Source organism: Ixodes scapularis, unplaced genomic scaffold (genome assembly GCF_016920785.2).
Source record: "Ixodes scapularis isolate PalLabHiFi unplaced genomic scaffold, ASM1692078v2 PGA_scaffold2__306_contigs__length_199485367, whole genome shotgun sequence".
NCBI classification, from domain to species: domain Eukaryota; kingdom Metazoa; phylum Arthropoda; class Arachnida; order Ixodida; family Ixodidae; genus Ixodes; species Ixodes scapularis.
In genome coordinates this window covers 128011894-128130507 of record NW_024609857.1, presented here as the reverse complement: position 1 = coordinate 128130507, position 118614 = coordinate 128011894, and the positions used below count along the sequence as shown (strand labels likewise).

General features: G+C 44.2%; 1 pseudogene; it reads left to right on the top strand.

The window, feature by feature from the left end:
• Nucleotides 1-52600: 52600 nt before the first annotated feature.
• LOC8028810 lies at nt 52601-115024 on the top strand (annotated as a pseudogene).
• The last annotated feature ends 3590 nt before the right edge of the window (nt 115025-118614 follow it).

The following is a 118614-nucleotide window of genomic DNA, read 5'->3' as shown; positions in this document are numbered from 1 at the left end:
TGCCCTTTTGAAAAGACCAGTTTGAAAATCTAACTGGTCAGACTGGTATTTAGACTGGTCAAACTGGTATTTTGCTGGTCAGACTGGTCTAACAGAAAATCAAGCCGGTGCAACTGGTAGCCAGACTGGTCTAACTGGTAACCATATTGATCTAACTGGTCACCAGACTGCCTTCTATGTGGTCACCAGATTGGCCTGACTGGTCACCAGATTGACCGAACTGGTCACCAGATTGGCAGAACTGGTCACCAGATTGGCCAAACTGGTCACCAGATTGGCCAAACTGGTCACCAGATTGGCCGAACTGGTCAGCGGACTGGGAAAACTGGTCACCAGACGCCGAACTGGTCACCAGACTGGCCGAACTGGTCGAACTGGTAACCAGATTGACCAAACTGGTTACCAGTTTGACCCCTCTTTCTCACTTTGATTTATTGGCTTTCAAATAATTACGGCATGATCCAGCGTTTACTTTTTACTAAGACGTTAATCCCCTGAGCCGTTTAAAATACTCTGAGAGGTATGACATTGCTAGAAAAAAATCAGCATGCTGGGAATATTTTTTATTGCTTAGGTGGTCACCGAGAAATTCAGTACGTTCCAAACCACCAGTATAAACGACGGAAACGCAGAGCTCGGTAGTAATGATCAGGTTAGTGTGATGTTGTATTGATGTTTATATATGCCGTGTATGTGTATGCACTCATTCTATGTTCAGCTGATGCTGTGTAGAGGCGTATTGTGTCTACATTTGTGGTAAATTATTTCCGAAGCGCAGTTGGTTGTGTAAACATATAAAAATATTTTCTATTGAACCAGTGTGATCAGTTCAACCATCATGACCAGTCAACCAGTATGCCCAGTGCAACCGCCATGACCTTGACCAGTTCAACCATTATGAAACTGGTCAAACTGCAGCAATAACCAAGTTTGAAACTGATACCAGTTTGAACTGGTCTTTCCGATAGGGTCGATATCAAGCTTGAGTCGGACTGACACTAGGACTAGTTACCAGCAACGGCATTGCCATCCCAAAGATCTCAGTTATCTCACTCACCCTTCAGTAATGTTGTAGCAGACGTTCCCTCACGTCGAGCAATCGGTGCTGCTTTCATGCAAAACTATTAAATGTCCCATGAAGCGAAACTGCGATATCAGCTTTTGAAGCCGCGCCTAACGGCACCTAAATTCCCCTCTGCCAATTGAGCGAAGTCTGTAAGCAGCGTTTTGATGGATAGGTTCCCATTGGCTGGCTCGCGTCATAGTTTCAAGAAACGAGGCTCCATTGGCTGGCGCGCGTCGATTCAAGGAACGCCACCCCATGGCGCTGCGGGTCTCGCGCCGGTAAAAGGAATACGATGGCGCGCGCTCGGCGCTTCTGCTCCTCTATACTCTGTTTCATACTTAGCGTGCAACGCTGTCCAAAGCTACTGGCGCGAGCGCGTGGCTTCATCTATGGTTTCGTTTGCGCGAGAACGCGTGCAAATGATCAGCGAGATCAAGCCCCACGCTCGCGCCAGTAGCTTTCACACCGTTGCACGCTAAGTATGAAACAGAGTATAGACGCCGACGAAAATGGCGGCGCCTCAAGAATCTATATCTTCGGCGGCCGCAACCTCGGCAGTAGCCGAACCTGCCCCGTTCACGCAACTACACCACAGACGAACTAAGGTAGCGGAATAATGCAGCACAACGAGCGAGGAGGCAGGGCAACGAAATCCACCATCGTTGTCAAGTCTCCGAATACACGGCAGCGGCGCAACGCGCTAGGAGACAAAGTCTTTCGAAAGCGTGAGGCGCAAGCGGATGAAGATTCAAAACGTCTCAGGCGGCAAGAGGACGAATCCGCGGAAGCAATACGCCACACACGGCATGCTTTCGCATTCACAACTTATAAGAAGTGCTTAGGTGTTTATCTTTGAAATTTTTACAATATTTCAAGCGAGTACAAAAACACCTCTGAATTTAGTAAATTGTGCCACGCCCCTTCAGACCGTATTTCGGCGCACAGGACAGCCTGCTCTTCATCCACCACCATAGGGCGTAGACTTCAGGGGGGGAGGGGGGGGGGGGGGGGGGGGGGGCATCGGGCTCGTGCCCCCCTGGTGAGATCCGGGGGGGGGGGGGGAGGGGGGAAGGGGGGGGGGGGGGCTTTGCTTCTCCGGGCCCGGGTCATGATCCTTACCGAGACGATGTTTACGTGCCATGTAACGAGCTTCTAGTAGTGGCATGTAAACAAAATAAAGCCAACGTTGCTTCATTGACAAAATACATGGGAAATGGAATCCCAGTGTGCTTTCGTTAGCTTCGTTAGCTTCAATCTCGAGTTCTGGCGAAAAGGTTACGCGCGAGCACCCCCCCCCCCCCCCCCCCCGGAGAACTTCTCAGCCTGCCCTCTACTCCCCCCCCCCCCCCCCCCCCCCCCCCCCCCCGGGAAAATGGCAAGTCTACGCCGCTGTCCACCACGACGTGTTAGCAAAATCGCCGAAGTGCAACCCAAGACTCATTATGACCGCCGACTTGAAGGGAGCTTCCGGCGTCCATATTATGCTTCAAAACAGAGCACCGGCACTGGGAGTTTGCTCTCCAGTGTGTTTACACAACTTATTGTTATTTCCAGAGTGGCCTCAATTGTGTGCATGGCCACAGACGTCCCATTTATGCTTTCTAACAGATCACTGGCAGTGAGAGTTCGTTGCCTACATTGCTGACCAGGCCCGTAGCCTGGAAGTTTTTTCTTAATTATGGGGGGAAGGGGGGGCGGGGAAGGAGGGAGGAGGCGGGGGGGGGGGGCTTTTGCTGATGTCACGACTTCCAAGTATCCGAAGAAGGGGGGGGGAGGAGAGGATTAGGGATAAAAGGGCATTAGTCAATCCGCCGGGGCGCCGAGGTCTTTGTGAGCAAAAGAGACAATGAGCCTATGATTTGCGGGCTTGTTACCATTCCAAAGAATTCTATGATCTTCCTCCTGACGCTGTCACAAAGAGTTATCAGCGTCGTCATGGCAGCGAAGTCGGAAGAGCAGCCGCGACATCCCCGTCTTTGCATGTCTATCGGGTGCTGGCTGTTGGGTGCGGCGCCCTCTACTTTTTAGCTGCTCGTTTACGCAGCGACCCTTTTGGCCGATGTATTCTGCGCCGCAGGTCATGGGCATCGAAAGTTCTGCTCAGTCTTCAACGTGGTGAGCCTGTTAGCATGTTTCTTGGTGCAGCGGGACGGCGGGAGTCCTTCTCTGATTAACTTCCACACGTCTCCCAGCCTCGATTTACATTTGGAAACTACATCTGTGTCAAATCTGGAGGAGTGAAACCAGTGAACTGAAATCAGTGGCTATGGACTGAAGCCAGTAACTCAAACTGACGTGTTTGTAAAAATAAAGAAAGAAAAAAGAGAACCATTCGCTTGACAGCTGCGAAGCCATCTTGGACTTCCCCCCTCCCCCAAACTTCCGGAGGGGAGGGGGGGGGGGGGGGAGAGGCCTAGACCCCTGAACCCGTCCCCCCCCCCCCCCCCCCTCCGTCCTGGCTATGGGCCTGGTGCTGACACACGTTATTGTGATTCTCAGAGTGGCCTCGGTTGTGTGAATGGCCACAACCATCCCATTTATGCTTCGAAACAGATTACTGGCAATAAGAACTCCATCCCACAGTGCTGACACACGTTATTGTGACTTTCAGAGTGGCCTCAGTCGTGTGAACTGCCGCAAACCTCCCATTTATGCTTCGTAACAGATCACTGGCAGTGACAGCTCGCTGCCTAATGTGCTGACGCACGTTATTGTTATTGTCAGAGTGGCCTCAATCGTATGAACGGCCACAGGCGTCCCCTTTATACTTCGAAACAGAGCTGTGCTAGCATTTTACTCTACTGTGCTAACCAGGCGTGTCGGACAGTGGCAGGCGTGACAAGCCATCAGCATTTCCGATCTTTGTTCCTGGTTTGGGTAGAATACGGGACCGGTAATTCGTCAAAGATATGTTGCATCGATACACTCGATCTACGGCTACCGGTTTCGTATGATGTTTTTCATCGAGGATCATCGTAAGCTGTTGATGATATGTGATTAAGTTGAAGCTACGCCTGTAAAGATACTAAAAAATTTCTTAACCCCAAAGCACGGTGTAAGATACACTCTTTAGGTGAGGACGCGGCGGGGCTGAACGCACGGCGTGAGGAATCAGATAGCGTTTGTTCGACGGGCGTCCGAAATGCTGCAAATTATTCCGCTGCCACCGTGCCCGCGGCTGACAGTGTCGCCGGCGGCCAAACGGCGAAACTGTGTGAGAGCGAAAAAACTTATCCCGTTGCCATGACACCCCGGTACACCATGGTCTTTCTGCACGTGCGGCAACCTCGCTAGAGCTCTGCGCGTGTGGTGTATGAGGCGGCACGAGCCGTCTTGTACGTGCCGAGGGGTCGACGAGTCACCTGCCAGCGCCGCTTGAAACCATAGTGAGAGAGAGTGAAGAGCGAACTTTGTCGGGCACGTTGCGAGGAGCACGCTGTCCTCACCTGAAGAGTATTATCTTACACCGTGCCCCAAAGACAATGGAGAGAGCTTTTTTTTTTTTTTTTGATGTGAGTATAGTTTTGCTTGGTGGAGGTCAATGATCCCGACACAAGCGCGATCGGTCGTTCTACAGCGGCTATAATGTGCGACAACAGTGCGCCCAAGCCGTAAGTGTAGGCGTCACACGTGAGCTGAATTGGTTTCGTCACATCATACAGCGTCATATTTCCATACGACGCTCTTTCGCAGCAACTGGTGCAGGGTTTCTAACAGATTCGCTTGGTTAGGCAAATATTTGGCATAAAAGTTCACCAAGTGCAGAAAGGTTTTGAGCTATATAACATTGCTGGACTTCAGGGCTTCTTGAACTTCCTTCACTCGCTCAACTGTGGAATGCAGGCAATGCCTGTCTACTGCGTACCCCAAGTACATCACCCGTTTTCGGAAAAACTCACATTTTGCCGCATTAATGCGGATTCCGTGTTTACTCAGCGAGTGGAGCACTTGTAATGTGCGGCGGTTGCACTTATACTGTACTTTACCAGCTACCAACACGTCGTCTAAGTAACAATTTGTATCAGGAATGTTGTGCAAAACCTGAATCATTGCGGCCAGAAACATATCGGGTGCGCTCGCTACTCCATAGGGTCATCGTTCGAATCTAAAAATGCTCATACGTTTATTTACTCTGAGCAACTCCTGAGCTCGCTCATCCAATTCGAGCTTAGGTAGGCCTTTGATAGGTCCAAAACAGTAAACACGGCTCCTCCAATTAATAGGGTGACCAGACGTCCCGTTTTGGCCGGGACAGTCCCTTTTTGAGGTACGCTTCTGCCGGCCTGTCTTTTTGTGCCAATAAAGAATCGTGTCCCGTGTTCGCAGGAGTGCATAGTTTCGAAATTGGAACAAAGCGAGTTGAAGCAAACCAAAACTACGCCTACTCGTTACAAGTATATTTTACAAAAATAACCGCAGGTACTTTAAAATATTTATCCAGAGTAAACTTTAGAGAGCTGCTCTTGTCCAAAAACTCTTTTTCCACTTTTTCTCTCGTGGAGACTCGTGTGTAGAAATATTTTGTTTTAGTTACTAAATTTAGCACGCATGTGGTATGTTAACGTTTTGAAATAGCAGTTATTGCATTACATTTTTCTCCCAATCAGAACCTATTGAGAACGTAATTATGTTTTGCATAGATGCCCCAATTTTTAGAGATGTTCTCCAGCGCACGCTAAAAAAAGTGATGCGTATTACCTCATCGGGCATTTCTTTTTAGAGCGCAGCTCTTAGGCGCCCGCTTCCGGCTTGAGCGGCGTCGGCGTAACCGCGCATTGCATTATGGGTCGTTTCCCATATGACGTCACATGTGACGTCACAAAGGCCACTCGAGAAGGTCACGACGAACGTGATATTCTTCAGAGTGAAGGTCACATGAAGGTCGTGACCTTCACGTGACCTTCACGAGGGTTCGGGAAGGCTTCGTGAAGGTCACAACCTACACGAGGCATTCACGAGTGATGTCACGAGGGTCACTAGGGTAACGAGTGACGTCTCGAGGGAGGAGGAAGGGAGGGAGAGGGAGCGAAAAGGAGGAGGAGGGGAGGAGGATAGGAGGAGGAGTGGAGAAGAATGAGAGGAGGATGAAGACGAAGTGGGTGAAAATGAGGAGGGAAGAAGGAGAAGGTAAAGAGGAGGGAGGAGGAGGAGGGGAGGGGGACGAGGAGAAGAGGAGGAGGGAAGAGGAAAGTGTACGGAGGAGGAGGAGAGGCTTACGTTCCTCTCCATACCCTCTCCCCTCCTTCTCAAGAGCTGCGCTTTGATTCGGCATTACAGTGAATTGTAAACATCGTTCATTTTCTGAATTTCACATATAATGAATGTGTTCCGATTGATAAGTTTTTAGCGGCCTTCGTAGGACCTGGCGCTCATGTATGGCAGCACGGCACGCCAACCGCAGTGGTAAAGAAGTTCGCCTCTATTTTTTTTTCACTAGTAAAGCAAGTCAAAGTATTTTTCCCCGCGCGAGCTTAAGCCCGAATGGCTCAAACTTTGTAACGCGCTTTTGGAAATTAGTGCTTTTCAAATTTCCCTGTAAAAGTCCTGCAGCGCATTTTTATATGATATTGACATGTTTTAGTCGCGTTGCAGTGAAGAAAAAAAGACGCGTGTGACGGAGTTGGCAACGTACGCGTCTGCCACGTGGAGGAACGACGTGCAAACCCCGCGTAGCCCAGATCTTTTTTTTTTTTCTGTCCTCCTTTGAAAGTTTTAGCACATTCTCAGCTGTCATCGAGTGTTCTGGTTCGGAAAAATCCTGAACGTACTACGTGTGTGAAAGCAGCGGTAACGCGCTGCTTCGAGTCAGTCACCCTTCCGTCGACAAAGCAGAATTCTGGATACGTTGTGCTTTAGTTTGTAGGCACAAGTTCGCCTTATTTATTGCCCTGGTACATGCAGCTGTCTTTCGCTTGGACGGACCTGCTGGTTTGGCCTTGTCTGGCTTGGTGATGCCGCGGCTCTTTTCCATCGTGCTCTTTCACTCCGTCCATTCGCTCGTTACGTCTACTTTTCCTCATACAAGGCGAAAAGTGCCTTATGACACGTCTCGAATGACGCTCCGCGAGAGCTGGAGAAGAGGGAATTGAGCGACCTCATAGCTCCTGTACCGCGGTAGCTGTGTGGATGGCAGAACTTACGCGACAATGTAAAACCGAGGCTCAGCGACGATGCGATTAGCCCAAAATCGCGAACACCCGGGAAGAAGGATTGGCTCTTCGAAGACAGCAGTACGCGGAACGTGGGAGTATATCGAGGGAAGCTGTGGTTACTTCGTCCAAAACCGCAGACGCCAAGAGAACATACTGGCTCCCCGAAGGCAACAGAATGCTGACGGTTGCGAGGTCGGAATTCCCATCCTTCGTTGAGTCGGAGCTCCTGTGCTACGTTCTAACGCATTTCGCCCAAAATCAGCGTAGCGACCGTAGCGATTTTGACATCATTGTTTTAGGTTCACATTCATCTACTACACTTAGCCGTGACATTCTGGTGGGGGTGCTGAGTAACGTTCACCCACCCTCAGCGCTTCGATCAAGAAGACAATGAACACCCTCGGCAAGGCCAACGAACGCGAGTGGATCAAGAGGAGAATTACAACCTATAGCCTACGACCAGGTCAAACCACGCCGAAGAACATAACACGACGACCCAATGCCAACGATCCGACGACGGTTTTACGAACCTGCGACGACGAACCCACGAGGACGAACATTTCACAATGAACTCAGGATGAAAAACCAACTACACCAACTTACGACAACATACCACGCAAGCTTACGACGCTTACGACGACAAACTTACGACGACGAACCTACGAGGAAGGCCTACGACGATGATTACGACAATGGCTTACGACGACGACCATAACAACGACGGCCGACGACGGTGAAGAACGACGGTCGGCGGCAGTGAACAACGACGACAACCAATGATATTGTAGTGAGTGCGCAGGCGAGCTGGTGGAAATTAACCATTCTGATGTTAGCCTGAGACTGAGGCAGGAAAACTTGAAGGCTTGTGCAAAAAAGTTCGATGTTGATCTGGTTTTTAGTTCGGACTATAAGTTGAGTAAGCTCACGCCCTTCCACAAGAGTGTAAGGGAATGCACAAAAATGCATCGAGAAAAGTCTATTCCGTGTGATAATGGAGTGGTATACGAAATCTCCCTGGAATGTGGTTTTAAGTATCTGGGTCAAACGTCGAGGTGTATAAATGATAGATTGACTGAACACAAAAAAAAAATGTCAAAAACAACGCGACTGATTCGGAAATAGCGAAACATGTTCAAGAATGTAATAATTGTATACCACGCTGGTCCGAAACAGAAATAATACACAGGGAAGTAAACGACATCAAAAGGGTTCTAAAGGAAACAATAAGAATGAAATCAATGGGCAACTGCATTAGTCAAGTGTCGTTACAGCTTAGCAGCAGTGCAAAAACCTTCTTGCGGATTTGAGAGTTTTGTTAAGTGGTTGTTGATTTGTGAAAGGGTGTAAGTGGTTTCCTCCTTTGTGTCTTCGGTTCGGATCAGGTGGTTTGGTATCTTTTGTTGCCGGGCTGATTTGGGATTGTGGGCCGGGGAGGAGAGGAGGAGGGTGTGCTATGTACGCGAAGGTCGATTGTCTTCCGGGAGAGCGGAGCTAGGTTGTGTTGGTGAGGGGGCTTTGTAGGATTGTCAAGGTCGTTTGATTATTGTGGTGGAAAGAGATGAGTTCTTTGTTATCTTTTGGCTTTGGAAGTCGCGAAGGTTCTGTGGTGAAGATTGTGGAGTGTATATAAGAGGGTGACCGAATGAACTTGTCTTTAGCTGTGTTAGAGACGTATCCTCGACTGTTCCTTTTTTCTTCTACTTTGAAACTTCCTCTCTTTTCCTGCCTCAGTCTCAGGCTAACATCAGAATGGTTCAAGACAACCAATGCTGACGGCAAAAAACAATCAAGACCATCTCACGAGAAGGGCGACCACACTGAAGTGCCGAGGGAGCTGTGACCAGTCTTGTACGTAATCCATTCAGTGTTGCCAGATTGGGCTATATATAGCCAAATTGGGCTACATTTTTTTCTAGTTGGCGTCAAAATTTCGCCTTTGGCTATGTGGCTATTTTTGGGCTATTTCTAAGGGTGCGGCGAACTCTTGTCGAACCTCAGGTTTGACGTCGAACTTTGAGGTTCGACTAGTTAATTTTCGAACTTCTAGTCAGTTTCGTAAAAAAATTTTTTTTTTCTTTTGGCTAGTCGAGAGGAGAGAGAGGAAGGAGAATGGCTTCAAACTTCTACGAACTTCGGGGTTTTCACAATGCGCAGAGAAGCAGTGCTAGCAGAGTTCAAGCGGTCTCCCCACAGCGCAGTGAAGCAAATCAAACAAACAAATTGCACTGTTTTTACAGGTCCGGTAGCGCGTCTTCTACCTGGACGTAGACTGGACTCTCCAAACGCAGCTTTGGTGCCCATTGCGAAAATTCTAAGGCATCGCCAACTTTAAGAAAAGAAACACAATAAAAAATAGCTTGAACCGGAACGGGGGACGCTCATATTCTATACAAAGAAAAATAGACGGGTGGGTTATTGGTAAGAACCTTAGATATAGGGGGTGCTAGTTTAACACTCCCAGTTCTGACTGTTCTGCTTCTACATTCTGTTCTTTTACTGTATGATTATATCTCCCGGGCTTCACAATACAGCTGTCCATGTATGTTTTCTATTTCTGAAAACCTACGAAGTATGGGTAATTGTTTCACAGATTTTCATCCTTCTGAAGCTTTTTTTATATGTATATATATCAGGGGACCTAATGTACACAAAAAGTGGCGCATCTGAGGGTTGAAAAAGAGAATTTAACGTGCTGTTTTTTGCGCGTATGAAAAATTGTCAATAAAAGGCTTAAAAAAGAGAATTTAACGTGTTGTTTTTTGCGCGTATGAAAAATTGTCAATAAAAGGCTTAAAAATCGTTGTTTTTAGTCTTGGCTATTTTGGGCTATATTTATTTTATGGCTTTGGCTATATTTGGGCTATACCTCCCAGCCGTTTGGCGGTTTTTTGTTGGGACCATCTGGCAACACTGAATCCATTACAAGTAGCAAAGTTACTTGCATTCCCTTACATATATCACTAATTTTGAAACAGAATAATTACATATTTTTTACCGGTATTGAAAAGATTTTTTCTTACTGATGTACGTAGCAGCTTCAATATGAAGAGCTACGATTTAATTTCCGAAAAAAGCGGGATATATAAAATTGCCCCCCCCCCCTCCCCCGAAAAAACAGGTTAAATTTGGTAAACTTGACCGCAGTCACGAACAGGCTTTCTTTACAACGCCAACGCTTTTGATTTTTTCGTTCTTTTGCAGGTTCTTGCAAAGAAAGACCCAAGTTCCAGTTGATTATTGCTCAAAAGAATATGGTCAGAGTACCGGCAAGCTGGTGTAGGGTCTCGATATCCGCCTTTTTTTTTTTTTGCGATCGAATACGGCGAGAGGAGTACAGCAAGTGCTCGCTTGTGTGGTTGCCCGAGAAGCTCGAGGCGCAGGCAAAGATTAGCAACGTCCCTCTCGGTTATAGTAACTGCTACAATCTTCAATGTCAAAACAGAAAAGAACGCCTAGTCTTTCGCTGGAGTAACGATGAACCCTGAAGTACACTGAACGCGATCAGATAAGAAAAAAAAAAGTGCTGACTACAAGGTTTTAGTACAGTTTTCGATTTCGATTCAAGAACATGATGTCCTTTTTTTTTCCTTCTGTTAGCGGCGAGATTTTTTGGTGGCGCCCTCCTATTGTTCCTTCTCGTGACGTCATTACCTTGCGAACAACAAGTTTGATGGTGTTTCTAATTAGCATAAGGAAAGCTTGAAAGCGTTGAGCTCTTAAAGCAATGCCAGCACCGCCAAAATTCAAAATCTTGCATTCCTCTTATTTCCGTCGATGAGAAATTCTTTGCTTATATGTCATAGTCAGCATTCTGCCAATCGTGGCAGGCCGACCTCAGTGGCGATTCCGATCGCGCACGTCGCCAATACTGCATTTTATACGACCAAGGTCACGCTGGTTTTTAAATATGCAAGCGTTTTAGGAGTCAACCCTCTATACTCCCTTTACCCCTAGGTTGACAGTGCAGCGGAAGCTGCGTGGTCATCGAAACAGTCATAAGACTTCATATATTTCACCCCGTGATCATGTAACCGCCCACACCCACGCACAGAGGGAGAAGGGTTAGGGCCCTCATCGGCTACCTGAGAGTCACGGAGCTGCTCCAGCTGCTCTAGAGGCAGTGTATCGTGCCCCAAAGAACTTGACGGACCTTGTGGTGTCGGACTGGCACATGGCAGAGGCGACGACGGGACCTCTGCAGCTATCTACCCCTTGCCTCACCCTATATACTTTTACAGCGAAGCTGTTTATGGCTAGGGTTCCGTGGATTTTTCGTGTGCAGTGACAAAAAAATCTACGCTCCCACCGCTGCACGCGCCGCACGCGCACGCCTTCTCGTGTAAAAGATTTGAAGTAAATAACCAAAATAAATCCTTGACGAATGCGCGTGAAAGATACCGTTTGTTTTAGGTTTTTGCTTCAGAATAGTTACTGCTCCAGACGCCAGCTCATGCCGCGCGTGGAACACCATTCCCTGCATTATCCTTGATGCTCGGGTAATTTAGAAATAGGTCTATTCAATAGATTATTTATCAAAAGGCACCATTTTCAAGATCAGTAGAGTCTCAGGTAGATAATAAAGGTTTCTCAAAGATTGGCCCCTGTGCGACCCGCGTCTGCCATGTCTACGCTCGCACCGCCCTCTCCTCATCGTCGTGCCAAGCGCTTGCGTGGCTAGTTTCCTTTCCTTTCGCTCTCCCGGGTGGCGGGCCCGTCGCGCGTGTCTACTGGAACCGTATATGTACAGGGTGATACAAGGAGACGCCAGGCTCTTCAAATCGACCGGAAAATTCGGTTTCTTAACCTATCGCGCTACGACTTTGTGCAGCGTTGCCCACAGATCGTGCATTTTTTTTTTGTGAAATTTGCAAAGAGCGAACTTACCTGAGGAAACAGTAAAGAAAGAAAAAGGCTTAGCTTCTATGGAGACGCAGCGACGCCACCGGTCTGCAAGCAACACGGCGCCGTTTCGCACGGGAGACAAGAGATGGCGCAACAAACGCCGCCAACGAACGAGCACACGGCGCCGAGAGCAGGCCTTTTTAGAGACAATCTTTTCGAAACAAAAACAGGCGGGGTAACAACAAGGAACTGCAGTGTGCAGTTCCTTGTCCGCAAAAGGGCCGGCTCTCGGCGTCGTCTGCTCGTTCGTTGGCGGCAGTTGGCGTCGCGACCGCTTGCGCCATCTCTTGTCTCCCGTGCGAAACGGCGCCGTGTTGTTTGCAGACCGGTGGCGTCGCTGCGTTACCATAGGAGCTAAGCCTTTTTCTTTCTTTACTTTTTCCTCAGGTAAGTTCGCTATTCCCAATTTTTACCAAAAAAAAAATGCACCATCTGTGGGCAACGCTGCACAAAGTCGTAGCGCGATAGGTTAAGAAACCGAATTTTCCGGTCGATTTAAAGAGCCTGACGTCTCCTTGTATCATAGGGATGAAGATTTGTGCAGACATTAACGAGTACTGAATTTCAAGATTCGGTCATTACTAACACCGGGAAACAACGAAATTTTTGCATTTTTATGGCCAGGCTATCAAGTAGAGAACATATTGAGCTGAACTCATACATGGGAACGGATGCGTCATCATAACTCTACTGTGCACTTCATGCTTAATGCGGTTTCAGGAGGCCGTAGAGAAGAAAATATAAATTATTTCTTAATACAGCAGATTGTGCCAATAAATATATTTGTCAAAAATGCATTACAATGCTATAAAGCCGGGATAAATTTAAGACTATTGATATATCTTTTGTTACTCAGACTGCTATTCAAGTCTTCTAGCCGGATAACGAACACTTTTAAGATGCGTTGAATGCTGGCAGACTCTTCCTCTGGTTAGAAACTAATTACAAATAGTATAAAATGATAAGACTTAAAATGTTACGCCGTGTTCGTCGTCAATACAACCTTGATCACTGAAATAGTGTATATGCGTGACATCAAAAACTAAAATTAAACATTCCGACAGATATCCGCCTAGATAGAAAATATTAAACGTTGAAGACTGGAGAAGCTTTAAACAACTTCTAATAAGCCGAAATTCTGCCATTTCAGGGCCAACTCGGCCCCTTGGTCACAAGTGACTTTGGAGATCCGTGTGGGACGGCGTTTTTAACCCATTGACGATAGAGTTTTTGTTTTTTTCCCGAGGAGATGTTTTCCGGTGTCGGGTTTTGTTTCCAAAGGAATAAAAGAAAGGGCCAATGCAAGTATTTCTTTTTTTATTATCTACCGGGTGAACATACAGTGTTTGCAAGTTGTTTACGTTTAGCAGAATCAAATTAGAAATATTGGAAGCAAAAAGTTGTCGCCTTTCTTGTATTTGGTTTCATTTTGGCGCCTCTGCTTCGTAACATTCCAGCGGCTTCAGGTTCCTAACCGGAGCTACTTTAGAGTTTTTCTCTACTCTCGCTTCTCCACGCACACTAAGCCTTGTAAGGTAGGCTTTTGTAAACTTACTGATATTCGTTTCTTTTCTTTCTTCTTTTTTAGAAAGTGAAAGATAGAATAAACTATGAGGAAGTACATTCATTTATATAACATATCTGGTAACGCAAATCCACAGAGCCTTTAATGTGACCAAAAGAGTTTAACGAGGTGTACATTACTCTCGATGTTCTTAAAAAAACTTACAGAATTCCGTTCCTTTTCCTTGGCATCGAAGTAGCGAGCTATATACGTGTTGTGACGGCATGAGGGGCGTGCCACGAGCGTGTGGGAACCACTCAAGCGTCAAAGCTCCTTGCATAACCGCAGATCGACAGAACTTAACCTTGGATGGTGAAAAACCATCTGCAGTATTTCCTAAATAAGACTGGACGTGCTGATGACTTTGTTCAGATAGTTTCCCCTGAAACCTGCAATTATTCTTCTGAAAAGTGATGCAACACAACTGACTGCGACGCATAAAAAAAAAAAAAAGCATAAGGCTCTTATATTTGTCTATAACATTCGGTAGGCGACTTGTGGGCAGAAATTGAAAATGGGAATGTTCCTTCAATTCTATAGTAAAACGACTTTCTAACCCTTAAAAGTAAACCTTTAATATATTTGAGCGTCGCTTTGTGGTCACAATAACAGTTCTTGTGAGCTTGCGTTACTAAATATTTATGTAATTGTATGTACAGTGCGCTTCACACTTATCGCCGCCACTCGGTTACCGAAATATTGATATAGTGCCGGCTAATCAAAGCAAAATTGGTCACTGCAGCAGCTGAAATGTCTTCACAGTGCTAGGTTTTGGTCAAAACGACATCATGTAGATGGAATAGTACGAAAAGTGACCAAACTTGACCATCTCATAACGGCGTTAAGTATGGGAAACACTGTCCTCGCCATGTAAGCGAGTTTTTCTTTAAAAACAAAAAGAATAAATAGAGAAAGGGCTAAACGAGCCAGATTCTTAGTATGCTTAGTTAGCGTGGCCAAGCGGCAGTTAGAAAAGGGCGAACGTTTGCGCTAGGCCTCTCGGCGTATCAGTAATATTGTTTTTAGAGCGCAGCGCTTAGGCGCCCGTTTCCGGCTTGAGCGGCGTCGGCGTCGCCGTCGCTGTCGCCGTCGCCGTCGGCTTAACCGCGCAGTGCATTATGGGTAAATTTTCCCGAAGGAACCCGAGGTCCTCCCGAAGTACGTCGGGTTCCTTCGGGAGGACCGCGGAAGAACCTCGGGTTCCTTCGGAAGGACCTCGGGTTCCTTCGGGAGGGCCTCGGATTCCTTCAGGAAGACCTCGGGAGGACCTCGGGTTCCCTCGGGAGGACCTCGGGTTCCTTCGGGAGGACCTCGGGTTCCCTCGGGAGGACCTCGGGTTCCTTCGGGAGGATTTTGGGAGAACCTCGGGTTCCTTCGGGAGGGCCTCGGGTACCTTCGGTGACCTCGGGGAGGGGGGGTCACGTGACCCCCTCTGAGGTCACGAGACCCCCCTGACCTCCCCCCGCCCAAGATCACGTGACCCCCCCCCCCCCCCCCCCGAGAGCACGTGACCCTCAGTACCCGTCCCTCCTCCTCCTCAAGAGCTGCGCTCTAATTCGGCGTTACAGGGAGTTGTAGACGTCTTTCATTTTTTGTCCCTAATACCACAGTATCCCAGAAAAGACTATCAAAACGTTATAATTATAAACCCGTGAATTTCCGTAGGTAATATAAGAAGTGGTTTCGTTTTTAATTACGATTTTTTTAAGCAAACATGCTGAACATTTGTATGAAATAATTAATATATTTTACATAACATGCCTAACTATTTCATAGATTGAACCCAACCAGAACCAGGAGTAAGCGTCCGTATGTGATAAACAATCTGACAGAAACACGTCACTACGACCTAACTCTGCATCTTAATATATAACTTCCAAAATATCGCATTCTCTAATTTACGCATTTGAGGTCCAAACCATATATGGCATCTTATTTTAGTGGATCTTCCTCCTCATTTGGAGGGCGCTTCATACTAAAAATGAAACCATCTAAAAATGGCTTTTATTACAGAAAATTGATGCTGAGTTTTGAATTTAAGGGTTCTTTTTATATTCACAGGCGTTTTTTGATAATGCAACATTTGTTTCTATAACTATGCTGTATTTGTTTAATAGATATTTGTTTAAGCTAATTTTACATATCAATTATGACATGTAATTGAATGTTACAACAGTCATCACCCAAACCTGGAAAATTATTGTCAAAGGGCCAGGCACTGTACATTTTTTTTTTTTAATTTACAACAGCTTTTTTTTTTTAATTCACATCTTCCGCTTCTAATGTAGTTTAAAAACTCGTAAAAAGTGTCTTTGTTGTCCAGAAGGTATGTAAGTCTGGCGAAGCTCCCGAATACGCGACCCCTGACAATCGCCCAAATCCGAAAATTCGCCTTTGGTCCTCAGGAGTGAAAGCTCGAGAACTAAACGTATAAAACAATTTTTTTTTCAGTGCTAATTTGAAGAAGATTTTTCCCAGCATAATTTTTTTTTCAAGCGTTTCTGAGGCATGATTTTGTTTCCAGCACAATTTGAAACAAAATCACCCTCATAGTGTAAGACGCCCCCGCGTGTAGATCTGTCTTCCTTTCCAACTTTTTGTATACCCGTTAAAATATACCTTCCTTATTGGTTCGCCAGCGATATGCATGATTTACAGCTGAGGCAAAGCAATAGCGCAAAGATTTAGGGCATTCAAAGGTAAGTATGCATTCATATTGCGTAAGTTTTCTTTCTGATGAAATCGACTAAAGGGCGGTCTAAACCGACACGCATTTTGTATTCGTGTGCCAGAACGCATATAGATGCCCGCTTATGGTTTTGACGTCACGGCTGCGTTTTTTTTACGTGTTCCGGTTCAAATATTTGAAGCTAAAAAATATTTCTTCTCCTGGTGTATTGAGACGTAGTCGTCCGGATTGTGACGTAGGCACCCGTATTCTGGGCCTCACCAATCACGGAGCGCGCTCTCTTCCTCCCCACTAATCACGTGCTCTTCGCGTCCTTGACGAACGAAAGCTGTCTCGGACGCCGGCAACGCCGGTATCGCCGAGCGCGGGATTGGCAGGGTGTACTACCGCCGGCTTCTTGCAGTGATGTCTCTGCTCCATGTCACGTCTCTCCCGTCGCAAATTTATGTCAGTATCCGCTTTTGTGCGCGATAGATTCGATGTGATGACGTGAGTATTCGCCTGTTGTTCCGCCGACAACTGCTCAATGTCCCCGCGCTTGGTCGAGTCGAGCGTGTAGACGTGATGCCCGTGGATACCGGAGGAACGTTTGTCGGCGCCGCTTCTTTGTTCGTAAAGTTGCGTCTCAAACTCGTGGCTGTGTGAGCTTCCCTCCCAATGGTTTTTGAGTCGGGGCGTGGACATGCAGTGCTCACCACACTCTCGAGTGTGGTGAGCACTCGAAATCCACTACCTAGCCACCTCACCGGATTCCCTCTGGCGTTATTAAATGAATGGTGCCCACTGACACCGAGCCTTCAAAGAAGTATTTATTGCTTTGTGAAATAGGTTGTTCATGCCAGGTCTCGTTGTTTGCGATCGGCCGCGTGGTAAAACAGGTAAGCGATGACTGCCTCGTCCCACCATTGTCGCACATTGATGCTTCGTGGGACAAAGTTACAAGGCTAGGGATAGCGTTCCGTTTAGATAAAACAATAACCACCCCTTGCATTTTGTCCAGACGGAACATTAACCACCACTAAAGTTCCGTCCAGACAGAGCGTTAATCATTAGTAGAGTTCCGTCCAGACGGAAGGTTAACCATTACTAGAGTTCCATCCGGACGACACGTTAACCAGCACGAGCACTAGAGTTTCGTCCAGAGTCCAGCCCACCAAGGCCGTGTACGAAAATGTACTCGATTCTACGCTTGGGCAAAGATATTTTATACTTGCATTCTAAAACCTACACGTGTCCATCGTTGCTTCATCTGTTCACACATGATGTGACCCACCCAAGTACATAGGATCAAGTCAAGTAATTAATAACAAAGTTTATGGTGGGAGAGAAAAACGACGGAGAAGAAGGCGTGATTCAAATCCAGTAAATATTACTAGTAACTCTATCCAATACCACCTACCAGACCTATCGATGAATTAGACTGATTATGGCTTATATCAACGGCCTCGAGAGACAAAACTCGAAACTGCGGGAAAAGAAAGCATACTAAAAGTGATGCCTGTTCGTTCTTGCGAGACGCGTTAATTGTTTTTTTTTTTTTTTTTTTTTTTTTTTTTATGATGCCTGCAGCTGGCTTCTAGAGTACGAAAAAACGATGAAAGGTAAGGCGGGCTGGAAGTTGAACTTAAGGGGAGGCACACACTTAAAAGGTCTACTTTTTAAGTACTGGAGCTATTTTAATGAAGTTGGCAGGGCGTACTAGGCATGCAAACTTGGGAGGCCACACGAACTTTCATCTGAAAAGCTCAACTTTGTGCCATGTTACAGATGTCAAAAATATTATGGTAGTGCCGAGAGAAAAAAAAAATAACTAACGTTAAAAAACAGTGCCAAAATGTCACAATATGTGTCCTTGTATATAAGGACGAGTGACTAGACTAATTGGTAGTGGATTTCAATTTATATTTAGTGCCATATTTAGCGTTAAAGTGAATTTTAAAAAAGGGGTTAATTTCATTCATTTTTTTTTTACTGTTGCAAAAGTCGATATTTTCTCATTAAATAAAGAACGATCTTGAAAAAGTAAGAGCATAATCGAGCTCTCTAGTAAAGTTCACTCCAGAAAAGCCGCACAGCGGTTACGAAGGTACTTCAGTTATCGAACGATAGTTTTTAAAAAATTAAAACAATGGTCAAAACATGAAGCTGAGGAAAACGAGTTTGAAAATCCATATTGTGTTCCATTTTGGATGGCACTTGCCACTTGACCTAGAATGCTCTAGCCACGTACAACAGTCTCTTCTCTGCATTTACCTTCTGTGCTTTGGCCACAGCTTCCATCTTTTGTCTCTTGCGCGATGCCTCCGAGGACTCGAGTGCCTTCACTTGGGCCTTTGCAACCTTCGTCCGAGTGGCCTTCACGGCCTTTGATGTCTGGTGGCTCCCTGGCTCAATCCCCATCTCCAAAAGAACTTTCTCAAAGCCTAAAGGACCCAGGTTGAAGACTGCCGGAACCACGGCACACTCGACAGTACTTAGAGAAGCGACCTTTGGGCACCACTTCCAAATCAAGGCGTTGAAAGAATCATTCGCGTTCTGGATTTTCATCTGGGAACATCTTTCAAGCAAATCCCTCCGTGCTAAGCAGTTGTACAAGGGCACTAGCTTCTTCGCTATCTCCTTGGAGAAGGCTGGCTTATGTGGCCAAGATGCTGGTGATTCTCCCGCTTCCTCGAGAGCCTTGCTTCGGTTAAAGTGGCTCCAGGAGTCCATCCCAGTGCAACAAGCGTTATGAATTGGCTTCTCGTCGGTGGGGTATGAATGCAGGGGACTGGCATACACGCCACGCTGCATGGAGTATGGGGTCACGTGGTAGGTTTGAGCGAATCAGAGTTCCTTCTTCACCAGTGTGGCCGATCAGAGAGCGTGCAGTGTTGTTTTCTATCGGGTTTCAGGTTTGGTGCGCGCATTGTCTCGCAAAGAGCTCTATACTGAAAGAAGGAAAATTAGGTACTCTTTCCGGTGAGGGGTGCCTGTCTGTGCTAGGTTTAATGGACGCGGAGCGAGCGCGCTTCGAGAATGGCAAATTCGTGCGACCGCGAGCGTTTATACGAAGCGCGATCGGCCCTCGCTGCATAAAAAATAATTGATTTTGGAGTAAATACTTTATCTAGACGAATAAAACTTTTTTACAGCATTCTTCAGGAGTTATACAAGATGATAAAACTATTTTTCAAGAAAGATTACTTTTTTTAAAAAAGTTGTAATTTTAAGGCCGTGCCCCCCCCCCCCCCCCCCCCCCCCCCCTTAATAAGAGAAAATATATTACGGGGGTCCCGATTTCACCACCAAAAGCCCATGGCTCGGCTAAAAGTAAACGTTTCAATTGAGTTATGCTTATTATTCGGTTATGCAAGATTATCAATCTACCATAAAATCAACGAAATCGTATGATTCGGAACCTATAAAACATAATCATGAAGGTGAAGCCAATCATGTAGTGTCAGTATTACATCTTTGTATTAGCGAAGTTTATAAACTTTGTTCCCTGGGTTTTCTTGGCGAAAAGCAACATAAAAAAGCATACTTAGTACACTTTAAGAAAAAGGGTATCACCATGCACCCTTTTGTCCAATCTAATACACCCCAAAACTTCCTTTCGACGTACAGTCTCCGGCAATATGAAAGACCCACTGGGAGCGCGTGGCCGAGGCGGTGGCTGGCGGGGGCGCTGCGAGCGCTCCAGGCAACTCCATTCTGCTTCGAGGGGAGGACGCTCACTGGGGGCTCAGCACAAGCTGATAAGCGCGTTGCACTTTAGCTGAGCCTCGAGTGAGCGTTCTCCCCTCGGAGCAGAATGGAACTGCCCGGAGCGCTCGCAGCGCCTCCGCCAGCCACCGCCTCGGCCACGCGCTCCCAGTGGGTCTTTCATATTGCCGGAGACTGTACAACGCTATATAGGCAACCTGCAATGCTGTTTGGTTTGGCGCCATCTAGCGTCTGAAACAATAAATATTGGGTACCCTGGGAGTTGCGGCTGCATTGTTCAAACGTAAGCTTTTACTCTGGTGGCGCCGCTTAGCCTAGTGTCTGAAGCAAGAAATACTGGGTATCCCAGGAAGCCGTGATCGCGTAAGGTGCCAGTAGAGCGGAAGCTACGGCTCTGGCGGGCCAATCGGAACGTGACTGATATCACCGGAGCGTCCCTCAACTCCGGAGAAGTATCAGGCTTTTCGCTGCGTCATGCTCCAATATGTGTGCTTTGCGGTCTTATACGTTACGCATTTCGAAGTCTTCGGCGCGCAATGTGGGGCTTATCGTTCGCCGTTTGCCAAATTACAACGAGATAGGGTATAACCGTGCGCTGTCACCTTGCTGGCGCCGCCTGGCCGTTGCCGGTTGACTATAGTCGAACAGACGGCCCCAAATTTTACGGTGGGCTCGATAACGGTGCGATATAATTTTTTAAATAGGTAAAGTACGTATAAAGTCCACGTAAAGAAAACACTGAGTTTTTTTCAGCAGGCCAAGAAAACCCCAATTTTTTTTTTTTTTTGTAGTCAGTAACACGTACATTATCATTTTTAATAAGTTGTACCACACGGCTATTAAGCCTCTTGTAAAATTTGGGGCCGTCTGTTCGACTATAGGGCACTGTACTCCGAATTGATATTTTGGGGTGTATTATATGGGACAAAGGGTGTAACAATGCACCCTTTTGCACCCTTCTTTTTAAAGTGTATACTTCTAGTGTTCTATCAAAAAGGTAGAGGAACGAAATCATATTAAAAGTACATAAAAAGTATGTAGCCCCCGAAAGCCCTCTCTGGTCGAAGTATACTGGCTGAGTATACTTATACTATACGCAGCCTAAATCGTAGAAAATACACTTGAGATCACATAATGCGCTGTAAGAATAATTTATGTATGTCATTAGCATTATTGACTGCACTACCATAGGAAATATAAGGTTAAACAAACACAGTTTTGGTATAATAAGTTTTCCAAATCGCGAGCGTTAGCTAAAGTGTTAATCAGGAGGGACAAAGAATCTTATCGAGAGTCAGTTGAACGCAGCTTAAACCGCGACCCCAAGTATTTCTGGCGGTATGTCAATGATCGCATGACCACGTCCTCTCCTGCGATAAGCCTATGTGACGCATCTGGTAAAGTGCTGAATGAGCCTGCATGTGTGTCAAACGCATTCGCTGATTATTTCGAATCTGTCTACTCCTCAAACCAAGCTACGCCATGCACGCCAGATGATAGTAGCAATTTTAATGATAACCTCTCGATAACGTCTTTTCAAAGCGCTGAAATCGAGATTGTGATAAAAAGACTAAAACCCAAGATATCAATGGCATTTGATGGCATCCCAAGCTTTATTGTTAAAGGTTGTTCCTCCATTTTTACGCCGATATTAACTCATATTTTCAACTTGTCTCTGTCAAGTTTTACTTTTCCTGAGCTTTGGAAAAATTCTGTCATTGTGCCTGTTCACAAAGGTGGCAAGACCGATGACGTAAAGAATTACAGGCCGGTATCCTTGCTTTGTGCATTTTCGAAAGTTTATGAAATCGTTTTGTTTGAACATTTGTCACAATTTTTTAAACGTAAAATTAGCATTTCACAACACGGTTTCTTCTCTGGCAGGTCTGTAGAGACCAATCTAGTATCATTTTTAAACTTCGTTTCGCCGATTACCAATCAGCGTGGGCAGGTAGACGCCGTATACTTTGATCTATCGAAAGCGTTTGACTTGGTTAATCATTCAATTCTTGTCCATAAATTGGGGACATATGGAGTCAATAACCAGCTTTGCAAATTTTTTTTTTGAACTATCTGATGGAAAGAAAAAACTTCGTTCGTATAATGGGACATCCTTCTAAACCTTATGTGTCATTTTCGGGTGTGCCACAGGGGTCCATACTAGGACCAATTTTATTCAATGTCTTTATAAATGATCTTGGTTCTTGTGTCCGCCATTCACATATTTTGCAATATGCTGACGACATCAAATTGTTTAGGCAGGTCTCATCCATCTATGACTGTGAAATGATACTGGAGGATGTTAATGCTGTGCATCATTGGTGTTGCCGCAATTTGTTAACACTAAATCCTAAAAAAACTGTAGTTATGTCCTTTTCTAAGAAACTGGAAATTGTAAGTTTTTGTTATTATCTTGAGAACCTACCTCTGCGTAGGGTTGAATGCACAAGAGATCTAGGAGTATATATTGATTCATCTTTGTCATTCAATGAACATGTTTCCAACATCACAAATGCTGCCTATCGGACGCTAGGTGTTATTTCGAGAATAACACGTGAATTCCCTTCGTCAGCTTGCATATTCATTTTGTATTTTTCATTAATACGTAGCAAGCTTGAGTTTAGTTCTGTTGTTTGGAATTGTATTGGTAATGCAAACCAAGCAAAAATCGAAAACGTGCAGAGACGTTTCTTCCGTATTGTATATGATCGCTATATTGGCCGCAGTGTTTATTATGAGTATAACAGGCTTTTACGACGATGTGATTGTACCACACTAAGCTCGAGAAGACTTGAGCGCGATCTAGTTTTTTTGTATAAATGCGTTCATGGTTGCATTGACTGTTCGACCCTTACATCAGCTATTAGCATATATGTACCGCGAGTGCTTTTGAGGGTTAATCCCACTTTCTCAGTTCAAAAAATCAACCTCTCCAGTCCCATGAACCGCATCCAACATTTTTATAACAGGTTCAGTAAAACCAGCATCGACATCGACATTTTCAACTCAAGTGTTCAAGCGTTTAGGTGTTCTCTGGCTGATATTTAACTGTTACCTATTTCCTGTTCCCCCATAATAGATATTAGCTGTTGCATGTGCTGTTGATTTCTTATGTGTGTTTCTTTTGACTCTGTGCATCATTACATAGGCTACTCGCCGTTCATGAGCACGAAAAATAAATGAATGAATGAATGAATGAATGAATGAATTGAGAATTATAAACACTCGCCGACGCACACGTCGGCGAGCGACCGCGTGCGTGGCAATATACTGTGCACTTCAAGTATTTTATATCGAAATGTGTCAAGCAGATTGAAAGCGTAAGGCCTATATACTGAACGTGTAGTTTGAATCCAGGAAAAAAAGGATGACTCCACTCGAGACCGGCACACAACGTTAATTGTTACTGCGTGCATGCGCTGCCTGCAAATGTGAGTTTTTACGATTTACGCGGAGTGTCGTTTTTTTTGTTTTTTTTTTTTGTTTTTTCGTTATGTTTTCGCTTGCCAGCTCATTGGAAAGCGCATAGTTTTCGGTATGTTGTCGATGAGCCCAGAAGTAGCGGTGACGCGTTCGAGCCCATAGGCGACGAAGGTCGTCGTACAGGCGTGTTGCTATATTTTACGGTGTCACGATTTGGCGCTGTACAAAACACGCCCCCCCCCCCCCCCCCCCCCCTGCGTTGCCGACCGATCGACTCGCCATCATGATGTTCGTACAAACAGAGCACCAGAAATATAATCACTCTAAGGACTCAAACACACAACCAAAAGGAGCGCTCACTCAGCATTAGCCAACGTTACTAGAACAACTCAGTTGGGAAACTAGCCTGATTTGAAAGAGCGGCTCCGATCCATACTCAAGAGCCGAACTAAAGGCGATCGCAACTCCGTGATTTCTCCCGCAGCAGCCACTATAGGAACAGCGCGGCTGCACGTATTGGTTCAGGTCGGGTCGCGTAAGGGCCGGAGGCGCCATCTAGCAGTGCCATTTCGCAGTAGCTATAAAACTCCAGAGCCGGACTGGATAAACGCTATCGCTTCTAATCTAACGGCGTTTCAGTCGCAGAAAAAAAGCATGAGCACCATTCAATGGGGGAGGGAGGGGGGGGGGGGGGGGGGGGGGTGGGAGGGGGGCGCTGCAAGCCAACCATAGTTTACTTCACAGAGCATGCTCAGAGCAAGCTGCGATTAATTGCATCCCAAGTGCTCAGCAGCAAGGGGCTCATTTATGGCCTCCACTGAATGCTAGCTGTAGTCGCAGTTCCACCCTCCTGCTCAATGGTTGCCTCAGCGATGGTCTAGTTTTGTGTTCATGTTGAAAAACAGCGCGACTGGGACGAGGACAAAAAGACGAAGAGAACACAAGACAACCGCTCACACTCAACGGGTTTGTTAAGAAAACATAAGGAAGAAAGACAATGAAATGAAAAACGTAGAGTCAAATGTTCACGCGCTGGCTAGGTGCCTCGTGAAATATGTCCCCTTCTATTTTCATCTGATTGTAGAACTTTTCTTCTTTCTTTCCTCAGAAGCTCTTATTACCCTAAATCCAGAAAGTTCATTTCCCTGGGGGTCAAAATCCCCAAAGGTTGGCTCACACACGAGCTGTTGTTCTTCGTGATGTTGTAGGCTTCAACCATCTCTCGGCATGTTTGGCCGTGGAGTTGATATAACATAATGGTGTCTTCTACGCGTGGTCCGCACCCGCAATCTCGGCACTGTATCGCTGGATGTGAATAAGCGGTGCCCTTCAAGGAGCCGTTGTGCTCTCTGAGTCGGGTATTTAAGCACCGGCCAGTCTGCCCGACATAAGAGCGCCCACAAGAGAAGGGAATGCGGTAAACCACGCCTTTTACGCACGACACGAACTTTTTCTCATGCTTTACCTTACATGCGTCATGTTCTGATCTGGCGTTTCCCTCTCTGCGTACACGTACAGCAGAACATATTTTACTTTGTTTTGGGGTGAAAACCCAACATCCACCTGATATCTGGAAGCGCCTTTTTGAAGTCCGCGTGAGATGCGGTAAGGATAAGAAATAACTGAAACTTTTTTTTCTAACTGGTTCTTATCTTTACGATTTTTATTAAGCTATTGAATTCTGATGAAACAATCAAGTCTGGGTATTCTGAATTCCTTAATCCTTTGAATCTGGGCAGTGAAGCTAACGGCCATTTTGTGAACACGTCCCAGTCGCGCCCTTTTTCAACATAAACATTTACCAATTCGCCCTGTTATCTATCTTTATCTACTTTTGTGTTCCGAACTACCATTGCAACTGGGGGAAGACTTCTGCGTGACTTTTCACCAGCTTCCCAGCCTTAAATTTCTAAGCAGCACGCAAAAACCGAAGACACCAAGAAAATCCTACGTGTCAAAAAGTTGGCCTCTAGGGTGTGTGCGTAAGATTATCTATTCCCTTACTGAATGATTTAGCAGAACATTGCTTTAATGGCAATCAAATACGTGAACAAGAGAATGCCCATTAACTGCGATTTTTGTGACGTGGCATTACCTTCGGAAGAATAACCATGCAGGTCTTCGGCCAGTGCTGTAATTATGATTTTCCTAGTGATTTTCGGAGTTTTTTCTCAGAATTAACGTTCGCCGTCACTCATCAAACACCAAGCAGCACCTTACGCGCTTTACACATGTCCAACAAAACGTGACGAATAGGTCATAGCAGGCTTCGCCATAGTTTCCAAATGATTTACTGTTCCAGAGATTTCGGTATATTAAGGAGGGATACCGTGAGAGGCTCCGTCACGCCAAAGCAGAGAAGGGCGAAACAAGGAGACAGTTTGCCGCCAGGTTTGCAGCTTTTATCGATGGCCCGAACTAGTGGGAATTGAAAAAATAAATAAATAAATAAATAAAACGTTCGAGGCATTACGAGACAACATCCTGGTAAAAAAGAGTTTGTTCCTGCTCGAACAAGTTGACAGTCTTCCTAAAAGAGCGCGACTGTAAGAGTCTGGAAGCTGTAGCAGCTAAAGCTGATGCGTAGAAGCTCATGTGCAGTATAGAGCAAATAAGCGGAAGCCAGACGAACTCGCAAACAGGCGGAGTGTGCGAAACAAAGTCACTCATTCAAGAGGAGAGCCCCGAAAAAGTATCCAACGCTCTGTGTGTGGAAAGGCTGGACACAAGGCAGAACACTGCAGGCTCAACGCTCAAAACACGGAAGAAATGCAATGTTGGAACTGCGGCCGCAGCGGGCCCAATGTGGTGAGCTGCGAAAGGAAGCCAAACGAGACACAACAAGCCTCGGGCTAATGTTGACTTTGCCAACATATTATAGCAATGAGTCCGATGACTCCTACGTAACCCTAAATAACGGCGACAATAGTCCCGAAGCTCTGAGCAGAGCGCATGCGGGTTGTGGAAGGCTGTCTCGGCAAACGCAAAATAACTGTACTAAGAAATATCGGAAGCAATAACGTTCCGGTTCGTAACGAGGTGGTTCCACTAGAGAACCTAACAGAAAAGTCGAGTCCAGTCTTCAAGTTGAATCAAACAGTTCGATATTTTCCTGAGGCGAATATCATCATACGAACGCCATACTACACGCGGAAGGTGGCTGCAAAATGCGTCAGTAACCCCCTGTACGACCTTTTACTTAGTAACACACCGCAAATGCGAGAGGCTAACGATTTGAACCAAGACTGTGAAATTAACGAAAAAACATGTCGAGTTTACATCCAGGGCGAGCCAAAAGAAATGCGTGAAACACTTCGGTACACTACCGAATTCGACGTGAATTATAGCAGTGTGCAGGGATCGTCCCGGAGTGTCAATAGGCCCTAAAATGAGAAACCATCAGCAGTTCCGTCAGCGAGCGAGAAGAAAAGCACTGGGGAACAAGAGTAAAACCAGAGCGACCTTTAAATGCATCGCAGGTGTTAGTTGGCGACATTAGAACCTAGAAGCTCGCCGAGGAGCAGAAAGAGAACAGTACTTTTACGAAGTGTTTTGACGAGGCAGATGAATTGACAAGAAAGCACAAGTGCCAGAAGAAGATCCCGTTTCTTAAGAAAAATTGTTTGTACAGGGACGTTCTATACTCCTCCTGCACTCCTCCTGCAGAAGGACAGAAACACTCGTACTCCTGAAAATGTTCAAGGCGGCCATTGCAACAATGGCCCATGATGCAATAATGTCGGGACATAAGGGAATAAAGAATGCAGTAAACCTCTTGGCGGAATATATTTATGGTCATGTATGCAAAGAGAGATGAAGAGGTACGTTAGGTCGTGTGATGTGTGCCAATGCCGTGCCTAACGGAAGGGTTGGAAAGGCTCCTTAGGGAGTATGCCAAATATTGAGACACCTTTCCAGAGAGTCGCGATAAATATAATCGGATCCATTGAACCGATAGTAAGCTCTAGAAATTGTTATATTCGGACTATGATCGACATGGCCACGAGGTATCAAGACGCGGTAGCTTTGTGTAGCATTGAAACCAAGCAGGTAGCGGAAGCACTGGTAGATATGTTCACAAGGTACAGGGCACGAACAAAGAACCTCAGTGATCGCGGCACCAGCTTAGCTCAAAGCTGAAGAGAGAGGTGAGCTGGCTCTTATCGATGAAACAACTCTTGAACACTCCTTTTTATCCCATGAGTAACGGATTTGTGGAAATACTCAACGGTACTATAAAACATATGCTAAGTAGAATGTGCCAAGAACGATCTTAGGACTTCGACAGATACGTACCGGCATGGCTTCTCGCCTACAAAGAAGTACCGCAGTCAGCCTCAGGTTTTCGCCGCCTGAGCTGCTCTACAGCACACCAGAGAAAGGGCCTCTGGCCATTCTCAACGGGATGTGGCCAAACAAACCTGTCAATGAGGATCTGAAGACATTGTACGGGTACCTGTTGGAGCTGAGAGGAAAGCGAGAGGAGACATGCCAGCTGGTACATACATGCCTGGAGGAAGCGAGGGAGAATTAAAAGGGGTGCTTCGACAGGAAGAGCTTCAACCGAGAAATGAAGCAGGAAGATCAGGCGCTCATTCTTCTCCTACTGATCATAACAAGATGATCATGCAGTGAAAAGGGCCCTTTTTCGTAACGGCAAGAAAGAATTATGTTGGTTACGTAAAAGAGGTAGGAGACAGGAAGAAGGTGTTTTATATTAATATGCTAAAGGAATATAGATGGAAGTGGACAACAGCAACCGCATTGCAATGTGGCACTAAAAAGCCAGAAACTGAACGGAAACGAGTGTGAAGCGGAAGAAGGTGAGATTTCGTTGCCAAACTGGACAAAACAGTAAGGGCTGGAGGGTGTGATCATAAAGAATGACATAGAGAGCGAGAAGATTCGGCAAGTCCGAGAACAATTAAAGGTTTTTTAAGTCATGTTTTCTTGCCTTCTCGGGAAGACACACCTCATAACATGTGAGCTTCAGCTCACAACGACGCAGCCGATACACGTGAGGCAATATCCGACGCCTCTAGCTGTGCAAGATGTGCCCAAAAAAGAAATAACCGAGATGCTCAAGCTGGGGATAATCGAGAAATGTGCATCATCGTACAATTCTCCGGTGGTAAATGCAAGAAAAAATAATGGATCGAACATATATTGTATCGGCTACAGACAGTTGAATGATGCAATAAAGTGTGATGCAGAGCCCATATCCAGAATTGAGGTGACATTTTCCAAAGCGGGCCACAAGTAATTCTTCTCGAAGATGGATGTAGCCAATGGCTATTGGAAGATTCCCATGGAGGCTGCCCCAAAAGAGCAGACGGCATTCTTGTAAACTAGTGAGCACCGTCAGTTCAAACATATGCCATTTGGCCTTAAGACTGCCTCTGCTACACTCACCAATCCGATGTGGAAGATTTTAGACGGAACTCCTGACGCGCATCACTATATTGATGGTATCCTGGTGGCGTCAAGCTCATGGGTGCGGCATGCGAAGACACTCATGATGATTTTCGGTCGTCTTCGCGAAGCCAAACTTACAGTTTGACCAAACAAATGTAAAATAGAATTTAAGGAAGTTTCTTCGGGCATAAAATTGGAATGCGAAAAATAGCTTCTCTCACCCAGATTCTCAAAAGGATACCATATGTACGGAGGACCCAAACGAAACGCCAAGCACGGTCATTATTGGGACTTACGGGGTTATACAGACAGTTTGTGCAAAGCTACGCCAGCACCGTTTCTGGATCTAACAAAAAAGGGAGCCTGCAATGATGTTGAATGCGGCCCAAAACAAGAAAAGCCCTTCACGGAGTCGAACACTCGGCTAGGACAGCCTCCCATTCTGCTATCACCGAATCCCGAAAAGGAGTTCGTGTTACATACAGACGCGTCTGAAGCAAGCTAAGGAGCAGTCTTACTGCAAGATAATGATGGTATGCTTCACCCGGTAGCAAATGCAAGTCGGAAATCAAGTTGTTTTGAAAAGAATTTTCCGACTGTAGAGCAGGAATTCCTAGCGCGTGTATGGGCGGTTGCCAGGGTAAAGTTGTTCTTTTACGGTAGAATGTTTCACGTCCAGGCTGATCATCAGTCACTAGTGTTTCTTTACAAAACCAAACACACGAATAGTCGAGTAATGAGGTGCAGCATGGCTTTGCAAAACTACAGTTTCAAGATAGAGTACATTAATGGGAAAAATAGCGTGGGAGTGGTTTACTTAAGTCGCCTTAAGGCATCGCTTTACTTGTAGGAAAGGTTTAATTAGCGGTAACAGATTACATATAAGTCGCGTTTGGCTCTAACAATGTACCTTTTTGTTTGTTGTGTTTATATCTAGTTATTTCTACATAACTTCTTTTTGGGTGGGTATGGCGCTAGTGTGTCGCTGTATCAGTGCACTTGCGGGTTACGGTTGGTGCAGGTTCAAGTCAGTGTGTTCGTAAACTGTGGTTCAACCTGACATTTATGATTGGGTGCAGCAGTTGACGGCTGCCAAGATGCCAGAGGAGATACGCTGTGGAAGTGGTAAAATGACCAGGTCTTGACCGTGGTCGATGAAGGCAAAGCCATTTCTTGAGAAGAAGAGTGTGTCAAAAACAACGTTTATTTTATAAACTCCTCATGGTTCTGGGGTGTGATAATTTTGAGCTGAGAAGAAGAGGGCAGACAATCGGACACGGGGTGGCAAGATCACGGGAGCGCGGGGAGAAGCCGAGCAGCGAGCCGGGACAGTCGGCCACTTGACGAATCTGGAACCGGCTTCGTCTGGGCTCCGAGGTGCCAACCCCCACGAGACCCGGACTGCCACGCTCGGTCTGGGAAAGGCGGGGTCGCACCTACATCCAACAGCTTCGATGCTTTGACGCTAAGACCGACTAACGACACCATCTTTGCAGGCGCTGTGTGCCACGCCACACCAGTCATTGTGCATCTGACAATCTTGTAAAGCGAATAAGTTTTCGACCGACACTACATGTATGCCTTTTATTATTATTGTTTTATTACTTGTTCTTTGTACAAATATATTATCATTGGTTGCTTTAATATGCGTCACCAATTATCCTTCCTCAAACTCTTGGACGAACGAACCTGACAAAGTGACACAAACAAAATTGTCAAATTATCACTTCCAAAACGGAGAAGGGACTTCCTCAGGAATGAAAAGTATTGTTTAAGAAAAAGCAACGAAAAACAAAAAAGAGAGGAATAGTTTTGAAAACCTACTGTGTTGTAAAAGTTCCTCTCCCCGCACATTTGGCAAGAACCAGAAAGCGTATTCCATGCCCACGGTCCAGAAACTATCTTGTTTTCGCGAAACCACTCTTGCCAGAAAGTGCGTTTTCATAGTGGCAGCCGCTTGCGCCGTCCCTCACGACGCTGAACCAAACAAGAATACTTTGTGTCTCAGAAATACATGGCTTGCACTGAGCGCGAACCTTTTGCAGCGTGCATTTTGCACCACCGGATTTGATTTTATCAGCAAGAACAAATCGCAATGACCACCAGCATATAGTGTGATGACGGCAAGTTCAAACCATGTTAAAAAGTTCCGTTTTCTGGTGAAATGCAATTTCGCAACACTAAAAGAAGTAAATGTCTAAACTGTAAAATTGTGCAGTGTATATAGGGGTCTCGCGAAGTATACGGTAGCCTAATAAAATGTTAGAGCGCATGAATGATAAAGCGCGGTGTTGTAAAGTGAAGGCCCAAAACAAGTGCACGTAAGACCGAGCGTAAAATTAACATCCCGAGGCGGTATTTCGCTAAGTATTGAGTTCGTTCAAGCTGATACTCAAACGTGATTGATATTAGGATCACCAAAATTTTTGTCTGTCCTTCACGTTATATATGTGAAATTAGAAATATCATTACATCTGTATGTATTTCTCTTTTGCTGTAATGCTTTGTGCATCGGAATATTTTGAGAATTACCATTTATTATCTACATCTTTCTCCATATTTTGTTTATTTGCCTTCAGATTCGTTATGTGCGCACAAAGTTTTTTTTTTTTTGGAATATCCCGTGACCCGGTGTTTCACCCTGCCAAACAACGAACAAAAAAGCACGTTTCCTCAGATCGGCTCAACAGATGGCGTATTTTCGAGTATCATCCACCCGTGTCGGTATCAAGCGGTCATGTGAACTTCATACAATCAAATTTATTTATGATAATATAATAAATTTAAATAATGATACACATAAGCAAATGCACCCCGTAATGATATGAAAGATGTTCTGCAAATCTTTTCCGGCTTTCTTATCCCCTATAGGAATGCGTATAAGTGCTTTGGCGGATCCTTTAACACATACCTCATTTTCAAGCGGTATTAAATAACTATGCGTTCCTGAAACGTATATAACTTCTAAAACATAGAGAAATCTAATATTGCCACTTTTATGTTTTGAAGAGCAATTTAAGTGCCTGTAGACTGAACAAAAACTAAGTACGCAAGGGCGCCTGATAAAACTATGACGATGACGCACGCGGACCGTCATAAAGCACTTAGAGGGGCGCTGACAGGTCAGAAAATCATGCTTTTTTTATTATCCGAAACCATTTTACACAATTCCTGGGAATTGCTCTCAAAATTCGAAAATTAAGAACTCAGTATTTGTTAAGTAAAAAAAAGAAAGACGTTTACAAATCTCTGTAACGCGAAATTAGAGCGCAGCTCTTGAGGAGGAGAAGGGAAGGGTATAGAGGAAGAGAAGGGGAGGCACTTCATACCCTCCCCTACTCTTCCATGTCCTCCTCCTCCATACCCAAGAGAAGGGGAGGGTATGGAGGAGGAGGGGAGGGTATAAAGGATGAGGAGGAGGAAAAGGGAATGGTGGGCAGGAGGGGAGGTTATGGACCCTCCCCCCTCTGCGTACCCTTCCCTCCTCCTCTTCCGTGTCCTCCTTCTCCTCCGTACCCTCCCCTCCTCCTTTTCTGTATCATCCTCCTCCGTAACCTCCCCTGCTCCTCTCCATACCATCTCCTCCTCCTTCGTACCCTTCTCCACCGTATTCTCCCCTCCTCCTTCACAGAACCCTCCCCTTCTCCTCCTCCATACCCTCCCCCTTCTCCTCCATACCCTCTCTTCCTTCCTACCCTCCATTCCTCCTCCATTTTACCTCCCCTCCTCTTTCTGCGTACCCTCCCTTCCTCCTCGGGTTACGCCGACGCCGCAAAACACGGGAACGTGCACCTAATGACCGAACGGCCTTAGAGCGACAAACAGAAACAAACGACAGCGACAGGCCTCAAACCAGAGTCTTTCGCGATTTGACTGGCTTTGTAGAATAAAGGAGGCTATGCTCAAACACGAGCATCATGCACGCGAGGGTATCTTTGGCAGGCTTGCTATCACTCGTGCTTACTTCACGAGCACCGAACGACTAATCGCCTGCCAGAGGTACCATCGCGAGCGTGCTGCATATGTTTGAGCATAGCCTCCTCTATACTCACAAAGCCTGGCAGTTCGATGACGGAGCCATAGAGCGCCCGGTCGCAGATTTAGAGCCCGAGGACCTGTAGCACAGAACCTTTCTCGGTGAGTCAGGTAGTGAGCGCACAGCTTTGGGCGGCGAGCACTGGAAACACACTGTTCGCTCGGGAGAAACCGATGCGACTGGCTGCTGATGTCGAGGGTATGGCGATTGTGGCCACCGAAGCCTCCGGCGGAGGCTACACCGTCAGTGTGCTCAGCCTCGTCGTCGCATTGTGCAGCTGCGTTGCGGAAGAAACCATAAAGAAGAACCGACTGTTTCGTTTCGACGTATTTCCGGCGTTGTTTCAGAGGCCTCTATCCGTGGTGCCAACGTCGTCGTCTTCGTCGTCTTCGAGATGTCTCGACCAGCTGAGGACGTCCTCGGGACCATCTGCGTGGTCTGGACAGTTGTGTGCTCTATGGCGCATGGACAGCCGAAAACTCCAAGCTCCAAACTGACCTTTCGACGCTGTTCTCGTGTATCAATATCTATAATCTGTAATCAATCAGCCCCGGCAGTTTGCCGCACAATTTTGAGCGCAAACGAAACAGACGAAACCAGAACGGAAGAACGGGGAAGGGATGACGTTCCATTTACCTTCGCCAACACGAGAAAAAAAAAGTATAGTGTGTTCGGTATCTCACGTCTCCTCGGGGCGCCCGTTACATGACCCTCCTTTTATCCGTCGTTTGCCGCTCTACCTTTTCACTTTCGGCGGCCGCGTCAAGTGACTATCTGCCAGGCCTTGTCAGTACAGAGGAGGCTATGGTTTGAGGCTTGTCGCTGTCGTTTGTTTTTGTTCGTCGCTCTAGTGGGACTCCGGCACAAGAGCTGCACTCTAAAACAATATCCAAAAGCCGAATTTGAAATTTCCCGGCGATCCGCGCCAGTGCAGTGACGTCAAAGATTGTATCTTACTGCAACTCGAGTTTCTCTCACGCCTCCAAACCGTCCCAACCCGAAGTGTCGGGTTCGCCCGCGTCCCGTGATTAACCGCTCGTCCCGGTGCGTGCCGCCTGTCGCTGTCAGCAGACGACGCTCCACTTCCGAGTTTGAAGCTATTTTAGGGCCCTTTCAACGATCTCAAATTCTTTGAAACGGTGTAAGGTCGAAGAGAACGCGCGTTGGACTTTTCTGAGCGTAGTGAGGGGCCACGTCGCGCCGGTTCCGCATGGAAGGCCGCCCCGGCGGAGTCACAACCGAAACTACGGTGCACAGACACCGTGCCCAGTTGTCTTGATCGTTTGACGATTTCTTTGTCGAAGTCTGGGAGATCGCCGGGCACCCAAAAAGGAGAACTTCACAGGCTTCCCCGACTCATCGTTCATCCTCAGTGCTACATGTGCCGAGCGCCGCCGATTTTTCCGAGGGACGAAAAAAAGCCAGGAGGCGACATCATTCCGGACTCCGATTTTCGTTATTTCAAAAAGGGCCAGAGTCCGTTCGCAATTTCGTTCAAAACACGTTTTACGGATGCCGTCATAAAGCCTCCATTGAGGCTTTTACCCTTTGCACCACCATTAAACATGGAAATAAACTTTTAGATCGCAGCTCTTAGGTGCCCGTTTCCGGCTTGAGTAACGTTGCCGTCGGCGTCGGCGTAACCGCGCTTTGCATTATAGGATGTTTCCCGTACTGGCGTCACACGTGACGTCACGTGTGACGGCAGGAGGGTGACGAGTGACGTCACCGCGCGTTGCATTATTGCTAAATTTTGCCGCTAAATTTAGCGGAGCATTTTTTCCGCTAAGTTAGCGGGAAATCTAGCAAACATTTTCCGCTAAATGGGAGGGGAGTAGGAGAGGAGGAGGGTAGAATACGAATGAGGAGGAGGGGCATACTCTCCTCTCCGTACTTTCCCTACCTCCTCCTCAAGAGCTGCGCTCTAATTCGACATTACAGGAGGTTGTAAACGTGATTAATTTTTTATTATTATTAAATTTTATAGAAAGGTCACTCAGAAGGGCTCTAAATTTCATAGTTGATTACGTCACAAATAAAAAGAAGCGAGCAGCTGAGGAGAGAGAGAGAAGAGCAACAAAAATAAAAAAGGGCGCGCGCGTGTGGAAGCTTGCTTTTGCGTTGTGGTATTTTTCTGCGTGTCTATGACTACGACTTCCATCGTTTTAAAAAGCAAAAACAAAATACGACATTTGGGGTGTCCGCGCTTCTTTAAAAGGAAGCTTAAGTTGTGCAAAATGTGAGAAAAAACACTTTCACATTGCGAACTAAACCCCAGCCATTACGAATATCACATTCGCTCGGTGATTGTATGTGCGTATTAGCCGGAAAAAGCCTTAAAAGCTCAAAGTAACGCTGAAACCAGGGCGAAGAATAAAAATCAAAATGATTTAAAAATTGACTTACCTAAATCATGACTGATTTATCTAAATCATGCCTCATATCATGATTTAAATCGTCATCTAAATCGTAATTTCAGTCATGCTCTACATTGGGATTTAAACGATGATTTAAATTCAGATTTACGTCGGGATTTTAATCAAGACAGTTTTGCTTTGATAATATAAATCGAACCTTTCCCGGAAGCATAACACCGGAAATATATTTTTTTACAGTTTGATGTTTTCTATGTGCATTTGGTACGCACTGAAACCAAATTTATTTATTTATTTATTTATTCATGATACCTTGAAGGTCCATTACTGGACATTACACAAGGGGAGGATTTGGTCATGTTACAGTATAGTCAACACTTAAAAGAGAAAAAAAGAACATACCAACAGGATAGCAATATCAGAACTGAAACAACACTTTAACAAAATTATGCATTATACAAATTGTAGGGTCCAGGTACATATAACACTTCATTATGTGGGCAAGAACATCACTGTAATCTGAAACTAAATAGTAGTTAAAAAATCTAAGACAGCTACTCGGAATGCTGTAGGGTCGGAAAGTGCGGTTATGTGATCGGGAAGAGAATTCCAGTGCATGATTGCGCGTGGTAATGAGGAGTTATTAAAGGCAGATGTATGACCAAAAATGCGCTTATAACTTCGGCTGTTAGTTAAACGACGAGATGTTCGGTTAGGAGGCTCAAGCAGGGGGGCGATAACGTTAGGGTTAGAATAGCGTGATTTATGAATGATGCATAAAAGGGCAGCGGTGCGACGTATTTCAAGTCGTTGTAAGAGGATAGAGTTTTTAAAAAGGGAGACACTTGCTTGGCGAGAGTAGGTTGATGTTATAAAACGAGCTGCACGACTTTGGATGCTTTCGATCTGATTGATAAGGTATTTCTGGTGGGGGTTCCATACAGGGAAAGCAAATTCAAGTATAGGGCGAACGTAGGTCTCGTATGCTAACTTGCGTAGATGAGGGGCTGCAGAGAAAAGATTGCGTCGCAAGTATCCCAGTGTTTTGGATGCAGAACTTGTAATGGCGTCAATGTGGTTAGACCAGGATAGGTTGTCAGAGAGATGAACACCAAGGTATGTGTAAGAGGTTGAGACTGAGAGGGGTGAGTTGCACAAAAGATATGAATGAAGTGATAGCGATTGTTTGCGATTGAAAGACACTACCTTACATTTTGAACCATTAAGAGACATGAGCCAATTGTCGCACCAAGCACTGATGGAGTTTAGGTCTTGTTGGAGCATTATGTGATCATCGGGATTAGTGATTTGCCTGTAAATAACACAGTCATCCGCAAAGAGGCGTATTTTGGACGAGATGGAATGGGGTAAGTCGTTCACGTATATTAAAAAAAGAAGAGGCCCGAGCACGGTTCCCTGTGACACCCCAGAAATTACATCAGACATGTTAGATTGGTAATTACCGCGCACTGTATATTGGCCTCGTAGCGTTAAGAAGTTACGTATCCAGGAGAGCGTAAGGGAGTCAATGTGAAGTGAAGAGAGTTTAGCGAGTAGTCGACAATAAGGAACACGATCAAATGCTTTGGAAAAATCTAAGAAAATGGCATCAGTTTGAGTGTACTGGCTCATGTTTATGTGAATGTCGTGAGTGAATTCTATTAGTTGTGATTCGCACGAAAACCCTTTACGAAAACCATGCTGCTTCACATAAAAAAAATTGTTATTTTCTAGATGAGATACTGTGTGGGAGAATATGATATGCTCGAGCAATTTGGATGCCACGCTCGTCAAGGATAGAGGGCTGTAGTCTGTAACTAGGCTGCGGTCTCCATTTTTGTGGATCGGGATAATCTTGCCAATCTTCCAATCGCTGGGAATTTGGCCTGTTGCTAGGGATTGTTGGAAGAGTAGACAAAGGATTTTACTAGAGATTTCTTTGGTGTTCTTTAAAATTTTTGAATTTATATTGTCCTGGCCAGTGGAAATAGATATTTTTAAATCCTCGATAAGCATTTCGATGCCGTGTACAGAGATAGCGATGGGCGCCATAAAAGGGTAGTCGACTTCACCAACTGGAGGAATGTTGTCCGTGTTTTCAATGGTGAAGACTGATTCGAAGTGGTCGTTAAGGATCGTCGGGTTATCAGCCTCTAGAATACGTGTGCCTTCGTCAGTCGTTAATCGTATGGCACAGGGGTTTTCGTTAGGTGATATGAGTCGCCAAAATTTTCTTGGATTATTTTTTAGTATTGAAGGCAGGTCCTCATTAAAAAAGCGTTTTTTTTATCTGTCGCAAGCGTGTGACATATTCTTTGTTAACACTGAAGTAGCGTGACCAAGCGCTGTCTGTTGCCAGTCGCTTAGCTGATGAGTAGAGTCTTTTCTTTTTATTCCGTAGGCTCTCGAGTTGACGATTATACCAGGGCTGATTCTTATCAGACCTAAGTTTGACAAGTGGGATAAAGGTACTAATTAAATCGTTAAATCACCATCAAGAGAGATGTATTTATATTAGGCTGAACACGAGCAAAAATTAATCCTACTCTTTGGAAACCCGAGCATTCAGCTGAGTTATACGCCAAGTTCGATTCCAACCAAATCAAAACACCATGAAAATTAAAGCTTTCCAGTCACCTAACAAATATCACGCAGATGTAATCCTAGGGCATCAATAAAAAGTGTTTAAATAACTGTACTTTAAGTTTACAGTAATTATTTCTTCCGCATTGTCATCAGTGATCGGACGGATTAATGAATCACTCTGCCATGTTCAAATATCCATGTCGTAATAAAGTAATTATTTTCTGCCTACAAAGATTTAAATCACTGTATTCTTTGTACAGACATGTTCGTTGTTTTCTTGTTTGCTTGCGGGTTTGGGCAATGTTCGTGGCACTGAAGTGGTTGACTTGTATTCCCACGCAACCGTCAGCTGCACAAAGCGAGTTCGGCGGCGTTGCTCCTTCCGCCTACAGCACTTTTCACACCGACTTCGAGATGTCAAAGAGCCGGGTTCCCGCTATGCAAATAGAGAAGTTTGGGCCCAACAAGCACACTTTTTTCCGTTCGAAACGTGTATCGAACGGCACACACGAAAACAACATATGGGTTTGGGTCTCAAGAAGACTCGACTGAACCCGACGCTCTGCCGACCACCTTTGAACGTAAGAAGACACCTCAGCGCATCCAAAGGCACACCCAAAAGAGACATGAAACTGGTGTCGCAAGCGAAGGGATCTCAGGCTGAATGAACTTGGCTGTCATGGTCCGCAGCCGAATCGGGCACAGGGCAGGATCGTTAGAAGGCGGGGGTCTCTCGTACAACTATCATATATTTACTTAATATATACAAGTAAGGTGGTTGAGAGCCCAGAGCCGAGAGAAGGAAATTTGTATCACTAATCAGCTCTCTTCAAGATTTTTTTCCCCTAAGTAGGGGCTCCTCCGTCGTTAGAAGGCAATCAATTGCCGTGGAGTATGCTTGTTGCTACCCTTCTGTCTCAACCCCATCATGTTGTCATGCACAGACGTAAGGCGATCTCACGCACTGTCTCACAGACATCCGGCTGATCTCCTGGCCTGGACGCCACTCTCCTTGACCAGGAAGCTCAGGTAAACTCACCCCAAACTTTTCTTGCGTTCAGGAGGGTGAAAACTACACCACGAGTCTACGACGCAAGCGGAACGATTTCACAGAGATCAAAGTCCGAGGACGTCGATCGCACACGTGTAGAAGTGTATTTTCACAAACTCGTCGTACACCGAAGGGAAAGTTTCGCGAACGCAATTCACGACAGCTTGAGCTCTCTTCCGCCCGGTCACAGGCACGCATCGAACGCCCATATTAATAGTGGGCGAAGTTATCAGTCGACCGTGCTAGAAAATTTTAGCTATATGACATTAGTTGTGAACAGTATACTCAAAAAATGGGGAGCATGTAGCCAAAGAGTAGGATTCGGCTGGAGTTTTTGTGCGAACCTGCTGGTATTAGTTTTTTTCTTTTGGTTTATTTTTCTGTCTCTGAAGTGACCATACTCCCGAGACAAACTCCGCTACCCAAGATTTTTTTTTTTTAACAACTCTGCTAGTCTGCTGGTCTAATGCAACCAACAAAACTTGAAACAAGTATGTGAATCGAGACGTCCAGGAAGCGTTCACCCCTATCACAAGGCTTATGTTTCAATAACAGGGCACGCAATCCATCATACAACTTTCACGATGCAAGTTAATTAAAAAAACACTTTTTTTCTTTTCTTTTTTTTTTACAGATGCTTTTATTTTTGATGGCACAAATATATTTTCCTTAAACGTAAACATTTATTTTGTGATAATCTTTCCTTTCCAAATATATGTACACATTCTCCTCAGAAGCGCCTTTTGAAATTAAAAGTACGCAATAGTTCGTTAAAATATACTTCTTTATTTTTTTGGCAAAGTTCCCTTAGAGTCGTACAAGGCTCGTACAACATTGTTTTTGATAATATTCATCCAGAATTTTTAACAATATTCCTCCGGCGTCGTGCAAGGCTCGTACACAAAACTTTTAATTTGCCCACATCCTGTAATATCTTGCGAAACTACTAGCATTATGATAATCTGGAATGTGGAGGAATGTTTCTTCGCGCCGTAAGAGATGTGATTGGACGGTCGATAACGCACGGTGGTGGCCTAATGCAACCAGCAAAACTTGAAACTATACTTCGTTTCAGCTTCCGTCCGAGCACAGCCAAAGCAACGTGCGGCCGGAGCCAATCGCATGCAGGCAATAGGTCACGCGATCTCGCCTGCACTTTTGTATCACTCCGCTGCGCCGCCGGTCGGCCGCGTATTTCGTCTGCTACGGGTGTATCATCGATATCGTCTGCTACAGGTTTAAAAAGTGCCCTTTCACGTTCTGAAATTTAGTCACAGGGGAACGTGGGCTGGCCGCTGGCATCTGTGTCCGAACTTTCCACCTGTTCGGCATAGTTTCGAGTTGTAAGTACACGTTGCAAGGTCCCCGATTACCCGGCCGTTGATGTTTCCTTGTATTGTTTGGATATACCAGAGCTCGAGGCGCAGTCCTTTCCACCAGCTTCTCGGCGTTCAATGTGATCGGCAGGTAAAAGAGTGCCCTGATTTCGCCGCGTATCTGAATTGCAGTGGCCCGGACGTTTTGCTTGTTTACAACGCATCGGTACGACGCGGCCGGAGTCTCCTGCCGAATTTGAAAGTAGACATTCATCACGACTTCTCGCGCCTGACGGCCAAAGGTGCCTTTGCGAAAGGACGCTTTGAAGCGACTCGGTGAGGAAAGCAGCGAAGCACATGATTCGGCGATTACGGGAACGAAATCACACAGAAAAACCGAGCGCTGCAGCCGTGTTTCCAGCGGATATACATGTTTTCACCAAACCACACCCATTTACATAAATTAATAGAAATATAAACTTCAAAGATTTGATTCCTTTAGTTGCGAATCATTCTCAGCAGTACACATCTGGAACATTGTGCAGTTTTTACGCACAAAGCAGTTATTCTAAAGGAAATTACTTTTGTGAACTACTTTGTGGTGCGTAGGAATGCTCTTCTCGAAGTTGCGAACCGTCCCTCAGCCTTTGGCTGCGCTCGGACGGAAGCTGAATCGAAGTATAGTATGTGAATCGAGACGCCCAGGAAGCGTTCACCCCTATCACAAGGATTTCACACGTGTTTCTTTGTCTTCGCTGCCAAACACGCATGGCCCTTCTAGACTCGTGTAGTCTAAGCCCTCTCTCAGACGGGCACCTAAAATCAAATTTACGCTAAAGGCCTTCATTATTTGCAAATGGCATTCAAGATTAACAGCTTGCTAAGGGGCCAACTTTACACACACAATGATATAGCGCTGGCAAGACGACGACGCGGCCTCATGTCAGGGGAAGCTTTCCTCTTTTCCGAGGTGAGAGAAAAGCGCTGGTGAACAACGCTGGTGAACAACGCAGCGTGCACGCTCACGTGTAGAGCAACTGCCAAGCACGAAGACCCAAGTGAAACGAGTTCCTCTATTGTGACCACCGTTTTGGGGAGAGTCAAGCTAGCACCTGTCCGGCCTGTCGCATCCTGCCACCAGCACTTCGTTTACTGAAAACACTCTTTATGTTGCAGAAGTAGGAGCCAACGTTCCGGCACGTATGGAGCGGCTAAGCCGCGTATAGCTATCCTTCGGCACAAGCGGCTCCTTGCGGCGCCGCATCCCTGCGAGGCCATTTTTATGCTCTGCCAACGGCTAGAATGCGTGTATTGTCGTGCTCAGGGTTCTCTGTACAAATGGCCTTTCAGGATCCATCGAAAGATCTCGAAAAATGGGAAGCAGGGATCGATTTACAAAAGCTACAATTATTGTCGCTCGACTACTTCCGCAAGCGACTGGGCAACTGAGAGTCGAGGTGGTGTTTTCATGACGCAGTGGCGCATGACCCGCGACTAGCCTAGTGCGTGCCGCAGTGGCGATTCGTTCCTTTCTCTTCACTGCTTTTTTTTTGTATTTATTAGTTTACTTTAGGTAAAACGATTGTGACATTTGAACTCAACAAGAAAAACATATCGGAATACGCCATTCACTTATTATATTTAAGATATCTTCAGTTTCCCTTATATGGAACAGTGAAATAACTCCCATGATAAACGGCATATATAATTTAAGCACTTAAAGGTTCAAATAGTATTTTCGCAGCAATAAAATGTAAACTGACTATTAACACACAGATTCACGGCTGTATTTGCAAGGTGACAAACAATGGATGTCGAATTGGCCCGTCTAACAACATTTTACAATAAAGGCTGCCTAAAATTGATAAAATAGACAATTCTCTTTTCTGGAAAGGCCTAAAACTTTCGTTATAAATGCAGATATATCTTCACAAACCCTAAAACAAAGCGTACAGATTTTTCATTCGTTGTTGTTTTTTGTATCATACAATTACGACAAAATTCCAGCAACCTTCATATTAGATGTTTTATGATGCGTGATATGCCAAAATTAGGAAGCCGTGGTAGATATTTGCTCCCAAGACATTAAAAACGTCGTTTCGAATAGTAAAAAAAAGATATATATATTGATTCACAATTTCCCTCTGAATTCGAAGGGGAAATGCGTCGGAAGAAATGAACATATTTATTGGAATAGAGGGTTCCGTTAAAAATTAATCCATGCTTTAATGGTTTTAGTATAAGACGGCAGGAAAGATTTCTTTGATCAATATACATAGGTCTGAAAAAGAAAAAAGAAATACACGTGAAACATACGACTGTGCAGAGTGAGTCATTTGATCTGCATCTGACTCAAACATAGGCCAAGAGTATACTCGTCATATTTATTTAACACTCAATTACTCCACGCGTCTACGTTGAATAGCAGTTTTTCGGCTGGCGTTAGCAAGTCTGGCCCAGCAGTGTCCAGACTTCCGTTGCAACACGTGTTTCTTCCGCACAATACGCAATGAAACACAAGGCATTGCAAGTTACATGATTTTCCATGACGTAAATCGAAGGTCTGCTGTCGGCTAAAGGTCATTCAACGGCGGCGGTTTCGTGACGTGCGGTCGCGGAAGATAAGCATGGAACCGCTAAGCTGCTCTCGTAGTCTGACAAGTAGACATGCGGAGAGATCTTTAATGATGTGTGCTCGACGTGCTTTTGAACAATTGGTGCTTACTAAACAAAACGTTTACTGTTTTTTTTTTTTTTGTAATAAAAGGCGGCAATAATTAATACCCAAAACGAGAGGGCGAAACTACATGCTTCAAAACAAGAGCAAATGCACAAATAACATATTTGCTTGTTATACGCGGTACTCGTAAAAAAGAAGAAAATAAGTATTGATGCTCCATATATGTTTGGCTCGCGAGCAATATTTTTTATCACGCTTACCTTCTGATGGATCGTGTTGTGAAGAATGGAGAGGAGGGTTCTGAGCCCCGGTTTGGCTACTTTTACTTATCTCCGTGAAGGCAGCGGAACAGATCATCAATGCATTCCAACGTTCTGACGGAAAAACGTATTGATCTCGCAGAATAGTTCCACATATGCCTGTCATTTCAGCTTTGAGAACGGAATACAAAATAAAACAATATTCAGAATCATGTTCTTTGCTTCAGCACTTTGCCCATGCTACACTTTTACGGCATCTTCATTACTTGCTCGTATCGCTTGCTTTGAGACCAGCTCTAATTTTTCAGCACGCGTATTCGAATGCGATAATTAGCTAGCCGACCATAACGATCACTGGCGATGCCAGTCTTTAAAGTGTGACCACCAATTACCGCTTGGGAGTTTTGAAATTATTTTTCATGATTGCGAGTCGACATGACAACTTTATGGACCGGGGACACTTGACAAAAATATCTTGAGTAGCTTGAGAAAACAGGGCCTCAGAAACAATCGCATGAGTGATTTTGTAGCTAAGATGAGTTAGAGGGTCAACTTCGCCGAGAGTTTCTATATCTGCTAAGAGCAAAGTACTTCAGTTTAAAAATGATTTGAATGAATAGGTAAAAAGTGTAACTATTTTTTTACAGGGAGAAACATTGTGCTATAGCCCAGCCAGCAGGTTGGCAATAAAGGAGGATATTTTTGGCTGTTCGTCAATTAGTTTTATGATGCTTTAAAAATCCACCTTGAGCCCCACTGCCTGTTCTCCATCTCTTTAAATTGCGAAAAGGTTGAGGGCGATGGCTTTGCTCAGATTTCCCAAAGGAAGATTTGGTTTATTAGAAGAATGTGAGACACACAATGTCCATTGCTGGCCACCCAGCATCAAGTCCAGGAAACAGGAAAAGTATCATAACCAAAGGGTATTTTCTTCAGCTGTATCGTTAACGGCTTTCAGAATTTACAACGAAATGAGAGCTTGAATGGGGTGTTTGTGAAAACTCAAAACATTCCTTCGGCGAGAAGGAGTGTTTTTATGCCTTCCTGCCGGAGGGGTGAAGCAAACGGAAGATAACAAAGGAAAGAGAACAATATAAAGTTTTCAAAATAGTTTGCAGTACAAGCTCACGTGACTCACGGGATCACCCTCGACCAAGTGTCCTCCAATAGTTGTTGGCGAAGTGCAGAAGGAGGGGGGGGGGGGGGGGGGGGTTCTTACATTGCTGGATTGCACCGCCGGGGACACGTAGGAAACTGAGAAGGGTTCATAGTGTAGAACGAATTGACCTTGCAGATATAATACAGTTTTCACGAGTCACACTGCACTCTTGCTGGCTTCCCATTGTGAGATTGTAATTTTAATACAGCATTGCTTGAAATAAACGCCTAGATTTCTATCGCCATTTTCGCTTTAATATGCGGGGTCATTCTAGGCTTGTCCGCAGTAGTCACTAAGCAAGCTATGCTTCACATTAACGACGCTTCAAAAATTTCGTTGTTTCTGATTATCGTTTCCAGTTACTTGAAGTTATGTTTGAAATTGCAGGAAACACTTTTCCGCTGTCCAGAAAAGTTAAAAGAGTGCGTGTAATAGCAAAACAATAGCAATTGAGCTTCCGTATACTACATGTAAAGGTCGCGAGGCCGCGTGTCAGAACACCAACTAGCGTCAATGGCGCCGCTCTGCACTAAATGAAAAAGGTTGGCACCTACAAGATAAGCAAAAGAAGTGTAATGTCGATACTCTAAGCGTAGTTTATTAAGGGGTTCTAGTTCGTAGAATTCTAAGGGAAAGAAACGTAATCTATATTCAGCTAGGCAGACTACTTCAACTTTCTCCGATTTAGGCGACGTAATGCACCTTTGTGTGCGACGCGCAATTTGCGTGTAAGCGCTTTCAGCATGGGTCCATAAATGTCCGCAAAGGCATTTCGGGGCTTCGGGGAGACGCCAAGTTTTACAAGCGCTTGCCGTGGGCGGTTCACTGCTGGACGCTCATCTACGTGAAGAGGGTGCGGAAGTAATGAGGCGCCACACGTCTGACAGCCCCAGATGGTCAACAGATATCTGGAGGAGCTGTTCAACCGCTACAATATGCATATCCAAAGACACATGGAAGCCACATGCAACCAGATGTGGGCGGATGCTAGTTTATGGATCCCTTTTAGAGGAGCCGCTACCCTTTGACCCACTCCGCATAGTTAAACCTCTTAATGTACTTTGGGAGAATCACTGGATCACACTACATCTTGCCCCTAATGAGGGAATTCACGACAGGGCGCATGAGGTTAAGCAAAATAAAAACAAGCGCTCCGAAACTTAGGCGAATGTCTCTGTACCTATTAGCCATGGCCCTGACTTCTTGGGGTGTTTTTAGAGATATATTGAGGGCATCTGATTAAATTGTAAAAGTGTAAAAACTCCTTCACACTTTAAACCGATTCATAAAACAGTATGCTTAGCCTCTTTGGAAAGGTAGAGTCTGAAACAATATAGTCGTCTGTGTTTCGGCGTCTCTGTTTCATTATTCCTGTTATCATAGGAGGAAGAGTTCTCGGGGTATTAGTGAATTGCTTTGATATTTTGCAGCATACCAAAGATTATGCCTAGAAAGTTGTGGTTCTTTTTCCAGAATGTGTGTCTTGATAAACAGAAAGATTAGACTTCGCAAATATTTGGCGTGGTAAACATGTGTGATACATTCTTTAAAAATAATAAATGTCAGTTTTCATTACATTTTGTTTTTATTTTCGTTCCACGTTGTATTCTTCTTGGGCAATTTTTTCTGTCGGTTGTAGATCATATTTTTAAGCGATTTTACCTAGGTGAATTGTATGCTATTTTTTTAACAGGTTTACCTGTGTGCATGGAGGAAGGCCGGTCTGTATCAAGTTCCTTCACGCATAAGTGTCTGGTAGAAATGCATGAAAACCTATATACATATAGGTGCTGTACAAATAGAGGTTCGGTATGAATACGAGTATACCCGTTTAGATACATGCAATCCCTGTATCACATAGCATAATATGAATTAAGCTGGTCAACCTGCAGGAATATTTTTACAGTCATATGAGATAATATGACATATTTATTTTTTTAGAACACACATGTCAAAGTAATATTTGGCCATGCCGGCTAACCACACAACACTGCCAGATGGCACATAAATTGCATTATTTTAATTCGCAAGTCCTATGAATTGACAATTTTCAGTATTTAAAATACTGTCGAGTTGGATTATAACGAAGTCAACGAAAATTGGAAATCGCTTCGCTATATCCCCTTCTTCACTATATTTAAACTCATACAAATAACATGAAAAAAAAAAAACATGTTTATCGAGTTTGCTGAAAGCGGTCGAGGGTTCCCTGCACGCGTCCTCTGCTCTATCGGAGCCGCTTCTCGCCAACTGCGAGAAGATCCGACCAAGGAAAGATCATGCGAGCAACGTAAGGATCGTGTCGACAGCTGTGACGGCCGCCGCGGAGTACGCCGGCGGTGGACGGCATTCTTTGCGTTTATGGATACTTCGTCGAGGATGGCACGCTTTTGATTCAAGGAGATTGCCTCCGTCTTCCCTGTCGAGGTGCCGGCGGTGCCGGGACTCTCCATCGTTGAGTGGCGATAATTCGCTGTATCGGTGCTTGAGCGAAGAAGACTTTCGCGCAAGGGCGACCTCACCGACCACAGACGCCAACATTGAGCATAAAGCAAACAAAGGAGCACGTACGGCACCGAGTTCGCGCTCAAGCTTGTGTATCCTCGGTATAGAGAGCCTAGATTTAAGAGAGCGGGCAACTGCTTGACCGGAGTCACGTGGTTTGTAGCCCGCTTTTGCAAAACGAGCTGCAGCATGCAAGGAGTCAAAACTAAAAAGCCCGTTTACCTTTTCCTTACTACACTGGCCACGCGACAACCAAATGTGCCCGCCTCTCCGTCCAGTTTCCTGGCCACACTGGCCACGCAACAACCAAATGGAGGCGTACTTGCACCAATCTGCCTAGGAGGCGTCCGCCATTAATTTTGAAAATGCTCTCAAAAGTTGCAGTTGCCCCCTTTCTTAAGTTTAGGCTCTCTCCGTCATCTCCGCCAGTACGTTGTCGCTAGCGCTCCGAACGCCCCTATCGGCATACCACGCCGGCTTCTACGCGCGCGATGCGGTAAAGCCACTTCCCGGAGAAGGAACGGGGTGCAGACTGCGTTGCAGAGGCCGTCGCCGGCGGCCTTTCCTGCATCGTCTGCAGCCCGTGCTGATGGCTGCTCTGCCGCGGCAGCAAAGTGTGGCGGTCTCAGACCATAGTAAACTTTCATTTTATTATCTTTTTTTAGATTATCACAAAATTTCTATTTGGAATATCCGCGAGAGCCGCTCAATTTCCCTCGCGAAAAACAGACACAAATGCATTCAAAAAGTGCAAACGGAAACGGGAAATCGTGATCGCTTCGATGTGACCGCTGTTTCGTCATAACCGACTTCGTTATAACTGGTCGTACTACAAAGGGGACTTATAAAATCAAAAGCGCTATCAAAGACAATGACAAAAAGGACGGCGAACAGGACAAGCGCTCGTCCTGTTCGCCTTTTTTTTTTTTGTCCTTGCCTTTTAATTTTAAATGTCATGAACTAACTCGCCCGCTGACACACTTTAGTGCAAAGGGGAGCGCTACGCTGGAAATATTTTATGATTTATGGGTAAAATACGTGTACAACGTATAGGAGAGTGTCTTGAGTTACCTAAGATGTAAATTTGTCTAATAAGTCAACTTTCTTCTCTTTTTTTATACCAGTCTTTATGGTATTTACCTTGTTCGGAAAGAGTAGATAGCACGAGGGAGAGACGGTATTTTGTACCCTAGTAGACTTCTTTAACGCATTTATTTTGGCTTCCGGAACACCCAGCGATCGGATCTGATTATTGTTCTGCATGAAACCAATAATTCAGTACGTTTAGGAGGGCAGAAACAAAAATATACAAAACAAGAATAAAAATTTAGAAAACCGGAAGCGCGGAAGGGTCCGCGGATAGTGGGCGATAGTGAGCTTGTTGGCAAACGAACACCTGTAAATAAGAAACGAAGTATATGATAGCGGATTCTTTATTTATTTTTAGTAGGAACCGCAGCCTTGATGCTTGATAGGGTCGAGTGGGCTAGCTTACACCAGATCGGAGCACTTTGAGTGAAAGCTCGCACTGAAGAACCCAGGTATAGGGAGTATTTACCGGACGACATATTTGTGGGTGCTGTTTAGAGCGGATGCTCAGAACGAGCTCACATTAAGAGGTTGCTAAGACCGGCACTCTCGATAGTGCGGAATGCACGTTGCAAAAGAACTGTGGAAGCTCTCTGTCAGCACGCGCTCAGCATTCGCGCACACAGCTATGGCCGCCAGTGAATACTTCTTGTATTGGGTTCAGTCCTCAACCTCAGCCCGTTTTCGATCTGCATGAGCATCGTACCGGCGTGCGATCGTGCATCGCTACTGCGCGGTGCACGTTAAAGACCCCAGGCTAGAGGTTGTACTGAACTGACTAAATTGCTCATCAACAGCTGGGAGACAAGACGCCCACTAAGGCAGACGAACATTAGGCTGTATAAACATACGTTTCCTCTTTTTTACTGTTCTATTTGATGCTTGCTCCCTCTACGTGTACTGTGCTGAAAAGTGTTGTGCCCGTTACCGAAAATAAGTAACGAAATAGCGTTACTAGTTAGCTTGGAAAAAAGATAACCCGTTAAAGAGCTCCGTTACCATTTTGGAAATGTAACGAAATACCGGTGTCGTTACTTGCCATGACTAACGGACGTTAGTTTTACGGTAGTTTGTCGTTACTTTGTGTTTCGCAGTTAGTATATGACAGCTATATTGTATATGACTAGAGTCTCAACCACAACTGTCTCCACAAGATTGTCGAGCACTTCTTGAGAAACGGGAGCTTGATGCATACGGTCGATCTTCCTCTGCTTCAGCAAGGGCGTGTCGGGAAAAATAGGTTGTGGTCTCGGTCTTTCCTTCCCTTGAAATTCCCGCGAACTCCGATAGCTTCGGCGAATGGAGCTACTGGCGGAAAATAAAAATAAAGTACTGATGCGAAGCGCCGCTGTTAATTTCTAGTTATCAGTGGTGTGGAACAACGAAATATTGACTAAATAAACTGCATCACGAATTAGTATAGAAAAAAAAACCCTCTAACTAAATCGCAAACTTAAACAAATATCAAATAGACGTGTTTATATGTAACTTCCATGATTTATTTACGCTCCTTCTGAAATATACAACTAAACTAAACTAAGCCGTTTTCGAAGACTTTTATCTAGCTTACATTAATGAGCATTGTGAGATGTAGCTGAAGAACTGCGACTAACAAAACGATCTCGAAAGAAAGGTGCGTTCCTTTCGCTAAGAAAACTTAACGACGACATTTTAACGGGAAAAAATAAGTGACATTTAAGAATAGCTGACCTTAATGTGCTTTTTTCAAATTGATGTTCGACGTCCTGAATGTATTCAGCAGCTTGAGTTTCGGCATACAGAGCAGGCATTTAAACAGCAAATTGTTTGACTTCGTTTCCCTTAGTTCAAACATAGCATTTAGTTCGGATCATCATAATGGAGTTTCGATAGCCATTGCCATCTTGCACGAAAAGTGAGTGCGAGATGGCAGTAAAAGGGGATTTTATAAAAAGCTTTCCAAAATGGGCGTGTTGGTTAGAGGCAGACTTTGCATGACAGAGGCAACTGTACAGTACACGGATTGCTAACAAACAACACACCTCATAGCCTCACCGGTTTCAGTCAAAGTCCGGTTTACGCTACACAAGCAACGAAAAGAGGACACTGATCGCTTATTATAAACAATAATTATAACAAAAGAATAATATTGGTGATTATAAACGAAGTATAGCGCCAGCCAAACTTGGTTATAACCACATGCATACTCGTAGTATCTTTACGTGTATATATGGCTAAGAAAGGGGGTGGCGAGCGTTTGTAAGCTCTTTACCTTAAGTTTCTCTTTCACGTCCAAAAGCCTTTTTCTTTTTTTCACTCCGGCAGCAGCAAAGTAAGGGCGAATCAGGCAAAAGCCATCACTATTACTGCTACGAATGTGTCTCTCTAGAAGAATGGTACATTATCCTTCACACACAACCAGGGACTGCAAGAACGATAAGGCGGGTGCAGCATCCAGCAATAGATCATTCGGTCTTTGAACGCCAGGGATTTGGGGGCTAACTGCGATACAAAGAAAGTTCCGTCCGTGGTGGTTACGCCGCCTTCCTTCTAATTTTTATGGCGCTATGGGAGAAAGGATACCCAGAGGATTTAGTGGGAGGCGACCTTCCGAACGGGAGTCGTTATCCAGCGAGAGACCGCACTTATGTACCACGGCGGCAGGGATTCGAAAATATAGTGACGTCTTTGTGGTGAAGGTCGCCGTTCAATGCTGCGATAACCTTGCCACTTGTTTTGGTTCAAAGCGTGGAAACGTCAACGCTTTCGAACTTAGAGTTTATGCTTTCTTTTGTTGACAGAACGAGAATCTATTTAATTTGAAGAGAAGGATTTGACCAGCTGAAGTAGCTAGGGACGATTAGGCAGAATCCTTCGAGCGGCGGCAGACTGTTGCCTTTTGAGCGGATGTCTTTTTCGAGCAAGACGGCTGTTCCTTCACGGAACGGCGACGGTGGTCTTATTAACTTCGATACAAAGACTGCACCAAGGACGCTTAGGAACTCCGCAAAGCGATAATCTCGCGTCATTTAGGCCCGGTCGTGGTAACGCCGTTTTTACATAGCTTTGTTGGCGTTTCTTTGCCACTTTTTGTAGCGCGGAGAATAAAAATGATTTTGGTTTCAAACATATATGCGGCCATTTTTAATCAAAAGTAACGAGTAAGGGGTAACGTAATTTGATAGCCGATATTATAAAATAATAACGACATTCTTTCCTCGTTACTCATTTGGGCTTCTAACGAGCGCTTTAGTACTTTACTAAAACATACTAACGCGTTACCAGTAACGTCGCTACTTGTAACACGTTAGTTCCAACACTGCTGACCATGGCGGTGGGTCGCCTGCTGCGTTATCGTGCGCTGTTTTGCCTCTCTGTCGTTTTATTCACGTAGAAAAAAATATTTATTTCCAACAGCCGGCGTCATTGTTAGTGAATCGGCGACTCGCTCCCAAGTGACGAACAAACTGAAGGTTGATGAGAATAGCCGCAAAGCGGCAGACGTTCCCGTCATAGCGTCGGCGCATTCCAGCGTAACGCTCACGAGGCATTAGTTTGCGTTGACGCCACGACGAACCCGTCTGCCGCTTTGCGGCTATCCTGGACAAGCTTCAGTGAGTCGCTTGGGGCTGGTCAGGGATTCCCTAACGATGGCGTTTCAGGGGAAAGGCGCAGGTCTTGTTTCTAATGTGGTATTGGGCCAAGACGCTGCGGGACAAGGCCAAAGCGGGCAGTCGTAACGCAGACGCGGTCGTCCGTAGAGCTACCAGGCGGATCGGCGCGCCCCCTTTAGGTGTTGCGCGCTCTCAGGTAGGCAATATTCGAGCTATTTATTTCGGCTCCCTAGCCGAGCGATCTGCATCGGAAAGGTAGTGTATCCTAAGTTATATCCGACATTGAATATCTGCGCCTCTAAAGTCGCGCGCCATAGTAATAATATAATGAATTTCTTGCTTCTTTTTTTATCATTATTACTTTTACTGTTTGCCTCTTGTATAAAGCAGGACTGTTTGTTCGTTCGCGCAAAACGCGCTTAGGAGCTCTTAACATCTGCTTAAAACAAGAGGCGGAAGTTAATTGCAAGAACAGCTGCGGCCCAGAAGAAAGTTATGTGTATAAAAAATATACATAACTGAAAAGCTTCTTGAAAGTACGAAGGTTACCATCCGATTAAAGTTCGCTTCTTTGCAACGATGATATTTAGAGCGAAGAAATCGCTTTCCAAAAGATCACTAATAATGCCGCATGTTCGAAAAAAAACATTGTTATTAATTCGTGTGCACACTAAGTAGTTTCTTTGATGCTCTTGATTTCCGGAAATTATTATGACTTTGCACACGTCAGGAAATATTCTGTACACCGATTTATATCACTATTTTGATGTGTTACTAAATAAAATAATGTTTCAATGATCCGGAGCGCATTTATGAAGAAATGGTGGTAAAATACAATCAGAATTTATTCGTTTTTTATTGCTCAGGTATAGTTATTTTACCGATGACGTGACGGTAATGCGCGTTGGATTCGAGCCACTCCCACTGTTTTTTCGCCCCCTGTGTTCGAACTTCCAGGAAGTGTATATAAAATGCCGCTTGAGTAGCTTAGAGGGCATCGACAGAGACACTTGCATCGTTCAGCCGAAATCATGAACAGCATTTGTATTATAATTTTTGTGCTGATATGGTGTAGCGCCCTGTGTAGTTCTGAACGAGGCTTCAATCTCACTGTGGTGCATACAAACGACATTCACTCGCGTTGTTTGGAAGCTAACAAAAGAGGTGGAAAATGCACTGATAAGGATAGATACGGAGACGGTTGTTATGGTGGAGTAGCCAGGCTAGTTACCAAGGTGAGGTCTGGTGTCCTTCTATTTTACAAAATTTATCGCTACGCTGAACTAACAGATAGCTAAAATTTTTTTTTTTTTTTTTTTTTTTTTTTGGGGGGGGGGGGGGGTTGCATAAACTAGCCAACGTTGAGTTTCAAGATCCGGTTTGTATTATAACCGTATAAAGCAACCCGTATTTCACATCGCTATAATCCGCATATAAGGTAGATAACAAATCAAGGTCAAGACAGGCATCTAAACGAAAACTCCAACTAGGAAATTGGATAAAAACTGTAGGCTCATTTCTTTTTCCAAATGGCCATATGACAGGCGAATTCCCGTTCAAGAGAGCATTTTATTGGGATATTAATTTTTATTGTTTAGCTTTCATGCTTTGCATATATTGTCTCATTTACAGCTACTGTCTGGACTCCGGGCGCAATAAATTAATTTTTACTTCTAGCTGAAATCTGAAAAAAAAAAAAAATCACACATGCAAAGAGCTATATTTTTAAGGTGGTGTATTGACACATAATAACAAAGTACAAATGTCCACCATATAGGTACTGCAAGTTTAAGTGGCATCGAAGCTATTTTAACATAATTAAAAGCAGTCTTAGCAGCACTGTGACATTAAATTGTTTCATCGCTAGAGATGTTTCTAAGTATCTTGGTGGTTGTTTTTTCGTGTTTCAAGTTTAAAAGGCTGTCTCCGTTGAATATGTAAGAAGAAATATATTTTTAATAAAATTATTTTCCTGCCAATAGTACATAATAAATTCTGGGTGTGACCGTTTCTCAAGCTCCGTGTTGCTAATATACCTGCAAAGAATAAATAAATTCAGATTGTCGAAGTAAACTTTTTTTTTGTGATGCAATTGTTTCTGGATTCTTAATACGTTTTTTTTGTTTTTTTTTTTATTGTGAGCACTTTTTTGTGGTGGAAAAATAATTTCAATACATATTTTGATTGCGGGAACAATCAACATCTGCCCGATTGACGGGACTGACAACACCCGCGCGCACAGCTGACGCTCAAAATGTGGCTGACAAAGTTATAATATTATGCTGGCTACATATTTTTTTCTTCTAGGTGAAAGAATTAAAGAATAAAACTAAACATTCCTTCTTCTTCAACAGTGGCGATTTTTTTCAAGGAACAGTATGGTACACGGTCTTAAAATACAACATTGTTGCGGAGGCAATGTCAAGAATGATGTACGACTCCGTGGTGAGTACCATATATAGTTCGTATTTGCGCACACAATGAAATATTAACACTGTACTTAAATATTACATTACCCTATTTAGTCGTCTGTCGACATAGCATATCCTCAAGGGGTCGTTGCAAGTTAATATAGGTGACGCCAGGACTTTTCCTGTTCCCACCGCTTTTTTTTTTTTTTTTTTTTGTATAAAATATTATACGCCTGAAGAGTTGTACTCCAAGACTGATCCAGAAAAAAATAATTTTCAAAAAATTACCATCGTATACAATAAAAACAAAATATACCTTTAACTTACTATCTTGACAGCTACCAAATCATTATAAAGGGTGTCGAAGGTTCATGACATGTAGGCTGGGTTACCTCAGAAGTCATTTTTGAGTAATGTGGATTCTTGGGCGAGTTGGTACTAAACTTGGAGAACATAATAGCGCTTCACGACAGGGACGAAGAGTAGAGACGAGACAACACAATGTGCTGAATCCTTAGTGAATCATGTGCTCAAGTGTAGACACCTTTTTTCCTTTGTACTTTAATCCCCAAGTCTTGTAGAGATACATTATAAGATCATAGGGCGGCAACAGGCAAGGACCCGCTGTAGTAGGAAATCACCAGTCTACACAACCATCTTCATTTTGTGTAGGTTTACCTCCCGTCTCAATTGAGCTTATTTGTTTACTTATGTAATTAACGTCCATCGATGTTGTGTTATGATCATCTACAACAAAAAATAGGAGCATGATCATTTTACTTTTTGACATTTCACTTTTATTTTTGGAGGTGGGTTCTATAGTAACGACCGATACAGTTCTACGCACTGTATTTTTCGGGCTGTAGTTCGACCCGCCGCATAGTTCGCAGGGGAAAGTTTGGGGTATAAAATAAAAGCTTTTGCTTAGATAGTGCACACCCGGTGCATGGTCAGCATGCCGTCCATATTCCGCACACCGTGCCTAGATCGAACGTAGAAAACTACAGAGCACACCTTGACAAATGCCTGCTATGGTATCACATACAAATCTTCTATCACACATAAATCAGCAATATTCTACTCCCTTATCCATAAAATCCTTCACGTCTTGTCACAGTGAGCGACCTAGAAAAAAAATCTTTGTATAGTCCTCACGTGTAGATAGTCTGCATCGGGTAAGATATATATTTATATCCCGTAAAATACGCTACATAGGTATTACTTGACTGCTTAGTCATATAGCAGAAATTATTTGAATTGTAGCTACTTTCTCGAAGCCTTAAGTTTTTTTTCTAATGTGAGACCCCCCCCAAATCACCCCCACTTGTCCTTGGCAAAAAGTAGCAGCATGCTAGGCCACTTCATTCGATGCTTATATTATGAGTTGATTTTTCGTTTGTCTTCTTAACCATTTTATGTTTTTTTCTATGACGCTGTCACCAAAAAAGAACATTTTTCTCCCAAAAGAGTGAGAAGGTTTTTAATGTATGAAAGCATAGTATATCTATGCGAAGTCACTGCGTTACGTTCGTAATACTTTCTAGAATGTCAGTGCGAAATAATATTAGAAAGTAGAGGCCATAAATAAATAAAATGTTGAGCCCAACTTTATTTCTTATGTATTCAATGCAGTCATGTAGAGTGGGCCCTGGAACCATATAGAACCTACAAGATGGGCGTGAATAGAACATGCAAGATCGGTTGGATGTTATCCACGTGATCTACTTTGCTTTATATGTTGGAAATGGCATATAAGTGAAATCATGCGAACTCCCTCGTTGCGTCAAAATACAACCGAGAATGCATGACAGTACATTTTAACACCCAAAGATTGTATTTTTTTTAATGCTGTTTTTTGAAATGCGAATGTCGCAACATGTGTGCAGTGCCTGGGCAACCACGAGTTCGACGACGGCCCTGAAGGCCTTGCACCTTTCCTCAAAAGAATGGCGGACGCAAATGTAACCGTCCTGGGAACTAATCTTGACACTTCTTCGGAACCCCTACTTAACGGAACTGACTTGAAGAAATCTATCATATATGAGGTGGGAAAGTTGAAGATTGGAGTCATGGGCGTAGTTACGAAAGAAACAATGCAGATTGCCAGGCCAGGTTGGTAACTGATTGTATTATATATCTTGCTAACATTACAAAGATATATATACTGCGTTCATATTTTTTTAATTGAATTGATAACAAGGCCGTATAGTTCGCCCGCATGGGGTTTTATCTTAATGTAGGAAAACCATAAGTTTCGAGAGTCGCGCAAGCACCAGTGTTGCGACCCTCGGTAGCGCCACCGGTTAAGTAGAAAAAGTGGATAAAGAAAAAAACGTTAAGATAGTGCCTTTAAAAAGTGCAAGTGACAAAAACTTTTTTTTTTCTTTTTTCATCTGCAAGACAAACATCTCGCAACAAAACTAAGACTTCAAGCGTGTCGTCATTTATAAGTAGCCTTGCTCTCGACATAAATATTAGTAGTAATGGTAATTAGGGTGCACAAAGGACATAAAAATATATTGGCTTAAATTAACTATTTATTCTTGAGTCTACGGATTTCATCGAAACAAACGAAGCTAAGTGTATATCAAGACAGGAGAGATCGTTGGATGTTAACGGTTGTGTTGTAAATAGGAATGTCACATAAAGCCGAGACGCAAGTTTACCAAAGTAGGTGCGACTTTTCCGAACTTCTAACGCGAGATTCAACAAAGATTTGACTGAAAGTTTACTTTTGTGCGCATGCACGAAAGTTGCAAAACAAAAATGAGCTAACTCTATTCGACAGAGAAAAAGGGCGATATTTGTTGGAGATATATTTTTATTGATTCACATCAATAAAAATAAAGTGTTACAAGTAAATATCTTAAACGTGTGTTGTGTAAGCATTAGTAATAATTTTATTGCATCTAAAATAAACTACGTTATAAATCATTTCCATCCCAACTTTTATAGCTTTTGTGTAAAGGTCTGGCGACATTGTTTATGACGCAACTTCGTCAAAGTTTGCTAATATTTCGAAGGTACTCCGACCCCGTCGAATCTCTAGGTTCAAGATCGAACTTCAGATTAGTCAAATAATCGGGACGTCTCTATTTATGAAATACATCTATTACAGCGTCTCACAATATGCAGATAAATGAAAAAAAAAAAAGCTAGAAATTTAAGGAAATGGCTCGGGGAACCTATGCCAACGCAGTAATGAGTTCAGACTGGCTTTTTTTTTTTCTGTGTAAAAAAAATGTTTTGTGTTAATAGTATTACGTTCTGGACCTACGGCAGGAAGTGTGAAATATGTCATAAAAGTATTTCCGCAATTGCTTTATCAAACCGTGCGAAATTCATATTAACAAACGTGCCCTGTTCAAGTGTGACGTGACGAAAAAACATTATACACACGAAAATGTTGCATAAAACATACACAGCCGATAGTAGGCAATAATCAAAATTCATTAAGAAGGCGTTATTGGTAAAAAATAGTTGCAGGGGCTCATGACTTGGCGACATGAATTGTAGCAGGCGAGATTTACCAAGTGGCTCAGTGGGAATAGAACCTTGGACAATACATATGAACCACAGCCTGATTTGCTTGACACGAGGAAGAGGACGTGAAAGACTGGGCAAAAACCAGGACCGAGGGTGACTCAGGATTCTGCGCGAACAAGCGACCGTCGGCATCCCCTCCAGGCTCCCGAATAACGAAGCGTTGCTCCCAGCCTGATCGTACGAAGTTACGGGCCAGATCATAACGCACCAACGAATAGCACAGCAGGCGCATGGTGTCGCGACTTAGCACAGCAGCAGATAGGAAGATAAACACGTGTGGTACACCTTAGTCCCTCGGGAATACTATAATTTCTACGAGTGGCTCCTCGCAAATCATGACCGAGGGGCTCAAGGCAGTATACACGCAGCCTCGAAAAAAGCAGAACCCAAGTATTTCACTATATATCGCTCACCCTTAAGTTGAGAGAAGAAGCTCCGCCTTCAACGCGAGCTCGCTGCCCTTGCTAACACAAGTGTGAACGCGCAGGCACGCGCAATCAAAGCACTGTGGAAGCCAGCGAGCTCATGCTTAAATCGGAGATTCTAGTCTCAGCTTGATGGTTAACGGAGTATAAGGGGTATCCACAGGAAGGAGAACTCCGCGGACGGATGTCGTGACGTCAACGACCCGGGAAACTCCGTTCCCGGCTCCGCCGCGTGCACCTGCGGAGCTTTCGTGCGGTCAGCACGAAGCCTCCGCGCCTCCGCCACGGAGGAGAACGGGAGAACGGCGCCGCGAGGCGTCAAGAAGGGATGACGTATGTCTCACGTGATGCGCGCTCCGCGGAGGAAAGGGGCGGATTTCTCCCTCCTGTGGATACCTCAATAGCAGAACACTTTTTACTTCGCTCATTTTAATAGACCTATTGCCAATTACCCAAGCATCAAGGAGAATGCGGGGGTTGGTGTTTCACGCGCCACACGCGCCCACCTTCCCCGTATAAAAGATTCGAAATAAATAACCAAAATAAAGTGTTGACGAGCGCAAGTGCAAAGTGCAATTTGTTTTAGGCATTTGCTTTAGAAAAGTTACTACTGCTGAAGCCAGCACGTGCGGCGCGCGGAACACCAGTATCTGCATTCTCCTTGATGGTTGGGGAATTTAGCAATAGGTCTAATAAGGCCAGTTCACACAGCCTCGTTTTCTTGCGCTACGTTGTGTTTCGAGAGCTGACGGAGATGGCGTCTGCTTGCGTCGAGAGTCACCGGGTCGTTCGTGATTCTTATGAAATGAAACTGGCAACCAATGAAAGAAGTAGCTTTCCACGCGACATGCGAAGCATGAATGTTTTGCGGGTTCGTAAAGTAAGAAAACATAAGAAAGCGCCCCTGGGTGAATAGCCTATAGACGCTTTCAGCGCGCGCCAGATTGAGCCGCCATAGCCGACCTTCTCTTGTCTTACCGAGATGCCGAGCCACTGAAGCGGGCGTTGTCGAGCCTCCACAAAGGCCGTGGCTGGGGAGAAGAACGCAGTAGAATCTAAAATGGCAATAGCCTGTCCTGCTGTGGTAATGATGAAGTGAAGTGAACGGAATAAGCGGGAACAGAAACTGAAGGTCGGTTATGGCGGCGCCCATGCACAGCTGCCTGAAAGCGTCTATAGACAGTTTGCCGTCAGCACCAAATCCTCCATGAGCGGTTCGGAAACCCTCGCTCGAGTGTACTCATGCGCATCTCACTGTTTACGCTGCCGCGCTTTCGCGCTGCGCCAAGGCAGAGGTGCCTCGACGGCTCTACATTGTGATAGATGGTGTGGGCCACCCCTCCTCATTAAAAAAAAAGAAAACCCCAAGCCGCGCCGTCCAACCTTTCCAACTGCGCAAAATCGGTCGGTGCCAAGGGCATTGCGGTTTTCCGTAATAAGATGTATGCCCTTAAAAGCTATTGCAGGACCCGTAGAAACTCATCATTTAAACATAGTCTTACAAACTCCACTCCTGAATACATTTTAACTCGTCTTGATTACCCTGATATACCCGGTGAGCGCATGAGTGTGTCAAGTGTGCAACACATCCAAAGGCACACGAAGCCCCCAGTAACCAAGCATAACTAATCCTAACTCACGAATAATACACGCACAACACATTATGTGCCCCCGCGTTTATCACAATGTCTAATGCCAGTTTATTGTTTTCTTAACAAATTCATTCAACACTGAATCTTCTTAATGCTGCACCTAATAAGCATGCAGACGTGCAGTGTTTCAGGACAACTTTTGGGATACGTAGGGTTGACGCAAAATTATGTTCTGTAGTTTAACAGCATATCTTGCATTGGGGTGTCTGCAACCGTGGGTCACTCAAAAGTTGTAAGCTGTATCCTCGCGCTACCGTCGTCACATCGTTATTATAGCAATTGATTTTATCACAGAGAAAGAACGCTGCGATGCTTGCAAAAGTGAGGGGACATTAGTGTCTGCTAACACAATGCATCTCAGAGCACGCGGAGCGAAAGGTTGTGCTGCAGAAACCAGGGATCCTGAGTTCAATCCTCACCCCAGACCGTTTATATCTGCACTAGCAATCTACCGGCGTGCTGTGTAGTGTATCACAACTGCATGATACACGTTAAAGACGCAAGTCTACCAGTGGTTCTGCACTGGCAAAACTTCTCATTTACAGCACAACGTCGCCCATACTCTGACAGACTATTATCAGGCTATCTACATATCCAACAACTATGGGTTTATATTATTAACGATACGCTGTCAGCTGTGATCTGTAAAATAAATACTACAGCGTGTACCCTATATTGCATAAAATATCCTTCACAATTTGGCACTTACCATTATCTTTTTTGGTGTTTATTCCATGTCACCTGTATGCAGAACTGCATCTCTGTTTTTTTTACATGCAATGGGCGATATGGCAGTCTCCTAGCAGTTTCCTGTTCCGTACTCTTGTAACTGAAGGCAGTCGCACGAGTGCTAAGTCAGCGTTCGGCTGGAACTCGTGTCGTTACTGATTGAACATGTATCCCAGCAAAACAGTGAAGCAGCACTCCTGTATTTACTAGATGCACACATGTCCTAGCCAAACTCTAAAGCAACACTGATGCTCGATCTGTGCACCATGCTGGCCTTGGGTAGATGGCCTAAAACAATAAACAGTTGAAGACCGATTTACGCAGCAGCATTTGATTGGACTACGTTGGGTGTTCTAAATGGTTCTCAAACTGAGACGAGTAAAGGCCCGTCACACAGTACCGTTGGCTTACGTTGCGTTAAAAGGGTCATGAAAGGATATTGGTTTTGAATGTTCATAACTCTGCAGAGGCGTACTGGTCCTAGTCTTGCCCAAGTATACTCACACAGACCGCCATTGATCCAGAACCATTTATTTCGTGATGAAATTGCGAAAATAAAATGGGGACTATCTTAAATGAGGGCTTTTCAAAGCTTGATGACGTAATTGTGGAGTGAAAACCACCCGTCTGACGACGGTCGAGCGCGGCTCATAGGTTAGACAAGAGAACTGCGTGAGCACTCGACTTCGGCTCGGAACAATCAATGCCTAGGCGGACACTCGGGTAGTGCTTCCTGTCCACGGTGTGTTCGCATCCAACCACTGTAGTAATGAGTATAGCCGAACTCTAACAATGCCTGTAGCTGAGTACGCGTGTACTAATTTGCCAAACTATGGCCTCTTTCGCCGGTTCATGGAACCATAGCTTCCATGAACCGGCGGCTGCTGGTTCGGTTCAGCATCCATTTAACACAAGAGCGTTGCCTTGCGTTTTCTTACGTTGCTTTGAAGTCACCGAAATATCAGTGGCTCGAATGTCGCGTGGAAGTCTACTCATTGAACGGGTTGACACGTTTCGCCAGCGTGTGCTTACGTAGCATAACGCAACGCAAGAAAGCCGTATTGTGAGAAACGACATTCATTTGCTGCAGAAGCATACGTCTGTTCACGATCGCGGGTCACCGGAACATCCGTGCATCTTATGAAGCGTGGTAACCAGTTCAAGGGGTAGATTTGTACGCGACATTCGAAACACTGCACTCTAAAAAAAAAAGGTGTCAAGGGAGAGTAAGTGCCCTAACTTACTCTCCTTTAACTCTATCTGCATGGAAGTTACTCTTTCCCGACCGCTTCTTTCGATGATACTCTCCCTTAACCCTCCCTCGACCTCGAGAGTAACTGTAACGAGAGTTAGTTTCTCCTCGCGATATCACGGGCTGTCGATAGATGGCGCCGCTATGGGTTCGGCGCAAGTTCGACGCTGTTCGGCGCAGGTATTTTTTTCGTTTTCTCGGGGAAACCTTTTTTTTTTTTCCTATCCGCTTTTCTTTTTTCTTTTTTTTCTTCTTCTTTTTTTTTTTTTTTTTTTGGGGGGGGGGTGGTAGATGGGCAAGGATGTTTGAATAAATGAGTTGGTACAGCCTGCCTTGACGGGTTTATATTTCAGTATTTATTAACTTAATTATTACCTGCGGCAGGAAGATCATTGGAGCGGGGGACACTCCTTTATCCAAGCAATAGGCAATTAATGCTTTTGCTACACAGATATATTAAACAATAAACATATAGATCAGAGTGTAAACGGGTGTATGAGCGGATGCTGACGCGCGTGTGCGATTATGTTTCGTTACATACGTGCCTAGGGTTGTTATGTAGCCCAGGGATGTTTTTGGGGCATTGTTATATTTTTGGGGGGTCGTTTCAAGTTACTGCTGAGCCCGACCTCACTGATCGTGGGAACAGGTATATGTATAAAAAAAAGTATTTTTTCCATATTCGCATTAAAAGCAAGCAAAGAGGAAAACCTCCCTCCGCGACAGAAGAGGTCGGCTTCGCGCGGTCTATTGCATACGCCACGTGACGACCATTTCATCAAGCGTCGCCCTGAACACGGCGCTCGTTTCGAAGCCATGTATAGGTTCAAAAAACCTATACATGGCGGCAAGCCAGGTTTATGGTACGTGACACTAGGGGCTCCCTTATTTTCACCGCCGTGGAGAAAATAAACGACGGAGCCAGAGCGTTTGGAAAAGTTGTTAGCGATGATTTCCAAACTTGTTATGCGGTCTTTGTTTTGAGTCATTAAATAAACTTGGCTTGACTACTACCTTTTTTTTCAATATTTACATTTTACTTTCCGAAGCGCGGGAGTCGATCAGTCTTCTGCTCTGTTCAAGAAAAGCTCTGGGGGGTTAAACCTTTAACTCTGCACAGTTTGCTACATCCTTTAACTGTTTTAACCTCGCTCTCCGAAGCTCCCTTGACAGGATGGTTTTCGATATAAGGGAACATTCAAGATCGCTGCTCTTTTCCGCTGTTCATCAAACAGTTCCTAATGTACAGCGGAAGCACCGTGTAGCATTCCGGATATCGATATTTGTGGTACGGATCTCACTGGCTTTAATTATAGATACATTAGTGTGTATTACAGAAGTCTTATTTCGCTGTCCAACAGAGCCACATTTACACTGCCATTGACGGGTTCACCTTACGTTCAGTTGGTTCTACACAGCAAGCGATAGCTCAATTATTTTGAGAAGAACGTAGACTGCTCTATGTCGCCCTACGATATGTTAAAAAGTATGCTAAGCTTCTTAGGTTCGATGCCCCCGAGGTACGAAACACGGACGACAGAAGCTCAGTTAAAATGAATGAGCGAAAATGTCTGTTCTGTAAGTAGTGGTAGCTTCCTCCATCTAGCATGGCCTTTGAAAAAGCCTGTGTCTAGAGTGCCGTGGTACTCTTGCCGAGCGTTCAAGTGCCCACGTCCGATGGCACTCTAAGCACGCATTGGAGTGCCGTCCGAATGCCCTAAATGGGCTCTACAGAAGACGTGGGTCAGCGCGTCACGAGAAGCATAGCCTGCCGCATCCGTGAGCTAAAGAAATCCGATTCACAAAAAATGTTTCACCATCGAAGTGCTTCGGAAGTAAGGGAAGTGTCGCAAGCGGAAATTTAGAGGACCCAGAGGAAATTAGAGAGTAAATAAATTTAGAGGAATTTAGAGGACCCAGAGGAAATTAGAGAGTAAATAAATTTAGAGGAATTTAGAAGATAAATAAATCTGTCTTTTACAGACAGCCAAATTTACTTATAAGCTTGGTCTTGGTACCAATCCAGCCAGCTGAAAGTCATGACGTGGAAAGATTGTGAACTTTAATTTGGTCTCCTGTGTTTGTTAGTTACCGAATCGACAACAAACCAGCACCGACCAACCAGCTCTTTTACGACGCAAATATTTTCACGAAAAAACTTCAAAAAAAACTTCGAAAAAACAAATAAATAAACACAAAAAGGATAGTGTGGAATGGGCATGCTGCGGACACTAAAGTTCGTTAATATTTCTTTCTTCTTTTTTTTTTGTTTTGTTTTTTTGTTTGTATGGAGCATTAGTGCAAGCTGGGTGCAAGGTGCGCCAGGAACGAGCGAGGCGCCCGTTGAGTCCGGATTCCCTGGATTACCGCCTTCGGACGCACACGCTGTTCTCAGTTGCCACACAAAGCCTTTAGTCATGGATCGGGGACTTTATCCCCCGTAAGCTGACAGCGCGGAGGAAACTATGTGCTTGTTAGACCGTTTGACTGTCAGTCTCGCACCACGTGATCACCCCTTCTCCGCATACACACGCGAGGCGAGCGAAATCAAGCGATAGGAGTCAGGCCACTGAATGGTTGGCTAACGCTTAGCTTCACCGCATTGTCAACTTAGAGATGAACGAAATAAGAGCTCACCTCTACAATCAATTTCCGGCCTGTTATCGCCTGACATCACTTTCTGCGCGCGAAACCTCCAACCTTGAAAGCAACAAGATCGTTTTGCCCACGATCAAGCTTCCCGGAACTTTAGAACGGATGCCTTGCGAACGATGGGGCCTAGGAAGAGTAGCGCTGCCATAATTTTTTTATTTTTTTATTCTGTTTTTGATTTTACGAACGGTTTCGGAATATATGACCGAATACCGTTTTGGCATCTCCACAGAGCTAAGATTTAGTGACACTATGAATGTGTCATTGATAGTAGGTATTCCATGCGCAATTATGCATAAATATATAGGACAACGATTATTTATTTGTTATGTTCGTGAACACGGAAAATACATAAATGAATTAATTAATATATTTATAAAAGTATCTGTTTCACATTTTTTTCTCAAGAAGGTCTTTCTCGCGCGCTATATGGGTAACAACACAATCATTTAAGTACTGACGTGTGCACTTATATGGCAGAATTTTTTTTTATTTTTATACAAAAGAACGTTACGTTAATTTACCTTAATTACTTTTCTCGATTAAATTTTCCCTATAATAAGGGGCGTGCTTAAATGCATATGTGCTTCTGTGCAACCCTGCTGTCATTGCTGCCAAAAAAAAAAAAGCAAACATCTTTTTGATAGGACAGGTCAGGAGTGCTTTTATATTATAAATTTGAAATAAACACCCGTGCCAAAATCACCGGTGCATTTCCAATGAGAGGGGCCGCCATCCCGTGCTCGCCTGGCGTATAAATGATCAGTGACTCGTCATTCGTAATCTATAGATAGTATTTCGGATGAAAACATTATTTCAAAGCAAATGAGGGCGAAATTACAGTCGATGTGCCATAGTGAATCGTTAATTAAACAAGAGTCCCACCTACACCAAATCTATGACGTCGCGCTTAGGCGGTGGTGCAGCCTGTTGAACGGAGCATGGCCGAACGCTTCACACTTCGGAAAATGGGTACATGCAGCGCGTCGTGCGCGGAGCTCTTGTGTGCAAACGCGTGCTTGTTTACACGCAATGAGTTGGTGTACACTCGATTCAAAGGTCAAACTGTTCGTGAGAGATTATTCGGCGTGAAGTCGGTCTGCCTTTCAAGATTTGCGACACTGGTTCACGCTGTACATGAGACACGAGTAGCTAGTGCAGCACGACCGCTAACCTGAGGTCGTTAACGTGCATCACGCGCTATACTTAGTTTCACCTCCGAATGAACCGCAGATGCTGCTTCAGTGCTTGTGCACCCGCGAGCGCTCGTGTGCCCACCGAGGCGTCATCCAAAACAATTAGCTCGCGCTTTTAGCACGTGTGACCAACAATGGTCCATGCTGAGTTGAGACGAAGTATTCCTGGTGTTCATAGCGCGTTCTGTAGTATGAGCTTGCGCTCCTCGTGCTCCTAGCTCCAACCAGTCAGCGACACGCGCGGGCTAGCGCGAAATCCTCCCTTTGAAACAGAAATTTCTAGCGCAAGCGGTCATTCCGCGAAAACACCTCTGAAGGCTGCACTTTCGTGCCGGTAGCCTTTGCTGTTTAAGGACAAGCCTCGGGCACGTGCAGCATTCGCGCGGAAATATATTTTGGTGTTGTAGTAGTATTTTGAAGTGCAGGAGAAAAGCTGGAAGCCACCCGCATCTATTTCACGAGCAGAGTGCTCGCGAAAGTAGCGTAAGTACTTTTAACGTAAGCTACCACTTTTAGAAACAGATTGTAATTGTTTGAATAATCTTCTATTTGTTCTTTTTTCCCCAAAAATTGATTCGTGATTGAAGTGATCTCCGAGAATACCGGTCACCAGTGATACCTGTATAGTGCCATATTGGCGTGACATTTGAGTGCTGTGCTCTTGATGCAGGGTGTTCCTTTTTATTATTCCTGTTTTTTTCTTTTTTTTTTTTTTTACAATTTGACAATTTGATTTTTATGTAGTCGGACGCTGTGTTTCTCTATCGGTGCCAATTTGATAGTTTATGTACGAAATTAATCCCTAAATAATGCCCTCTGCACACTGTAGACAATTTTATAAATAAATAGAACAAATAAATATCCGTGGGAAGAGTGCGCTAATAACTGAATGAATAATTTTCGATTAGTCTTTCAAAGGTTGGTATTTTACGGCAGTTAATCATTCAAATATTAAGCTGAGATCTGTTTTTGTAGTGAAGGCAACGTGGAACCGTTCGCGGGTTTTAGAGATTCGAAGAGCTATCGCTGTAAAATGGTAAACACTCTCCAATGTACTTTTTTTTTTTTTTCGGACATGTTGGTTTGAATATATTTACTGTGGCGGATATGCTTTCAACGCGTGAGCTCTTGTTTACTGGGGGCATTCCTTCAGTAGTGCACCCGCTCTCTCTTGCCTCGGTATTACGAATATCAAATGATTATTAACCCCTCCAACTAGCAATCCGGAAAATGGGTTTTATCGACGTGTCTCATTCGCTATGGCAATCGGTTTGTTGGATGATGCTTCATCGACAAAATCGTCTCGTCGGCACTGCGCTGTCCCATCGACGGTTTCATCAAAACGAGCGCTGTGTCGTTTCACAACGTAGCTTGCTTTGCGATAGCATTTATGGGCGAGCCCTGCGCACTTTACGCGTCCGTAACGGTCCGCCGGTCGGTCGTCTGTAACCATACAACAGATTGGAGCCACCACGTAACCACAGTGGAAATAGCGCTCAATACAATAGTCACAAGGTCACGTGACTATAATCCATGCGGGCGATGTAAACATCGTCACTGATGAGGTAACCGGACAAAAGCTCACCGGACAAAAGCTCACCGGACAGAAGCTCACCGGACAAAAGCTCACCGGACAAAAGCTCACCCGTTTTTTGACAGACCCGGACAAAAGCTCACCCGTTTTTTGACAGACCCGGACAAAAGCTCACCTCGATTTCTTTTTTTTTACTATCCGGGCGAAACACGGGCTGAAATAAAGTGCGGACGCAATGGACATTGGACCATTTTTAGGAACACTTGTACCTCATCCACCATTGAGTTGAGAATTTTTTAAAAATAATTTGAAAGAACGGGAGTTTGGCCTTTTGGAAAAGTACAAGACAGATGACCAATTTAAAAAATTGTGCGGTATTTTAGATAGGCTCGGGTTCCTTCCACCACAGCTTGTTCCACAAGAGCTGACCACCAGGGAAAAGTCTACCGGTGACATCGCTACCTACTGGACTATTTTGATTGCACGTATATTCAACGGCCGCTTCCGTTATGCTTCTGTTCCATCTGCGGCGGCACCCAGAGCAAATTCTTCCCTTCGCCTGCCTCTGCGCCGACGGCGACCGGAGTTTCCCCCGGTACGGAGGAATATGTACGACACCACTCTTCAAGATAAAGACCAGATGAGCAACACCTGCGAAAGATAGAGTACCGGGTTCTAGAAGCCCGTCGGCCACGCCCATCCAAGCGTCTTGAGGCTGATTGAATGCCTACAGCAAAATCAGGCGCTCGTTGCCACGGCATTGACAAAAGCCCGGAGAGGTGAGCCCACCGTAAAGCGGGTGCGAAAGATTACTCTGCACCTGCAGAATCGTCTTAGAAATATTTGCGAGGGCTTGATGTACATCGAGATCTACCAAGACTGCTGGAGCGAGTGGGGCACTGCATTCGCTTCTAACCAATCGATAAATAAACTTGTTTTTATTAAAATCAACAAACCAAGCGCCTGTCAGATTTAATTTATCGTTGCCTTTTTGTGTCGCACGCATGCACCTAAGTTGTCCGCACTCGTGTTAAGACCAACATGAACTTTTCTCGTGGTGAGCTTTTGTCCGGGTCTGTGGAAATATGGGTGACCTTTTGTCCGGGTCTGTGAAAAAATGGGTGAGCTTTTGTCCGGTGAGCTTTTGTCCGGTGAGCTTCTGTCCAGTGAGCTTTTGTCCGGTGAGCTTTTGTCCGGGATTCCACTGATGAATCCATGAATCCCGAACAAGAGCTCTGCCGGACAAAAGCTTTTCGATGACCCGCGCGAAACCTCAGCACTTTTTTCCAGAGACTCGGATAAAAGTACATCATTTTACGACTACACATGAGCAAAGGGTGCATGAAGAATTTTTTTTTTATTTCATTGCCGATCTTGATATGAGGACCGTATGTTTGTTTCTGGGGGCCGAGAACTGCGATCAGAAATGTCTCGATATGGGCTCATCGGGGCCGCCAAATGGGGCTGCCGATGTCCGCGTCAATGCCTCGCAGTTCTGTCGCGACCAAATGCATGGGACCTTTCGCTCCAGATTATTATGTTGACTCTATGACCTCGAGAGAAAAGCTTCGTACTCTAACTACGGGTTTATGGACTCCATTTCGTGTCCAGTGAAGAACCCCGGTGCGATTGACAGGACAAGAACATATTCTGAAACGTGGTTATACAAGGACAGCTCTATGACTTTACGGCACTACTGCTGCCACAATAACACGCCGAATGCCTCCAACATGGCACCAAGGCACTGATAGCAGACGATAACGTTGTTTTTGATTCAGAGTTTAGCCGAAAAAAACGACAACTGCAAAACGCAAAAAAAAAAAAAAAAAACGACCACAAAGAAGTATGAGTGCACACTCGGAGCGCTACTGGCTACTGAATTTTATTTGGAAAACACGAACATATATACACACATTATTATACCTCACCCCAAATGAATCTGATTTTCTTGTTTGATGAAACGAGTGACGACGCACTGATGCAACCGTCATCCTTCTTTACACTGATTTCGAATGCCTCGAAAATTTTACCCTCTGTTTTCGGTACCTACTTGCCCGGAATAGGTATTTTATCTAGCAAAAAATCATACGAACGCTTATCACAGTGGACTGCCAAGTTCCACAAGGGAGACCGCTTTACAGAAAGTTCATGCCCTGTGTACGATCCGGTGGTGCACGAAAGCACCCAATGTCAAAAGCCCGTGCCAAATGCCCCACGACTGACACCTCACCCTTTAGCCCCGCCTTTAAAAGGCTAGCTTGATCAGAAGCCCATGACGTGAATCCCGAGATCACATGGCCGGGTCCTCACCGTGACGGCGGAGCATTCTGCTTTTAATTAAGAGACAGCAAGTGTGCACGCGAGCGTGTGTAACGTAATCATGCCGTCATTTGTACACTCAACGTATTAGCTTAAGACATGGAACAATGCTGGTTGAAGCTCGCACAGGGATTCTGCACGTGAGGCTATAATGCTACACCCGTACGATCGCCCACATGTGGTTGGTATTTTAGACTACCGATCTGGCGCAATCCTCATGTTTGCGTGCACGTTTTTTTGTTTTTTTTTGTGCGCATGTTTTGCTGTTTTGTTTATTTTTGAGCTTCGCTGGAGCTCCAAGGCAACGCGAAAGTGGCTGACGATTTTCTTGAAAATCATATTCCGTCTTTTTTATTCGTTGGGAGACATTTGATTTATCATTCTCCTTTTAATGTTGACATTAGGCTTCAGGCTGAGTTCGGAGCGTCGTGTCTGCCAGACTCCTTTAGTCTTCTTGCTAGAGCTGTCATGTCTAAGCAATCTCTACCACATTGGTTTTTTGGATATCCGGCAAGCAGATACCAGCAGAGACAAACGAAAGAATTCGAGCGCCCTTCCCCCGCACGGCGGGGGGGGGGGGGGGGGGGGGTGAAGGAAGGCGCACGCACCGACGGCCTCGAAACCGGAATGCTTACAAGGTCGCTCGGCCTGGTGCAAGACCTCTATCTTTCCCTGGGAAAGGGCGAGAGAGGGTGATGAGAGGACAGTTCCCCACCCATTTTCCCCACACTGCCCTACACCATCACCAATATCTCCAAATCTCTTTGTAAGCGGACTCGGCGTCCTTGAGGGGGGACTCCCTTCACTCCTAAGCTGATAGTGCCGGGCGAGCTAAGCGCCCACCGGACCAGTTACCACCTGCCCCGCTCTCTGCGCGTGGTTACAGGAGGGAGCGTGATCACGTGATTATGGACAGACGTGCGATTAGTTCACCGGGCACCCCTTAGCTTCCTCTACACTGTCAGCTTAGGAGTGACGGAGCCCAACCCGCAAGACACACACGCTGTAAAAAAAAAAAAAAAAAAAAAAAGAAGAGAAGAAGGCGTTGAAGCGGCGCGCAGCAAAACGCCGTCGAGGCGAGATCTCTTTGCTCTGGCGGCATTTCGCCATCGGAGCGGCGGAGGGAGACGAAAGCCGGTGCACTCAGCTCGCGGACGAACACGTCCGTCACGTGATGTTTACTGGCCGGACCATCGACAGCGCTGCGTGCGCTCGCTCGCGCGCGAACCACCACAGGCGGTCCGGATGACAGCTCTTCCATGATTTCGCTGTTGCCGCTATCACCTGTCACCATTCAACCGCACTTAAAAGGTAAGTAGATCATTTTCGCATGCGCCTTTTAGAGGTAATCGAAGTGCAGAAGGAATGAAAGACGCGTAACTTAACGCGATAGCGCGTGTTGTGTCAGGAAACGCGCTCAACCTTGTTGCTTCCGCTTTCCCCACTCAGTCGCACGAGGTCAACGCTTCCTCGCATCAGACTCGACTCGATTGACGTGTGCAGGACAAGGGCTCATTGCCATGAGAGTTTGGTTTGTTCTGGTTTCTTCCGAACACTTCCTGTTCGTACCTTTTCGCTTTCCGGCGCCGTAAGAAGAACAGAAGAAATCAAAAACGCTGAACCGCGCTCGTTGAATAATTATAATGGGCGCTCTCGCGTGCTGAAATTTAAGAGAGCATGTCATCTTTTCTTTCACATCGCGCATCCCCGCTCCGCGAGTGCGGCCACCGGACGGCCATGTTACATGTCGAAAAATTGCCTATTTGGAGCGTTTCGGATGCTGGCGGCAGCGTGCTGAAGATACGTGTTCTACTCGTTCGTCGGTATTCGCCGAAGAAGTTATTTAAAACCCTTTGTAAGCCGTGAGACTTGCCGTTGAGAACACGTGAAAAGTTTTACGGAAGCGCAGTGCCGAAGGGAAAAGACGCAACTCGTCGAGATCAAGTTTACCGCGGCGTGATCAAAGCTTCCTTGGCACGCCGAAGCGCTGCGTCTCTCTGCCTTCGCGCGCTTGGATACCGATCAAGAATCGGCGCCGCGGCAAAGTTTTGAAGGTGTGTCGCGCGTAGATGTCATTGCATCATATATCGGGCACGGAGTTCTGGGTCGTCCAGCTGTTCCGGCGAGTTGCTATGAATAAAGGGGGAAAACAATATGGGGACGGTTGCTCTTATGCACTATTAACCATGGCTATTAACCAAGTTCCATATCTGCTCTAATGAATCACATGGCAGCACAAATAGAGCAACGCTGCGGAGCAAGTTTGGTTTTTGAAGGCAAACCTACAAGACAGCGAGAATTAAAATTTTTGAAGCGCGACCCATACGGTCGTGTGCAGTCCCTTGGCCAATCCCAATTAGGCGAGTCGCGCTCAAACGTCAAGTGCAATAAAGTAGGTTTGTAATGAGTCAGCACTGATCATTATAAACCTACTGAGGAGCTGTTGTGCACAATATTCTGTAAACCGTCTAACGACGAAAAAAAGACGTGCTGAGTGCGACACAATTTGTGCGAACAAGTGATCGCTGGTTTTTCCAGTTTTTCTCTTTGAAACCAAGGGATGTCATCCAAGTTATTATTGCTACGGAAAGAGCTCATATAATGTAAGCAAAAACATTTTGTGTTCGCTAATACTATTTGGAAGTAAAATGTGCCGATGTCGTGTTCGCGCTAACAATGTCGTGATGTGTACCTTCCTCTCCTCGTTCGTTGCCACTGGGCACTGGATCAAGCTCTTTCTGGACCGCTAGTGCCGGAAGTTACAAATACAGCCGTCAGAGTAAAGTAAAACGCTGCTCCAGAAGCACATATGGCTTCATGTACATTGCACTCGCAAAGCACATTTACACATTGATTCCTGATAGTTATCTGAGCATGGGAAGGCACAGAGACACAGCACTTTTTTGGGCCAGGGAAGCTTTGATCACGCTGCTAGACCGGTGAAACTTGCTTTCGACCGGTTATGCCTTTTTCCTGTGGCACTCTGCTGCCGTAAAAATGTCCACGTTTTCTCAACGGCAAGTTTCACGGCTTACACAGGGTTTTAAAGAACTTCGTTGGCAAATGACGACAAACAAGTAGAAAACGTCTTCAGCTCGCTGCCGCCAGCCTCCGCCACGTTCCAAAAACAATTTTTCGACGTGCAAGGTGGTTGTTCGGTGGCCGCACTCGCGCTGCAGCGAGGAAGTGGGAATGCGTGATCCGGCAATTGTCATAGAGACCAGTGGTTCGTTCGTTTCGCGGTAGGCCTACCGAGGCGAACGACGACCGTGCTTGCATAACGTACCGCAAGATGGCGCCACCGACATCATTAGATGCTGGCTGGAAGCAGACGAAGACGTGCCACCTGCTTTTGCCACTATGATTTATTAAATACTTTCAGCGGATATGATATGTTACCGCTCGATAATAAATAGGACTGAGGTACACGAACCACTTCTGTCCCACGGTGAGCTGAGCAAGCACTCTGCCATAGACGGAAACAATTTTGTCCTTTCATGAAATTAAGGAACCCCAAGTTACTCGCTTATATTTCTCTACGTAAAAGCAACCATTAAAATATGTGCTTGAGCGAAAAGTAGCCACTTTCCGAGAAAAGTTTTCAACTTTTACTTTTCCTTTATGGTTGCTTCCCTTTGGCTGGAACGATTATTGATGCCTTGCATGGTAGGAAGTGAGGTGTCAATCATTGTTTCAGTGGCCCCAATTACTTGAGGAACACTCGTACGATTCTTCCTCGCTGTATTTGCATTTTAAAGGGATGCTGAACCGAAATCTGGATTCCACAAAACACGGCGACAAAAGCGTGCAACGGGATGCTACAAACACCAAAACATCACCCGTATAGCGATATCTCGACCATATTTTCTAAAAAAGGAGGTGCATTTGACAGATATGTTGACGTCTTGTTTCTCCGAGAAGAGTCGAGAAGGAAAGGGAACGGTCTCGCGTCTTCCCCGCCTCGCCGCCTTGATAGGGCGAAGCGAAGACAGGAGAAAACCAGATACGTTGACGCCACGTCCCTCGTCGGCCTCGTTCAATCTTGACCTCTTTTTCCAAAAATACGGCCGTCAATTCAAAATATCGCCTTACGAGTAGTCTCGTAGGGATTCTAGCGTCCCACCTACAGCTCCTGCATTGTTTTCTGAAATCCAAATTTCGGTTCACCATCCCTTTAAGGAAAAATGCATGTTGCAACGTGTGGTTTATTCGCTCTGTTGAAATAGTTTTATTGCCCTGCAGTTGTCGAAGACTGAACTGATTTAGTAAATGGATCGAGATTTAAAGGCGTTTTGCGTTTTTACTTTCTATCCCCTTCTATTACAACACTTCCAACAACAATCTTTTTGCTGCAAATATTTGTCTGTGTTTAATCACAGTTAAAATAGTTTTTATGGCACTTTGAGGAACTGCGGGGTTTTCTATAGTACTTGCATCGCTTTTTACAAGGTGATGAACCGGAACCACCTGCTCCAAAAGCTGAATTCAGAGGGGGGGGGGGGGTCACACTACCACAGCCATGATGGAGCACTCACACATATTTTTGTTGCAGACTATACTTCTGAGCATCGCCAGCAATGACGGGGCCCATGTGCTGGACGGACCATGGGACGCCACTGAACCGATCATTTTCGAGCCAACCACGGGAAACAGCGGCTCCCAAAACCCGTCCTGGTGGATTTCAAGTTAGGAGCATTAGGAGCCTGCCAACATTGGTCGTCAGCTGCGATGCCTCTACAAAAGCCGTTATCCCATGCCGGTCATTCGGGGCACGCTACCACAGCCGTGATGGAGCAATCAAACATCTTTCTGCTGCAGGTTGGTTATTTGAAAACTTCAGCTTGCTGTCATTCTAGCAACTAATGTCTGCTAGTGGTATTGTGGCCCAGTGATTGCCAAATTTAACATAGCTCTCTCGAAATTTTCTGACAATTATGTTGTAATTTTTTTTTTAAATTGTACAGTTAATGACAACTAGTTACTTTCCAAACAGAAGTTGCTAGAATTTATTCTTGCCTTTGTTCTATGCTTTCGTATTTGGTTAGACAGCACTAAACCCCGGTACAAGGAACAGGGGTGGAACGGCTGCGCCATTTGCGCCATACGCATTTGTCTGCGCCATACTGCGCCATGTTGCGGAAACTGCGCCACAACCAATACCTGGCGCCATTATGCACCAAATCGCAAAACGTGCGCAAAAAAAAAAAAAAAAAAAAAGAAATAGTATTTTGTTTTGGTTTCGGTTTCTATCGACTCGATTGGCAACAATGAGCGCGTTTAGCTGGGTCGACCTTGCAATAATTTGCTCTCTTTATTCTCCCTGTGTACCCCGAATCTTGAAGCACGCGAAAGAAATCGGAGGTCTGATTTCAAGCACTACACCATCTGCTACTACTCTTCAACCATAAGCGGGTAAGCAAGTCGGCCGAAGTGAGGTCGAGCCGTTAAAGCGTCGTCAGATTGCCTCGGGCTCTGCGGCCCGGGATCCGGACGTCAGCCAGTTAAAAACAGATAAGCAAAAGATTCCTTTTTGTTCTTCATTGTTAGAAGTTGGAACCGCATTCCCGCAAGAAAAATCGTGATTTAATAACTTCTGAAACACGGCCCAATCCGAAACCTTGCCGGCCAGCAGCTCTCACGCAAGCGGTAGATCTCCTCGGCGTACTTTAACCTTGTTCCTTATTGCTTCGAATACGATAACTCCGTTAATCGTCGTCTGCTGCTTCGATATTGAGTTGCACAATAGGGTAAACTCAAAATTTGTTTCCCTGTTCCTTCGCGCAACTGCACGTCCGTTGCTTAAGCACGTCACGTGGTTCACACGTATAATTACTATGTCGAGCACGTGTGGGTTTTGCGATAAGCAGTGCTGCTTTGCATTTTGAGCTGCTGAAAGCCAGTCAGAAAGTATCGAGGACGCTATCTTCAGAAACATGTGGTTATTGCCTTTTGGTTCTCATTAAGGCTCACAAAGTTCCAAGTTTTCGCATCCTTCACAATGTTATCCGATCTAACGAGGTCCCTAACCACTCGTGTTCATATGTGCTGCTAAACACAATTGAAATTGCTTCCGTGCTTGACTAAAACACAAGCTGAAATGCAATGAAAACTAATCGGAGCTGCTCCTAACCTGCTCCGAAATGTAGTTTTAGCCGCTTCAACCTCCTCCAAAACAGCTGTTTTAGCTGCTCCCAACCTGCTCCAAAACGGCTGTTTCAGCTGCTCCCGTGGCTGCTCCCAAGCACATTTCGCGAGTTCCACCCCTGAAGGAAGATTTTGAAAACTAGGGCAACAGAAAAAAAGACTATTAAAGATAGCCAAAAACTCGAATGTCGAGGCAGCCTGGACCAAATATAACTCTTGGGCCAAACTCTGTATCGAACGTATGCATTTCTTCGAAGACAAATTTTATAACTGTGACCTGCCTTTAATATTATAGAATAACCAAAAAACTTTTGGAAACTTATTTTCTCATATCAGTCATCCTGTTCAATACTCTTGATGAACAATGATGGCAGTGTTATTTCGGACGCTGTATGTCCTACGGTTTTGAACAATTGCTTTTAATCTACTTTTACTGATGGAGATAGTTCCTTCTTACCTTTTGTACCAGATGTCGATTTTAGGTATATGAACACTATTTCTATAATACCGTCTGAAATTGCGATATTGATGATCACCTCAAAATTTTCAGCTTGGCTGGTGTCGACTCAATTAATACAAAAATTCTAAAAAATACCAAGGGTGTAACCAGCGAAATATTGTCACCAAAAATAGGTGATGAGGCAAAGTAAAACTGAACAAAATGAACGTTTAATGGGGCGAACTTTGCCCAAATTAAAGGGAAATAACAGCACGTCGGAGGCGTCGAGTGTCTTCAATGCAACAGGGTCGAGCACAAGCGATAACTGGTTGCATAAGGCCACGCGGGGCTTCTTTTATAGCACTTTCCTACTACTTTTCTACTTTTCTCACATTCGTGGAAAGTCTACTTTTCCAGCATTCGTCCACTGGTTGCATCCCACACGAGCGGAAGGTTGGGAAGGTCGTTCCAATCTACAAAAGTGGCGACCGTCACTCTGCGGGAAACTACCGTCTTATATCATTAACCAGCGTTGTATGCAAGTTGTTAGAACCCAATATTTTCTCATGTAGTATCGCATTTGGAATCTACTAACAACTTTTTCTACCAAGATCAGTACAGGTTTTGTAAAAGATATTCATGCTAGAGGCAGTTGCCGGAGTTCACCCATGATATTCATGTTAATATGAACACTAACTCCCAAATATGATGCGATATTTTTTGATTACTCTAAGGCTCTCGATCATGTATCTCTCTGTCATTTAATATCAAAACTTTCCTCACTGGATCTTGATTCTCTCACTTTATCATGGATTAAAAATTTTCTTTGTGAAAAACAGCTCAAAAGGGAAAAGGACAAAAAGGAAGGACTACATAGGATAAGTGCTGAATAACAACTGGTTTTTCATTGGAATGTGTAGATGGCACTATGTTCGCACGGGCATAGGGCGCACCGTGGATTCTGCACTTCTTTCTTCTTCATTGCACACTCCACATGCTAACCAAGATCCAGAAAATGAATCTCACTGTTCGTTGGAGTCAGTGAAGGTTGGCTCACTCAAGATGGTCTGTTTTTTATTATGTAATAGGTTTCCTTCATTTCCTTACACATTTGGTCTTGGTGTTTAAACAATACAATGGTGTTGGAGAACTGCGGTTTGCACCCGCAAGCGCGACAGTGCACCGCTAAATACTAGTATTAGGTCCCTTGCAATGAGCTTTGGTGTTCTCAGAGTTCGATGTTCAGGCATCGCCCGGTCACCCAGGTATCCTGGTCACCAGATAGAAATCAGAAACATTAAAAGATATATTTTTGTAATTATTGGAACTTTAAATATTCTGAAATGTTTTCTGTATGTCCAGCAACCTATGGGGCTGTCATGTAATGAATGCTCTTACTTGCCTAATTTCTGTGTCCTGGCCCCTTTCAAGTAATTTAATTTGGGTTTACAGCTTTCTTGAATCACACTGGCACCTGCAGTGCACTTACGTGTAACTCATAGTTTGCAGGTATCGGGTGGTTTAGTTCGTCATTGCATTCTGTTCAGAACCTAACCACATTCCACATTTTTTTGTTTTTCTTTGTTTTCGAGGTTCTATAGTTGTTCATATAGACTTGATTGCTGTGCAAGTTACGAACATTGCCTTCCACTTGAAAGCTGGACGTAGCCCACTAATTATTTTTCAAGAAAAAAGATACAAACATGTTTTACTCAGTGCTGCATCTTGTGTGCACTTGCTTGAAATTTCTTACTAACATGGTGTTCAAACACCTATCTCTGTGAGGTGCACTTGGCAGTAACCTCTGAAATTAACCTGTGACAGCAGGCTTGATGAAACTCATTGAATGTGAAAATTTCATTTTGAAAGGTATTGTTCGAACTTGCCTTGTTAAAGTGGTTTCATAGCATAAGTCACAAGTTGGTTTCACTGCTTAGTGCCTGCCAGAATGAATCTGAGTTACCTGCACTGCGCTATGTATAACTCATAGTTTGCTGAAATCGGGAGGTTTAGTTTGTCATTGCATTCTGTTCAGAACCTAATCACATTCCACTTTTTTTTTCCAGTTCCTGTAGTTTTCTGTATGGACTTGATTGCTCTGGAAGTTAGAGATTACCTTCCACATAAAAGCTGGACATGGCCCACTAATTTTTTCCCAAGAATAAAGGTATGAACAGGTTTTACTCCGTATTGCATCTTATGTGCCCTTGCTTGAAATTTCTTACTAACATAGTGTGTAATTATCTCTGAGAGACACAGTTGGCAGTAACTTTTGAAAGTAACTCGTGACAGCATGCTTGAAGAAACTCATTGATTGCAGCAATTTTGTCTTCGAAGGCATTTTCGGACTTCCCTTGTTAGTTCGTAGCATAAGTCTCAAGTTGGTTTTGCTGTCTGGTTCTCGCGAGGAGTTAAGCTGAGTCTCTTGCAATGCGCTTACGTGTAACTCATAGTTTGCAGAAATTGGGAAATTTATTCTGTCATCGCACTCTGTTAATAATCTAATCACATTCCATTCTTTCTGTTTTGCTTTTCCAGGATCTGTAGTTCTTCATATGGACTTTATTGCTTTGAAAATCAAAGATTGCCTTCTACATGAAAGCTGGAAATGGCCCACTAATTATTTCTTGAGAAAAAAAGGTATGAACATGTTTAACCTAGTACTGTATCTTGTGTGCACTTGCTTCAAATTTCTAACTGTTTAAGCACCTGCTGACCGCTGGGATGCGCAGTTGGCGTTAACTCTTGAAAGTAACTTGGGCCCACAACCTAATCACATTTTATGGGCGCTAGATATTTAATTTGAATTGTTCCGGCATCAAAATTTAGTTGGCATGTTCTCCGTAACTTGCGGCACCAGAACACTGCAACTCTCAATCACTGAGCTGCACGTCAGGCGTGACAACGGGAATCATTCACACATTAAAAATTAGCTGCCGTGTTGTCCACACCTTGCAGCAACGGCTAGAGCCTGTTGAACTGCTAGCTGTAATGATCTAATAAAACGGACGTCTCAGTGAACAATAATTATATTAGTAAAATGCCATATTGTTCACTGAGGCGTCCATTTTGTTAAGTCACTGCAGCTAGCAGTTCAACAGGCTCTGGCCGTTGCTTCAAGGTGTGAACAACACGCCAGCTAATTTAAACGATTCCCGCCGTCGCAAGTTACGGAAAACATGGCAGCTAATTTTTGAGGCCGGAACAATTCCCGTATCCGTGCATCACGTGCGGTACAGTGACTGAGAGTTACAGTTTTCTGCCATGCTTCTACGGGTCAAGTTACGGGGAAAACCGTAGGGCCTCATTACTCTCATGCACGTAAATGCTGTGACCATGATGGAAGACAACGGTAATTGTACCGGCGTCAAAAATTAGCTGGCAATTTCTATTAATTTGACGGAATTTGTTTTTACAGTGAATGTACTTTTTGTCAGGATCCGATGAGCTTGGATTGTGTCTAACTCTGGACCGGGAATCTCTGACAAGTCCAGCGTGTAATCCACGGCGAAAGGCCCTGTACAGCGCTATTTGTAAGTGCTTTTTATTCTAATAGTTCATGAAAGACGTTATGATTGGTTACTTTTGTGTTCGAAGTCATGTTTATTTCATTTTTGCTGTTAAAATATGGCTGTCTTCTTGGCGGTAGATGTGTGCTGTAGTAAAGTCCTCCCAGTAGGTCCAAAGCCGAATGCCACAGAGCGTTGAGTTAGTCCTTATTTGCCAAGATTCGGCTTGTTGGGTGCGAGTGGAGTGTCAGTTACGTCACTGCGATATGTGAATGTATTTGCCAGTAATTTCTTTAGTCGACGATTTCTTTTTATATGACTGATTTATTTTAAATTCTTGATTCATTCAAATGTCATGTTCTTTCCTATAACAGGGTATTTATTCGACTTAATTTAGTAGTACATTTGACGCTAGTGCGCTGAAGAGGAAGGCCAGCGGTTTGATTTTTAACTTGTAAGTGATATGGAGGCAATGTGGGTACATTTATGACTACATATTTCTGTGCCGCAAATACCGTAAGCCTTAAAACATTTGTTTGTTTGTTTTCAAATCAACATAGAAATATAGGTGTGAACTTAAATGGCGAGGTTGTAATTATCAGTTCTTAAAAACCGGTGAAAGGAAAAAAAATGTTTTTTTTTTTTAAATCTGGTGGGGCAGTGTGTCAAAAAAAATTGAAGTGAAAATTTTTTTTTATTTTAGAGAAATATTGATGGCGCGAGGTGCCTTGCAACTAAGTCAATAGTCACCTCCTTTCAACTGCTTTTCTCTTGGCATTCGGGCGTGCGGAGGAGAGATGGATCGGCTTCGCCTTTACGTTGAGGTGGAAACAACGAATGACCATCTCGTTGAGGTGGAAAGAGCAAATGACCATTCTGTGATGTCATGGACGCCCGCATAATTTCAAATCAATCTTTTGCCGTCAATATTGCTCTAAAAATTATTTATATTTTTTTTCGCATAAAATTTATTTTTTGACACCCACTAATATAGACTTGTCCCAACCAAACTGCCTAAAAAATATAGATATATTTTTTTTTTTCAAAGCCTCTTCAAGGTTAGATGAAGGGTCGAGGGTCACTGATGTTGCAAGGTTAGGCCTAAGCAATTTATAGATTCACCTTCCTACTATTTGAAAAAAAGAAAAAAAGAGCTCTAAATTCGACCTTGCAATGCAATTCATTCAGAGTGGTGCAACCAATTCATTCACATGCAACGAGAAATTTAAAGCCCGCATCTATTGTGCAGCTAGCTGCATGATGAAGTGGCACACATGAACAGCTTGCTGACTATCTAGTAGTGTCGGTTGTGGCGGAGCTTAGGCATGCCACGATGCATTCTTTGTTTTGACATGTGGCACATTTATCAATTATTTTAACTCTTGCGAATCAAAACCTGTGTGTTCTTGGGTTGGGGTACTTTTATATATATATATTTAGAATTTGTTCATTTTAGTATGTATATTTTTTTTTTAAGGTTAAAATGTACTTTATGGCAAATTAGCTCCTTGTAGAGTTGAAATTACTTTTAATTAATGGTCTCCCCAAACTGAGATGTTACATGCATTCGCTAGCTTTTTTTTTTTTTGTAAAGTTGTAAAATAAACTATAATATACGGCAGTCAGCACTGAACCACCACAATAGATTGTTCACACTAACTAATCTATAAAAACTTGGACGAGTCTACTTGGACAAATCCAAATGTTAAGAAATTGCATTCATCCTACCCTTCGGGAAAGTCTGTATAAATATAGAGCTATGTCTTTTGCCACTGTGGGCAGAGGCCAGCTGAATTGCTACCGTTTGGAAGGTGGAGGGGGTGATGTGCAGGGAAGCTAAACCCTGGCCCCCTCTCCCATATTGTTTGCTATAATTGTTTTAAATGTCAGGAAAAAGGGGGGGGGGCAACTGCCCCCTCCCCTTACACCCTTGTCCCGATGCCACTGGCAGGGGGTGCTAGCTTGGGGATGCCATAAATAAATGCAACCACTTACGGCTGCCATTGCATACAAAGGAGAAAATAGAGAGAGAGGGAGAGAGATGTGGATTATTTTTCTTTTAGGTGTTCATGTCAGAAGGGGTGCTAATGGTTTTGGATGGTTTTTTGGATGGTTGCGGCTGAGTGAGCTAGCCATGAGTGCTGCCTAAGTGTTTGGTTCGGACTCTTGTTCAATCGGCAAAAATGCAAGTCCCTGCCAACTATTCAAGTATATTCTATGAATGGCTCCTGGGATTTTCAAAAACGGTCTATTGTCTTGCAAATGAGTGCACTGGTATTAACTAAGGGCACTTAGCAAGCTTACTCTTTTTTAATATTTCTGACTTTACATTTATGCATTCATTCTTCACAGGAGGAGTGGCACGACGGATCGACCTGCCCGGTGATGCGCAGTGATGAAGAGGACTCAAGTGCCATAACTCTGGTGTCGGAGGACCACTTCTTTGAGGTGACGGATATTGTGGCTCGTGCTGTGCTCGTTCTTGCACTGCACTGGGTCCACGGCATATCTTACCGTCAAAAAGCAAGCCGGTCACTCGCAGTGATTGGGCACTTCATTGGTTTGAAGTACAAGATAAAGTCCGTCCTGGCTTTGGATCTGATATCAAAGTTAGAAACTTTTAGCCAGAGGGAATTTAGGTGCCAGTTTTGGTTTTTTTGCCATGTGCTGAAATTAAAGTCTTGGTTTATTAAGCTTTCTTCTACTGTTTTTATTCTTTCCATGCTGACTTTTCATGAAGACCTGTAGCCTCTGTACAGGCTCATTATCTATGTGCCGTTCCACATTTCCTATGCAACCATCTTGTAAACATGTACATAGCCGATCTTAGATTTTAGGGCTACTGTTTATTGCAAAATACTTGAGTTGTCTCTAGTTGTATGCAACAACTCCTGCAATAAGGCCAAAAGCATTCCACATTACAGTGAAATCAAGAGAGGTATTGACATTCATAAAATAATTGCAAAAAGAAAAGTACAGTGGTCGCACTTTAACTGGCTAGAAATGCTGATTGCCAGTAGAGTTTTTTTTTTCTTTTTTTCCAGCAAACTTTTTATTAACAAACAGCCAAATTTACACTTCTGTTCTTCTAATTTTCTTTTCAGGCGTTTCTGTTACTTTTTCCTGGGTTAACTTGCACTCAACAACACAACAAAAACAACATATAAGAGTATAATTGAGTGGAGTTTGTGTGACCCCTTCCTGGAGAGTGTGCTTAATTCTTTTATACAGAGTTTAGGCACACGGGGGTGTACTTTACACAATTCTTTGTGGAGAGTAATTGACTCTATTAAAGAGTTAAGCACTCTTCGAAAAGGGGTCACACAAACTGCTCAAGTGTGCTGTTATTTGACATTAACTCTCGCTAGAGAGCATACTTAACTCTTTAGTATGAAGTGTAGGCAACACTTCTAATGGAGTTTTATTTACTCTCCTCAAAATGGTCATCACAACTCTTCCTAGAGAGCATGCTTAATTCTTTAATACAGAGTTTAAGCAACACTTCTAATGGAGTTGTGGTTACTCTGCACAAACAAGTGAAATCAACTCCTCCTGGAGAGTTTGTTTTAACTCTTTACACAGAGTTTAGACAACACTTTTAATGGAGTTCTCATTACTCTACACAAAAAAGTGAAATCAACTCTTCAGAGAGAGTATGTTTAACTCTTTAGTACAGAGTTTAGGCCACACTTCTAATGGAGCTGTAGTTACTCTACACGATGGAGTGAAGGTAACCCTTCCTGGTGAGTACGCGTAACTCTTGAATACGGAGTTGAAGTTACTCTACATGAAGGAGTGAAGGTAACTCTGCCTGGAGAGCCTCCTTAACTCGTTAACAAGGAGTTTAGGCAATACTTTTGATAGAGTTATAGTCACTCTACACAAAGGAGTGATATTAATTCTCGTCAAAGAGTTTAGACAACACTTTTTATGGAGTTATAGTTACTCTACACAAAGGAGTGAAATTAACTCTCACACTTACACATGGAAAGAGTAGTGCTGACTCTGGCAAAAGTATTGGCATGACTCTTTATAGAAGAGTTAAGTGAACACTCGCATGGGAGGGTTAAACTGACTCTCGTCGTTGAAGAGTAACCGTTACTCTCAATAGAGAGTGTGGTTTGCGACAACCCAGATACTCTCCAAAAAGAGTCGAGTCGACACTTGTCGACTCCTTTTTTTTTTAGAGTGTGATATCCCGGTGACTTATAACGTAACATAAGAAAACGTAAGCAAACGCCCCTGTGTGACTGATCCTATATTCACTGGACGCCATATTTGTGGGTGCTGTTTAGAGCGCATGCTCAGAACGAGCTCACATCAATAGGCTGCTAAGACCGACGCTCTTGATGGTGCGGAATGCACGTTGCAAAAGAACTGTGGAAGCTCGCCGTCAGCATGCGCTCAGCATTCGCGCACACTGCGCACACAGCTATGGCCGCTAGTGACTACTCCCTATACCCCTGCGGGTAAAGGATCATTTAAAACGACGCGGTATGTTAGCTGGTTTTTGAATGACAAGATACAAAACCCTTATTCTGGATTTAGAGAGAGCAAATTTAGAACACGGCCCAAGTGATACAACCTAGAGACACCTGCACTTCCGTGCTTTTTATGCTGCGTATCGTGCACGGTTGTGATGTCGTGCTTCTCATAGAAGTGTTCGCCACTTTATGTGATGCAAGAATGTCCCGGTGACTCGAGACTTAAGCCGACCTGGGCCCTCACGAGAAGACTCTCGTAGTGAAATTGTATTGTGTGAATGGGCCTTTATCTATTCGCGGTGAGAGGCTCGCTAGGGCCACTACGGTTTTCCTCGCAATGGGTTGTGTACGTGCTAACCACGCAATTATGTTTTAATTTTCACAGTGCAGAGTAGCTTGGCATTGCACTTGCTTACACCAGCAAAGGAAGTTAAAGCATTTTCTCTCTGGGTTACGAAAAAATTACACCAGGCGGCGATAGCCAAACTTTTCGCTGCGTATAATCCATCAATCAATAATTTTATTTGCAACTATACAATGCAGATTGCCGACAAGGCACACAAAAAGCCAACAATTGGTTTAAGAAGGTTTGGTCTCCTCTATTCATGACAATATTAGAGTTAAAACAACCAAACAGCAATAGCGAAAGACCAACGAGCATGTGTCGCAAATAAATAACCAAGCCCCCCAAAAAAAAAATTTGCGACGAGCGTTTTGCGTTATTTAACAACACAGGTGGAGTGAGCGTGTCCTAGTTGAATCGACGATGAAGCACGCGCTACAGTACGTTTTGCTGCTTACCACAAAATGCTGTATTCGGGGAATACACCAGAACTGTTGTTGCACACCGCCGCGGTGGCGTTTCTGTCATCAGGGCGCATGCGCAGGCGCTTCACGAAACGCGAATCTGGTTTCTGTGCATGCACAGCGAGCCCACGCTTGTGGGCAATTGCAGCCTTGTGTGGGAAAAGTATGTTAGTCTATAGAAGATAGTGAACGAAAGTGCTTGCCTAAGAGGGGAAAGGTGTGTACGAAACAAACAAAATAAGCATGTACTTTGTTGCAAACAGGGAGTACTGGGTTGTGCGACAGCTAGGAACGCCACCTTGATGTTTCTTTGTTACAAAAACAATAACTTTGGCAGGGTTTTTTTTTTCTTCAGAAACGTTGCACAGGACGATATACACGGCGAAGGTTCTCCCTTATCGCAACCCTGCGAAGCAAGACACAGCACATTTTGTTTTACTGCGTTCTTTCGAATGATATTCAGTGAACGGGGCAAAATATTTATTCGTATGTGGCAGCCCACTGTTGTGATTTTTTTAATTAATAACGCATAATTGATCGAATGTTGAGTTTTTTTCTTAAACAATAATAATGTGCCACTTTTTCAGGCAAAATTAAAATCTTAGATGAAGTTCAAAGTATTAAAAATGAAGTACAGAAGCTAAAGACGAAAAGGATCAAATTTTACGTTGTCATCAGTCACGTGGGATTTGAACTGGACAAGAAAATAGCCGCAGAAGTTGAAGAAATTGACCTGGTGTGGGAGGACACACAAACAAATTCCTATACACCGGTAAGCTACAGTCCACAAATTGTACTGGGTATGTGATGGTATAGAAGAAAAATTACCCCATATGTAGCTCTATGCAAGGAGTTCTTTCAAGAAACTTCATTTACGAAAAAAAAAGAAATACTTTATTAGTTTCCTTTTAGTGCTTTACATACGTATAAAAAAAGCTGCGAGTCACAATTCACCAGTAGTTACCCTAGATACCAAAACTTGGCATCGGTGTAGACTTACCTGACAACGATGATGGTTGAAGTAAACGGAAACGTTTGTGCAGGCCTGGTGTATATGCACCTGTGATTTTATAGTCAAAATACAAAAAAAACAATGCCCCATTTTAAAACTACAAGGTTCAAAACTTAAAACAAGCATACAGGTCATGCAAGGACCAACCCAATAAATTAACCATTTCATTTTCATTTCATTTCATTCATTGACCTCAAAGGCATCTATTGATGCCTTACATGAGGGGGGATTACAAGAATGGGGGAGAAGTCGTGACTGATACATATATGGGAAACTTCGAGAGAAAATAAATTTATTCACCAATGCAACAACAAAAACGCCAAAGTGTACAAAAGAGGAAAACGTGCAAATAATTGCACACACATTGTGGAACTCGAACAGTACAAACACTGAAGTTAACAATAATACAAAAACCGTCATAGACCTAGCAGGTAAACAAAAGAACTCTTCACAACTCTGTTTAAACAATATCGGGTCAGATAAAACCAAAACATCACAGTAGAGACTATTCCATTCCTTCATAGCTGAAGGGAGTGGCGAAAACATGAGCAGGTTAGCATGTGACTTAATGGGCTCAATTTTGAAACAATGATTAAGTCTAGGAGATATGAACCGTAGCGGTGAGCAGAGAAATGTTTTGAATAATGATCTTTCGTAATATATTTGATGAAAAAAACATAAACGAGCAATGTTTCCGCCGAATCTCTGAAGGGTCTAAGCCCAAGCTTTTCTTTAAGTCTGTGACACTTGTGAAGGTGGAGTACTCGTGACAATTGAATCGCGTAGCTTTATTCTGCAGAGCTTCTAGTTTTAAAGTTAAATTGCTTTGGTGAGGATTCCATATAATACTAGCATATTCTAGATTGGAAATGATGATTGATATATAAGCTAGTAGCTTCGTTGTTTGTGGAGCGGAATGTAACGTTTTAAGAAACCGAGCTTCTTAGATGCATTTGCGATTGTGCTCTCTATGTGCGTTTTTCAGGACAAGTTGCTGGTTAAATGAACCCCTAAATACTTATACGATGGTGTATTTCCAGTAACCTGGTTTAAAATTGAATATTGGAAAGAACACAATGTGTTTTGTTTGAAACTCTTAATACGCGGCATTTACTAGAATTTATTTTCATGTGCCCGGCAACAGACCACTCGCTGATTATGTTCAGGTCGTTTTGAAGAATTAAGTGATCGGCTGAGGAAGATATTTTTCGACAGATATCACAATCGTCGGCAAAGAGCCGAATTGTTGACGTAATACTTTCTGGGAGGTCGTTAATATATACTAAAAAAATGTAAGGGTCCGAGAACGCTTCCTTGGGGCACTCCAGAGATCACAGGCAGCTGAAGAGAAACACTATCGGTAACCATCACCAATTGGGTTCTGTTGGTAAGAAAAGCCAATATCCAGTCAACTCTCGAGGGGTGAATTTGAAGGTGACGAAGCTTTGAAAATAAACGCGCATGAGGTATTGTATCAAAAGCTTTTGCGAAATCGATAAATATAATATCAGTTTGCGCTCCAGCATGGGTGTTTAAGTGTAAATCATGTACAAATTCGAAAAGCTGCGTGTTACATAAGTAGCGTTTCCTGGAGCCATGTTGATTACTAAAGAAAACATTGATCTGATCTAAGTGTGCCCTAATGTTCGTAAAAATAACATGTTCCATTAATTTGCAAGACACACTTGTCAGGGAAATTGGACGGTAATTCGACGGGTTGGATGCGTCGCCAGATTTAAAAATGGGCTTAACAATTGCAGAACGCCAATCGGGTGGAACACTTCTCGAGTCAAGACTTTGGTAAAAAAAGATTAGAAAAAAGAGGGGATACAAAACCTTTTATCATCTTAAAAACTTTCCTGGTATGAAATCGTCACCCGGGTGCACTGTTGGTTGGGAGTGCTTCTATTATCTTTATAATGTCATCACTACTAAATTCAATGGGAGACATAGCAATAATTGGGCGTTCAGAAATAAGTGGAAGGGGGAAGTCTTCCTCCGTGAATATGCTCGAAAAAAATGACTTGAACAAATCTGCAACCTCACAGTCGTTCATGTGATGAGAATCGTCCCCTATGAACACGGGGTCGGTACGGCCATGACTCGGATTGATAGCCTTCCAAAACTTGCGCGTGTCGGAACGGAGAAGGAGCGATAACTTTGGACCAAAAAATTCCTTTATAGCTTTCTTTATTTCACTTTTAGTCCGAGTCGAAAACAGGCGATAAGACGACCAATCGTAATTCTCACCACTCATTCTAGCTTCAGCAAACAGTCGTTTCTTTTTGTTCAGTAAGCGCTTTAAGTTGGTCGTAAACCAAGGTGAAACGGCGTTTGATCTAATTTTGATTATCAGTACGTAGGCTGAAAGCAGGCGCTGCAGCGTAGTTTTAATATTTTTTCCAGTTGTTTTCCACCAAACGATCCGCCCAAGTTATAAAATATTGGTCAAAGTACAAAGCTAGTTCAGGGTTTAAGCCGTCAACATTGGCACGAGTGTAATCACGAATCTGCTTACGGCAGTTTCCAAAGCGCTTTAAAGTGAAAGATGTTTCAACATGCACAATGGCGTGGTCACTAATGAGGTCAATGACGTTAGTTGAATTTACATATTCAGCATTAGATATGAAGAACAAATCTAAAGTTGCCAGATCCCGTGTTGGAACGTTCACCATCTGTGTTAGTTCAAACGCTTCTAACAAACAAAGAAACTCGTTGTAGTGACTTGAATGCGCCGAGTTTGGGAATGGCTGGAGTGTCTGCCAATCTATTCCTGGATAAATAAAATCTCCAGCAAATATCAGAATATATTTTGGGTAAGTACTTTTTACTCTGCCAAGGCAGGTGTACAAGCTCTCGTTAAAGTCACCAGGGTTACTGCTCGGTGGACAGTAACAGGGACCAATCAAAGCGCGGCGAAAGTCGAACTCCACCCGGATACAGATTATTTCCAAGCTGGAATCGCACCTAACAAGAAAACAAGGAATGTCATTTTTAACTTCAATGAGCAGGCTTCCCCCCCCCCCCCTCATGGAAATTCGATCCTTTCGGAAAAGTTTATATTTTGTACTTAAGATTAGTACGGAGTTCTCGACACTGGATGTCAACAAAGTTTCTGCACCGAGAATAATACCTGGGTCGCATGACGAAGTGATGCACTCGAAATCATCTTGTTTGGAAACTAAGCTGCAAAATTTCGCTACAAAAAGATAACGTTAGTACATTTGAGGATAAGATACCGATGAAGATAGTTGATTTCGAGCGAGTCACTCGGCTGGACGTGGACTTGCACGTGGTGGGACAAGCAATTGGATGACAGCGTCGCTTTTATTATCGTACGCATGCGTTTGGTTTCCGACACGCAGTTTGTCAAAAGAAAGCTTATATCTAAAATTCGGGTCTCGAAATTGGGACGCAAAGTCCCACAACCTTTGTCTAGCGAATTGCACGTTGGTGAAAAATCCTCAGAGATCCAAACTTTCGGAGACATTACATTTTTTTAGTTTGTGGGCATTTCGTAGGACCTCATCTTTGCTCTGAATTAAAGCTTGGGAACTTGACAATGACCGGCCTGGTCGAACCGGTTTGCCTTTGACCAAGCCGATGAGCTCTTTCTATTTCCCCTGGGTTTTCAGTGATGTTTTCTTTCATGAAGTTTGAAACCAACGCCTCTGTGTTACTGCACGACTCGCTTTCACCTTCGGGTCAATCCCGTCAGAATTAAGTTGCTTCTTCGTATTCCGTTGTTCATATCGTCATGACCTTCAGTATGCAAAGGCATGTGGTCATGCACAGTTGTAGAATCACGCTGAACATCACTCAGCGTTTTGGTAAGGGTGGCAACATTTTACTTTACGCTGGTGATTTCGTTGACCTTTGCCTCCAAGTTAGAGACCTGTAACCCAAGACCGGCAATCCCAGCATTGATTGCGTCTAGTTTCTGCGAGGTTTCTTGTTGGTAACGAGCAGAACTCTTTGGTAATGCCTCGATAGCATCTTTCAAGTTATCCAGTTTTTTTGCGGAAGTCAGAGGGCCAGGGTTTCTATCGATATCCCCGGATGCGGAAAGCAACGTCAGCATAACGGTTGCTCTAGTAAGCAACTTAAAACAACCAAACGAGCAAAGACAAGAAATATTTAAACGTCCTGGCGGTAGGTGGTGTAACCTTTGTTTTGATCTATTTGAAAACCGACCAATGCGCGCTCGGTACGTTTGGACATCAATGCCCATAATGTTCACACTCTAGGGGATTTACAGCCGACAAAAACAACACACTTAGAAGATCAAAGTACCATACTGCGTAAACCTACCTGAAAGAAGTTCACGACAGGTCTAGCTACGGTGACAACTTGGCTGCGAATCCTGCGGTTGGAATGGCGACGACCCCTTTTGTAGGCGGCTGAACTCCAGGAGAGCGGATGACGTAAGAACCAGCTGGTTGAAGCAGATTTCTTGTAGATAGTGTAGAAGCAGTTCGTGTACACACGTGGCGGGCTGAAGCTGCACTGTCGGCATTGATGGTGGGCGAAGCGGATGCACTTGCAAATCCCAGCAGCCATGATACGGCCACGAGGGCAGCCAGAAGTCCTGGAAGAAGTTCACGACAGGTTTACCTACGGTGACAATTTGGCTGCAAATAAGAGCATTACATTAAAAATGGTCTTTTTGCTCAAGCTATTGCGATAAACGAACGAAACTGAGACGAAACTTATAAAACATGAACGGAAAACACAATTTAGGCAGAAATAGCATTCAGTCAAATCCTTAAAGAGTTTAATTCCGTTTAGAGTGGTCATCACAAAACAGCCCAATTTTTACTGTATGTAGCACGCGGAGGCCCCTAAGGGCTTACTCGTCACCTTGTTTTTCTGTATAATATCACTTAAGCGTGCCCCGCGGATCTGTAAAAAGAAATCTAAATGAATAATTAGAGAAGAAAGAAACCACTCCATGCTCTTTGCCAGCTATGCAGCTATGGAGTGGGACAATGATTTAGCCGATAAGAAAGCGAGCAAAACTGGAAATCAATAAAAAAAACAAAAAAACAGAACATTGCCCATTAAGTGCCCGTTTGGCATTCGCGTTTCAGAAGTTGGTCCTCTATTCTTATGACTGACCTTCACGGAACCCAACCGACGATGGGAAACGTTCACCGAAAGCTCGAGCTTATACACTTGATATTCAACGGCGGAGTGACCACATGATGCCAGACGCGCCGAGCGAGACAGAATATATCAAAAGGAATTGGCCCAGCACCATTGTGTCTCCTGGAGCCCCCGAACAAAGAGCGTGCAGTATCTGGGCTTGCTACGTCAACATCCCTAAGAGATAACGAGCAGGGGCTCTAATTTGGAAACTTGGCAAAAACGTTGGCGAGGAATTTGGCAAACTTGATTGGCCAGCGCCGCTCTTCACCTTGGTGCAGGTCAATCACGACGATCGAATTCAACACTGAGTTCTTCGCCAAGTGTCCCAATTAGAGCCGCAAGATAAGCCAAGCGACAAACATGGCGAAGGAATGGGCAATTCAGCATGGGACTCCGGTCACCATGCTCCTCCCAGGAACAAAGAAAAAAGTACATGAAACCTCTTTGCCACCGCTTGTGTGCTATATGTACTTTCTTAGTGCGAGCGCACTCCGCGCTACCATCTGACGGAGTCAATCAGGCAGCCGTAAAATTGTATTGTCACGGCGTTCTTCGTCTTTGGGTGTTTGCTGTCACGAATTAAATTAATCACGCTCAGCAAACCACCTTATAATTGTGCGTAATTTGCTATAGCCGGAGACTGCGAACGCACAAGGACAAGCGCACAAGCGCCCATACAATGCACATTCGCCATCGCTTGATTTGCACACCATCGGATTCTAGCTTCGGCAGCGGTCGGACCCGAGGATGATTCGGGCGGTCGCTTCTCTTCCTTGACCTTGATTTAATAAGGCGCTTCCTCCATGCCGCCCGAACTACTCGGGAGCCTTTCCAGCCAATCTCAACTGCTGGTCTCAGAGAGATGTGATATTTTCGGACTAGTGAGGGAAGTGTAATGTCTCGTCCTCTTTAATATATAAAATATTTCTACAACGTACAACGGATGATTGAGAAGTAAACTCCCAACAAGATGAAACAGCTTACCTGACAAGCTGGACTGTTCTGCATAGCGGCTTGTTGAAAACAATCAGAAGCATGCGCATTGATGGAGAGTTTAGTAGATCGTTGTGATATCTCAGATAACGATACCCGATAACGATACGATGCATGCGCGGAGGTGGTGGCGGGGTATCGGGTATCGTTATCGGAGCCATAGGAACGATCTACTAAAACGCTCCAATCTTCGAAAAAAGAGACAAACACCAACGTTTGCCAATCCGTTTTAACAGCGAATCCTGTTAGTGGAAAGCCCTCAGATGGATTTTGTCGTTGTCCTTCACAAGAACTACCGGTCACATTATCAATCGCGTGTTCACTCCCAGTCTCCCCACTTGCAACTTTCTGCTCATTCCGCTGTCACTCATCAGCTGATAAAAAAACAGAAACGTACCTCCGTTGGACGGGATTCGAACCAGGGACGTATGGATGAGAGCAAGCTTTCCCTCAGCAGTCAACCACTCTAGTGACTGAGAGACAAGTTTCATTAAGTCAAAGGCGGTATACATCCTATTTCTTTCTACCTTCCATAATACTTCCGCGTCTCGTGAGCCTCAAGCGTCTACGCGAAGCCAGAGCATAGTGAAAGACAGCGAGCGCATGCTGGAGGCCGGGAAGCGTCTGAAAGAGACGTCCTTGTCCATCCCCTCTTGAAGCAGTGCATGTGCACCACCATCCGAGCACACGAACTTGCAAATTGTGTGGCTACACTCTGGAAAGTCGGTTGCAGGTCCGAAGAACGCGAGTTTCAGTTACGGCGTGCTTAGGAGGCTCGGCATGGACGTTGTACGAGTGATGCATGGGGCAGAATCGAGAGCGAAGCGAAAATGGCGTTAAAATCCTCGGGATCGTGCTCAGGAAGCGACGCACAGACAACAGTAATACAATGATAGCGAATTATACAATCGCCGAGCTGCTGTTACTCTGGCTCACGTTACGCGGCAACGTAAATGCACTTCGATTCTTTAGTCGCCTATGATGTCACGCACACACACACACACACACACACGCACACGCACACACGCACACGCACACGCACACACGCACGCACGCACACACGCACGCACGCACACAGAAAGAGAGAGAGAGATGGGAGTGACGAACCTTTTTATTTTTACTATAAACAGAATGCAGATTCCTACTCAATACGGCGAGCAAGTGTTGTAAAATGCATCTTTAATGCATCGAAACGAAGCCTGAAGCCAACCAATCAATTATCAGTATAGATAACGCGAAAATGCGCCTGCGTGCGTTTCTTTCCCTCCGAACTTTACCAGTGACGGAGTGAGCGTAGCTGCTTTGTCATCCCGCCTTCGCTAGACGTTATGTACGTTAACTTTTGATTGTTAACCCTCCTCTGCGTTCCGATGCGTCAAATATACATTTTAGAACACTTGCTCGCCTTAAATAGCTACTTCTCCGCATAATCACTGCAAAGTTTTAGGCAGCAATTATGACGTATTGCAATGTTTTGGGTGCCCTCCTCAAAGAAGAATGCCGTCACTGTTCTCGGTCATTCCACCATGTGTCAGCAACATCGCAATTCACCAGTGGCGTCTGTTTTGTGCACAGACAACCCCTCAAAGCTTCACGGAGGACGAAGAATGACCTTTGACAAAGGGGTCAAGGAAGAACGTCTTTAACAATTGACGGGCTCGTTAAGCTCGTGATGATATTACTGAGCAGAGTGTCGAACCGAAATTTTTATCGGTTCGGTTCCGGTTCGGGCTCACGGCTTTCGGTTCGGTTCCGGTTCAGTTCCGGGGAGCAAAAAATAACGGTTCAAACCAGTTCGAACCGGTTTGAACCGCTAAATTGAGAATATATTTTCCACGTTGTTCTGGCCATACACACTATTTAAGCCGTGAAACGATTAACTATATAGATTCTTCGATCGTTCGTGCAATTTACTTCTGTATTTGCCAAAATATAAAATTCAGTTATTTAATTTTGACGCTAGAGTAAAGGAAAATCTACAGTAACGCACATAACGTCGTGTTCATACGACTCGACATCCCTTTGTTTACCAGTAACACATATTTTACCTGAATCAAATGTTTAAGTACACGAGTGAAAAGGTGAGCTTGTTAGTACATCTGTAAATAGATCAGCTTGAAATTTATAACTATATGGCATTTTCTTGTCCTTTCTTCGTGTTTAAGTAAAATTCTAAAGTTCAAGCTGATTTATTTACACGGTATAAAATATTGTCACGAAGTGTGGTAGGTCGCCTAAAATACCCGTGGTTGATACAACTTTGTGTCGCAGTATTAAAAGTGAAATCGTGATTGTGTTTTTGAACCAAGGGATTAAACACACCACATAAAATTATAAAATGAGCACCCCGTGGCCATATATATTACCAGATATTGTTTACGAAATACACTTCACAATATATATGTATAAGATGAAGACACAACTTAGCTAAAAGCAATGAAATTTTCAAAATGTTACAAAAGCTTTAGGATAATTCCTTTCGTACTATTTTTTATAGGAACACCGAGCGGCAATCAAAAGCTTGTTGTTCTAACCAAACATTGTTTACACTCAATGTTTGGTTAGAACATTGAGTGTAAACTCAATGTTCTAACCTAACAGAATCAACGTGAACGCTAAAAAGCCTCGAGGTACACCTAAGCACTTCTTATGAGTTGTTAATGCGAAAGCATGTACGCCGCTCTACCGATTCCTTATTCCGTCTGCGGCGTACTTGCGTCGACGGTCGAGCGCGCGTGCAAGCTCTCCTCGGCGCGCTGACCTTGGGCGTGGAGCGGTGAAGCCGCCGCATCGCGAACACGCAGCGTCATGTGGTGGCGGTCGTTGAAACTGACGCGCAGCGACCAATGGGATCCTCGTTTCTTGAAACTATGACGTGGGCCGGCCAATGGAACTGAAGCCGAAATCCATCAGATTCACTCCGCTCCTTTGGGATCGGGGAAACTAGGTGCCGCTTGGCTAGGCATTTCGCGTGGTTTCAAAGCTGGGAGCCGGCTTTACTTGGAAAAAGGAGTTTAGGTGCCGTTTGGCGCGGCTTTAAAGCTGATAACGTCGGCTCGCTCCATGGGACCAGTTAATGCTTTCGCATTAAACAGTAGCCATGCAGACAGGATGGCGTGGGCCGGGCGCTACCATGTTTGCATTGCATGACGATTTATATTGGTGAGTCGCATGTAAGGATATAGAGCTCCCATTCGTATTTGGCTGAGGTTGACTGTATGTGGTAGGCACTTTACCAATGTCTTGCTCAGTGTTCTCTATGTGTCTTCCTTCGACTGAATTCATCGCACTTAAACGTAAAGATATGATCGGGTCTTCATTCAGTGATTTTAATGTCCTTTCTTGTTCTACTTGTTTTTAAATTTTACTACAGCCTCCATATTACACTTATTCGCTTTTTTCTTTAGAGAAATAAGTTGTAAGTCAAACTAATGGCTACTGTGACCAAGCCTATTCACATTGTTTCTTCAATAAAAGAAGACAGGTATACGGAATTTGAGTAAATGAAACTGACAGCACGGCATGCAAAAACGAATAAACTTTGCGAACTAATAAAAGGAAAAGGAGGTACCCAATTAAATGTGTCTTAGATGTATTCTATTTTTCCCACTTCGAGTCTATGCAGACTAAAACGTGTTTTCATATTTTGGTTTCTTATGTTCAAGGGCGGTTTGTAACTTGCACCGAAAGCCGATGGCCTTAATGTATGGCACTGCAAATAGTAAAATATAGGATATTTTGAGAAATTGACAGCTAGTTTGACACCTAATACCTTATTCACGATATCAGGGTAGTGAAACCATTTTCCCCGTAATTTCCTGGGAGACGAAAAATTTATGTATTCACGGCATTCTAAAATATAACATGGATCTTTAATTAGTGCTACACACCATAAAAATTGGTTTCCACGTTTACTCTCAAATACTCTTGCTCCTGAATATTAAATATTGTTTCTTGTAGTGGTACAGTATTCGGTGACTGATGCGTTCTTACTGCTTAAACCAGTAACAAAAAAATAAAAATAAAAACAAATTTCCCGGATATCTATTTATAAAATTAAAAACACACGTAGCAACATTTCGGCGCATCCCGTACTGGTTTCTTTTTTTCGCGTATTTATTTTGCTCAACCTCAATTTAATGCTATCTCGTGCGTCACTAGATTTGGCGATTTAACGGGAACACCAGTCACAAAACTTTGTTACAGGAAAACCACCCAGACCCGAGGACAACGTAGAAGGAGATTATCCGACAATCGTTAAGAAAAAGAATAAGCTTGGTCTTGTCGTTCAAGATTACTGGGCTGGAAAGTATCTGGGGCATTTGGAACTGGAATTCCACAACAATGGATCCCTGAAAAATTGGTCTGGCAACCCCATACTACTGGATAACACGACTAAGGAAGGTAAAACTTGCTATTTACTTGTATGCTGAATTTACAAAATACATTTGCGGAGGCTCTTGCAGGGTCAATCTTTTAGATTGCCCAACCTCGTAGACGCAGCCCTGTTTTATAACGAGTGACCCTGGCCAGATGCAGTAGAGAAAGATTTGTAATCTTACAGTGGGTGGATCCGCGCCAAACAAAGTAAACAATGGTGGTAGTGTTGTGATGTTGCATGCATAATCCCAAGGAGAACGAAGGTGTCAAGGTTTGAAGAGCTATATAAATAGATTCTAGATTTCGTTAATACAAGGATAGAGCGACAATCCTTGAAACAATTTCCGGTCGGTTCTTGTTACTTGTGATAAACACGATTATTTTTGCATGTACCAATCAGTGCATTTGAAAGAGAATGTTTTCTTATTATGAATTAAAAGTAAGGACACAGTGACAGCAGTGGCGATGAATCTGGCAGACCCACTCATTTCCGTGAGGCGTCCGGACCCTTCGGAATGTTTCGCTCGATGGAGTCTCTGACCACAAAAGTTCAACATGATTGTGGTCTACAAGTCAGGCCGCAGGCATTGCGATGCCGACTGCCAATCCAAAGGCTTTGTCAAGACACCTCTCGGCAGCACCGACGACGATGACGACGAGTGCTTCCTTGGCGCAATGAACACCGACCGCATGGATCGACGTCAACGAGACGATCCTGAGCTGCGCGCGCTAATCGAGCATTTTGAAGGGGGAGGAAGTACTATTCCCTGTGTCTTCTCGAGAGCACTGAAGACCTTCGTCATTCGACAAGGTGTACTTTATACAACGTGAACTTCGCAGACAACAACTCGCCATGGCTGCTGCTAATCTCTACTGACCTTGGAGAGGAGATTTTTCATGCCTTCCATGACGACCCGACGTTTGGACACCTTGTTTATATACGTACTCTGGCCCGACTTTGCGAGAGGTATTACTGTCCCAAGCTCCCGAAGACCGTTCACCTCTACACATCATCATGTCACGAGTGTCAGCGCCACAAGAAACCCCCGACGAAGCCGGCAAGTCTCCTGCAGCCGATTGCTTCCCCCGACCACATCTTTCCAGCGGATCAAAATGAATTTACTTGGTCCTTTTCTACCGTCGACGTCAGGAATTCGCTGGATAATAGTAGCCACCGATTATCTAACCCGGTACACCGAAACAAAAGCCCTGCCGTTGGCCATCTGCCATCGGATTAGAAGGCAGACGTTGCAGGGCATGGTCACGAGCAGGCAAACAATGAGGCATCCTCAGTATGCGGAATTAAATATGGGCTACTTTAAGTTCGTTGCCAACACGTCTCTAACCTTGCAGCCGTACGCAATCCTCCAAAAGCACTCTATCGCCCACAATCGTAGTTTCTCTACTTTTTTTTTTTTTTTTTCGGCGTGAACCAACCGAGAGGCTTGATGGTTGTCTCTTCTAATCAAGCGGAAGCTATACAGCATGCAAACTAACGTTTCTGAGGCACTTCAAACGGCCGGCAAAAATCGGTTTTTCGAAAAATTGCTTTGCATTTTACTACAGTGGTGCAAACAGGTGGCGGACGCTACTTTGATAAAATCAAGAAATGAAGTTAACTCGTTCGAAATAAAAAATAAAAAATAGAAAGCCGTTTACCTGTAATGCCGAATTAGAGAGCAGCTCTTGAGGAGGAGGAGGGAAGGGTACTGAGGGGAGCGTATACCCCTCCTCCCTCCTCCCCATCCTGCCTGCCACTCCTCCCTCCGAGCGGCGTCGGAGTCGCCGTTGGCGTAACCGTGAGGTCACGAGGGTCACGTGACGTCACCGGGGTCCCGTGACCTCACAGGGTTACGTGACTTCACGGGGTTACGTGACGCCACCGGGGTCACGTGACCTCACAGGGGTCACGTGACGTCACCGGGGTCATGTGACCTTTTGGGGGTCACGTGATCTCACGGGGGTCACGTGACCTACTCCTTCCCCTCCTCCTCCCCGCCCGTTGCATCATGGGAAATGTCCCTTAATATACCGCGCGGTTACGCCGACGGCGACGCCGACACCGCTCAAGCCGGAAACGGGCGCCTAAGAGCTGCGCTCTAAAACCTATCAAGGGCAATTTACGCCGCCACTTTGCAGACGGCGCGGGCTTAGATAGAAGTGCCGCCGACTGATGGCGCACGCCGCGTGAAGAGAACGGCGGCCAATAGACCTTATTCATTATTAGCGCCATCTCTCGGCGGCCACGGGTACTATCAGAGGCTCGGCGCCATCTTTGAGGCTTCTCCACCGTCCCCGTTGCCGCCGCAGTACAAACCCCTCTCCCTGAGCAGCGTTCGTGTATGTTCTTGTTTTTTAATATATATTGTTGGTGTCAGCCGTTCAAGAATAAGTTACGAATATTAAGCGCAAGTTTTTTTCAGTGGTTTCACTAAGAATCTCTTTTTTAGAGAAATTAGCTTTATTCTAGCACCAGAGCAGGCCGACTCACGCACTTGCTTTAGAATCGTGCGTTAACTTGCCTGGTCAGCTGATTATGACTGTTCGCACTAGGACGATTTGTATGATATATTTAGCAGGCCGTCAGCCCCATTGTGACATTTTGTTTTTATTTGGCATTCGCGGCTGCGAGTCTAAGGAATGCGAGCAGTTCTTCACCGAGGGCGCCTTGGCCCGGCGTGTGCAGACCCGAAATGCAGAGTTCTACGATGGGGGCTATGAACATTAGATCTTGATTCCCCGTTGTCTTAACCTTAGAAATTTTGCAGATATGATTCCACACACACACACACAAAAAGAAAACACAAATTAAATTTATTACATATATTTTTATTCCATTCCTTGGAGAGATCACCGAATGGTAGCTCAGAACATCATTATAAGGAGTGCCTGTGATGCAGCACGAATTTACGATAGTAGTATTTTTATTGCAGCTAAAAAATAAAAACTGCGCTGAAGATCTACACTAGCATCACACAAGCATATGCGAGGCACAAAAGCGTGAAAGGAAATGACCGGCGTGTCGCCGCGGTGCAGGTATGCGCAGAATATGACGTGTTAAATCACTATGTGGCGTGTTCGAATCCCGGCCGAGGTGCCCGCAATCTGACGGAAGCTTATTGTGGAGAAGGCGCCGTGTAACCGAGCTTTCGGCTCCACGTCAAAAGATCCCCAGGTGGTCAAAATTATTCCTCAGTCCTCCGCTGGGGCGTGCCATATGCCCGTCGTTGGTTTGGCACGTAAAACCCCCAAATTTGACTTTAACGTGTTAAAAAAAACTCTTTTACGGGAAGCCGGAACATTCTTTTTATAATCATAATAATAATACTAACAAATAAATTCAAATCTTGGGCATGTATACTCTTCGGCCCCTTTGGAGAAAATGCATTAATAAATGTCAGCGACATTTTAATGTGCTCCTCCTGGTAGCGCGGTCACATAGAGTTGACTTTCAAGCTTACTCGCAATAGGATATGACCGGTGCTCATAGAAGTGGTTGATTGCAGGATTAGCTACAAATAAAAGAGCTTCTCCCGCAGCACGAACCCGATCTGTTGGGAAGCGAGAAAGCGCGACTCGCTGCAGGTCCAGGTTAGCAGTGAAGAGCCCGCTTTTATGCGTTTGTCTACAACTCGAAAATGTTTCTCGAAATGTTAGAGTCGCGTGATAATAATGCAGAGTAAAGTAAGCAAGCGTTCACCTTTGCTTTTTAGCACCGTTCTCTTTATTATTCATGTGCGAAACGAAGTTGTTACGTCGCATGTGCTCTTCTGCACTTTGTATCATGCCTTCAATCGGGCGTAAAAGACCTCCTTGAGTGAGAAGAAAAAAAAACAAGCGTAAAACGGTGCATCTGAGTTATATTCATAGTAACCCTGAGACGTAGGAACAATAAAGAAACGGACAGAACAACGAATTATATATGCACAAGTATATAATTTATTTGTTAGTACAATTATTATGATTATAAAAGGAAAATGTTCCGACTTTTCGTAGAATAGTGTTGTTGCTATTGCTGTTTTTATTACGTATATTTTGCGTACTTGCACCGCGGCGACACGCCGGTCATTTCCTTCTACGCTTGTGTGCCTCGCATACGCTTGTGTGAGTATGCTAGTGTAGATCTTTAGCGTAGTTCTTTTATTGTTCCTACGTTTCAGGGGTACTATGGATGTCATTCACCCGCTCGCCTGCGTTTTATATTTTTCTTCACTATCTGAGAGATGGTGACTGGACCTCGCCTTTGCTCTGCACGAGCGAAGCTACGATGCTAGCCAACATGCAAGCTTCCAAAAAATCACATACAATAATAGATGGTCGCTGCTTTTACATACAAATATCATGAGCCCTTGATGCCATTGTAGAAAGTGTCATATATTAAGAAAGGATTACGAGCCCCGTAAACGCAGACATCACTAACGCGCGGGTGCTTTTTTTAGGAGCATGAATAGTACAGGAAAGCGCTACGGCTATTTAAACGTTGGCTATAATACCTTTAACTTGAAAAGAAAACAATACGATCCGAATCTTTACATCGGTTGTTTTTCATTTTATTTCCTCGTTGAATAACGTAGCGGAACAACAGAGCAGTCGTGCGGACACTGCGCGTCGCTTTCACACGCTGCAAACAGCCACAGCGCTTTGCCAGTCGCCTCAAAGATGGCGTCGGAAGGAAGGTCTGCGCCACGTACGACAGATGGCGGGCGAATCTGAATAAGGTCTATTTGGGATCTTTCTCGAGCTCGTCTGCTATCAACCCGAATCGACCGGCACTCCCTCGACGTGGCATACGCCATCTGGCAGCAGCACTTCTCTCTACGCGTGCATCGTCTGCAAAGTGGCGGAGTAAATTACCCAGAACAGTTTTTTTTATATTTTTTGAACGAGGTAAGTACATTGGTTTATTTTTTACCTGTACTGTAAACGTCCATCACCTGCTTGCACGTCTGTAGTAAATTGCAGCGCGATACCGTGAAAAACACAATTTTTGCGGGCCGTCTAAATTGCCTCAAAAGCGTTAGTTTGCATGGTGCACAATGCGCTCCCATGGGAGAACTCCATGACTCTATGAGAACCAGGTGTAATAGGGCGAACAAGTTGTTCCCAGTAGCTGACGTCATTCAGCTCCATGCATTCGCGGGCAAAGTTGGCACTCAGTTTCCGACTGAATTCATTTAAAAGTCGCTTATAACTTTTAAACGAGATGACGGCAGGCTCTGAAAATTTTGTGTCTAGTCGAGAGGAGACTGAATTCAGGACGTGTAGTTTTTGTGTTTTTTTTTTTTTTTTTTTTGCGGTGAAACACTTTTGTCAACTGACCATTGAAAGTCTTTGTTAAAAGAATCCGACATTCGTAAGGTGTTAATGTGTCTAATTAAGCATCAAGTATCCCGAGGAGAGCTATGCGTGCCAATAATCCAGAAGGCCTTGGGTGCCTAAGTCACTAGCAGCTTAATATATAGACGCAGGATGTGGCGAGTCCCAAATTTCATAATGTCCGTCCACAGCCAATCAAATCGCGAGATTAGACGGTAAGATGACCGAAGGTCCACGTATGAAGCAATAGGCGTAAAGACAATAAGCAACGTCCGGCGTATATTAAGATGTCAGTGAACATAGCAAACAACCTCTCGGCCGTGATTTCTTTGTTCGTTGTGGCACGCCTGTTTCATGTTAGTCAACGAAAACAACATTGCCTTAAACTATTTGCTTCCGCTACTTGAAGGTGAGTCTTCGCTCGTGAAGACCCGGGTGGATTTCCGACAGCCTTAAAAGAAACGAGGCGGCCATTGCCACGACTAGCGGAACAGGCTGGAGCTGCGTAGGGACCAGTCAAATTCCTGTATATGTACCAGTTCCCTGTATACTACAATCAGAGGTCAGCATTGTGACGCCACTGTAGTCTCTGTGCAAAAAGAAGAACTTGCTCGCCGCGTTCACACATTAAAATGAACTAAACATCGGCCACAAAAAATATGACGTCAGAAGACTAATACAGATAAAATATAAACTATCTTGGGAAGCAGGCTGTAAAGCGCACGCTGCGTTTATCTTTTTTTTTTTTTGTTTATAGAAGCCATCACTGGTGTATACCTTGTTCTCCCCTTTTAATCTCTCAGGCAATACTGGAATGGAGTAATATATTAGATTCACAGGTCTTTCGAATTGGCGCTGCTACAGGTTTATCTGCCGCACGTGTCTGGCTAGATGTGCCCGTAAACATGCCAAACCCGTGTTTTCTCATTGGCTGTTTTTCCGCGTTCAGTTGGAATAAACTGGGAGATTTTTATTTACAGCACGAACGTTCAGTATGAAGAATGCATTAGCGATGTATAAGCAAACCTGCCAGCAACGCCAAGAAAAAAAAAAAAACGTGCACTATTGACCTATAGAGGAGCCCCGGCCTATACTTTTTTGGACGTTCTACAGCTAAGCTTGGCTGGCGGTGGCATGGATTGGCGACGCGATGCAAATTTTAACTTGGCTTCAGGTAAAATGCAGTCCGAATAAAAATGAGTAAACGAGAGACTCTAAAGCCTTCCTGCTGTTCCTTAGTCATCTGGCACGGTTACAGCATCATAGTGCCTTAACTAAAGTCTAGAAAAACGTACAGTTATTAACATCACAAAAAAGATCTACTGTAAATTAAAAAGCCGACAATTAAAATGTTCTACTTACCCTGCAAGCAGGCGGGACGTAATAAGCTATAAACAAATTTAACTCTAGGAACCTAGGTATTCCTAATGTGTGTTAATTTTTCACCATCAAATGCGGCGAGGAGCAGAGCGTGACGTGCACTGTTTTGCCATTCACCTAGGGACATAACCCTTCATTTATACTCTATTTTACATTAGCACAAAAAGCAGGGAAATCAACTGGGCAGTAGATAAAACAGTCTCGCTCATAGAGGTTTATTTCGGCTGGGAAGGCAAAAAACTTAAATTACTCGAAGCGAAAGTGTGCAGGCGAGCTGGTTCGGAAACCTCATAATCTGAACGCTGAGACCCGGAGGAAATGAAAATAGGGACAAGGCGACAGAACATATCAGATGCAGCGGGATTTGTTCCCAACGGAGGCACTCCTTTCCAGAGTTTAGCCGAGTTGCAGGGGTTCAGTTTTTTTTTCTTGTAGAGCAACTAAATTATTTTATTTGCAAAAGGAAGAGACTACGTGTATAATTAATATTTCTTTGTGTTTTTTTTTAATTTATAGCAGACGCTTAAACAATATATTATAGTCTTTGGGCTCTGGCCACGCGGTAACGATAAATGAAAATATAACTTGTTCCGCAAGGCGCCTTACAGGTATCGAATATATTTGTTGATTTTTTACTAAATGAACACGCTACACACTAAATCAACTAGTTCAATACTCTATTTAACATAGCGATTTAGGTAAAAAAAGTAATAATAATTCTATAAATAATTATAAAACTATGTTCTGTTCATAACGTTTTAATCGTGCTCATATTTTATCGTGCTACTTAGCACAGCGAAAGTAGTCGGGTCAATATCGGGCGAAAATGACGCCGGATGCAGAACAATATTACGAACTAATCTCTATAATAGCTATTGTAAATTGTTTACTCATAAATTCAAAATCTTGTATTGCATTCAGATAGTATACACTTATGATTCTGAAATTCCAAATTGTTTACTTTCCTCCAAAGTTAAAATTAAAAAAAAAAAGTAATGCATATCATAAAATCATTTCCGCTATTCACTATTAACCCTTCTTTTTTCCTGACTGATTTTTGCCTTGCCCTGCGTCAGTTAAGTGCATGTTGCTATTTTATGCTAAGCAAACTTTTAGTCAGGGATGGGCAAAATAGATGCAAATATGTATCAAAATACAAATACAAAATAGTTCGTCAAGAATGTATTTAATTACAAATCTAATTACATTTCCAAAAAAGCATTTAAGTACAAGATACAAATACAACCAAATGTATTTGGTCTCCTCCAAATACTTTTCCAAATACATTCCTGAGCATTTGCGTCAGCGACTTCAGGGTACCTGTAACGCGTTTCTGGGTATCTGATTTTAATTTTGCATTGCACACTCGGGAGTTGGTGTGCAAGGCTCTAGTAACTTAATAGAAATAGAATTACAAAAATGTAATCAGCTTGGACGTGATAAGTGAAAAAGGTACAGAGCTTCGAGCAGCTTTTTTTGTTGATTACATTTTTGTATAGACCAACAAAGAACCGAGACGACCAAGACGCGCAGCACTAGCTAGAGAATTTTTTATTGTTGCAACTCGCACCAGTTACGAAAATCTGACGACCCGCGCATTTAGGATGTTCTAGGCAAAAATATGGATGGAAATCAGGCTGGAAAGCATCCCAAGTTGTCACAGGCACTTATTTAGCCAGTCTGCCTGTGAACGTCGATTTCGTCACAATTCTTGCCCTGGACTAGCACCGTAATCACAAAGTCACTTAACGCTTCTGCTTGATTGAGAGGCACTGCATTCGGTGCAGAACGTAGTTTTCTTCCTGCTTTAGACAGTGCCTTTAAAATAAAGCCGGAGGAGAAAAAGATAAAAGACCCATGGCCGAATAAAGGATGGAGTCTATATCTTACAACCACATGCATAAAAACAAAATGTATTTTCGCCCAAAACTTGCATTTAATTACTCTTGTATTTGAAATACCCACGTTTTAGTATTTAAATACACACATCAAATACATTACCCAATTTCTAATTAAATAGAAATGCAAAATACACAAAGTATTTGAAATACTGCCCATCCCTGCTTTTAGTTGACAAAAAGATAAGGAATGGCGTACATTTAGATTTTAATATACAATTTTACATTGAAGGCAGTTGTGGACTTATAATAGTATGGGCTTGTTTCATGCATCTTCACGACACGTTAATTTTTTTTTCACCAGACCCAGATATTGTTGGCATGTTGGAGCCATATAAGGAAGCAGTTGAGAATGCAAGCAAAGAGTATATCGGCCTCACCAAGGTTAAGCTCGAAGCCAGCGATAAAGTGTGTCGCATCAAGGAGTGCAACACGGTCAGTCTCATCAGCGATGCCTTCCTCGCCTTTTATGCCGACCGAAATAGCACCAATAACACAGATGACTGGTCCGACGTTAATGCCGCTGTTGTAAACAGTGGTATCGCCAAGACCACCGTTGAACAAGGTAAGATACGTCACACATGAAGGCTGTGAGTATTTGTAAAAAATGTTGATGATCAGAACAGAAAATTCTGTGAATACAATTATTATTAATATTTTTCTTTCTTTTTTTTTTTGGGGGGGGGGGGGTAGGGGGAGGAGGGGGCTAGGATCATTTTTTAATGATTCAAGAAAGGAGACAATGGAAACAAGGAATAGAAAAATGAGAAAGTAAGAGTCGTGCACTGCAAAACAGTTTATCTGGAGCTTAATATCACTTTTCTTTTTCGTGTCAACTTCGCAAACTGCAAAGGTCGAGCATATCAATAACCTTTCCGCTCAGACTACAATTCTGTATTCTCTACTTTTTTTTAATTTGTCGATATGTCCGATTAGGACAGACGACGGCACTGCAAAATATGTATCTGTTCAAATTAAAATGCACTTACGCGTGGGAACACATAAACAGAATGACTCGTAAAATAAGGTGAAAACTTGGCGCCAAAGCTAGGAGCTGAAACTATAAATAAAAATGTACTTTGCTCATAACGGTATTTTTTTTTTTTTTTTACATCGCCCATATTATGTTGAATCTGCCGCTTCTCGTCGTAACGCTTTTTGTCTGTGTGTGTGAAACTCCAAGGCTTGCTCTATTCTAGTGAAAGAATAAAAATAAAATTTTTCAGAATTTGCACCCTAGCCTCGAACGAAGGCGGCTCTCATGCTAGGTCGTTCGTTTTTGTCTGAGTATAACATACAACCAGTCCAGATCAAATTCTATGATAGTAGTGAACATTACAACAAAGTTTTCACCAGCAAGAGTAGAAAAATATTACAAAACAGCAAAGTAATCGACAACATTCGATCATTCAAAAACAACATAGGTATGCATGTATAATACCTATGCGCCATTAAAATAAAACAAATATATACATACATGTATATATATATATATAGAGAGAGAGAGAGAGAGAATATTTACGCTAGATCTTAGTGAGAACAAAACAACTCAGCATCGTGGAATGATAGAAAAAAATTAACACATTTTACTCCTTCGAATCGCTAGGAAAAAATCAAAACTTAACAAGCAGAGTTTCTCTTCAATCAGTCCCGGCCAAAAGCTGACGTAGCAGTCGTGTTCAAACTCTGCCCTGCGTTGGGCTCTTTGAGAGTGACTCCAATATTCCAGTACTACAGCCTTGTTATCTAGGAGGTGTTGAACGAGCCCGCCTTACTTCTCTGCCTCCGGCAGACACTGTTCTCTATTTTCTGGCGTTTCAATGAGAGGAGAAACACGCTGGGAGCTTTATTGTGCCGCCGCTTCTGTTCAGCGATGTCCTCCTTCAGTCGTCTTCTTTCTCTTACGAGGCAACGTGAAGATGACCGGAGCATTTTCAGTGAGCTTGGCCAATGCGGTACGCGCACATTCACCGGGACCACTGCGAATCACGAAACCCATGGTTCGTTGACGTGCGCGCGGAGCGACCCCCGACCAGCGCATGTGCGAGATAAGGGGAGGAGGAGAGGACATATCGTTTCCTGACCCAGATGAAAATTCCCTGGAAAGGGGAAGCGTGGGCTGGCAAAAAATGTGCCGTCTCATTAAAAAAAAAAAAAAAAAGATAGGGAGACAAAGCGCTGCAGCATGCCAATAATCGTATCTCGATCTGATACAACATGCTGTTCCCTCTTGCAACGTCGTAATTCGCGTGTATATCTTACACATTAACAAAATCAGAAATTAGTTATACTTTATGAGGCGTGATTCCGCGGTATAAATGTGTGCCTGCCTGTTAAATGCTGTTCAGGAGTTACTCTCATTCAAAGTACTGGGTTTTGGACTTACCTGATTTACCTTTCTTGATGTGTCAAATAAAGTGTTTGTTTCAAGTTAAACATCAACTGCGAGCCGTTAAAATAATGATAACAAATACCGCCGCGTCTATATTTGCTAAAAAATGCAAGCATTGAAGCCACCGTAAAAGCATGCTTTATGCATGCCCTTGCTCTTGCTGTGTCGCATGATATAGCGCAAATTTTGTCATTATATAACCATGTATTTCATACAGGTGTCATTCTGAGGGAAAACATGATGTCCATGATGCCCTACGAAAGCACTCTGTACGTACTCACCATGACCGGCCTTCAATTAACGAAGATGTTTGAGCACGGCGCCTCAAAGTTCACCTGGTTCGGGGACCCTGAAGGGGCGTTTCTTCAGGTGTCAGGTATAACCTCCTCCATACATTCCCCACCAAGAAAGATCACGTTAAATATTGCCTGTTTTCCAAATTTTTTGTTTCATACTAGTTTGTTTCAGCCTAAGCCAGAGCGCTGTCGAAGTCTCTAACACATAAAAGCACGGACAAGCACACATGATAAAAGTGCAATTCGCGAATTATTAACTAAACTATGCGAGCTCGAATGGGTCGGCTGTCCCGTAAAGATAATTAGAGAGCCATTCGCGGGAATCTACGCAAGGTGCTGGGGGAATTGCGAAAAAAATTTATGGTTAAACAAACAAAAAAACCGTTTGCGGTATGACATTGCGGATGACGTATGCTCAGTGTCACGGCGACGACTTTTTTTTAGGTATAAATGCATTTAATGTTTGTTATTTTGCGAGCTTCTTTCGCACATAGTAGTGAAGCTTTGCGCGAGAGTCCAGGCTGTTAGAGAACTAAAATGTACGTGTCTTTTTACCACAAAAACAAGCTACTCATCACTGAATGCTTATTCTTCTTCCAAATCTAAGGCCATGAGGTCTTACTAGATGCCAAAAGTTCCAGTGCTTGCAGTAACCTCGTTCAAAGGTTAGAAGCGATTTTCAGAAACATTAAATACAATAGATGGGGCCAGTTTCCGGTAGTCAACACCATTCATCTTAAAGGCGTTCGTGAGCTTGGTCGGTTGCGATTTCCTCCTTGGAGGTTCTAAAGCCTGAAACATTTTGTAACGGAACCTTACAACCCCAAAAATAATGTGCGTTCGTCCGTCCGTGCATTTTCCTCTTAATTTAGCGGGAAACTAAACTGGTTTTTAGGTCACATGTCGTCAATTGATGTCACCTGATCTGACGCCACGTGACGTAACAGCAATTCACTTTCTCCCTTAAAATTTGCGGGAAATTCGATGTCACGTGGCCTGACGTAAAATTACGGATAAAGCAATTTAGCTTCCCCGTTAAATTTAGCGGAACCTTTGACGTCACGTGACCTGATCTCACGTAACCTACGCACCAACTTAGTTTCTCCGCTAAATTGGACCGGGGAAATCGATGTCACGTGAACTAAACACCTCAGCTTTCCCGCTGAATTTAGTGGGGAAATCGACGTCACGTAACTTGACTACACGTGGCAGGTACAGTGCTCTCCAAACTTAAACTGAACACGCGAACTATCTTTTTCCATGGCTACGCTATCCTGGATAAAGCTGAACAACGCCTTTTTAACCTAACGCTTCGGTTTTTGTTGTTGCTGTTGTTTTTGCGTTGCGTTACAAAACCGTTATCCGGCAGCCGTCGGGATAGCGCTCCCATGAGAAAAGCCACGGTTCTTGTGTTCCGTGTAAGTTTAGTCTGCACTGTGCATCAACAGAACTTCCCTACTAGATCTTGCAGGAAAATTTGCCTCACGTGACCTTCACAAGATTTTAGTTTTTCCCCCATGTTTAGCGGGGAATTTGACACCATGTGACCTATTCAACCAGTTACTCCGCTCAGCGTAGCGTAGAAATTGATAAAAGCAAATATGCTTTACCCACGAAAGGAGGATTTGATGTTTTCTAAATAATATTAAACGGTCGCACCTCAAGTACTGCAGTTCATGCTCCATAGGACTTCAAAAACAAAAAGTTCGCCGCCAATTTTTTTAAACTCTCTTACAACTTTTGAACCCAATAACACCAAGCTCCGAAACTTCGGCATTTGGTTCGAACCCCTAGGGCTACATATATATTGAAGTTAGGCGATGCTAGTTTTTTTACGAAAAACAATTAAACGAAGATTTCTTCCGCGGACATTTTGAGTGTGCGCAAGACTTCTTAGTGTATACATGTACACGTTACTAGTTCACATAATAATGGAACACGTGCAGAAAGACGACGAACACCATGACCCGCCATGACGCTGCCAATACAAATGACAAAGCACATTCCACTGGGAACAAAATGGCGTCGTTCCGTTCAGGTTTCTGCTATGCGCCGCCATGCGCTTCCTAAAACCAGCACCGTCACGCAGTCGGCACTTCAAATAATGTCGCCACTTGTGGTAAATTCTTATCTAGGGATTTTATGTCCCATCGCCTCGTAGAGCCTGCTGTGCTCTGAAAAGACTCCTTTCGAAAGACTGCTCCATGCTAGCAGCTGTGGAATTCGTGCACAATGGCGGACTAAATCCGCAACGTCTATGGCACACTTTGTGCGTTTGGTTGTCTTAAATGCAAAATATACGACCAGAAAAAAAGGTGATAACCACATTCACGTCGCACTTTCGACGCTGATTAATTGTCTCGTCGGCTCCTAGTGTTTGCAGCGCCTCGACGTTCGCTATCTTATGGAATGACCTGCAGTTTCCACGACGTCAGGTCTTCCGCCATTCTGCATTGGTTCGGACCTTCTAATAATCGACCCGTGATTTTCGAAAGGGGTCTATTGATATGAAACGAAGTATAGTGACCTTTATGGATAAAGCCCCATAAACATTCGAATGTGTAAACATAATCACTTTCCAATGAACAGCGAGAACCTATTTATCTTATCTGCGGAGGAAACCATCTACAGCTTCCTTTGAAGGAAGTAGCAGCTGGAGAATTGAGTTTCGTGAACTACAGATACCAAATGCGCGCATTGCTGAAAAAATTAGGCTTGGTTCAAATGTGAAATTGAACACTTCAAGAACGTAGAAAACATGTATAGATTTCTTCAGCAAATATTATGTACGCTGCGAGTAATCAGTAACCCAATATGTTCCTAAAGGATGGAATGCCAGCCCGAGGCGGAAGAGAAAAGCTGATTGGAGAATATCTCACCAACCTCTTAATCTACAGGGTGTTTTTTTTTTTTAGCTGCAACAAATTTTCAAAAAAAGGAAACGTGAGATAAAGTAATTTAAGCCCTGGGGAAGTGTTAATGGCCATGGCGGCCACTAGAAAAAGGGGTCAAATTAGGTAATTAGTTAGCTAATTAACTAAAATGTTTTAACTAACTTCTTAAATTTTTACTTTAGGGCACATAATGTATTCAGAGAATTGAAGCTCGACCTCAATATGGTTTAGCCCTGCCATCGAAGTTTGGTTAAAAAATTTGTAGTAGGTGTTACGAGGTCAAGAAATGTCACTTTGGTACAAGGCGTCAAACCGAAACTAAACGAGAAAGAGCGCCGGTAAAGTAATCGCTCCGCCCTTCCGGCCCCCGTGGATCGTCGTTATCGCAGCCAGCTTCGACTAGGCGAGTGGAGCCGGCCGCGATAATAACAAATTGCATGCCCGAAAGGGCAGAGCGAAAACTTTACCGGCGCTCTTTCTCGCTTAGTTTCGATTTGACGCCGTGTACCAAAGTGAAATTTCTTGACCACGTAGCACCCACTACAAATTTTTTAACCAAACTTTGATGGCAGAGCATTAAGTTGGTCAGACACTCTGACCAACTTAATGGTCATTCCGGTTAGGAACTATTTTGGACGCATGGGCCCCGGAAAAGTAAAATTATTTCGGCGAACAAAGGTAACGTCTCACACCGAACGTAAGGACAGGGAAGTCCGGGAGATTGTTAGTCTACGAACTCGGGAACAATGTCTGTGGCGGAGAGGCCTCACGGCCCCTGTCTTGCGCAGTCGTTTCATATTCATCACTACTTTCACTCAAGTCACAGAGGTCGCCTCTCCATCATCTGATGGAGGGATATAGTCGTCCTCTTCCCTGAAATCGCCGCCACTTTCAATTCCATCACGCAGAAAGTTACATAAAACGAGCGTGGCTGGAACGTGGCCTTCTTGCCAGCGAAATTGAAATTTGCTCGCTCCTCTGTTGCGCAAAAGAACATACGACATAAAACATGTCTTTTTCTTATGACTAGAACACTTTTTTTTATGACTAGTCCTGCCCTCTATGAGACAAAACTCGAACCCTTTCAAGAGTGATGTGATTGAAGTGTCTTGCAAGAAATGGCGCCACCAATCCAGCAAAAAGAGCGAAGGAGCATGTTTAAAAGGACGCGGGAACGCGTGTCGGGCGACGCCCGACTTTTGACCGGAAGCGCGTTTCTCCGATGTCGGTCTTGGCCCGACACATGACCGCAAAGGGTTAACTTAATTAAAGAATGGCACGCCAATCAATGGGTACAGAAATAATGTGTGGAAAGCGCGCGCCTGCGGTCAGTCAAGCGCCGTAATCACTTGATCAAAAGGATACCAGAACTTATAAATGCAGTTTGAAGGTAAACAAACATACAAAGTGTTAAAAATACAGACGAACTTGTACGCCTTACTCTCCCCACTACAGACATTTTTAGCAAGGGCGCCTCCATCTTCAACCTTATGCGCCGACGACGACGCTACTTGCATTACTGATGGGTTCATACTCAGGGTAGGCAACGTTTTGGGTACCGGGAGATATTGTCTACACTTGACTGGGCACTTGGCGGGCCGAGCCGATTTGTTTTATCACAGGTCATCACACCACCTTAATAAAAACAAAAGTGGGGAGATTCCCTTGATCTTTTGCAACGAATTGACATGTGAGCAGTTCAATGTAGCTTGAGAGGTATGCTCCTAAGCTCTGAGCATTTCGTACCTCCGCTTTGAACTGTACGTGGCATGAAACTCATTCAAGCCGCCTTCATATATCACAAAATCATAGCATACCTTGAGGTGAAATTCCAATCGGAGTATCGGCACCGGGCGGGATTCGGTCAGCTTGATGCCGGCGAAGTGGTCCCACCATACCTGGGGTTTTGAATCGGCACAAAGACCTCGCGATCGGTACTCGGAAAGCACTGACGTTGTAAACAGAGATCCGAGTTGAAGGTGTGCAGCAGAGACGAAAAAATACTCAAGAAGTATATGCGGCAGCATATCATACTAATCGCATCATTTCCGCGAATGTGCTTTTTCTTAATGAACCTATTCAAACATCCGAAGATAACGCAGTGATAGTCTAACGACCGCAGATTTTTTGACACATTTACATGGTAAACAAATTACGTGGGACTAACGCATGCACGACGTAGCATGGGCGGTTAAACGCGATGCGTTTAATAAAGCATACTAGGGCGTGTCGTGCTATAAACTGCGGTATAACCTATTGTAATCTGATATGCCACAAAGCCTGTTTTTGCAAAAAGAATGCTAAAATTCATTCGATAATTGCGTTATATCTCAAAGTTGTTACTGTGCAGCTTTCCACAATGCACAAATTCAGAAGGTGCACCAAACTGTTAAAAACGCGAATGCTAAAAGATTCGCAAACTTTATCAAAGCATTGTGACAAGTACGAAATATATTCTCTGAAACGAATTTTTAAATATAAGAACGAGGAGTTCTTATATTTCTTTTATTTATAGCACACTAATAACGGCCTTCAAACCTGGGTAATATGGTTTTGCTGATATTTATCTCAAGAAAAATTAGCAAGGCTGAAGGGTCTCTTTCATAAAGGAACGACTAAAGCGCTACTTCCTAGTTCGCCGTAATTGCAAACTATTGCTGTGTTTATTGGCTGAATTTTATTACTGATAATTGTATCACTTTCGATGCATGCTTTTAGCTGATCATAGTGTTTTCCATCTTCAGTTTTAACAGGAAAAACTGAGAACCTTTCGAAAGGGGCTTAAAATAGAGAAAGGACAGTAGAGCATTTCTTTAAGCGTATTACATAGTTTAAACGAAACAGCTTACAATATTAAATAAAACAAATCAAGTTGCAAAATTTGGTATCACGAGTAGCAGCAGTTACCTGGAACTTCAGAAAAGGTTTGTTGAAGCGATAGTATATATTCTAGAAAACGACGGAGTTTCCCGCAATTTGACGCCGGCTTATTGCGGAGAAGGCGCACTCATGATCTGCAGCTGAGATTTCGGTAGCACGTCACAAAATTCACAGGCATCCCCAATTATTCATCAGGCCTTCTCTGGTGTTTGACAAATAACCTCAGCTAGCCTGGAACGTATGACTTTTCAATTTACTTTTTATTCGAGAAAAGACACGAGTTGATGGCTCTTGATTGTACGCGGATCATGCTTCACCGGTTTCACTTCTAATAAATTTTCGTTCGTCTTTTCTTCTGCAGGAATACGCGTGGCTTTTAATTTCTCACTTGAAAAAGGTTGCCGAGTAATTAAACTTGATATTTTGTGTTCAAAGTGAAAGATACCAAAGTATGAGCCTGTAATGCTGAACGAAACCTACCGCATTGTCACCAGCAGTTACGTTGCGAACGGTGGAGACGGATTCACATTCGACAGCAGCGTAAAACAAGACACAGAAGGTAAGTAAACACCTTGACATCTTATTTTTAGAGTTTCCGGCTAAACTCAAAATTAAGTAACTGAGAGGGCTGGGAAGAGTGCAGGTCGGTTCATTACTCTTGAGCCTTCCTAACGCATACTTTTCTGGTTGATTGCACACATCAATCATAAAAAAACAATATGAATTTCACATAAATCTTGATATTATCGAAACAGTATCACAAATTTATAAAATCGGAAACAGTTTTGTTTTATTTCGTATACTGTTAAAACATTAAGCAGTGTACTTTTACGATTATTTGCCTAATTCATTTAATAACCCACTCCAAAGGTGCCCTTCCTCAGTAGTGAACAAAAAACAAACACCAGACAGTGTCTCGTAAAAAGTTGAGAAAATAAAAAGATGCACCGTTTGAAAAACCAGTATATTTAAACTGGACTGGTAAACTTGTTAACAATTTCTTTTTAATTTAGAAAGTATACATTTAGAGTTACGAAGGCAAGCTAAGTCTAGGGTGTTTTGAATCGGTCAGGAAGCGATTTTCTTATTCCTTCTGGAATTGATACACTATTCTGGAAATCATTCCGCTTTTTAATTGTTTCTGAATATATCTTTCCGGAAAATCCCATAAGGTCTCTCCCCAACCCCAACTTGTTCTGTGCGGGGCAGGGTATTTATTGTTGGGCTATTCCGATGTGCACTCGGGCTGACTTGTACGCTCCGTAAAGCCTTGGGGCGGCTCAGTTACTTCTTTCTTACCACTGTTGGTTAAAAAAAAAAGAGCGAAAACACCATATACCCAATGAACACCCGGGTTTGTTACTGCTCTGTTCCCTTTGCGTTCTGAAGTTGCAAAATTTTGAACTTTGTTGAGGGTACACTTCCACGCGCTCTATTATGAAATGCCGTAGTGCGTCCAAAGTACGATGGAAGGCGGTGCGCATTTCCGGAATGGTATAATAGAGCGTGTTTCAAATTTAACTATGATTATGACGACGCTAAACTAGAATAAGATGCCAAAAATATTTTATTAATAACATTTGTGCATTTACAGGAGTTGTTGACAACGAGGTGGTAATTGAATACGTCCGCAAGATGTCACCTATTAAGGAGCCCGAGGAGGGACGCGTTATTATGTACGACAACCCTAGACCTGCCAATTCCACGGCTGGTCTCCCGATTGACGCAAACAAGACGTCTCCTAAGCCTTCTGCTGCTAAACGTTAGAACATTATAGCAATATGTTGAGTGAAGCGACAGAATATAGGGAAGTGTTATTCGCAGCACACTCACGTATACTGACTTGTGAACTAGAAACCATTTCTTGGTATTTGTAGGGGCCAAATAGGGTATTCGAAAATGCAATATACGTTCTTGGTCGATTATTCTTCAATAAATAAAAGTATATCCAGCATGTAAATAGTAAAATATTGTCAAATAATCTTGATTAAACGAATAGGAATAAACAGTTTACAGCGACACGTTTCTTGTTTATTGATTGCTTTACCTTGATGGCTACCTGTGCATGCACTTTGTAGCAAACTGCATAGTGACAGTGAACCGTGCGCGTACGGTACATGCATCGCGGAGCGAGCACCGCACGAGAACGCATGACCTAGGAGTGACAACGACACGAGATGCACAGAACGAGCACGTAGAACTGCTATCAGCAGCTACGGCTTGACCCTCCTCCGACTGGCCCACAATATTCACCAAAAAAGCAATGGTTCAGAGTAACGACCGTTCGGCCTTATTGGTGCTTAAAACAATGGCTGCCTTTTGTCAGAAGCTTTATCTGAAATCGCCGGAAACGCTTTTCCAACTCTAGAAAGGTTAAAACAATCAACGCAACACATTTTTGCGATAGCTTATTGAGAGCGTATTTAAAGCTCGAAATTCGCGGTTTCAAGCCGTGACTATCACACCAGAGGGGAGCGAGCGAAACGTAAAGAGGGTGCGCCACTCCACCTTGAAAGCCAGTTGAAAGCATATTGGCCGCGTCCCCAACGGCGCGGGTAAGTATTAATTTGCGTGCAGTCGCGGCATCTGCTCCCCTACAATTAATTTATTTATTTTGGAAAGGGGAGTGGGTACACAACAACTCCCCCCCCCCCCCAAAAAAAAAAAGAAAACTCAAGAGTAAAATAACGGTCTTAAATAATACACAGCAACACACAATGCCTAAGAAATTATCAATCAATTTATTATATTACGAACGGCGGTTTCAAATAAATCGAAATCGTGAATTATTGCCACTTGAAAGGAAAGGTGGTTCCAGTCATTAGAGACGCGTTGGATGAAAGAAAAAGAAAAATGGATTAGTAGTGTGTGAGGTAACGCCTTCTTTATGGTGGTGATGAAACCGCGACCATATTTATTGTCACGGATGACACACAAATAGGCAGGGGTGAAATATAGAAACTAAAGGCTTATTGTGGCGAACTTGTTCCAAACAAAAGAGGAAATAACCGGGCGTCTCGGGCGTCGATGTCGGCGTATCAGCAGGATTGAGCGCTGGCGAAAGACAGACTCTGGCTCGCCACGCGGAGCCTCTTACATACACGCCTGGGCTTCTGGAACAATCGGCATAGGAGGTGCGGCGCGTTAAACATCCGAACCTCGAAGGAGCAATAGGGCTCTCGAATTTAACGAAACGCGACATTTACAGAAATTAAAAAAAAAAAAAAACTGCGTCCGCTCCTAGTCATCAAATTTCGGCCCTTTGCGTGGGAGCAAAGAAAGTTAACCATTCAGCCACGGGCGCGCTTGCTCGGAGACACGCGTGGCACTAGTCTCAACTTTAAAAAACGTATCGTCTCGACGCAAAAACAAAAAACACAAACAAAAAAGAAACAAACAAGAATTACAACAACAGTAATTTGTGAATAATCAAAGCAGTGTTCAGAGTCCTATCTTTCGTGGTACGGCTTGAGGCGAACGACACGAATGACCTCGAATCGCGGCGGGCGACGTGATAAAGGACGTGTTTCGTCGGGCAGCACTTAGTAGTTCAAATCCCTAAGGCGTTGAAGAAACTTTAAGGGTCAAAAGTAGCGTCTCGGAAGCTTCTCGATGAGACCGCGGCGCCGTATCGGTCTACACCCATACCCGGTCTACGGGTTAAAAGTGGACGCCACGACGACCAAGGTTATACCGGCGTGCGTCGACTCGGTTTTGGCCTTGAATCGTGTATCTTGTCAGTTAACGAGCCTATTCCGCGCGCTGAGAGACCAGGTGAGCATCTTCGTTGCCGTCGCTTGTTGGCATGTGAGGTAGCATGGCGTTGAGCATCGTGGTAACCCTTCGGCCGTGTACCAGTTGGAACAGCGTCATCCGCGTGGTTGCCGGAACCGCCGTGTTGTACGCAAGCGTAACATACGGCGGTATTTCATCCCGGGTTCAGTCTCAACGTCTACGTGCATAGAAATCATGTTAGCGATCGTCTTGTTGAGTCTTTCGGTCAAGCCATTCGCCTGTGGTTGGTGTGCTGTCGTCCTAGGACGGCTGGCTTAAACGAAGGATCACTTGAATTAGCTGAGCTAGAAAGGCGGGACCGCGGTCGGTTGACAAGACTTCTAGAGCGACGTGCCCCAGAACAGTACATCCGATGAAAAAAGTAGGCAACTTCAACAGCTGTCGCGAAAGGCGTATCTTGTTAGATAGTCTATCGCCACGATAATCCACCAGTTTCTGACGTCGAAGTAGGGAAGGGACTGAGCGAATTCATACCAGTCTGCTGGAACGAAGCTACCGGCGGTGCAATTGACTGGAGGAGACCCGCGGGATGTAGGGGCGGTGTCTTTCGTCGTTGGCACTCTCGACAGGTACGGGTGTAATGGCGGATGAACTTCGGAAGCCTCGGTCAGTAGTACTTCTCGGGAATGCGTGCGAGCGTCCGACTGTCGCCTAGGTGTTTAGTGGTGGGATTGTCGTGGCAAGCCTCGAAGTTTTTTTCACATAGACCTTCGGCACGACCAAGAGCCACGTCCACTGGCCAGCCCCAATGTTCTTGCAGAAAACCCAGTGACGAAGGCTGAAAGAGTCTAGAAGGCATAGGAAGATCCGGGGAACCATTCCTCCTCGACCTTTCAAGTGGGCAATCAGCTCTCGAAGTTCAGGGTCGCATCGCCGCCGTGCTGCCATATCCGTGGCGTCCATTGCCACGAGAAAAATGTCCTTGTCGTCATCTGTGTCCGTCGGGCCCGACTCCACAGGAGCCTGTGACAGGCAATCCGAGCCGTTGTGCTTGCGGCCGAACTTGTAGGTAGGTGGTCGTGATGTCCAACTGTTGGGGCCGCAAGCTCTACCATGCAAGTCGGCCCGCGGGGTCTTTGAGGTTGGCAAGCCAACAAAGTGGGTGGGGGTTGGTGATACTTGGAACGGGCGTCCATACAGGTAAGGTCTAAGTTAGTGATTGCCTAGACAACCCCAAGGCCTGCATTCCTTTTTCGTTGTCGAGTAGTTGCTTTCTGCCTTAGAGAGGGCCCGACTCGCATACGCGATGACGCTCTCCTCGTCGTCCTGCAGCTGTACAAGCAGTGCCCCAAGCTCGGTGTGGCCGGCGTCTGTGTGACTTTCTGTTTCGTCATCCTGTTCGAAGTGGCCCAGTACCGGAGTTGACTGCAGACGTCGTTTTATTTCGTCGAACGCGTGCTGTTCTTCATTCCACTCGAAGGCGACGGTATCTTTGGTGAGATGATTGAGCGACGCTGCGAATGGAGAAAAGTTCTGGACAAAACGCCGGTAGTAGGAACACAGAAAACAAAAAAAAACTCCTGACGGCCCTTTTTTTTTTTTTTTTTTTTGAGGGTATTGGA